The sequence below is a fragment of the Rana temporaria genome, chromosome 8 (assembly GCF_905171775.1).
Source record: "Rana temporaria chromosome 8, aRanTem1.1, whole genome shotgun sequence".
In the NCBI taxonomy this organism is placed as follows: Eukaryota; Metazoa; Chordata; class Amphibia; order Anura; family Ranidae; genus Rana; species Rana temporaria.
In genome coordinates this window covers 1,504,592-1,648,770 of record NC_053496.1, presented here as the reverse complement: position 1 = coordinate 1,648,770, position 144,179 = coordinate 1,504,592, and the positions used below count along the sequence as shown (strand labels likewise).

Here is a 144,179-nt window from a genome sequence, read left to right as displayed (position 1 = left end):
ATAACGGGGACAGGGGTGTTGTGTAAAAAAAAAAAAAAAAAAATATTTTTTCAAATTATAATTTTTGATCACTTTTATTCCTATTACAAGAAATGTAAACATCCCTTGTCATAGGAATCAGTGTGACAGGTCCTCTTTATGGAGAGATGTGGGGTCAATAAGACCTCCCCCTCCCCCCACATCTCTCCTCCAGGCTTACAAGCATGAAATCTGTGAGAAAAAAAATCACCGATCACATGCCGACAGCCGCGATTGCTGCTTACTTCCGGGTACCGGTCGTGACGTCATAACATCGCGCCCGGGCCTCCGACAGTCATAGAGATGACTGGTGGCCATCTGGACAAGTGGTTAATCACCTCTGGGTTTTTTTATTTTTTGGGTTGTAAAAGAAAAAAATTTTCCTTCATAAATTTTTGTCACTTATACTGCTACATATCTTTGGTAAAAATAACACAAATTGGTGAATATTTGGTCTTTGTGAAAGTTATACAGTCCACAAGCTATGATGCCAATCACTGATCACACCTGAAGTACTGACGGCCTAACATGCCAGGAAAGTTCAGATACCCCCCCCCCCAAATGACCCCTTTAAAAAAAAAAAAAAAAAAAAAAAGAAGACATTCCAAGGTATTTTAAGAGGCATGGGGAGTTTTTCTTGAAGTTGTCATTCCATCCCCCCCCCAAAATTTGTTGCAAAAATTAAGATCCGCCTCCCAACAATATTGTCAGGTTATTTCTCGTATACATACCACAAATGACACCCCAAAACACATTCTACACCTCCTCCTGAGTACAGTGATACCACATGTGAGACATTTCCACAGCCTGGTCACATACAGAGGCCCAACATCCAAAGAGCACCTTCACATGTGTGAGACTTTTCCACAGCCTGGCCACATACAGAGGCCCAACATCCAAAGAGCACCTTCACATGTGTGAGACTTTTCCACAGCCTGGCCACATACAGAGGCCCAACATCCAAAGAGCACCTTCACATGTGTGAGACTTTTCCACAGCCTGGCCACATACAGAGGCCCAACATCCAAAGAGCACCTCCACATGTGTGAGACTTTTCCCACAGCCTGGCCACATACAGAGGCCCAACATCCAAAGAGCACCTTCACATGTGTGAGACTTTTCCACAGCCTGGCCACATACAGAGGCCCAACATCCAAAGAGCACCTTCAGGCGTTCTCTGGGAGCAGAAGTTACACATCCAATTTATTTCCTGACTACCTCTTGCACGTTTGAAGGCCCTGGAGCACCGGGACAATGGAAATGCACCAAAAAATTACCCCATTTTGGAAAGAAAACGCCCCAACGTATAATCTATGTGGCATAACGAGTCTTTTGAACATGTCATTTTTTTTCTACAGATTTTTGAAAATGTGAAAAGAAAATGAAAATGCACATTTTTTTTTTTAACACAAAGTTGTCCAATCAATATTTCGAACGCATATCATGTAAATTACACCCCAAAATAGATTCTCCTCCTCCTCCTGAGTACGGCAATACCACATGTGGGAGACTTTCCACATTCTGGCCACATGGCGATACTCAGCTGTACCGAGCCTCTCTGAGTATAGATGGATGGCTGAGTAATAGAGGGATGGCTGAGCATAGATGGATGAGTATTGCAGAGTATGGATGGCAGAGTATGTATGGATGGATGGCTGAGTATGTATGTATGGATGAGTATTGATGGCTGAGTAATAGAGGGGTGGATGAGTATTGGTGGCTGAGTAATAGAGGGTGGATGAGTATTGATGGCTGAGTAATTGAGGGGTGGCTGAGCATGGATGGATGGCCGAGTATGGAGGGATGGTCGAGTATGGAGGGATGGCTAAGTATGGATGGAGGGATGGATGAGTATTGATGGCTGAGTAATAGAGGGGTGGCTGAGCATGGATGGATGAGTATGGAGGGATGGATGGCACAGTAATAGAGGGGTGGCTGAGCATGGATGGATGAGTATGGAGGGATGGTTGAGTAATAGAGGGGTGGCTGAGCATGGATGGATGAGTATGGAGGGATGGATGAGTACAGATGGTTGAGTAATAGAGGGGTGGCTGAGCATGGATGGATGAGTAATAGAGGGGTGGCTGAGCATGGATGGATGAGTAATAGAGGGGTGGATGAGCATGGAGGGATGGATGAGTACTGATGGCAGAGTAATAGAGGGGTGGCTGAGCATGGATGGATGAGTATGGAGGGATGGGGGAGTACTGATGGTTGAGTAATAGAGGGGTGGCTGAGCATGGATGGATGAGTATGGAGGGATGGGGGAGTACTGATGGTTGAGTAATAGAGGGGTGGCTGAGTATTGATGGCTGGATGAGGCTGCAATTGTCACAGAGCAGCGCTGTGGGCAGCCCACAGCGCAGATCGGTGGGGAGAGACTAACTAGACATGACGCTGGTTTGTTTACAAGTGATGGCGCCATCATTTGACGGAGCGATCACGTGGTAAACGGCAACTGTCAGCGGCCATTTATCGTAATCCGTGATGCGCCGGGTCCTTTGGATACTTGGTGTGCGCATCAATGTACGCCCTCCCAGAATTATCGAGCCGCACTGTAGCCGTCATTCGCGGTTGAACTGAAAATGAACACCTTTTATAGCAGAATTTGTGAACCCTTTTTTTATTTTTTTAAGCACATGATTAGAGCCAGAGACTCTAATTGGCTTCCAAAAGGGTGGGCTTGGGGGGAGGCAGAGCACTGCTCCCCCGAGCACACCCACTTGTGTGACGATAGCAAATTAATATTCCCTATTGTCTTCCTTGTTCTTCTCCCAGCCAATCATGAAACCCCGAATGGCCAGAGACTCCCTGACCAATCGTGTGTCTTCCTGTGCAGCTGTGGGAGGAGACTGGCTCTCCCTAGCAGAATTGGTCAGGGCGGCCGTAGCTCCTCCCCCTTATAAAGTAAGGTGCGCCCCCCCTCCCACCCCAAAAATAATCATTTGGAGCACCAGCTACCACTGCATCTAATTTATTAGGTCCTCCTTGCTAGTAGCGGGTTGGACCCCCTTTATTAGGCCCCCCTTGCTAGTAGCGGGTTGGACCCCCTTTATTAGGTCCCCCTTGCTAGAAGCGTGTTGGACCCCCTTTATTAGGTCCCCCTTGCTAGTAGCGGGTTGGACCCCCTTTATTAGGACCCCCTTGCTAGTAGCGGGTTGGACCCCCTTTATTAGGTCCCCCTTGCTAGAAGCGGGTTGGACCCCCTTTATTAGGTCCCCCTTGCTAGTAGCGGGTTGGACCCCCTTTATTAGGACCCCCTTGCTAGTAGCGGGTTGGACCCCCTTTATTAGGTCCCCCTTGCTAGTAGCGGGTTGGACCCCCTTTATTAGGACCCCCTTGCTAGTAGCGGGTTGGACCCCCTTTATTAGGTCCCTCTTGCTAGTAGCGGGTTGGTCCCCCTTTATTAGGTCCCCCTTGCTAGTAGCGGGTTGGACCCCCTTTATTAGGTCCCCCTTGCTAGTAGCGGGTTGGACCCCCTTTATTAGGTCCCCCTTGCTAGTAGCGGGTTGGACCCCCTTTATTAGGACCCCCTTGCTAGTAGCGGGTTGGACCCCCTTTATTAGGTCCCTCTTGCTAGTAGCGGGTTGGTCCCCCTTTATTAGGTCCCCCTTGCTAGTAGTGGGTTGGACCCCCTTTATTAGGTCCCCCTTGCTAGTAGTGGGTTGGTCCCCCTTTATTAGGTCCCCCTTGCTAGTAGCGGGTTGGACCCCCTTTATTAGGTCCTCCTTGCTAGTAGTGGGTTGCACCCCCTTTATTAGGTCCCCCTTGCTAGTAGCGGGTTGGACCCCCTTTATTAGGACCCCCTTGCTAGTAGCGGGTTGGACCCCCTTTATTAGGTCCCCCTTGCTAGTAGCGGGTTGGACCCCCTTTATTAGGTCCTCCTTGCTAGTAGTGGGTTGCACCCCCTTTATTAGGTCCCCCTTGCTAGTAGCGGGTTGGACCCCCTTTATTAGGACCCCCTTGCTAGTAGCGGGTTGGACCCCTTTATTAGGTCCCCCTTGCTAGTAGCGGGTTGGACCCCCTTTATTAGGTCCCCCTTGCTAGTAGCGGGTTGGTCCCCCTTTATTAGGTCCCCCTTGCTAGTAGCGGGTTGGACCCCCTTTATTAGGTCCCCCTTGCTAGTAGTGGGTTGGACCCCCTTTATTAGGTCCCCCTTGCTAGTAGCGGGTTGGACCCTCTTTGTTAGGTCCCCCTTGCTAGTAGCGGGTTGGACCCCCTTTATTAGGTCCCCCTTGCTAGTAGTGGGTTGGACCCCCTTTATTAGGTCCCCCTTGCTAGTAGCGGGTTGGACCCCTTTATTAGGTCCCCCTTGCTAGTAGCGGGTTGGACCCCCTTTATTAGGTCCCCCTTGCTAGTAGCGGGTTGGTCCCCCTTTATTAGGTCCCCCTTGCTAGTAGCGGGTTGGACCCCCTTTATTAGGTCCCCCTTGCTAGTAGTGGGTTGGACCCCCTTTATTAGGTCCCCCTTGCTAGTAGCGGGTTGGACCCTCTTTGTTAGGTCCCCCTTGCTAGTAGCGGGTTGGACCCCCTTTATTAGGTCCCCCTTGCTAGTAGTGGGTTGGACCCCCTTTATTAGGTCCTCCTTGCTAGTAGCGGGTTAGACCCCCTTTATTAGGTCCCCCTTGCTAGTAGCGGGTTGGACCCCCTTTATTAGGTCCCCCTTGCTAGTAGCGAGTTGGACCCCCTTTATTAGGTCCCCCTTGCTAGTAGCGGGTTGGTCCCCCTTTATTAGGCCCCCCTTGCTAGTAGCGGGTTGGACCCCCTTTATTAGGTCCCCCTTGCTAGTAGCGAGTTGGACCCCCTTTATTAGGTCCCCCTTGCTAGTAGCGAGTTGGACCCCCTTTATTAGGCCCCCCTTGCTAGTAGCGGGTTGGACCCCCTTTATTAGGTCCCCCTTGCTAGTAGCGGGTTGGACCCCCTTTATTAGGTCCTCCTTGCTAGTAGCGGGTTGGACCCCCTTTATTAGGTCCCCCTTGCTAGTAGCGGGTTGGACCCCCTTTATTAGGTCCCCCTTGCTAGTAGCGGGTTGGGCCCCCTTTATTAGGTCCCTCTTGCTAGTAGCGGGTTGGTCCCCCTTTATTAGGTCCCCCTTGCTAGTAGCGGGTTGGACCCCCTTTATTAGGTCCCCCTTGCTAGTAGTGGGTTGGTCCCCCTTTATTAGGTCCCCCTTGCTAGTAGCGTGTTGGACCCCCTTTATTAGGACCCCCTTGCTAGTAGCGGGTTGGACCCCCTTTATTAGGTCCTCCTTGCTAGTAGTGGGTTGCACCCCCTTTATTAGGTCCCCCTTGCTAGTAGCGGGTTGGACCCCCTTTATTAGGACCCCCTTGCTAGTAGCGGGTTGGACCCCTTTATTAGGTCCCCCTTGCTAGTAGCGGGTTGGACCCCCTTTATTAGGTCCCCCTTGCTAGTAGCGGGTTGGACCCCCTTTCTTATGTCCCCCTTGCTAGTAGCGGGTTGGACCCCCTTTATTAGGTCCCCCTTGCTAGTAGCGGGTTGGACCCCCTTTATTAGGTCCCCCTTGCTAGTAGCGGGTTGGACCCCCTTTCTTATGTCCCCCTTGCTAGTTGCGGGTTGGACCCCCTTTATTAGGTCCCCCTTGCTAGTAGTGGGTTGGACCCCTTTTATTAGGTCCCCCTTGCTAGTAGTGGGTTGGACCCCCTTTATTAGGTCCCCCTTGCTAGTAGCGGGTTGGACCCCTTTTATTAGGTCCCCCTTGCTAGTAGCGGGTTGGACCCCTTTATTAGGTCCCCCTTGCTAGTAGCGGGTTGGACCTTCTTTATTAGGTCCCCCTTGCTAGTAGTGGGTTGGACCCCCTTTATTAGGTCCCCCTTGCTAGTAGCGGGTTGGACCTTCTTTATTAGGTCCCCCTTGCTAGTAGCAGGTTGGACCCCCTTTATTAGGTCCCCCTTGCTAGTAGCGGGTTGGACCCCCTTTATTAGGTCCCCCTTGCTAGTAGCGGGTTGGACCCCTTTTATTAGGTCCCCCTTGCTAGTAGCGGGTTGGACCCCCTTTATTAGGTCCCCCTTGCTAGTAGCGGGTTGGACCCCCTTTATTAGGTCCCCCTTGCTAGTAGCGAGTTGGACCCCCTTTATTAGGCCCCCCTTGCTAGTAGCGGGTTGGACCCCCTTTATTAGGTCCTCCTTGCTAGTAGCGGGTTGGACCCCCTTTATTAGGTCCCCCTTGCTAGTAGAGGGTTGGACCCCCTTTATTAGGTCCTTCTTGCTAGAAGCAGGTTGGACCCCCTTTATTAGGTCCCCCTTGCTAGTAGCGGGTTGGACCCCCTTTATTAGGTCCCCCTTGCTAGTAGTGGGTTGGACCCCCTTTATTAGGTCCCCCTTGCTAGTAGCGGGTTGGACCCCCTTTATTAGGTCCCCCTTGCTAGTAGTGGGTTGGACCCCCTTTATTAGGTCCCCCTTGCTAGTAGCGGGTTGGTCCCCCTTTATTAGGTCCCCCTTGCTAGTAGCGGGTTGGACCCCCTTTATTAGGTCCCCCTTGCTAGTAGCGGGTTGGACCCCCTTTATTAGGTCCCCCTTGCTAGTAGCGGGTTGGACCCCCTTTATTAGGTCCCCCTTGCTAGTAGCGGGTTGGACCCCCTTTATTAGGTCCTCCTTGCTAGTAGCGGGTTGGACCCCCTTTATTAGGTCCTCCTTGCTAGTAGTGGGTTGGACCCCCTTTATTAGGTCCCCCTTGCTAGTAGCGGGTTGGACCCCCTTTATTAGGTCCCCCTTGCTAGTAGCGGGTTGGACCCCCTTTATTAGGTCCTCCTTGCTAGTAGCGGTTTAGACCCCCTTTATTAGGTCCCCCTTGCTAGTAGCGGGTTGGACCCCCTTTATTAGGTCCTCCTTGCTAGTAGTGGGTTGGACCCCCTTTATTAGGTCCCCCTTGCTAGTAGCGGGTTGGACCCCCTTTATTAGGTCCCCCTTGCTAGTAGCGGGTTGGACCCCCTTTATTAGGTCCCCCTTGCTAGTAGCGGGTTGGACCCCCTTTATTAGGTCCCCCTTGCTAGTAGCGGGTTGGACCCCCTTTATTAGGTCCTTTTTGCTAGTAGCGGGTTGGACCCCCTTTATTAGGTCCTCCTTGCTAGTAGTGGGTTGGACCCCCTTTATTAGGTCCCCCTTGCTAGTAGCGGGTTGGACCCCCTTTATTAGGTCCCCCTTGCTAGTAGCGGGTTGGACCCCTTTTATTAGGTCCCCCTTGCTAGTAGCGGGTTGGACCCCCTTTATTAGGTCCCCCTTGCTAGTAGCGGGTTGGACCCCCTTTATTAGGTCCCCCTTGCTAGTAGCGGGTTGGACCCCCTTTCTTATGTCCCCCTTGCTAGTAGCGGGTTGGACCCCCTTTATTAGGTCCCCCTTGCTAGTAGCGGGTTGGACCCCCTTTATTAGGTCCCCCTTGCTAGTAGCGGGTTGGACCCCCTTTCTTATGTCCCCCTTGCTAGTTGCGGGTTGGACCCCCTTTATTAGGTCCCCCTTGCTAGTAGTGGGTTGGACCCCTTTTATTAGGTCCCCCTTGCTAGTAGTGGGTTGGACCCCCTTTATTAGGTCCCCCTTGCTAGTAGCGGGTTGGACCCCCTTTATTAGGTCCCCCTTGCTAGTAGTGGGTTGGACCCCTTTTATTAGGTCCCCCTTGCTAGTAGTGGGTTGGACCCCCTTTATTAGGTCCCCCTTGCTAGTAGCGGGTTGGACCCCCTTTATTAGGTCCCCCTTGCTAGTAGCGGGTTGGACCCCCTTTATTAGGTCCCCCTTGCTAGTAGCGGGTTGGACCCCTTTTATTAGGTCCCCCTTGCTAGTAGCGGGTTGGACCCCCTTTATTAGGTCCCCCTTGCTAGTAGCGGGTTGGACCTTCTTTATTAGGTCCCCCTTGCTAGTAGCGGGTTGGACCCCCTTTATTAGGTCCCCCTTGCTAGTAGCGGGTTGGACCTTCTTTATTAGGTCCCCCTTGCTAGTAGCGGGTTGGACCCCCTTTATTAGGTCCCCCTTGCTAGTAGCGGGTTGGACCTTCTTTATTAGGTCCCCCTTGCTAGTATCGGGTTGGACCCCCTTTCTTATGTCCCCCTTGCTAGTAGTGGGTTGGACCCCTTTTATTAGGTCCCCCTTGCTAGTAGCGGGTTGGACCCCCTTTATTAGGTCCCCCTTGCTAGTAGCGGGTTGGACCCCCTTTATTAGGTCCCCCTTGCTAGTAGCGGGTTAGACCCCCTTTATTAGGTCCCCCTTGCTAGTAGCGGGTTGGACCCCCTTTATTAGGTCCCCCTTGCTAGTAGCGGGTTGGACCCCCTTTATTAGGTCCTCCTTGCTAGTAGCGGGTTGGACCCCCTTTATTAGGTCCCCCTTGCTAGTAGCGGGTTGGACCCCCTTTATTAGGTCCCCCTTGCTAGTAGCGGGTTGGACCCCCTTTATTAGGTCCCCCTTGCTAGTAGCGGGTTGGACCCCCTTTATTAGGTCCCCCTTGCTAGTAGCGGGTTAGACCCCCTTTATTAGGTCCCCCTTGCTAGTAGCGGGTTGGACCCCCTTTATTAGGTCCCCCTTGCTAGTAGCGGGTTAGACCCCCTTTATTAGGTCCCCCTTGCTAGTAGCGGGTTGGACCCCCTTTATTAGGTTCCCCTTGCTAGTAGCGGGTTAGACCCCCTTTATTAGGTCCCCCTTGCTAGTAGCGGGTTAGACCCCCTTTATTAGGTTCCCCTTGCTAGTAGCGGGTTAGACCCCCTTTATTAGGTCCCCCTTGCTAGTAGCGGGTTAGACCCCCTTTATTAGGTCCCCCTTGCTAGTAGCGGGTTGGACCCCCTTTATTAGGTTCCCCTTGCTAGTAGCGGGTTAGACCCCCTTTATTAGGCCCCCCTTGCTAGTAGCGGGTTGGACCCCCTTTATTAGGCCCCCCTTGCTAGTAGCGGGTTAGACCCCCTTTATTAGGTCCTCCTTGCTAGTAGCGGGTTGGACCCCCTTTATTAGGTCCCCCTTGCTAGTATTGGGTTGGAACCCCTTTATTAGGTCCCCCTTGCTAGTAGCGGGTTGGACCCCCTTTATTAGGTCCCCCTTGCTAGTAGCGGGTTGGTCCCCCTTTATTAGGTCCCCCTTGCTAGTAGCGGGTTGGACCCCCTTTATTAGGTCCCCCTTGCTAGTAGTGGGTTGGACCCCCTTTATTAGATCCTCCTTGCTAGTAGCGGGTTGGACCCCCTTTATTAGGTCCCCCTTGCCAGTATCGGGTTGGACCCCCTTTATTAGGCCCCCCTTGCTAGTAGCGGGTTGGACCCCCTTTATTAGATCCTCCTTGCTAGTAGTGGGTTGGACCCCCTTTATTAGATCCTCCTTGCTAGTAGCGGGTTGGACCCCCTTTATTAGGTCCCCCTTGCCAGTATCGGGTTGGACCCCCTTTATTAGGCCCCCCTTGCTAGTAGCGGGTTGGACCCCCTTTATTAGGTCCCCCTTGCTAGTAGTGGGTTGGACCCCCTTTATTAGGTCCTCCTTGCTAGTAGTGGGTTGGTCCCCCTTTATTAGGTCCCCCTTGCTAGTAGCGGGTTGGACCCCCTTTATTAGGCCCCCCTTGCTAGTAGTGGGTTGGGACCCCCTTTATTAGGTCCCCCTTGCTAGTAGCGGGTTGGACCCCCTTTATTAGGCCCCCCTTGCTAGTAGCGGGTTAGACCCCCTTTATTAGGTCCTCCTTGCTAGTATTGGGTTGGACCCCCTTTATTAGGTCCCCCTTGCTAGTAGCGGGTTGGACCCCCTTTATTAGGTCCCCCTTGCCAGTATCGGGTTGGACCCCCTTTATTAGGCCCCCCTTGCTAGTAGCGGGTTGGACCCCCTTTATTAGGTCCCCCTTGCTAGTAGTGGGTTGGACCCCCTTTATTAGGTCCTCCTTGCTAGTAGTGGGTTGGTCCCCCTTTATTAGGTCCCCCTTGCTAGTAGCGGGTTGGACCCCCTTTATTAGGCCCCCTTGCTAGTAGTGGGTTGGGACCTCCTTTATTAGGTCCCCCTTGCTAGTAGCGGGTTGGACCCCCTTTATTAGGCCCCCCTTGCTAGTAGCGGGTTAGACCCCCTTTATTAGGTCCTCCTTGCTAGTATTGGGTTGGACCCCCTTTATTAGGTCCCCCTTGCTAGTAGCGGGTTGGACCCCCTTTATTAGGTCCCCCTTGCTAGTATCGGGTTGGACCCCCTTTATTAGGCCCCCCTTGCTAGTAGCGGGTTGGACCCCCTTTATTAGGTCCCCCTTGCTAGTAGTGGGTTGGACCCCCTTTATTAGGTCCTCCTTGCTAGTAGTGGGTTGGTCCCCCTTTATTAGGTCCCCCTTGCTAGTAGCGGGTTGGACCCCCTTTATTAGGTCCCCCTTGCCAGTATCGGGTTGGACCCCCTTTATTAGGCCCCCCTTGCTAGTAGCGGGTTGGACCCCCTTTATTAGGTCCCCCTTGCTAGTAGTGGGTTGGACCCCCTTTATTAGGTCCCCCTTGCTAGTAGTGGGTTGGTCCCCCTTTATTAGGTCCCCCTTGCTAGTAGCGGGTTGGACCCCCTTTATTAGGCCCCCCTTGCTAGTAGTGGGTTGGACCCCCTTTATTAGGTCCTCCTTGCTAGTAGTGGGTTGGATCCCCTTTATTAGGTCCTCCTTGCTAGTAGTGAGTTGGACCCCCTTTATTAGGTCCCCCTTGCTAGTAGCGGGTTGGACCCCCTTTATTAGGTCCTCCTTGCTAGTAGCAGGTTGGACCCCCTTTATTAGGTCCCCCTTGCTAGTAGCGGGTTGGACCCCCTTTATTAGGCCCCCCTTGCTAGTAGTGGGTTGGACCCCCTTTATTAGGTCCCCCTTGCTAGTAGCGGGTTGGACCCCCTTTATTAGGTCCCCCTTGCTAGTAGCGGGTTGGACCCCCTTTATTAGGTCCCCCTTGCTAGTAGCGGGTTGGACCCCCTTTATTAGGTCCCCCTTGCTAGTAGCGGGTTGGACCCCCTTTATTAGGTCCTCCTTGCTAGTAGTGGGTTGGATCCCCTTTATTAGGTCCCCCTTGCTAGTAGTGGGTTGGACCCCCTTTATTAGGTCCTCCTTGCTAGTAGTGAGTTGGACCCCCTTTATTAGGTCCCCCTTGCTAGTAGCGGGTTGGACCCCCTTTATTAGGCCCCCCTTGCTAGTAGTGGGTTGGACCCCCTTTATTAGGTCCCCCTTGCTAGTAGCGGGTTGGACCCCCTTTATTAGGTCCCCCTTGCCAGTATCGGGTTGGACCCCCTTTATTAGGCCCCCCTTGCTAGTAGCGGGTTGGACCCCCTTTATTAGGTCCCCCTTGCTAGTAGTGGGTTGGACCCCCTTTATTAGGTCCTCCTTGCTAGTAGTGGGTTGGTCCCCCTTTATTAGGTCCCCCTTGCTAGTAGCGGGTTGGACCCCCTTTATTAGGCCCCCCTTGCTAGTAGTGGGTTGGGACCCCCTTTATTAGGTCCCCCTTGCTAGTAGCGGGTTGGACCCCCTTTATTAGGCCCCCCTTGCTAGTAGCGGGTTAGACCCCCTTTATTAGGTCCTCCTTGCTAGTATTGGGTTGGACCCCCTTTATTAGGTCCCCCTTGCTAGTAGCGGGTTGGACCCCCTTTATTAGGTCCCCCTTGCCAGTATCGGGTTGGACCCCCTTTATTAGGCCCCCCTTGCTAGTAGCGGGTTGGACCCCCTTTATTAGGTCCCCCTTGCTAGTAGTGGGTTGGACCCCCTTTATTAGGTCCTCCTTGCTAGTAGTGGGTTGGTCCCCCTTTATTAGGTCCCCCTTGCTAGTAGCGGGTTGGACCCCCTTTATTAGGCCCCCTTGCTAGTAGTGGGTTGGGACCTCCTTTATTAGGTCCCCCTTGCTAGTAGCGGGTTGGACCCCCTTTATTAGGCCCCCCTTGCTAGTAGCGGGTTAGACCCCCTTTATTAGGTCCTCCTTGCTAGTATTGGGTTGGACCCCCTTTATTAGGTCCCCCTTGCTAGTAGCGGGTTGGACCCCCTTTATTAGGTCCCCCTTGCCAGTATCGGGTTGGACCCCCTTTATTAGGCCCCCCTTGCTAGTAGCGGGTTGGACCCCCTTTATTAGGTCCCCCTTGCTAGTAGTGGGTTGGACCCCCTTTATTAGGTCCTCCTTGCTAGTAGTGGGTTGGTCCCCCTTTATTAGGTCCCCCTTGCTAGTAGCGGGTTGGACCCCCTTTATTAGGTCCCCCTTGCCAGTATCGGGTTGGACCCCCTTTATTAGGCCCCCCTTGCTAGTAGCGGGTTGGACCCCCTTTATTAGGTCCCCCTTGCTAGTAGTGGGTTGGACCCCCTTTATTAGGTCCCCCTTGCTAGTAGTGGGTTGGTCCCCCTTTATTAGGTCCCCCTTGCTAGTAGCGGGTTGGACCCCCTTTATTAGGCCCCCCTTGCTAGTAGTGGGTTGGACCCCCTTTATTAGGTCCTCCTTGCTAGTAGTGGGTTGGATCCCCTTTATTAGGTCCTCCTTGCTAGTAGTGAGTTGGACCCCCTTTATTAGGTCCCCCTTGCTAGTAGCGGGTTGGACCCCCTTTATTAGGTCCCCCTTGCTAGTAGTGGGTTGGACCCCCTTTATTAGGTCCCCCTTGCTAGTAGCGGGTTGGACCCCCTTTATTAGGCCCCCCTTGCTAGTAGTGGGTTGGACCCCCTTTATTAGGTCCCCCTTGCTAGTAGCGGGTTGGACCCCCTTTATTAGGTCCCCCTTGCTAGTAGCGGGTTGGACCCCCTTTATTAGGTCCCCCTTGCTAGTAGCGGGTTGGACCCCCTTTATTAGGTCCCCCTTGCTAGTAGCGGGTTGGACCCCCTTTATTAGGTCCTCCTTGCTAGTAGTGGGTTGGATCCCCTTTATTAGGTCCCCCTTGCTAGTAGTGGGTTGGACCCCCTTTATTAGGTCCCCCTTGCTAGTAGCGGGTTGGACCCCCTTTATTAGGTCCCCCTTGCTAGTAGCGGGTTGGACCCCCTTTATTAGGTCCCCCTTGCTAGTAGCGGGTTAGTGTACTATGTGACTATGTTTCGCGGTCTCTTGATGTCCGCTTCCTCAGGAGCCATACGTGAGTATTTCCATACATCCTCCTCTGTAACTCAAAACACGGAACCTGTAAAAAGAAAAATGTAAAACGTCGCCTATGGGGATTTTTGAGTAGCGAAGTTTGGCGCCATTCCACAAGCGGGCGCAATTTTAAAGTGTGACATGTTAGGTATCTATTTACTCGGCGTAACTTCATCTTTCATATTCTGCCATGTTTTGCTATTCAGCACTGCGCTGCTTTAACACTGGACCCAAATTACATTTTTATCATTTTCTTCCTAAAAATAGAGCTTTCTTTTGATGGTATTTGATCACCTCAGGGATTTTAACTTTTTGTGATATGATCGAAAAATGTTGAAAAAAATTTATATAGATTTTTACTTTCTGCTATAAAAAAAAGTAAAAATAAAATGGAATTTCTTTATAAATGTTTCTGCTACATGTTTTTGCTAAAAAAAAACACAAACTGTGATTTATAAATCCTGGATTTTTATGTTTTTTCTTACACTGGTAATGAGGTAATCTGACTCTTAGGGTTAGTTTACACTTTACTTCAAAACAAGGCTTCGGACAGGCTTTGTTAAAGCTCTCTCAACGCCAGTCAAAGCTCCCGTCACTACATAAAATGGTCACCTTACAGTCCTGTTTACACCTCGCTTTAATGAGGCTTTGGTTGAGGCTTCGGTTGGGCTTTGGTTGATGCTTTAATGAGGCTTTGGTTGAGGCTTCGGTGGGGCTTTGGTTGAGGCTTCGCTGGGGCTTTGGTTGAGGCTTCGGTGGGGCTTTGGTTGAGGCTTTGGTTGAGGCTTCGGTGGGGCATTGGTTGAGGCTTCGGTGGGGCTTTGGTTGAGGCTTCGGTGGGGCTTTGGTTGAGGCTTCGGTGGGGCTTTGGTTGAGGCTTCGGTGGGGCTTTGGTTGAGGCTTCGGTGGGGCTTTGGTTGAGGGTTCGGTGGGGCTTTGGTTGAGGCTTCGGTGGGGCTTTGGTTGAGGCTTCGGTGGGGCTTTGGTTGAGGCTTCGGTGGGGCTTTGGTTGAGGCTTCGGTGGGGCTTTGGTTGAGACTTCGGTGGGGCTTCGGTTGAGGCTTCGGTGGGGGCTTCGGTGGGGCTTCGGTTGAGGCTTCGGTGGGGGCTTCGGTGGGGCTTTGGTTGAGGCTTCGGTGGGGCTTTGGTTGAGGCTTCGGTGGGGCTTCGGTTGAGGCTTCGGTGGGGGCTTCGGTGGGGCTTTGGTTGAGGCTTCGGTGGGGCTTTGGTTGAGGCTTGGGTGGGGCTTTGGTTGAGGCTTCAGTGGGGCTTTGGTTGAGGCTTCGGTTGAGGCTTCGGTGGGGCTTCGGTTGAGGCTTCGGTGGGGCTTTGGTTGAGGCTTCGGTGGGGCTTTGGTTGAGGCTTCGGTGGGGCTTTGGTTGAGGCTTGGGTGGGGCTTTGGTTGAGGCTTGGGTGGGGCTTTGGTTGAGGCTTGGGTGGGGCTTTGGTTGAGGCTTGGGTGGGGCTTTGGTTGAGGCTTGGGTGGGGCTTTGGTTGAGGCTTGGGTGGGGCTTTGGTTGAGGCTTCGGTGGGGCTTTGGTTGAGGCTTCGGTGGGGCTTTGGTTGAGGCTTCGGTGAGGCTTCGGTGGGGCTTTGGTTGAGGCTTCGGTGGGGCTTTGGTTGAGGCTTCGGTGGGGCTTTGGTTGAGGCTTCGGTGGGGCTTTGGTTGAGGCTTCGGTGGGGCTTTGGTTGAGGCTTCGGTGGGGCTTTGGTTGAGGCTTCGGTGGGGCTTTGGTTGAGGCTTCGGTGGGGCTTTGGTGGGGGCTTCGGTGGGGTTTTGGTTGAGGCTTCGGTGGGGCTTTGGTTGAGGCTTGGGTGGGGCTTTGGTTGAGGCTTGGGTGGGGCTTTGGTTGAGGCTTCGGTGGGGCTTTGGTTGAGCTTCGGTTGAGGCTTCGGTGGGGCTTTGGTTGAGGCTTCGGTGGGGCTTTGGTTGAGGCTTTGGTTGAGGCTTCGGTGGGGCTTTGGTTGAGGCTTGGGTGGGGCTTTGGTTGAGGCTTGGGTGGGGCTTTGGTTGAAGCTTCGGTGGGGCTTCAAGCAAGCTTTGCCATAGACTTCCATGGAGTGTTGCTCTTGTGCAGACGAGTGGCGATGCCATTGAGTAGTAAACAATGTAACAAGTCTATGTATCAGAAAAGTGATCAGTCCTTATCGGCATACTTACCGGGATCGCAGAGCAATTTTAAAGCGTGACATGTTGGGTATCTATTTACTCGGCGTAACTTCATCTTTCATATTCTGCAAACAAAAAAATGGGTTAATTTTTTTTTTATGCATTAAACTGTTTTCTTTATTTTTTTCAAAAGTTGCTGCGCAAATATTGCAACAACCGCCGTTTTATTCCCTGGGGGTCTCTGCTAAGAAAAACATATAAAATCTTTAGGGGTTCTGAGTAATTTTCTAGCAAAAAAACAAAATAAAGAAATGATGATGTTTCTATGTGAGAAGTGTCGGAATTGGCCTGGGTAGCGAGGGGTTTACATAGATTTTCCTCCAGACGTAAACCGAGCCCCTCCCCCTGTTTGGGGGATTTCCGTCATATGACTGCGATGCTTTGTATCCGGGGGGCAGGAATTATACCCCTCCTGTGGGCGAATCGCCCCCCCTAATGTGACCCATTCAAATGAAAAGGGGCGCCCCCAAAACCGCAAGAAGCGCACACAGTTGTGGCGCTGTGGTGTGGGGGGTTCAAGCAGGCGGTCAGGAGACGATAGAATGCCTCCTCGCTGTCTGTCAAATGCTCTCTGAAGAGCGATCTGAACACGGGTCACTCTTCGATGAACAAGCTCTAGCGCCCCCCCACGCACATACAAATGCAAATACACACGTTGGGTTCATCTGTGCACGGAAATGTCAGTTGTAATAGACGTTAGGCTCTGCTCACACCCAAGCGATCCGAATTGCGGGCGGAATCGCAAATTTCCAATCGCGGGACGCTTGTGCCGTTGCTTCTTAATGGATCCCCAATGGCGGCACAAAGCAGCGCGCGTAAAATGGAGCAGGAGCCTCTTTTGAGCGTCTCGTGTTGCTTTGTGCCGCCATTGCGCGATGTATCGCGGCTTCATTGGGAGGCCATTAAGAAGTGACGACAAGCGTCCCGCGATTGTAAATTTTCAGCAAAACCGCCCGCAATTCGGATCGCTCGGGTGTGAGAAAGTCTAACGTCTATTGCAACTGACATTTCCGTGCACAGATGTCCCCAACGGGTGTATTTGCATTAGTATGGGAGGGGGGGGGGCTAAAAAATGTTGGGGGGAATTGTATTCCACAGGAATTGAATCGCATGGGTGTGAACACCCTCAGGAATCGGATGGCATGGGTGTGAACACCCTCAGGAATCGGATGGCATGGGTGTGAACACTCACAGGAATCGGATGGCATGGGTGTGAACACATACAGGATTCGGATCGCATGGGTGTGAACACCCTCAGGAATCGGATGGCATGGGTGTGAACACTCACAGGAATCGGATCGCATGGGTGTGAACACCCTCAGGATTCGGATCGCATGGGTGTGAACACCCTCAGGATTCGGATCGCATGGGTGTGAACACCCTCAGGAATCGGATGGCATGGGTGTAAACACCCACGGGAATCGGATCGCATGGGTTTGAACACCCACGGGAATCGGATCCCATAGGCGTGAACACCCACAGGAATCGGATGGCATGGGTGTGAACACCCACAGGATTCGGATCGCATGGGTGTGAACACCCACAGGAATCGGATGGCATGGGTGTGAACACCCTCAGGAATCGGATGGCATGGGTGTGAACACCCTCAGGAATCGGATGGCATGGGTGTGAACACATACAGGAATCGGATGGCATGGGTGTGAACACCCACAGGAATCGGATGGCATGGGTGTAAACACCCACGGGAATCGGATCGCATGGGTTTGAACACCCACGGGAATCGGATCCCATAGGCGTGAACACCCACAGGAATCGGATGGCATGGGTGTGAACACCCACAGGAATCGGATGGCATGGGTGTGAACACCCACAGGAATCGGATGGCATGGGTGTGAACACCCACAGGAATCGGATGGCATGGGTGTGAACACCCACAGGAATCGGATGGCATGGGTGTGAACACCCACAGGAATCGGATGGCATGGGTGTGAACACCCACAGGAATCGGATGGCATGGGTGTGAACACCCTCAGGAATCGGATGGCATGGGTGTGAACACCCTCAGGAATCGGATGGCATGGGTGTGAACACCCACAGGAATCGGATCGCATAGGCGTGAACACCCACAGGAATCGGATGGCATGGGTGTGAACACATAAAGGAATTGGATGGCATGGGTGTGAACACTCACAGGAATCGGATCGCATGGGTGTGAACACCCACAGGAATCGGATGGCATGGGTGTGAACACCCTCAGGAATCGGATGGCATGGGTGTGAACACCCACAGGAATCGGATGGCATGGGTGTGAACACCCACAGGAATCGGATGGCATGGGTGTGAACACATAAAGGAATTGGATGGCATGGGTGTGAACACCCACAGGAATCGGATGGCATGGGCGTGAACACTCACAGGAATCGGATGGCATGGGCGTGAACACTCACAGGAATCGGATGGCATGGGCGTGAACACTCACAGGAATCGGATGGCATGGGTGTGAACACCCACAGGAATCGGATGGCATGGGTGTGAACACATAAAGGAATTGGATGGCATGGGTGTGAACACCCACAGGAATCGGATGGCATGGGCGTGAACACTCACAGGAATCGGATGGCATGGGCGTGAACACTCACAGGAATCGGATGGCATGGGCGTGAACACTCACAGGAATCGGATGGCATGGGTGTGAACACCCACAGGAATCGGATGGCATGGGTGTGAACACATAAAGGAATTGGATGGCATGGGTGTGAACACCCACAGGAATCGGATGGCATGGGCGTGAACACATACAGGAATTGGATGGCATGGGTGTGAACACATACAGGAATTGGATGGCATGGGTGTGAACACATACAGGAATTGGATGGCATGGGTGTGAACACATACAGGAATCGGATCGCATGGGTGTGAACACATACAGGAATTGGATGGCATGGGTTTGAAAACCCATATGATCCGATTCTGCTGCAGACCAAAAAAAGGGTCCTGTGCGAGTTTGGTCCAAATGCAATGCGAATTCAGCCGTACTATCTGTATACTCTCTGTATACTATCTGTATACTCTCTGTATACTCTCTGTATACTATCTGTATACTCTCTGTATACTATCTGTATACTCTCTGTATACTCTCTGTATACTATCTGTATACTCTCTGTATACTATCTGTATACTATCTGTATGGCTGAATTCGCATCGCACAGACATCGCATGTGATTTGCACTGCAGTGCGGGGTGAATCACAAATGCGATCTCGCACCACGCAGCAGTGTGAACGGCCCTAACTTATTAGAAAAGACAATAGGGAAAAAAGGGGATAATTTGCGGTGCACAGGATATGGCAGTAATGATGAGAAAGAGAATAATTTTATTAAAATACAAAATTTTTATTAAAAGTATATAAAATAAAATTCAATTAATATAATAGATAATAGTGATTAAAATACATAATTCTGCTTTACTGCACGTAGAGATCGCGTCTTCTCAACATGTTTTGCAGTACTTGCTTCTTCAGGGGAAAGCAAGATCCAAGAAAATAAAGTTTGTAACTGAACAAAACAGAATACATAGGATTAGCTATGCAATATGTAAGTAATAATGTGTACTATATATAGAACATATGTGTGGTTGAGGGCAAAAGAGTTTCCAAAATAAGGGAGGCAAACAAAGAAGCTTACCAACCGACCAACAGAGAGGAGGGCGCATGCACTCCCGAGAGCAGGGATGGATGGGTAGACCCTGGGATAGGGTCAATACCAGGCTCCAAGCCTGGCCACAAACAGATGCTATGGTAGCATGCGGTGCATCTAGTGCTGTAGGAACAGATTAAAAAGTCCAAAAAGCAAAAAACAAAAAAATGAAAAAGACCAAAGAACAAAAGAAGGGCAAAAGAAACAAAACAACAAAAAAAAAACATGAGAAGAATGATTTGGTTTAGGGTATAATAATGTTTAGAAATAGCGGGTTAAATACTCACAACCAATGGGCAAACAATAAAGAACTGAGGAAAGGACACCTATCGCAGTGTCATGAAATGACTTTCAAAAATTAAAATAGCTGCCAGCGATCCTACCTGATGGCAGAAAATTAAATAATTGTAATGTGGGTTTAAATGAAAAGATGAGTGAAAGAGAGAGAGAGAGAGAGATAAACAAGGTTTAAAAGTGATGAAGATAATGTTCTAGGAGCATACAAGATTGAAAACTTGAGACATTGTTTTAAAAAAAAATTCAAAACAGACCAGCAGGTCTCAATATATAAAAATAGAAAAAAAGAAAAACTTTAAATATAATGTTATTTCATAATGGGCAAGTGAGCCATGCTGGTCAATGTAATTGTAGCAAAAGATTGTGTAAAAACAACTTATGTTTTTACGCTTTTTAAAATGTTTTCATTAGGAAACAATGTGATGGTTTGTATTTTGCTCTGAGACACCCAATGGCGGAAAATCTCGGGTTGCTGCTTTTTCTTCAAACCAAACCCGAACACTTTTTATTTTGTTTTATAGGATTGTAACAGACCCGGGACACCTTTGGGCACTCCCCTCGCCCTCCTGTCAAACCCAGTTTAGAGCCTGAATAATGTGTCCGGGATTCAAGTGGACTGAAACCCAGGCATGTGATTCAAAACCCAAAACCTGAACTGTGAACTGCCCGGGGGACGGGTGACAACCCTAGGCAAATCGCAAGATGAGACGCTGCTCAAAAGAGGCTCCTGCTCCATTTTGCACGCGTTGCTCTGTTCCGCCATGGCACGTCCCGCAAAAAAAAAATGAAAAAGATGAAACGGCAGCGAAAGGGTTAAAGTCTGCTTTTAGGGTTCATCGTCCCGTGTGAACGAACCCCCGAGAGGCGATCGAGGTGTGAATCGGGCCTAATGGTGGGGGGTAGAGGAATTTGCCCCACACCCCGGATTCACCCCCCCCCCCCCCCCCTGAGGAAAATGATAACCCGGCAATGAAGGGGTCAATGATGACACGTCCCCCTCTGTCTGTATTCACTTTTTTTTTTTACTTTCCATTGGCCGCCATTTTGTCGGAGACCAAAACACGTTCGGCAGCAATGGGGGAGGACGCGCGCGGGTTGGGGACGTCTAGTGCTCACCGGAAGTTCCAGCAAGCGATTGGAAGAGGGGGGCGGGGTTTCCTGACGTCATCGGCCGGCGCCTCGTGTGAAACACGTGAGAGAGAAGGAGCTGCGGAGCAGGTAATGGAGGGGGGTTCACAGCCAGGGATGAGGGGGATCACAGCCAGGGATGGGGGGGCTCCGAGGCCTCGATATCACACAGCAGAGGACTGTAGGGAATGGACATGCATGACAGCACTATGGGAGGGGGGCACTTTATTGGGGACACCCATTTATTATCTGCCCACCCCTCTTCATATCACTGGGGGGGCTGGAAATACCCCATGGAGGGAGTTCATCCGCTTTACAGCAGAACTTTGTCATTTGTGGATGGGGGGGGGATTATAACCCCTGTCAGGTTTTCTTTACCATCTGTGTCCCCATTGGGGGGGATTCCCCTTCACTTCCTGTCCCCTAACCGAAACAGGAAGTGAGGAAATCCTCCTCCAAAGTGAGAGAAGCCTAGAAGTTGCGTCCCCATTAGATTTCCCACTCTATTCCTGTTCTGGTGACAACCTAAGATCTTCTGGTGACACGGTGGGGAGGGGTGCCGCCACCACCACCTTTTTCTTTAAGCCAAACCTGAACACTTAACAGCCTGGGATACCTTTTCGGGTGCCCCAAGGAGAATAGTATTGCGGTGCGTATAGCGTGCCGCAACAAACAGTGGGTGTGGCCAAAATGCTCATGCTGACATCATCGTCCTGCAAACCCCTCCCCCCCGTGATGTGTGCCGTCCTCCTTCACTTACCTCATCCTTCCAATGTCCTTATTTCTTCTGAGAAATCCTCACTTCCTGTTCTTCTGTCTGTAACTCCACACAGTAATGCGAAGCTTTCTCCCTGGTGTGGAGAAAACCTCTTAAGGGGGCGAGCAGGAGAGTCAGGACGCTCTCTACTTTGCAGATAGAGAAAGGATCTGTGTGTTAGTGGGCGTCCTGACTCTCCTGTAGTCCAAGGGAGGGGTGAGCAGGACACTCCACACCAGGGAGAAAGCCTCGCATTACTGTGTGGAGTTACAGACAGAAGAACAGGAAGTGAGGATTTCTCAGAAGAAATAAGGACATTTAAAAACAAAATGGAAGGATGAGGTAAGTGAAGGAGGACGGCACTGAGGGAAAGGAAGATATTTAGGGAAAATAAAAATGGTACCTTTAACCACTTGTCCACCGGAGGGCGTCATATGACGTCCTCCACTTTGTGCGGTGATATCTGAATGATGGGAGGAGCTAAAGGCATCATTCAGATATCACGTCTTCAGCCGCCGATTCTGCGCATGGTAAGAATGATCAAAGAGGCAGTTCCGCCGCTTGATCATTCTTATAGGCAGCGGGAGGGGACGTCTCCCGCCGCCATCCGGTGCTTCTCCGGGCTCTCCCGTGCCATCGGGGGTCCGGAGAGCGAATCGGCCGGCGCTGCCTGGAAAGCATAGAGATGACCAGATGGTCACCAGTCATCTCTATGACCGTCGGAGGCCCGGGCGCAACGTTATGACGTCACGCCCAATACCCGGAAGTAAACAAAGCCGCAATCGCGGCTGTCGGCATGGGATTTGTGTTTTTGTTTTTCACCGATCTCATGCTTTCCAGCCTGGAGGAGAGATGTGGGGGGAGGGGAAGGTCTTATTGACCCCGCCTCTCTCCATAAAGAGGACCTGTCGCACACTGATTCCTATTACAAGGGATGTTTACATTACTTGTAATAGGAATAAAAGTCATACAAAAATAAAAATGAAAAAATAAAAAAAATTAAGTAAAATAAAAATACAATTAATATTTTCTTTTTTCAAAACGCCCCTGTCCCCGTTACCTCGCACTCAGAAGCGAACACGCATGCAAGTCCCGCCCACATATGTAAACGCCGTTCAAACCCCACATGTGAGGTATCGTTGCGTGCGTTAGAGCGTGTGCAACAATTCTAGCGCTAGACCACCTCTGAAACTCGAAAATAGTAACCTGTAAAAACTGTTAAAGTGTTCGCCTATGGAGATTTTTAAGTACCAAAGTTTGGCGCCGTTCCATGAGTGTGCGCAATTTTAAAGCGTGACTTGTTGGGTATCTATTTACTCGGCGTAACATCATCTTTCACGTTATACAACAAAATTGGGCTAACTTTACTGCTTTGTTATTTTTTTAATTCATGAAACTGTTTTTTTTTCCCCAAAAAAAAGAGTTTGAAAATCATTGCGCAAATACCGTGCGAGGGAAAAAAAAGTTGCAATGACCGCCATTTTATTCCCTAGGGTGTCTGCTAAAAAAAATAAATATATATATAATGTTTGGGGGGTTCTGATTAATTTTCTAGCAAAAAAAAAATTTGATTTTTACATGAAGGAGAGAAGTGCCAGAATAGGCCTGGTATGGAAGCGGTTAACCACTTAAGGACCTCCTCACGCCGATATACGTCGGCAGAATGGCACGGCTGGGCACAATCGCGTACCTGTACGTGTCTCTTTAAGAGCCCAGTCGTGGGGTCGCGAGCGTCCCGCGGACCCGATCACCGCCGGTGTCCCGCGATCGGTTTAAACGCTATAAATTTTGCGCAAACCAATCGATAAACGCGTATTGCGATTTTTTTTACCAATATGTAGAAGAATACGTATCGGACTAAACTGAGGAAAAACATTTTTTTATATATTTTTGGGGATATTTATTATAGCAAAAAGTAAAAAATATTGCATTTTTTTCAAAATTGTCTCTCTATTTTTGTTTATAGCGCAAAAAATAAAAACCGCAGAGGTGATCAAATACCACCAAAAGAAAGCTCTATTTGTGGGGAAAAAAGGATGCCAATTTTGTTTGGGAGCCACGTCGCACGACCGCGCAATTGTCTGTTAAAGCGACGCAGTGCCGAATCGCAAAAAGGGGCCTGGTCCTTAACCTGCACAATGGCCCGGGGCTTAACCGGTTAATGATTAAAAAAAAAAAAAAAACGAAGCAGTAAAGTTACGCCAATTTTTTTGTATAATATGAAAGATGATGTTACGCCGCGAGAATCGTATTCTTTATTTTAAGCAACAAAAAAAAAATCGCGATTCTCATTTTAGCCAGAATCCTGCAGCTCTAAGAGCCCTTTCATACTGGGACGTTGGCGCTAAAGCGCCGCTAGCGGGACGCTTTTAACACCCCGAGCGGCCAAAAAAAAAAGGTTAAAACCGTCCGCGCAGCGCGGCTTTGTTGGCAGTTCGGCCGCGCTGCGCATTCATTTCAATGGGCAGGGGCGCTTTAGGCGGGGTGTATTCACCGCCCTTCCAGCGGCTGGCAGGATTTTTTTTTATCGTCTTGCCGCTTGAAGTCGCACAGATATGAACGGCACTCATTGGAGATCGGGGGGAACAACTTGTCATGCGACTTTGCATTCCCAAGTCACACAAGTGTGAAAGGGGCCTGAGGCGGTACTACTAGGCGCACCTTCCTCTGCAGCAGCTGTCACCCTCCTATAGAGTTTGACGGGCTGCCAGCAGCGAGGCTGAACGACGCACCTGTGCCCCTCCCCCTGAACACCCCGCAGTCTCATACCCCGGGGTGAAGCTCCCAGCCTGCATCGGGGTCTAAAGGGCAACTTCCCTTTTCAGTCATGCAGACAGGAAGTTTGCAGGGCCCGCTTCTCCTGCTGCTCAGTGGAACTGTCAGGAAAAAATTAGCCGGTAACGCGATCCTCCTCCTTTTATATTTTCACAGCTAATCGGAATCTTCACAACATCCCTGCAGTGACATCATGGGAAGGAAATTGGACCCCCTGAGGAAGGTTCCTCGCGGGCCGGGCCGGAAATCCAGAAAGCAGCCCGGAGCGGAGAATGAGCTGAGCACAATCCTGAGTGACGGTGAGTGGCGACCTTCTGAGCGCGTGCGGTACAACTTAACCCGAGACCTTCACGCTCCGACCCGAGACCTTCACGCTCCGACCCGAGACCTTCACGCTCCGACCCGAGACCTTCACGCTCCACCCCCCGAGACCTTCACGCTCCGACCCGAGACCTTCACGCTCCACCCCCGAGACCTTCACCACTCCGACCCGAGACCTTCCCCGCTCCGACCCGAGACCTTCCCCGCTCCGACCCGAGACCTTCCCCGCTCCGCCCCGAGACCTTCCCGCTCCGCCCCGAGACCTTCCCGCTCCGACCCGAGACCTTCACGCTCCGCCCCGAGACCTTCCCGCTCCGCCCCGAGACCTTCCCGCTCCGCCCCGAGACCTTCCCGCTCCGCCCCGAGACCTTCCCGCTCCGCCCCGAGACCTTCACCGCTCCGACCCGAGACCTTCACCGCTCCGACCCGAGACCTTCCCGCTCCACCCCGACCCGAGACCTTCCCGCTCCACCCCGACCCGAGACCTTCCCGCTCCACCCCGACCCGAGACCTTCCCGCTCCACCCCGACCCGCGACCTTCCCGCTCCACCCCGACCCGAGACCTTCACCGCTCCGACCCGCGACCTTCCCGCTCCACCCCGACCCGAGACCTTCACACTCCACGTGCTGCTTCTTGTTATATTATGTCTCATTGTAGCTTTTCTTTAGAGATTTATTCCATTCTATCTTTTATTTTCCTGTAGACTTGGAGCAGAAACGCATGTCAAGTCGCGGCCGGCAAAGGTGAGCCTGAAATTTTACATTATATTTATTAAGTGTTTCAAAAATTATTATTTTTTGATTGTTCTTTGATAATCTGTTATTAAAGATTTACAGGAAAAAAGGCCCAATAATAATATTATCAGGAAAGATGCAACAATGTTTACACAAGCAATATTTAAAAGGGGTTGTAAAGGTTCCTCCTCTGTGTAAGGGTTTTGCACAGAGCAGCCCCGCTTCTCCTCTTCTGGGGTCCCCCCGGTGGCGCTCCTGGCTCCTCCTCTTCTGGGGTCCCCCCGGCGGCGCTCCTGGCTCCTCCTCTTCTAGAGTGCCCACAGGGAGACACGCATTACATGGGGGCACCCGTGCGGGCGCGCTCCTGAGTCCTGCTGCTGAAGCCATTGACACAGACAGCAGGACTCGGCCCCGGCTCTCGTGTCACTGGATATGATTTACAGCAGCGGGAGCCAATGGCTCCTGCTGCTATCAATCCAGCCAATGAGGACAGAGACAGCGGCTGGATGTGCTGTGCTCATCCCTGTCGCTGGAACGATCGGGTTCATGTAAGTAAAGGGGGGTGGGGGGTGCTGCGCTACAATTTTTTATTTATTTTTTTACCATAGAATGCAAATCTCGAGGGTTTACAACCCCCTTTAACCAGTGGAGCTCCAGAAGATTTTACCCCCTTCATGACCAGGCCATTTTTTGCTATTCAGCACTGCGCTGCTTTAACACTGTACCCAAATTAAAATAGAGCTTTCTTTTGATGGTATTTAATCACCTCAGGGATTTTAACTTTTTGCGATTTATTATCGAAAAAGTTTGAAATAAATAAATAGATTTTTACTTTCTGCTATAAAAAAAAAAAGTAAAAACAAAATGGAATTTCTTTATAAATTTTTCTTAATGTGTTCTGCAAAAAAAAAAAAAAAACACAAATTGTGGTTTATAAATCCTGGATTTTTATGTTTTTCTTACACTGGTAATGGGCTAATCTGACTCTTAGGGTTAGTTTACACTTTACTTCAAAACAAGGCTTCGGACAAAAAGCTCCGTCGCTACATAAAATGGTCACCAGTCCTGTTTACACCTTGCTTCGATGAGGCTTCGGTGGGGCTTTGGTTGAGGCTTCGGTGGGGCTTTGGCTGAGGCTTCGCTGGGGCTTTGGCTGAGGCTTCGCTGGGGCTTTGGCTGAGGCTTCGCTGGGGCTTTGGCTGAGGCTTCGCTGGGGCTTTGGCTGAGGCTTCGCTGGGGCTTTGGCTGAGGCTTCGCTGGGGCTTTGGCTGAGGCTTCGCTGGGGCTTTGGCTGAGGCTTCGGTGGGGCTTTGGTTGAGGCTTCGGTGGGGCTTTGGTTGAGGCTTCGGTGGGGCTTTGGTTGAGGCTTCGGTTGGGGCTTTGGCTGAGGCTTCGGGTTGGGGCTTTGGCTGAGGCTTCGCTGGGGCTTTGGCTGAGGCTTCGCTGGGGCTTTGGCTGAGGCTTCGGTTGGGGCTTTGGCTGAGGCTTCGGTTGGGGCTTTGGTTGAGGCTTCGGTTGGGGCTTTGGCTGAGGCTTCGGGTTGGGGCTTTGGCTGAGGCTTCGGGTTGGGGCTTTGGCTGAGGCTTCGGGTTGGGGCTTTGGCTGAGGCTTCGGGTTGGGGCTTTGGCTGAGGCTTCGGTTGGGGCTTTGGCTGAGGCTTCGGTTGGGGGCGTTGGTTGGGGCGTTGGTTGGGGCGTTGGTTGGGGCGTTGGTTGGGGCCTTGGTTGGGGCGTTGGTTGGGGCGTTGGTTGAGGCTTTGGTTGGGGCTTTGGTTGAGGCTTCAAGCAAGCTTTGCCATAGACTTCTATGGAGTGTTGCTCTTGTGCAGACGAGTGGCGATGCCATTGGTTGGTAAACAATGTAACAAGTCTATGTATCAGAAAAGTGATCAGTCCTTATCAGTATACTTACCGGGATCGCAGAGCATCGCAGAAGGTATTCCCGGAATGATGAATCGGCACGTCTCTCTCAGGAAAGATTCGCTTTGAGGTCTCATTTGCAGCGCAGAGACGTGAGATTTCCTACAACCATTGCTGTGTGCGCCCTTCTCACACCAACACACGAGCCGACTTTTGCCGTGCAGAAATCTGCAACGTGTGTTTTCTACACAGAGATAAAAACAACATTGTGCTGTGAACAGAACACAGAGAACAATGGGGTTTTGTGTGTTTTTTTGTTTTTCCTTTGTGTTTGTGTGTTTTTTTGTGTGTTTTGTTTTGTGTGTGTTTTTTTTTTCTGTTTTGAGTTTTTGTTGTGTTTTGTTAGTTTTGTGTGTGTGTGTGTGTGTTTGTTTTGTGTTTTTTTTATGTTCTTGCAGGGAATTTTATGTTCCAGCAGTGTTGTGGTGTGCACAGGGCACATAGAGAACCAAGTTTTTCTTTGTGTCTTTGCAGAGAGTTCACACCTCTCTCTGCACCCGTTATGTGAACAAGCCTAGGCAGGTCGAATCTGCATGAAAAACATTGTTTTTTTTTTGTCTTGTTTTGTTTTTTATACGTATGTTGTGCAAATGTTTGTCCGTCTTACATTTTCTTTTTGTGACCCCTCCCCCATTATAGAGCCGCCAGAAGAAGAAAAGCCGAGGAAGAGAAAGTAAAGATCAGCAAACCGGAACCCAAAGTAAAGATCAGCAAACCGGAACCCAAACAGAACGGTAAGGAGAGGCCGGCGTGGTTTTCACCATCCCAGCCAGCGACTGTCCCGTCTTTCTGGAAATTTGTATTTGTTAAACGCATATAGAGAATTGCAACAGCCACCATTTTAGTCTCCAGGGCCTCTGCTTTCAGGAAATTGTGGGCAAATCCTATCCTAATATTGATTATTGGTTCCCAAATATATAATTACTACTGCAGGAGGGAACAGACACAAAAGACGCTCGCCATCCTTCCAAACAATTGTTCTGCTTATTCAGCGCAGTTGATGGTTTTATACACATGATGGAGGAGGAGGGGGGATCACATTAGTATTACAATTGTACTTGTATGGTAACAAGGGGCGTAACATAGGCGGGGCTAATTCTAATCGGGACACAAAAGAATGCAAACATGGAATAAAAACATTATTAGTGCCGTGTGCAAAATACGTAGGCAAACATAGAAAATGGGATACATGGGAAATATTAAATATATGGAAATGGGATACATGAGAAGTGGGATACATGGGAAGTGGGATACATGAGAAGTGGGATACATGAGAAGTGGGATACATGAGAAGTGGGATACATGGGAAGTGGGATACATGAGAAGTGGGATACATGAGAAGTGGGATACATGAGAAGTGGGATACATGAGAAGTGGGATACATGAGAAGTGGGATACATGGGAAGTGGGATACATGGGAAGTGGGATACATGGGAAGTGGGATACATGGGAAGTGGGATACATGGGAAGTGGGATACATGGGGAAGTGGGATACATGGGGAAGTGGGATACATGGGGAAGTGGGATACATGGGGAAGTGGGATACATGGGGAAGTGGGATACATGGGGAAGTGGGATACATGGGAAGTGGGATACATGGGAAGTGGGATACATGGGGAAGTGGGATACATGGGGAAGTGGGATACATGGGGAAGTGGGATACATGGGGAAGTGGGATACAAAGAAGTGGGATACATGGCAAATATAAAATATATGGACAATAGGTTGTATGGAAATTGGATTAATGGGAAATATAAAACAGATGAGAAATATTCTACATGGAAAATATAAAATTCATATATCCCATTTTTTATGTATTTTATATTTTCCATGTAAAATATTTCCCATGAATCCCATTTCCCATATATTTTCCATACAACCTATTTTCCATGTATTTTATATTTTCCATGTATCTCATTTTCCATATATCCCATTTTTTTTATGGAAAATGGCATATATGGAAAATTGATTTAATGGAAAATTTAAAATAGATGGGAAATATATATGGAAAATAGGATATATATGGGAAATATAAAATACATACAATAGACGTATTTTACAATTTCCTTTACAAAATAGATCACATTTTGGGGTTTCTAAAAATTTTTAGTAACTCTAAAATTCTGTTTGGAAAAAGGAATAAAACACAAATCCTGATGTAGAGGAGAAGGGACGGAAATGGTAAAGGTGAAATCCTCCATAAAAAAAAAAAGTAGTAATTTCTCTTCCGTTAGACGGACACAGCCTTCTTTGACATTAGGGTTAAGCTTCTTCCTACCAGGAGAGTCGGATATAACCCTACTGTCAAAGGATGCTGTGTCCGTCTATGAACTCAGAGAAATGGATTTTACGGTGAGTACAAAAATCCTTTTTTTCTCTTCCGTTCATAGACGGACACAGCCTTCATTGACAGTAGGGTTATATCCGACTCTCCTGGTAGGAAGAAGCTTAACCCTAATGTCAAAGAAGGCTGTGTCCGTCTATGAACGGAAGAGAAATGGATTTTACGGTGAGTGATCAGCGGATGGCGGGTGCCATGTCCGGCTCCTGCAGACTCTTCCTCCTGCTCTCCATCTGGAAGCCCGGACAGAGGTACGGAGAGAGCCGGGCTTTCCCCTGAAGACTGGAGGAAGGGTCAATGGACTGCGATGATCTCCACACTTGTTTGTTTCACTAAAAACTACAACAGAATTTTCTTTAAGTGTTGAACTTTTTCTCGCTGTTCCTTAACAGTCCTTTTACTATTCCATTAGGTGCCGTCACAGGGGACCTGAAAGGGAAGAGGAAGCCGGCGGCCATCTTCAGCGATGAGAATGCGGAGTGGCTGAAACCTGCGAAGAAGAAGAGAAAGGAGGAGAGCGAAGAAGAGAGTGAGGAGGAGGAGGAGATGGAAAAGAGCGGGGAGGAGAAGCTTGAGCAGAAGAAGAGCAGGGATAAGAAGCCGGGTGAGGAGGAGGAGGAGGATGAGGAGGAGAGCGGCGAAGAGGAGAGCGGCGAGGAGGAAGAAGGGAGTGATGATGAACCTCCTCCCGGTGCTCTGGATTTCTCAGACAGCGATGACCTAAAAGATGATTTTGGCGGCTCCTCAGAAGAGGACGATGATGACGATGAAAAAGAGGATGTAAGTCGTGTGTTATAATGGCCTGTTCACCTATTTTTTATATTTCATATTAATAGTCGGATTGTTACATTTATTCTGTTTACAAAGCAAAACTAACAATGCAGGGCGACTGCAGAGGATGCGATTTTATTACATTCCCTGGTTTGCAGGAAATTAAAATCGCTTGTTCCCACCATAAACATAAGGGAATCCCGCGGAGCTATTGTGTTCTCCCAGCAGGGGGAGCCGTCGCCACCAGGAGATGCGCGATTACTGCTAGCGGCTATATCCGCCGGCAGCAGTCGCATACAAAAAAAAATAAAAATCTGACAGACTGGTTGTGCGGAAGTTTCATTTGTTTGCACCCTCCATTTCCATATTTGGATTTTTTTTGCGGTGGGGGGAGCCTATTGAAGAATCTGTTCAGGTGAGGACATCGCTGGATCCCTGGGAAGTGTCCTTGTATTAAAGTTCCACCCAACAATGGGACTTCCGCTTTTTGGAATCCCCCCCCCCCCCTCCGGTATCACGTTTGGCACCTTCCAGAAGGGAGCAGATACCTGTGTAATCCAGGTATTTGCTCCCACTTCCAGGCATAGGTCACTGCGGCAAACTACGCCACGTCTGGCGCCTACTCTGCCCCCCGCTGTCTTCTGGGAGACACGCAGGGACCAGTGAGATCGCGCATGCGCAGTAGGGGGAACCTGGCGGTGAAGCCACAAGGCTTCACTTCCTGATTCCCTTAGTGGAGATGGCGGCAGCACCCGAGGGACAGATCGGCTTCAGATGCCGACATCGCGGGTGCGCAGGACAGGTAAGCTTCTATATTTAATAGTCGGCAGCTGCAGTATTTGTAGCTGCTGACTTATATATTTTTTTTCTTTGGCGGAACTCCCCTTTTAAGGTTACTTTCGCGCTGGGGCAGTGCCGGCGTTGGTGGTAAAGCCCTGCTTTACTGCTCTTAGGCTGCATTCACACCTGAGCGTTTTGTCGCCTGAAGCGCGACGCTCAAATACGCTAGAGGGGAAAAAATACATTATTCCCTATTCCCTACTCTCCGCTCCAAAACGCCTGACGCCGAACGGCTGAAGCCCAAACAAGTTCTGGACCCTTTTTTGTCGCTCGAATTGAGTGTATTTGGGCGTTTTACATTGGTGACCCTAGACCTGTACAAAATCGCAGTAAGAAACACTGCGTTTTGTCGCAGTAAAAAACGCTACGCTCAGGTGTGAATGCAGCCTTATAGTGACGCTTTTCGGGCCGCTAGCGGCGGCGCTTTTTAACCCCTGCCAGCGGCCGAAGAAAAGGTTAAATGCGCCCGTGTTGCGGTGCTGCCGGAGTGCTTCTCGGGCGACTTTGGCAGAGCTGCCCATTCATTTAAATGGCGGGGGCGGTTTAGGAGAGGTGTATACAGCGATGTATACAGCACTCCCGCACCGCCCCAAAGATGCTGCTCGCAGGACTCCTATTAAAAGCCGGCAGCTACAAACACGGCAGCTGCTGACTTTTAATAAATGGACACTTACCTGTTCAGGGTGCCCGCCATGTCGGCAGCTGAGGATGAGCAAGCGCTCGCCCCTCAGCTGCACCAGCCGCCATCCTCGGTGAGGGAATCGGGAATTGAAGCGTTGCGGCTTCACTTCCCGGTTCCCTACTGCGCATGCGCGAGTAGCGTGGCTCGTCCTCAGTGATCCCCGCAGTCCTCTGGGACCTGTGTGTTTCCCAGAACACGGGGGGGTGGGGCGTGACCAGCCTGGGAGTCTGTGCCCCGAAGTGGGTGCACATACCTGTATTATCTGCACTCCCACCGGAGGGGGGGGGAGGGTTCCGAAAAGCGGGAGTTCCATTTTCGTGAGGACCTCCGCTTTTAAGTCTTGATGATTTTTGCCACTGATTACCCTTTTATGTTTTATCCCTGGAGAAGAGGGGGGGGGTGTTTGGGGGGCTCCCCAAATGCGTTGGCTGTTCTGTGATGTAGTTTGGACCAATATGAATTTTACGTTTTTAATTGTTCTTTATACATGTGGGACCCACATTTTTGAGGGGGCACTCCCCTTTTGTTTTTTTGTAGAGCCAGCCAATGAGAGCCGTTGTGCTTTTTATCACAAGAAACTTTATTTGCCCTCTGAAGAGCGATTTATTTATTAATTTTTTTTTTTTTTTTTTTGAGAAGATGTTTTAGCGGCAGTTCGGTATTATTGTCGCCCCCTTAAAAATCGCGCTGCGTTGACACAACTCCATTCAGATGAGTGGCTCGCGTGGAAGGCGATGCCCACAAACCATAAGGCCCCTTTCACATTGAGGCGTTTTTTATGCGGTACAGCGCTAAAAATAGCGCTGCTATACCGCATGAAAAAACCTGCCCTGTAGTGTTCAATGTGAAAGGCCGAAGGCTTTCACACTGAAGCGGTGCGCTAGCGGGAGCGCTCCAAAAGTCCTGCTAGCCGCATCTTTACCGCGGTATAGGAGCGGTGTGTTCACCACTCCTATACCGCGCCTTCCCATTGAAATCAATAGGAAACCGCGGTAATACCGCCCGCAACGCGGGGGGTATTAACCCTTTTTCGGACGCTAGCGGGGGTTAAAACCTCACCGCTATCGCCCGAATATCGCGGTAAATACAACGGTATAGCCGCGCTACAAATAGCGCGGCTATACCGTCACCGCGGCTGCACGCCTCAGTGTGAAAGCAGCCTAACAGGGGGAGGTGGTTGGCGTAAAAACGTGGCTTCAGCTGTAAGCAAGTCCTTAGTGCAGGGGGAGGCAACCTGTGACCCTCCAGCTGTTGCAGAACTACAAGTCCCATCATGCCTCTGGAAGTCATTGTACCTGCCAGCCTTGCAATGCCTCATGGGAAATGTAGTTCCACAGCGGCTGGAGGGCCCCCAGGTTGCCCCCCCTGCCCTTAGTGTGTTGGGGTTCCATTCATTTTGCCAACGCACCATTGCGCACGTATAACCTTCGGGGCGGACGTGTGAATGTGGCCTTTGACGTTCTGTTCTCTTATTTTAGCTTCTTCCGATAGAGAAGGCCGCCGGGAAAGAGAAGAAAAAGATGCAGAGGTAAGAAACGCACATCACTTCCTCTATTCTGGGCGTTTTTGGACGAGACTTCGCCCTCCTGTTCTATGTGTCTTTTCTTTTTTTATTACATGTGCAAAACCCATGTCCAGGAAGGACAGTTGGAGGATCCTCACCACCCCCCCCCCCCTTCTTTGCCGCCATTATGGCCCCCGCACAGATAGGCTGAAGGGCCCGATATCCAGGCAGAAGCCTTCATCATATCTGTGCTGGCGCAGGGCTATTTCTGCATGTGCCCAAAGACGGGGAAGTTCCGGGGTTCCTTTTACCGGCCTTTGCCGGGAAACTGCCATGCGCGTGCGCCCATGTACAGGGGAAACTTCCGAGCTATCGGAAACCTGAAGACCCACGGCACATTTGTGCACATGTGGAATCTGGGGGGGGGGGAGGCTGGGCACGCAGCTTAAGGGGGAGGGCGCAGGCAGGGCAAGAGGAGATTAGTTATAACAGGGCTCAACAAAATCCGGGCGCCCGGTCGCAATTGCGGACTAGAAATTGTGACCTGGCGCCTGCCAGTAATTGAGGCCCGTGGCCTTCACAGAAGGAAGCTTAGGCCGCGGCCTCAATTACTGGTGGGCGCGGGCACCAGGTCACACTTTCTTGTTGCAATTGCGACCGGGCGCCCGGATTTTTGAGGCCGCGGCCTTCACAGAAGGAAGCTTAGGCGGCGGGCACCAGGTCACATGCGACACAGGCCCGCCGCGATTGCTCTGCGGGGGAGGTGGGGACGCACGGAGACGCAGGATCCTGTGTCTCCGTGCGCCCACACCGGTAATTGAGGCCGCGGCTTTGCGATGTTCTGTGATCTGGCGCCATCTTGTGGCCGTTTAGCATTACAAGTAAAACAGTTCTAGCAATTCTAATGTGTTTTTTCACTGCCATCTCCTTCCCTCTAATTCGAACCCCCAAACATTATATATATTTTTTATTCTAACACCCTAGAGAATAAAATGGCGGTCGTTGCAATACTTTCTGTCACACCGTATTTGCGCAGCGGTCATACAAGTGCACTTTTTTGGGGAAAAAATTAACTTTTTTTAATTAAAAAAAATAAGACAACAGTAAAGTTAGCCCAATTTTTTTTTATATTGTGAAAGATAATGTTACGCCGAGTAAATTGATACCCAACACGTCACGCTTCAAAGTTGCGTCCGCTCGTGGAATGCCGACAAACTTTTACCCTTTAAAATCTCCATAGGCGACGTTTAAAAAAATTCTACAGGTTGGATCTTTTGAGTTACAGAGGAGGTCTAGATCAGTGTTTCCCAACTTCAGTCCTCAAGGCACACCAACAGGTCATGTTTTCAGGATTTCCCTCAGATGAAACGGCCGTGGTAATTACCAAGGCAGTGAAACTGATCAAATCACCTGTGCAAAATAATGGAAAGCCTGAAAACATGACCTGTTGGTGTGCCTTGAGGACTGGAGTTGGGAAACACTGGTCTAGGGGAGGAGACTCGTGCAGATGGCCCTAGGGGGGAGGAGACTTGTGCAGATGGCCCTAGGGGGGAGGAGACTTGTGCAGATGGCCCTAGGGGGGAGGAGACTTGTGCAGATGGCCCTAGGGGGGAGGAGACTTGTGCAGATGGCCCTAGGGGGGAGGAGACTTGTGCAGATGGCCCTAGGGGGGAGGAGACTTGTGCAGATGGCCCTAGGGGGGAGGAGACTTGTGCAGATGGCCCTAGGGGGGAGGAGACTTGTGCAGATGGCCGCGGGGGGGGGAGGAGACTTGTGCAGATGGCCCTAGGGGGGAGGAGACTTGTGCAGATGGCCGTGGGGGGGGGGAGGAGACTCGTGCAGATGGCCGCTGGGGGGGGAGGAGACTCGTGCAGATGGCCGCGGGGGGGGGGGGGGGGGGAGACTCGTGCAGATGGCCGCGGGGGGGGAGGAGACTCGTGCAGATGGCCGCGGGGGGGAGGAGACTCGTGCAGATGGCCGCGGGGGGGGAGGAGACTCGTGCAGATGGCCGCGGGGGGAGGAGACTCGTGCAGATGGCCGCGGGGGGAGTAGACTCGTGCAGAGGGGGAGGGAGGAGGAGACTCGCACAGATGGCCGCAGGGGGGAGGAGACTCGTGCAGATGGCCGCAGGGGGGAGGAGACTCGCACAGATGGCAGAAGAAGGAAGCAGCAGACAGAAATGGACTCAGTGCTCTGGACTGAGACAAGTACACACTATAGAAGGATATTCTTTGTTGAGATTTCATGTCCGAGGTTTCCATCCACTTGTGAGATCTCCAGATCCGGCCCTCCTGGCAGAGTTCAGAATGGGCGCGGTGCGGCTGATTCCCGATTTTTATGACGATGGAGAAGTTGTGTAAATGAATAAAGAGGTTCGGCTCCTGGAATTGTTTCTAATTCTTTATCCATTGCAGGGAGAAGGAGAAGAGACAAGATTCCGATCTCCAGCTGAATGTCGATGCCGAGGAGCACTTCACCTTGCCAACCTCGGAGGAGATGGAAAACGAGCGTATCCTTGTCTGTGCGCTCAGTGCTGACACCTACTGGTGGGGGAGATGGGTGCAGGCGGGTTGGATCTGGCTTTGCAATTCCCATAGATCAGCCATGGAGTCTCACTCCTCTTGTTGTAGTGAGGAGGAGCTCCGCTATGTGCAGTGCCTTGAAAAAGTATTCATACCCCTTGAAATTCCCCACACTTTCTCATGTTACAACCAAAAACGTAAATGTATTTATTGGGATTTTATGTGAGAGACACAAAGTGTCACATAATTGTGAAGTGGAAGGAAAATGATACAAATAAATCTGTGAAAAGTGTGGGGGGAGGGGCATTTGTATGGCGCCCCCCGGAGTCAATACTTTGTAGAACCCCCTTTCTCTACAAGTCTTTTTGGGGGGGTCTCTACCAGCTTTGCACATCTAGAGAGGAACATTTCTCCTCCATTCTTCTTCTCTGTAAAATATCTCTGTCTCTGTCAGATTTGATCTAAACCCTTCCATTGTAGCTCTGGCTGTACTTTAGGGTCGTTGTCCTGCTGGAAGGTGAACCCCCTCCCCCCCGGTCTCAAGTCTTTTCTTCTAAGATTGTCCTGTATTTGTCTCCATCCATCTTCCCATCAACTCTGACCAGCTTCCCTGTCCCTGCTGAAGAAAAGCATCCCCACCACATGATGCTGCCACCACCATGTTTCACAGTGGGGATGGTGTGTTCAGGGTGATGTGCAGTGTTATTTTTCCCCACGCATAGCGGTCAAAAAGTTACATTTTGGTGTCATGTGACCAGAGCACCTTCCCCCACATGTGTGCTGTGTCCCCTCCCCCACATGTGTGCTGTGTCCCCTCCCCCACGTGTTTGCTGTGTCCCCTCCCCCACATGTTTGCTGTGTCCCCTCCCCCACATGTGTGCTGTGTCCCCTCCCCCACGTGTTTGCTGTGTCCCCTCCCCCACATGTTTGCTGTGTCCCCTCCCCCACATGTTTGCTGTGTCCCCTCCCCCACATGTTTGCTGTGTCCCCTCCCCCACATGGCTTCTCCCAAACTACAAACAGGACTTCTTATGTCTTTCTTCCTCCAATGTCTTTCTTCTTGTCACTCTTCCATAAAGGGCAGATTTGTGGAGAGACCACTAATAGTTGTCCTGTGGACAGATTCTCCCCCCTGAGCTGTGCCGCTCCTCCAGAGTTACCTCTTGGCTGCTCTCCTTGCCCGGCCTGGTCAGTTTAGGTGGACGGCCGTGTCTTGGTAGGTTTGCGGTTGTGCCATACTCTTTCCGTTTTCTGATGATGGATTGAACAGAAGCTCCGTGAGATCTTCAAAGCTTGGGAGATTTTTTATAACCTAACCCTGCTTTATACTTCTCCACAACTTTATCCCTGACCTGTCTGGTGTGTTCCTCGGCATTCATGATGCTGTTTGTTTACTAAGGTTCTCTAACAGACCTCTGAGGGCTTCACAGAACAGCTGTATTTATACTGAGATTAAATGACACACGGGGGGACTCTATTTACTGATCAGGTGACTTCTGAAGGTGATTGGTTCCTCTAGAGCAGTGGTTCTCAACCTGGGGGTCGGGACCCCCTCGGGGGTCAAATGATGATTTGCCAGGGGTCACCATATCCTGGGCTGTTCCTGAAGCCCACACCGCTCTGCCAGCCTTCTTGTGGCCACCCAGCTGGGCTGTTCCTGGAGCCCGCGGCCACCCACTCAGCCGCTCATTGAGTTCACAGCTGACTGGTGAGGAATGTGAAGTGGGAGGGGCTTGAGGGGACCCCATCTCCTGGTTTCAGCATAGGTGTCACTGCTATGAGACACCACAAAGTCGGAGACACAGTGAGTAACACGTCCTGTGATTAGAGTTGCCATTAAAAGTCCCCACTACAGTTCTCAGATCAGCAGATGGCCTTGGTCAAGAGCACCCAAGTTGGCCGATCAGAACTCTCCCCACCAGCACTGCCACTCATCCCAACTCCCCACCCCCCCCACCAAGGAGTATGAGAAGGAATGAATATTGAGAATCTATGGAAGTGAGAGGAAGAGAAGGGGAGGAACAAAGAAAAAAGGAGAGAAAGAACAAGAAATATGTCTAAAGAGAGGGATGGGGAAAAACAAGAAATTAGGACAGCGAGAGATAAAATGGAAAGAAAAGAGAACAAATTGAGTGGTAAAACCTAAAATGTACCAGAAGGGAATTTAATATTGTACGAGTGGAAGGGACTCGGGGAGCGCTAAATGTCTGTGGGTTAGGGGCGCAAATCGCTTGTCCTGCCTTGTGTGCTGACAACCCACGCTACAAAAATAATTTTACTGTTAGGGGGTCCCCACAACTTGGGAAATTTTATCAAGGGGTCACGGCACTAGCAAGGTTGAGAACCACTGCTCTAGAGTTTAGTTATCAGAGTAAAGGGGGCGCCATACAAATGCCCCTCCCCCCCACACTTTTCACAGATTTATTTGTATCATTTTCCCAATTATGTGACACTTTGTGTCGGTCTATTGCAGGGGGAGGCAACCTGAGGCATTGCAAGGCTGGCAGTTACAATTGCTCCCAGAGGCATGCTAGGACTTGTAGTTCTGCAACAGCTGGAGGGGCCCCAGGTTGCCTCCCCCTGATATATTGCAATAAAATACATTTACATTTTTTGGGTGTAACATGAGAAAATGTGGGAAATTTCAAGGGGTATGAATACTTTTTCAGGCACTGTATATAGAGGGGTATGAATACTTTTTCCTGTCTCTGTATATAGAGGGGTATGAATACTTTTTCCTGTCTCTGTATAGAGGGGTATGAATACTTTTTCCTGTCTCTGTATATAGAGGGGTATGAATACTTTTTCCTGTCTCTGTATAGAGGGGTATGAATACTTTTTCAGGCCCTGTATGTAAGTGATGAATAGAATACACCTGGCTGCTGTTTTATATATAATGTGATGTATTTTCTGGCCGCCTCCCCCCGCGCTGTCGCTGTAGTAGAATCCTTAACTCCTCCCTCAGTCTCCACGCCGATGGATCTCTCTGCGATTCAGGAACGCATTAAGGACGTGGTCGCCGTCTTGCAGGACTTTGCGAACCGAGGAGAGGGCCGCCCCCGCCAGGAGTATCTCGCGGTGCTCCGCCGGGATCTGGCCACTTACTACAGTTATGGCGCCTTTATGATCGAGACCCTCGGTGACCTGTTCCCCGTGTCAGAGGTGAGAGGGGGCGGGTCCTGTGTTTGTAGTAGGGGGGGGGGTGTCCTGTGTTTGTAGTAGGGGGCGGGTCCTGTGTGTGTATAGGGGGGGTGTCCTGTGTTTGTAGTAGGGGGGGCGGGTCCTGTGTTTGTAGTAGGGGGAGGAGGGTGTCCTGTTTTTGTAGTAAAGGGGGGGGGGGGGGGGTCCTGTGTTTGTAGTAGGGGGGGGGTGTCCTGAGTTTGTAGTTGGGGGCGGGTCCTGTGTTTATAGGGGGGGTGTGTGATGGGAAATATCAGATGAGAGCCGGTGGGTGTGCGGCCTCGTGGGTTTGCCGGTGGGTGTGCGGCCTCGTGGGGTGCCGGTGGGTGTGCGGCCTCGTGGGGTGCCGGTGGGTGTGCGGCCTCGTGGGGTGCCGGTGGGTGTGCGGCCTTGTGGGGTGCCGGTGGGTGTGTGGCCTCGTGGGTTTGCCGGTGGGTGTGCGGCCTCGTGGGTTTGCCGGTGGGTGTGCGGCCTCGTGGGGTGCCGGTGGGTGTGCGGCCTCGTGGGGTGCCGGTGGGTGTGCGGCCTCGTGGGGTGCCGGTGGGTGTGCGGCCTCGTGGGGTGCCGGTGGGTGTGTGGCCTCGTGGGTTTGCCGGTGGGTGTGCGGCCTCGTGGGTTTGCCGGTGGGTGTGCGTCCTCGTGGGGTGCCGGTGGGTGTGCGGCCTCGTGGGTGTGCCGGTGGGTGTGCGGCCTCGTGGGTTTGCCGGTGGGTGTGCGGCCTCGTGGGTTTGCCGGTGGGTGTGCGGCCTCGTGGGTTTGCCGGTGGGTGTGCCGGTGGGTGTGCGGCCTCGTGGGGTGCCGGTGGGTGTGCGGTCTCGTGGATGTGCCGGTGGGTGTGCGGCCTCGTGGGTGTGCGGCCTCGTGGGGGTGCCGGTGGGTGTGCGGCCTCGTGGGGGTGCCGGTGGGTGTGCGTGGGTGTGCGGCCTCGTGGGGGTGCCGGTGGGTGTGCGGCCTCGTGGGCACCCATTGGTGAAGGTGAAAAATTACTGTTCGACCATCAACTGAGAAACATTTTTTATTTTTTTCAAGAGTGAAGTGCCCGGAAACAAGTGGGTTGTGGGCAGCAGATGTTTTCTCTCCTCATTTCTCTCTCTCTCTCTTTAGCTGATTGACTTCCTGGAGGCGTGTGAGGTCCAGCGTCCCGTCACCATCAGGACCAACACCCTGAAGACACGAAGACGTGACCTGGCTCAGGTAGGTGGTCACCTCCCTGGATACAACCAGCCGCCTACATGGGTGGTCAACAGATTTTGATTCTTACACTGATGGGGCATGTGAAGCCCACAAGCACTATCTTCCGGAACACTGTGCAGCTGAGCGACCAGCATGCACCGCCCGTTCTCGCGCATGCGCAGTATCAACGGCTCACAGCGCCGTACACTTCAGACATTGCCATCGCAACGTGCGCATCATCGTCTGACGTGCCCACCCTGTTGTAATGCCAACAAATCCCTCGGGCGCTGCCCACTGACTTTTGGTAAACAATGACACGCATCTCCCAGGAGCACCAGCGAGCACGGGGCGTCGAGGGAAATGACGTCAGGCGCCGCAGAGAGGAGGTGGCAGAATACGAAGAACCCCATAGCAACAGTGCTATAAAAAAATATATAAATTCCAAATGTTTTTGCTGATGCATAATGCTGTTGATTTATGCAAAGTTTTTTTTTTTTGGGTGGAACTTCGCTTTAAACACTTAAGGACCGCCTAACGCCAATATACGTCGGCAGAATGGCACAATCACATACCTGTACGTGATTGTTAAATGCAGAGTCGTGGGTGCGTGCCCGCGACTCGGTCCGAAGCTCCGGGACCTGCGGACCAGATCGCCGCCGGAGTCCCGCGATCGGTCCCCGGAGCTGAAGAACGAGGAGAGCTGTGTGTAAACGCAGCTTCCCCAGTCTTCACTGTGGCGCCGTCATCGATCGTGTGTTCCCTGATATAGGGAAAGACGATCAATGACGTCCCACGTCCAGCCCCGCCCCCTACAGTTAGAAACACATGAGGTCACACTTAACCCCTTCAGCGCCCCCTAGCGGTTAACTCCTAAACTGCAATTGTCATTTTCACAGTAATCAGTGCATTTTTATAGCACTGAACGCTGTAAATGACAATGGTCCCAAAAATGTGTCAAAATTGTTCGAAGTGTCCGCCATAATGTCGCAGTCACAAAAAAAAACGCTGATCGCCGCCATTAGTAGTAAAAAAGAAAATTATTAATAAAATTGCAATAAAACTATCCCCTATTTTGTAGACGCTATACATTTTGCGCAAACCAATCGATAAAACGATTATTGCGTTTTTTTTTGCCAAAAATAGGTAGAATACGTATCGGCCTAAACTGAGGAAAAAATAACTTTTTTTATATATGTTTTTCGCTGATTGCCGCCATTAGTAGTAAAAAAACATAAATTAATAAAAATGCAATAAAACTATCCTCTATTTTGTAAACGCTATAACTTTTGCGCAAACCAACCGATAAACGCTTATTGTGATTTTTTTTTTTACCAAAAATAAGTAGAAGAATACGTATCGGCCTAAACTGAGGGGAAAAAAAAGTTTTATATATTTTTTGGGGGATATTTATTATAGCAAAAAGTAAAAAATATAGATTTTTTTTTCCAAATTGTCGCTCTATTTTTGTTTATAGCGCAAAAAATAAAATCCGCAGAGGCGATCAAATACCACCAAAAGAAAGCTCTATTTGTGGGGGAAAAAGGACGCCAATTTTGTTGGGGAGCCACGCCGCACGACCGCGCAATTGTCAGTTAAAGCGACGCAGTGCCGAAATCGCAAAAATGGGGCCAGGTCCTTTACCTGCATATTGTTCCGGGTCTTCAGTGGTTAAGCGGATAAAACGCGTTTATTGGTACATTTAATAGACCAAAAGGGAGCAAATAAAAAGTTAATTGTTGGGATTTTCCTTTCCTTCTATTATATTCGCCCAATCAGACTCTTCTTCCTCTGCCCTGTGTTAGGCTCTCATTAATCGCGGAGTAAATCTGGACCCGTTGGGAAAATGGTCGAAGACCGGACTTGTCATCTTTGACTCTTCAGTGCCAGTCGGTAAGGTTCTGAGGAAGTGGAAATGATGGTCCTTTCTGTTGTCTTTGTGGCTCTGATTTGATGTCTCCTCCCCTCCCCCTCCCAGGTGCCACCCCCGAGTACCTTTCTGGTCACTACATGCTCCAGGGTGCGTCCAGCATGCTGCCAGTCATTGCTCTGGCACCTCAAGAGAACGAACGGGTGCTGGACATGTGCTGCGCTCCCGGCGGGAAGACCAGTTATATCGGTGAGTGTTGGAGAAAAATACTTGCGGCTGAAGTTTTCTGAGCGTGAAAAAGTTTTCGATTTGCCGCGTGTGTCACAATTGTAAGCCGCGATGTTATTATTGCCCGCAGCCCAGCTGATGAAGAACACCGGTATTATTGTCGGCAACGATATGAACGCAGATCGCCTCCGGAGCGTGGTGGGAAATCTGCACAGATTGGGCGTCACAAACTGTATAGTCTCTAATTATGACGGTCGGCAGATCCCCAAGGTGAGAGCAATATGACCGCCGTATAGAAACTGGTGTGGGAGGTGAGCCATGAAATTACAGGCTCTGTCACTGTAGAGGTGACTTGCGTATTGCCAGATCTGCATCGGGAGAGTGGGTGTGGGGCGCCCGGTTGAGAGAGTGGGTGTCTGGGGCGCCCGGTTATGAGAGTGGGTCTGGGGCGCCCGGTGGAGAGAGTGGGTCTGGGGCGCCCGGTGGAGAGAGTGGGTCTGGGGCGCCCGGTGGAGAGAGTGGGTCTGGGGCGCCCGGTGGAGAGAGTGGGTCTGGGGCGCCCCGTGGAGAGGGCGAGGCTGGGGCAGAGCGAGCCCGGGGAGAGGGCGAGCCCGGGCGAGAGCGAGGCTGGGGCAGAGCGAGCCCGGGGCAGAGAGTGGGTTTGGGGCGCCCGGGGGAGAGAGCGGGTCTGGGGCGCCCGGGGAGAGAGCCAGGCTGGGGCGCCCGGGGAGAGAGCGAGACTGGGGCAGAGTGAGCCAGGAGCGCCTGAGGGGAGGGTGGAGTGAGCCTGGGGCGCCGGGGGAGAGCGAGGCTGGGGCAGAGTGGGGCTGGGGTGCCCAAGGAGAGAGCGGGGCCGGGGCACCTGGGGAGAGAGCGAGGCCGGGGCGCCTGGGGAGAGAGCGAGGCTGGGGCGCCCGGGGAGAGAGCGAGGCTGGGGCGCCCGGGGAGAGAGCGAGCCTGCCTGGGGAGCCCGGGGAGAGAGTTAGCCTTCCTGAGGCAGAGTGAGCCTGGGGCGCCCGGGGAGCGAGCGAGGCTGGGGCAGAGTGAGGCTGGGGCGCCCGGGGAGAGAGCGAGGCTGGGGCACTCGGGGAGAAAGCGAGGTTGGGGTAGGGGGCGCCTGGGGAGAGAGCGAGGCTGTGGCTTGTGGGGAGAGGGAGGGGGGAGAGTGAGCCTGGGGCACCCAGGGGGAGAGCAAGACTGGGGGGAGAGCAAGGCTGGGGTAGAGAGCGCGAGGCTGTGGTGCCCGGTGAGAGAGCGAGGCTGTGGCGCCCGGGGAGAGAGCGAGGCTGTGGCGCCCGGTCAGGTCTGGGGCACGGGGGGCAGAGTGGGTCTGGCGCCCGGGGGGAGAGCGAGGCTGTGGCGCCCGGGGAGAGAGCGGGTCTGGGGCGCTTGGGGAGAGAGCGGGTCTGGGGCGCCCGGGGGGGATTGTGGGTCCGGGGCACCGGGGGCAGAGTGGGTCTGGGGTGCCTGCGGTGGGTGGGTGGGTATGGGGTGCCGGGGGCAGAGTGACAAGACTACTACAGGGAGGAAGAACTTCCTCTTCCCCTCAGCCCCTCCCCCTCTGTTATATATCCTCCCACAAGGAACGTTCCCTCTGCTTTTGTTGTTGTGAATTATTTGCATTCATCAGGAGAAATCTAGAAAACGCTGATATTTGGAGGCACGGAGGAGTTTCATGGCACCGCTTGTATTCCCAACGCTTTATCTGATTATCACATTTTATTACAAAAATTTATAAAATCTTTGATACAAATAATCCATCGTGGAAAAACAATTAGAAGTATAAAAAGACAGTTTACATCTCCCGGGAATATCGGAGGTCTGGATTGGATATTTGTCCGTCTTCCTCGGGGGTGGGCGCTTCCTCGGAGGATTGGAAGGAATAATGTCCAATAAAGAAATGACCGAAAGTAACAAATTGCGGGAGAATCGTTCTGATTGGTCAGGGAGGGCATTAGATTGCATTTGAATTTTCTTCAGTTCTCTGGATTACGGCTCTAAAGGGCAGTTGATTTGCTCCAGTCATGCTAGGAGACACTGAAGCGCCCCCTGCTGGTTGTGTAATATATTGCTCCCCCTCTGTCCTCTTCCTGTATTACACCCAATGCCTCATCATTACAGGTCCTCGGGGGGTTCGATCGCGTGCTCCTGGATGCCCCATGCAGTGGGACCGGCGTCATCAGCAAAGATCCGTCAGTGAAAACCAACAAGGTAAGCGAGGAAACGGACGGGTTATGACCTCATAGACGACCCCTGTGTGCTGCCCTCTACTGGGAGGATTGAGTTTACAAAATCTGGATCTGGTGACTTTTTATAAACGGCTGCTTGCCGATCCCACGATCCGGCGGTGTGCTCACCCCAGCCGTTCTCTCCCTGTGTCCTCTCTCGCCAGCCTCTTTACTATGAGCACCCGGCTGTGACAGCTTGCTGCTTCACAGCTTGGGTGCCCAGTGCACATGTGCGATCGGCACTGTGAATAGTCTTCTGGGACCCGTCGTCCCAGAAGACTTCAGGGGGAGAAGAACTTCCACTTCTGATTTCCCAAGCCAGGGATCCTCAAACTACGGCTCTCCAGCTGTTGCGGAACTACACATCCCACGAGGCATTGTAAAACGCTGACATGACTGGGCATGATGGGAATTGTAGTTCCTGAACAGCTGGGAGGGCCATAGATTGAAGACCCCTGGCCTAGGCAGTCGGCGCACACAAGTTAGGAGCGGGTACTTGTCAAAATCGAGTTGTCCGCTCCCCCTCTCCTCCCCAAAAGTGCCATTTCACAAACGGGAGCGGGGGAGGAGGACTTAAAGCAGGGAGCCTCAAACTACGGCCCTCCAGCTGTTGAACTACACATCCCATGCATCAGTTATTGGAACAGTGGTGCCCCGTTGATGGCGTCAGTTATTGGAACAGTGGTGCCCCGTTGATGGCGTCAGTTATTGGAACAGTGGTGCCCCGTTGATGGCATCAGTTATTGGAACAGTGGTGCCCCGTTGATGGCGTCAGTTATTGGAACAGTGGTGCCGCGTTGATGGCATCAGTTATTGGAACAGTTGTGCCGCGTTGATGGCATCAGTTATTGGAACAGTGGTGCCCCGTTGATGGCATCAGTTATTGGAACAGTGGTGCCCCGTTGATGGCATCAGTTATTGGAACAGTTGTGCCGCGTTGATGGCATCAGTTATTGGAACAGTTGTGCCGCGTTGATGGCGTCAGTTATTGGAACAGTGGCGCCCCGTTGATGGCGTCAGTTATTGGAACAGTGGTGCCCCGTTGATGGCGTCAGTTATTGGAACAGTGGTGCCCCGTTGATGGCGTCAGTTATTGGAACAGTGGTGCCCCGTTGATGGCATCAATTGGAACAGTGGTGCCCCGTTGATGGCATCAATTGGAACAGTGGTGCCCCGTTGATGGCATCAGTTATTGGAACAGTGGTGCCCCGTTGATGGCATCAGTTATTGGAACAGTGGTGCCCCGTTGATGGCATCAGTTATTGGAACAGTGGTGCCCCGTTGATGGCGTCAGTTATTGGAACAGTGGTGCCCCGTTGATGGCGTCAGTTATTGGAACAGTGGTGCCCCGTTGATGGCGTCAGTTATTGGAACAGTGGTGCCCCGTTGATGGCATCAATTGGAACAGTGGTGCTCCGTTGATGGCATCAATTGGAACAGTGGTGCCCCGTTGATGGCATCAGTTATTGGAACAGTGGTGCCCCCGTTGATGCCATCAGTTATTGGAACAGTGGTGCCCCGTTGATGGCATCAGTTATTGGAACAGTGGTGCCCCGTTGATGGCATCAGTTATTGGAACAGTGGTGCCCCGTTGATGGCATCAGTTATTGGAACAGTGGTGCCCCGTTGATGGCATCAGTTATTGGAACAGTGGTGCCCCGTTGATGGCGTCAGTTATTGGAACAGTGGTGCCCCGTTGATGGCGTCAGTTATTGGAACAGTGGTGCCCCGTTGATGGCGTCAGTTATTGGAACAGTGGTGCCCCGTTGATGGCGTCAGTTATTGGAACAGTGGTGCCCCGTTGATGGCGTCAGTTATTGGAACAGTGGTGCCCCGTTGATGGCGTCAGTTATTGGAACAGTGGTGCCCCGTTGATGGCGTCAGTTATTGGAACAGTGGTGCCCCGTTGATGGCATCAATTGGAACAGTGGTGCCCTGTTGATGGCATCAATTGGAACAGTGGTGCCCCGTTGATGGCATCAATTGGAACAGTGGTGCCCCGTTGATGGCATCAATTGGAACAGTGGTGCCCCGTTGATGGCATCAATTGGAACAGTGGTGCCCCGTTGATGGCATCAATTGGAACAGTGGTGCCCCGTTGATGGCATCAATTGGAACAGTGGTGCCCCGTTGATGGCATCAATTGGAACAGTGGTGCCCCGTTGATGGCATCAATTGGAACAGTGGTGCCCCGTTGATGGCATCAATTGGAACAGTGGTGCCCCGTTGATGGCATCAATTGGAACAGTGGTGCCCCGTTGATGGCATCAATTGGAACAGTGGTGCCCCGTTGATGGCATCAATTGGAACAGTGGTGCCCCGTTGATGGCATCAATTGGAACAGTGGTGCCCCGTTGATGGCATCAATTGGAACAGTGGTGCCCCGTTGATGGCATCAATTGGAACAGTGGTGCCCCGTTGATGGCATCAGTTATTGGAACAGTGGTGCCCCGTTGATGGCATCAGTTATTGGAACAGTGGTGCCCCGTTGATGGCATCAGTTATTGGAACAGTGGTGCCCCGTTGATGGCATCAATTGGAACAGTGGTGCCCCGTTGATGGCATCAATTATTGGAACAGTGGTGCCCCGTTGATGGCATCAATTATTGGAACAGTGGCGCCCCGTTGATGGCGTCAGCAGGGAAAATGGTGCCCCATCGGCCAGATAAAGGCAAGCAAAGGTCCCCAACTGGCCCTCTGGGCCACAGTTTGGACACCACTGTTCTAGTGAATGATTGGTACCGATCGCGCCTGTGTCCATTGATAGTTTATGAATGGGGAGGAGCCTCTGTGTCCTCTCCATTCATCTTCAGTGCAGGTGAGGCTGCAGAGAAAAGAATAATCAGTGTCCTTGATCCCTTTCTCTGTCTCTGGGGTGAGATAGTGAAGGTAGGTGGGAAAACAATGTGCAATATTCAATGAAAGGCAAGAAAGGTGAATTTGTAGTTTATTGAAAGAAGCAACAAGTTAAGGCAACGCGTTTCGGGAGAACAAAGACTCCCCCCCCCCCCCCCCCCCCAATAAGAACAACAAGATCCCTCTGTGTATTTACCATTTTTGACTTCCTCCCGCAGACCATGCAGGATATCCAGCGCTGCGCCCACATCCAGAAGGAGCTGATCCTGGGCGCCATCGACGCCCTGGACGCCCAATCATCAGCCGGAGGATTCCTGGTCTATTGCACGTGTTCCATCACGGTGAGTTCTCTGACAGCGAGTCCTTCTTCTTCTTCTTCTTCTTCTTCTTCTTCTTCTTCTTCTTCTCCTTCTCCTTCTCCTTCTCCTCCTTCTCCTCCTTCTCCTCCTTCTCCTCCTTCTCCTCCGTGCCACGAGCCAGTGCCACCAAAAAAAATAAAATAGTCTGCAAAAATCGTCATCATATATTGGCCATCAGCCAGAGAAAAACCCGTATCGGTCGACCTCTAGTTGTTTGTTGTTTTACAAAACTAGCCGGATTCAGGCCAAACGCGGTACTGCACACCGCTTTGGCCTGAATCCTGCCAATGGGGGGGGGGGGGGGGGGGGGGAGCAGCAGCAGCAGCAGCAGCACCACCGTTTGGAAATGCTCGTAAAGATGGTTTGTCCTTGCTTTGATATGCGAGTGCTTTGGATTACGAGCGTTCTCCTGGAACAGGTAATCCGAGGTTCCACTGTACTTTAGTAAATCCCCCCTATTGACTTCTGTCTTCTCTCCCCCCCATTGTCTTCTGTCTCCTCCCCCCCCCTCATTGTCTTCTCCCCCCCCATTGACTTCTGTCTTCTCTCCCCCCCCATTGTCTTCTGTCTTCTCTCCCCCCCCCCATTGTCTTCTGTCTTCTCTCCCCCCCCCATTGTCTTCTGTCTTCTCTCCCCCCCCCCATTGTCTTCTGTCTTCTCCCCCCCCCCCCCCCATTGTCTTCTGTCTTCTCTCCCCCCCCCATTGTCTTCTGTCTTCTCTCCCCCCCCCCCATTGTCTTCTGTCTTCTCTCCCCCCCCCATTGTCTTCTGTCTTCTCTCCCCCCCCCCATTGTCTTCTGTCTTCTCTCCCCCCCCCATTGTCTTCTGTCTTCTCTCCCCCCCCCCCATTGTCTTCTGTCTTCTCTCCCCCCCCCCCCATTGTCTTCTGTCTTCTCTCCCCCCCCCCCCATTGTCTTCTGTCTTCTCTCCCCCCCCCCCATTGTCTTCTGTCTTCTCTCCCCCCCCCCATTGTCTTCTGTCTTCTCTCCCCCCCATTGTCTTCTGTCTTCTCCCCCCCCCCCCATTGTCTTCTGTCTTCTCCCCCCCCCCCATTGTCTTCTGTCTTCTCCCCCCTCATGTAATTCTCTAATGTGTGTCTCCAGGTGGAGGAGAACGAGTGTGTGGTGGACTACGCCTTGAAGAAAAGAAATGTCAAACTTGTACCCACAGGACTGGATTTCGGTAAAGAAGGTTTTGTAAGGTGAGCCCCTCGTAATAAATAATGGATTGTCCCCCAACCCTGAGCGGCTTCCGTATCTGGTCTATGTGATTTCTATGTGTGTGGCGGGACCAATCGGGTCAGAGCTAGCAGGATGTAATGTGTGAAGCCTCCATTAATCTACATGTAATGTCCCGCCCCCCATTGTGTTTAACTGGTTAGGGGGGAGGGAGGGAGGGAGTGGCCTGTCAAGTGTGTATACACCCACATGTGTGACTCTATAGTCACATGGGCTGCTCAGATGTGATGGGGGGGGGGGGGGGGGGAATGCTCAGCATAGAAACTCGCTGAGAACTGAGCATGTGCAGAGCGGCCAACACTGCTCTGCAAAATCCCCAACTGCATTGGGGACATGGACAGAAGGGGGAGATAGAGAGCAGCAGGATCAACCTGGTCATGTGACAGCTGGATATGGGGGAGAGTCGGGTCATGTGACGTCTGGATATGGGGGGGGGAGAGCCGGGTCATGTGACGTCTGGATATGGGGGGGGGAGAGCCGGGTCATGTGACGGCCATGACTTTGGTTATCTTCATGGTGATTGACCACCTTCTTTCTCGGCAGGTTTAAGGAACGCCGCTTCCACCAATCCCTCCGCCTGACCCGCCGCTTCTATCCGCACACCCACAACATGGAGGGCTTCTTCGTCGCAAAGTTCCGTAAATTCTCAAACGCCATTCCTTCAACAAAAGAAGGTAAGTCGTGATTTAAAAAGGAACCGCCCATCGTGCTGCATGGCGGGCACCCCGCTATATACTGGAATCTCACCATTGGGCGGACTGGCCATTTAAAGGAAACTTTTTGAGGAAGCAAAGTTATGCCGAGATCGTTGTCAGAAAACGCTGTTTGCCTGGCTTTCTGTGTGTTCAGTACTTTGAGTCGTCAATCTCTGTGCAGATCAGGAAAGTCCAAAGAATTCTCTTAATTTGTGGAGATTTTCTCTCACTTCCTGTTTTGGCTAGGGACAGGAAGTGAAGTGAAATCTTTGCAATGGGACTCCGATGGCAACAATTCAACTGACACAGGTTGTGACCCCTCCCCCGTACTCTATCCAAAACGAGAAAAAGAGTTTTGCCTAAAGTTCTTCTTTAATATATAATTTTAATAAAATTTGATATAGTTAATATATATATTTTAATAATATATTATTTAACCACTTTCCGAGATTTGTTTACAAGTTAAAAAAAAAATTTTTTGCTAGAAAATTACTTGGAACCCACCAAACATTATACATTTTTTCTAACACCCTAGAGAATAAAATGGCGGTCGTTGCAATACTTTTTGTCACACTGTATTTGCGCAGCGGTCTTACAAGCGCACTTTTTTTATTTTATTTTTATTCGCTTTTTTGAGTTAATTGGGATAACTTTACAGTTATCTTATTTTTTATATTGTGAAAGATAATGTTACGCCGAGTAATTTGATACCCAACATGTCACGCTTTAAAGTTGCGCCGCGCTCGTGGAATGGCGACAAACTTTTACCCTTTAAAAAATTTCCATAGGCGACGTTTAAAAAATTCTACAGGTTGCCCTTTTTGAGTTACAGAGGAGGTCTAGGGCTAGAATTGTCGCTCTCGCTCTAACGATCGCGGCGACACCTTACATGTGCGGTTTGAACACCGTTTCTATATGGGGACGCTGCTCACGTATGCGTTCCCTTCTGTGTGCAAGCTCGTCGGGATGGGGCGCGTTTTTTAACCAGGGCTGCAACTACAACTGATTTTCATAATCGATTAGTTGCCCGATTTATTGTTTCGAACAATCAATTAATCGGATAATAGCCTTAAAAAAAAAATATTGCATTTTTTTGGGGCCAATTTGTTGCCGGGCAGATTACAAAACACAAATTGTCGCAAAAACGCATTGCATGCTTTTCTGCAGCTTCTCCATTGAAGTATATTGAACCAAAAAAAAACAAAATAGCGCCGTTTTGCGCTAAATCCCCGCCCCTTTCCAAATACGCAGCAGCCAGAAAAAATCCTGGATGTGAACGCGTCCCATAGGAAAACATGGAAATGGACTGGAGTGCGTTTCTGCAAAAAGCACCAAAAAACACAGAGGTGTGACCCCCGGCCTGAGATGTTTAGTAACATAAAAAAACTAAAATATGTACAAAAAGAGCAAAAAATCGCTACTTTTAAGGGGGTCATTGTTTAGTGTCGGACAGTGAAAGTGATATTTACAGGAGAGAGTTGCCTTTTTTTGTACTATAAAGGGCTAATTTTATTTTTTATTTTTTTTTATTTTTTTAACCCCATTATGTTACCGCCCGATTAATTGATTATGAAAATTGTAATCGATTAATTTCATAATCGATTTGTTGTTTCGGCCCTATTTTAAAAAAAAATGTCTTTCTTATTTTACCCTTTTTTTTATTTTTAACACGGTTTCAAAGAAATGAATAAAAATTGGGTCACTTTTATTCCCATTAAAAGGAATGTAAACATTCCCTGTAATAGAAAAAAGCATGACAGGTCCTCTTATATTTTTTTGGGAGGGTCAAAAATTCCTCACATCTCATATTTACACAAACATTTTGGCATTTGAAAAAATGCAAAAAAAAAAATGGCCCTTTTTAGGATCTATGGGTGGAAGTGAGGTTCTGACATCTCTTCCGCCTGCTATGATATGGAGACGGGTGGGGGGGCCATCTTCCCCTCGCTCTTCTCCATACCCTTCCTGCAAGAGGACCGATCGCTTCCGGTAAGTTGGGGGAGGGCCCTCTCCCGCCGCCAATAAAGGTGACCTTGCGGCGATGCTGCCGCAGAGACCACCATTATGGGAAATTGGGCCGCCGGCTGAAGAGGAGGATCCCGGGGGTTATGGTAACTACCTGCTGCCATAACAGAAATATCCCTCTTCAAACCGCCGCCGTATATCGGCGTGCGGCGGTCCGGAAGTGGTTAATATATACATTTTATTAAAAAATATAAACGTTTTTTTAAAGCGCCCATACACGCCCCATATAAAAAGTGCTTTTAAAGCGCAGACTCTGAAGAATTCTGATTTATTTTGCCATTCCACGGGTGTGCGCACTTTTAGGACTTGACATGTTTGGTATCTATTTAATTGATGCGACACAAACTTTTTATGTTTTTCCCAAAAAATTGGTATAGTATTGTGTTTGCAGTAAAATATACTTTTAGTGTATTTTTTTCCCCTGAAAATGTGTTTGAATAATAACAATAATAATGTACCGTATATACTCGAGTATAAGCCGAGGCACCTAATTTTACCAAAAGACACTGGGAAAACGTATTGACTCGAGTATAAGCCTAGGGTGCCCATGTGCATGCCTCACTGTGCCCATGTATCACTGTGCCCATGACCAGACTTACGTTTAACATTGGAGTCTATGGAAGGGGTGCCCGGGTTTGAAAAATCGGTGCTCCCCGTCTGTAGGCCCCCCAAATGGCAATCTTTGCACACTTGTAGAGGAAGAGGGGGGCTACATATGTGCCAAGTTTGGGGTCCAAGGGACCTACGACCGGCCGGTACCGGGTCCCCAAATTTACCGGAGAAATTACTGTTTAACATGGGAGTCTATGGAAGGGGTGCCCAAATTTGAAAAATCTGTGTTCCCTGGCCGTAAGTCCCCCGGACAACAAACTTTGCACAGTAGTATAGGAAGAGTGGGGCTACATGTGTGCCAAGTTTGGGGTCCAGGGGACCTACGACTGGCCGGTACTGGGTCCCCAAATTTACCGGAGAAATTACTATTTAACATGGGAGTCTATGGAAGGGGTGCCCGGCTTTGAAAAATCAGTGCTCCCCAGCCAAAGGCCCCCCAAACAGCAAACTTTGCACACTTGTAGAGGAAGAGTAGGGCTATATGTGTGCCAAGTTTGGGGTCCAGGGGACCTGGTCCCCAAAGTTGGGGAGATCAGGCGCAAAAAGGTGACTCAAGTAATGTGCTGAAAAACTCGGCTTATACTCGAGTATATACGGTATAACAATTTTATTCTCCAGGGCCTCTGCTTTAAAAAAAATAATCTATATTGTTTGTGGCTTCTTAGTAACTCATTAAAAAAAATGCTGCCCCAGAGAGCATGTTGTTAATCTTTTTGTATTTCTCCCAATAAAGTGGCCGAGGGCTCCAGCGCAGAGAAGGCGGAGGAGACCACCGCAGAGAAGAAATCGAAAACAGCCGAGCAACAGGGCCAGAAGAAGCCGGATCAGAAGAACTCCGCTAAGAAGCAAACCCAACAGAGTCCCGCAAAAAAGCCAAATCCCAACTCCCCGGCAAAGAAGAAGAGCCAACAGAACCCCCATAAGAAGCCGACTCCCAACCAATCGCCAAAGAACTCCTCTAAGAAGCAATTTCAGAAGAAGCCGACGCCCAACTCAAAGCAAGGCCAGAAGATGAAACACAAACAGAAGTTTTTGGCCAAGAAGAAAAGGAAGAGTTAAATATTCTCCGTTGGGTTCCACTTCTAGACCTTCCACCTTCCTCCACCTCCTGTCCATCCTCTGAGACTCTCTGTATATGTCATATCCGGGAACTTCCTCGGAGCCCCTCCTCCTCGCCCTGCAGGGGTTGGTTATTCCCGGAGACCACGCCCCTCTGTAGGGAGGGATCTGTGCCGTACTGAACATGGACTCTGGTGGAGGGCGAGACGTGAGGGGTGTACAATACTCCGGGGGCGTGCCCATGGACCTTCTCCCGGGGGGGTGCAATGTCCAGTCCTTCCTCTAAGGTTGAGTTTTGAATCTGTTGAAGTTTTATTATAAATTGAATATAAAACTAAAAATTGTTTTTGTCTTCTTCTATATTTTAAGCATTTGACCTCTGGAAGGTTTACCCCCCCCCCTGTGCTGCTTTAACTGGCAATTACACAAGGAGAATTTTATATTACCTGCCAACTGTAAATCGTAGGCACCACATCCCTTAACCCCCGGACCATATTGCTGGTCAAAGACCAGAGCACTTTTTGTGATTCGGCACTGCGTCGCTTTAACTGACAATTGCGCGGTTGTAGCTAACACTGGGTGGCACTGGTAGGTAGCACTGGGTGGCACTGGTAGGTAGCACTGGGTGGCACTGGTAGGTAACACTGGGTGGCACTGGTAGGTAGCACTGGGTGTCACTGGTAGGTAGCACTGGGTGGCACTGGTAGGTAGCACTGGGTGGCACTGGTAGGTAACACTGGGTGGCACTGGTAGGTAGCACTGGGTGGCACTGGTAGGTAACACTGGGTGGCACTGGTAGGTAACACTGGGTGGCACTGGTAGGTAACACTGGGTGGCACTGGTAGGTAACACTGTGTGGCACTGGTAGGTAACACTGTGTGGCACTGGTAGGTAACACTGTGTGGCACTGGTAGGTAACACTGTGTGGCACTGGTAGGTAACACTGGGTGGCACTGGTAGGTAACACTGGGTGGCACTGGTAGGTAACACTGGGTGGCACTGGTAGGTAACACTGGTTGGCGGCACTGGTTGGCGGCACTGGGTGGCACTGGTTGGCAACACTGATGGGTGGCACTGGTTGGCAACACTGATGGGTGGCACTGGTTGGCAACACTGATGGGTGGCACTGGTTGGCAACACTGATGGGTGGCACTGGTTGGCAACACTGATGGGTGGCACTGGTTGGCAACACTGATGGGTGGCACTGGTTGGCAACACTGATGGGTGGCACTGATCAGCAGCACTTGTGGGCACAGATGAGGTGGCGTGGCTCTCTGTGTGGGGGACCGATGCCCCCCTGATTGGGTTGTTTTTTTTGTCAGTGTGAGGAGAAGAAATAGCTGATTATCGGCTCTGTTTAAATCACTTAAAGCGGAAGTAAACCCATCCATAAAACCGTTTCATTTCTGGCATGTCCCGGAAATGTAACGCTACCATTGGTTGTGATCTCAATCAAACTGTCAAGCCATCCAATGGCTTGTGTCTAAACTGATCACATGTGCAGCATCATGGAAGTTGTAGATTAAACAGAGGCAAAGATGGCGGCTTCCTTGGCTGAAAGCGATAGGGCGGTTTACTTCCACTTTAAGCAGCTGTCATTGGCTGACAGCTGGAAGGGGCTGGCTTGCTGTGTTGGTGATCAGGGGCCCTGGTGACGGTATATACGGGAAACATTGCCTCTGCTGTAATAATGTGATCTCCTAATAAAGCTTTGGACCCATTCTGGAGATCCATGGTGTGCTGGCGACATTTCTCGCTCTCACTCCCTTCGGGGTCCTACCGTCGGTGTACGTAGGTCCCTACCGTGGGTGTATGTAGGTCCCTACCGTGGGTGTATGGAGGTCCCTACCGTGGGTGTATGTAGGTCCCTACCGTGGGTGTATGTAGGTCCCTACCGTGGGTGTATGTAGGTCCCTACCGTGGGTGTATGTAGGTCCCTACCGTGGGTGTATGTAGGTCCCTACCGTGGGTGTACGTAGGTCCCTACCGTGGGTGTACGTAGGTCCCTACCGTGGGTGTACGTAGGTCCCTACCGTGGGTGTATGTAGGTCCCTACCGTGGGTGTATGTAGGTCCCTACCGTGGGTGTATGTAGGTCCCTACCGTGGGTGTACGTAGGTCCCTACCGTGGGTGTACGTAGGTCCCTACCGTGGGTGTACGTAGGTCCCTACCGTGGGTGTACGTAGGTCCCTACCGTGGGTGTACGTAGGTCCCTACCGTGGGTGTACGTAGGTCCCTACCGTGGGTGTACGTAGGTCCCTACCGTGGGTGTACGTAGGTCCCTACCGTGGGTGTATGTAGGTCAGTGTAGGTATGTAGGTCAGTGTAGGTATGTAGGTCAGTGTAGGTATGTAGGTCAGTACCGTCTGTATCCGTAGGTCGGTACCGTCTGTGTCCGTAGGTCGGTACCGTCTGTGTCCGTAGGTCGGTGTCCGTAGGTCGGTACCGTCTGTGTCCGTAGGTCGGTACCGTCTGTGTCCGTAGGTCGGTGTCCGTAGGTCGGTACCGTCTGTGTCCGTAGGTCGGTACCGTCTGTGTCCGTAGGTCGGTGTCCGTAGGTCCGTACCGTTTGTGTCCGGAGGTCGGTACCGTCTGTGTCCGGAGGTCGGTACCGTCTGTGTCCGGAGGTCAGTACCGTGGGTGTCCGGAGGTCAGTACCGTGGGTGTACGGAGGTCCCTACCGTGGGTGTACGGAGGTCCCTACCGTGGGTGTACGGAGGTCCCTACCGTGGGTGTACGGAGGTCCCTACCGTGGGTGTACGGAGGTCCCTACCGTGGGTGTACGGAGGTCCCTACCGTGGGTGTACGGAGGTCCCTACCGTCTGTGTCCGTAGGTCAGTACCGTTTGTGTCCGGAGGTCAGTACCGTCTGTGTCCGTAGGTCGGTACCGTCGGTGTACGTAGGTCCCTACCGTCTGTGTACGTAGGTCCGTACCGTTTGTGTCCGGAGGTCGGTACCGTGGGTGTCCGGAGGTCGGTACCGTGGGTGTACGGAGGTCCCTACCGTGGGTGTACGGAGGTCCCTACCGTGGGTGTACGTAGGTCCCTACCGTGGGTGTACGTAGGTCCCTACCGTGGGTGTACGGAGGTCCCTACCGTGGGTGTACGTAGGTCCCTACCGTGGGTGTACGTAGGTCCCTACCGTGGGTGTACGTAGGTCCCTACCGTGGGTGTACGTAGGTCCCTACCGTGGGTGTACGTAGGTCCCTACCGTGGGTGTACGTAGGTCCCTACCGTGGGTGTACGTAGGTCCCTACCGTGGGTGTACGTAGGTCCCTACCGTGGGTGTACGTAGGTCCCTACCGTGGGTGTCCGGAGGTCGGTACCGTCGGTGTCCGTAGGTCGGTACCGTCGGTGTCCGTAGGTCGGTACCGTCGGTGTCCGTAGGTCGGTACCGTCGGTGTCCGTAGGTCGGTACCGTCGGTGTCCGTAGGTCGGTACCGTCGGTGTACGTAGGTCGGTACCGTCGGTGTCCGTAGGTCGGTACCGTCTGTGTACGGAGGTCGGTACCGTCGGTGTACGGAGGTCGGTACCGTCGGTGTCCGGAGGTCGGTACCGTCGGTGTCCGGAGGTCGGTACCGTCGGTGTCCGTAGGTCGGTACCGTCGGTGTCCGTAGGTCGGTACCTTCGGTGTCCGGAGGTCGGTACCGTCGGTGTCCGGAGGTCGGTACCGTCGGTGTCCGGAGGTCGGTACCGTCGGTGTCCGTAGGTCCCTACCGTCTGTGTACGTAGGTCAGTGTAAGTAGGTCAGTACCGTCTGTGTACGTAGGTCACGTGCCCGGCCTTGGACTTCAGGCTGAAGCCCCGGGTCTTTTTGCCACCTAGCAACGCCCCTGCTGCAAGTGTGTCGGCCGGCTGTTCCTGTGATAATTATAGAGCCTCTCGGGGCAATCTCTCTCCACACCCAGAGGATTTATTTATACTATGGGGGAGGGGGGGCGCTATGAACATTTGTCTCCACCATTGGAGCAGCTGTCTCTCTGTTCAGAAGTTATTCTTTGTGTCCGGACAGCCGGATGGGGACAGCCGTGAAATCGGAGAGCGGCGGGGGGGAGGGGGGGTGTAGAATGTGAGAACCGTCTACAGACTGATATCCATTACAGAGATTCGCGTCTTCCGACTTTTTCCAAATTTCCACCACGTTTTAGCGTCCTCCAATCTCATTTTTTGCAAATGGTGCCGCCATCCAATCCAGAACATTCGCATGAAGAGCTGTTTAACCCCTTCAATACCGGGGGGGGGGGGGCACTTGTACGCCTTCCTGCCCAGGTCAATTTTCAGCTTTCTGCGCTGTCACTTTTTGAATGGCAATTGCGCGGTCGTGCTACACTGTACCCAAACTAAATTGTTATTGTTTTCTTCCCACAAATAGAGATTTCTTTTGGTGGTATTTTTTTTCGCGCAACAAACAAAAAAGACTGAAAACGTTTCTGTAAAAAAAAAAAAATGTAAATACCGTATTTATCGCGGTATAACGCGCTCCCGCGTATACCGCGCACCCCTAAAGTGACCCCCAATCCTGTGGGGAAAAAAAGTTATTTTTGTACTTAGTTTTGGTGTCTTGCGCGGCGGCCTCGTCGGGTCCGGCGTCCTTCTGCGGCTTCGGGTGTCCTTCTGCGGCTTCGGGTGTCCTTCTGCGGCTTCGGGTGTCCTCTTCGGCGGGTCCGGCGTCCTTCTGCGGCGTCCTCGCTCGTTTCCCGCGCCGAGTTTTGAATACTGCGCCAGCATATACCAAGCGCAGTACACTCGGGCAGGCTCGGCAACTGTCGCACTCACGTCCAGGACGTGACCGCGGAAGAAGCCGAGACTGGCCGACTATACCCGAGTGTACTGCGCTCGGTATATGTCGGCGCAGTATTCAAAACGCGGCGCGGGTATCGGCGTATATCGCACACCCACGATTTTGCCCTGATTTTCAGGGCAAAAAAGTGCGCGATATACGCCGATAAGTACGGTAGGTTTTCTTCTTCAATAACGGGCACTGGTAGGCGGCACCGATGGGCACTCGTAGGCGGCACCGATGGGCACTCGTAGGCGGCACCATGCCCCCCCCGGCCGTCATTTTGCTATAGGCCGGTGGCAGATAGTGCTTAAAGTCAGATTGGAGAATAAACTAGGGGGGCGAGGAAGGGGTTAACTGTGTCCTAGGGATGTGTTCTGTTAGGGGGCGTGGCTTACTGTGACACGACGTTGATCGCTGCTTAGGGAACAGATGATCAGTGTCCTGTTACTAGGCAGAACGGGGAGATTCCTTGTTTACACTGACATACCCCCCCGTTCTGCAGCTCTGTGACCTGAACGCGGGACACCGGCGGACATCGAGTCTGCGGGGCGCGGTCACGGAGCTCGCCGCGCGAAATTCAAAGTGACGTGTATATATACATCACTTTGCGCAGCCACGCCATTCTGCCGACGTATAATATCCTCATTGACATGTCATCAAGCGGTTACACACTCCAGAAGGAGACTCGCCGCCGTCGATCGTTCACAATTGCCGATCGATTGCTGCTCTGCGAATTACCGATCTGCCTGTAGATGAGGATCCTTCCAGTAGCCGACAGGCGACACCTGGAGGAGGTAAACATGGCGGATGGGAGGTAAGTGTGCGCCGATTCTACCAAATTCTATTACCATATCCTCCTCTATATGTCCTAAAATCTTCACTTATTGGGTAATATTCTCCGTCTCATCGCGGCGACGTGTTTCCCCTCCTCCCCGCTTCTTCATCAGTCTGCAGATTCACAATGACAGCGACGCGCTTCAACTTCCTAATCAGAAAAACTAAATATAGAGGCGGGATGAGATCATAGTCTCTTAAAGGGCAACACACAGATATAAGTGCGAGGGGGGCAGTATACTCTCCGTATACACACTACAGGGTAAAAATAAACATTTATATAAAAAAAAAAGGGGGTTTGCCACATGGGGCCGTGGGGACCTCTGAGCCCTTTAATAAAAATATATATATATATAAAAAAAAAAAGATAATAATAAAAAAAAAATAATATAAAAAAAAATTATAAAAAAAGGGGTGGGGGTTGCTATTCAGGGCCCTGGGGACCTCTGGCCACTTTAATAATTACACACATATATATAAAAGAAATAAAAAAATATATAAAAAATTTTTTTTTTTTTTTTATAAAAAAAAAAGAGGATTTTTTAATTGTCCCTTTAATAAAAAATGTAATAAAAATATATTAAAAAAATATATATATATATTTTTTTAAAATAAATAAAAAAAAGGGGGGTTGCCATCAGTGGCCCTGTGGGACTCCGGGCCCCTGGGGACCTCCGGACAGCGTCGGTAGGGCAATGGACAGCGTCACTAGGGCAATGGACAGCGTCACTAGGGCAATGGACAGCGTCACTAGGGCAATGGACAGCGTCAGTAGGGCAATGGACAGAGTCAGTAGGGCAATGGACAGAGTCACTAGGGCAATGGACAGCGTCACTAGGGCAATGGACAGAGTCAGTAGGGCAATGGACAGAGTCAGTAGGGCAATGGACAGCGTCACTAGGGCAATGGACAACGTCAGTAAGGCAAAGGACAGAGTCAGTAGGGCAATGGACAGCGTCACTAGGGCAATGGTCAGCGTCACTAGGGCAATGGACAGCGTCAGTAGGGCAAAGGACAGAGTCAGTAGGGCAATGGACAGCGTCAGTAAGGCAAAGGACAGAGTCAGTAGGGCAATGGTCAGCGTCACTAGGGCAATGGACAGCGTCAGTAGGGCAATGGACAGCGTCACTAGGGCAATGGACAGCGTCAGTAGGGCAATGGACAGCGTCACTAGGGCAATGGACAGAGTCAGTAGGGCAAAGGACAGAGTCACTAGGGCAATGGACAGCGTCAGTAGGGCAATGGACAGCGTCAGTAGGGCAAAGGACAGAGTCAGTAGGGCAATGGACAGAGTCAGTAGGGCAAAGGATAGCGTCAGTAGGGCAATGGACAGAGTCAGTAGGGCAATGGACAGCGTCACTAGGGCAATGGACAGAGTCAGTAGGGCAAAGGACAGAGTCACTAGGGCAATGGACAGCGTCAGTAGGGCAAAGGACAGAGTCAGTAGGGCAATGGACAGAGTCAGTAGGGCAAAGGATAGCGTCAGTAGGGCAATGGACAGAGTCAGTAGGGCAATGGACAGCGTCACTAGGGCAAAGGACAGAGTCAGTAGGGCAATGGACAGAGTCAGTAGGGCAAAGGACAGAGTCAGTAGGGCAATGGACAGAGTCAGTAGGGCAAAGGACAGAGTCAGTAGGGCAATGGACAGAGTCAGTAGGGCAATGGACAGCGTCAGTAAGACAATGGACAGAGTCAGTAAGGCAATGGACAGAGTCAGTAAGGCAATGGACAGAGTCAGTAAGGCAATGGATAGCGTCAGTAGGGCAATGGACAGCATCAGTAGGGCAAAGGACAGCGTCAGTAGGGCAATGGACAGTGTCAGTAGGGCAATGGACAGCGTCACTAGGGCAATGGACAGAGTCACTAGGGCAATGGACAGCGTCACTAGGGCAATGGTCAGCGTCACTAGGGCAATGGACAGCGTCAGTAGGGCAATGGACAGAGTCAGTAGGGCAATGGACAGAGTCAGTAGGGCAATGGACAGCGTCACTAGGGCAATGGACAGAGTCAGTAGGGCAATGGACAGAGACACTAGGGCAATGGACAGCGTCAGTAGGGCAATGGTCAGCGTCACTAGGGCAATGGACAGCGTCAGTAGGGCAATGGACAGAGTCAGTAGGGCAATGGACAGAGTCAGTAGGGCAATGGACAGAGACACTAGGGCAAAGGACAGAGTCAGTAGGGCAATGGTCAGCGTCACTAGGGCAATGGACAGCGTCAGTAGGGCAATGGACAGAGTCAGTAGGGCAATGGACAGCGTCAGTAGGGCAATGGACAGAGACACTAGGGCAATGGACAGCGTCACTAGGGCAATGGACAGCGTCACTAGGGCAATGGACAGAGTCAGTAGGGCAAAGGACAGAGTCACTAGGGCAATGGACAGCGTCAGTAGGGCAAAGGACAGAGTCAGTAGGGCAATGGACAGAGTCAGTAGGGCAAAGGATAGCGTCAGTAGGGCAATGGACAGAGTCAGTAGGGCAATGGACAGCGTCACTAGGGCAAAGGACAGAGTCAGTAGGGCAAAGGACAGAGTCAGTAGGGCAATGGACAGAGTCAGTAGGGCAAAGGACAGAGTCAGTAGGGCAATGGACAGAGTCAGTAGGGCAATGGACAGAGTCAGTAGGGCAATGGACAGCGTCACTAGGGCAAAGGACAGCATCACTAGGGCAATGGACAGTGTCAGTAGGGCAATGGACAGTGTCAGTAGGGCAATGGACAGAGTCAGTAGGGCAATGGACAGCGTCACTAGGGCAATGGACAGAGTCACTAGGGCAATGGACAGCGTCACTAGGGCAATGGTCAGCGTCACTAGGGCAATGGACAGCGTCAGTAGGGCAATGGACAGAGTCAGTAGGGCAATGGACAGCGTCACTAGGGCAATGGACAGAGTCAGTAGGGCAATGGACAGAGACACTAGGGCAATGGACAGCGTCAGTAGGGCAATGGTCAGCGTCACTAGGGCAATGGACAGCGTCAGTAGGGCAATGGACAGAGTCAGTAGGGCAATGGACAGAGTCAGTAGGGCAATGGACAGAGACACTAGGGCAATGGACAGCGTCAGTAGGGCAATGGTCAGCGTCACTAGGGCAATGGACAGCGTCAGTAGGGCAAAGGACAGAGTCAGTAGGGCAATGGTCAGCGTCAGTAGGGCAATGGACAGAGTCAGTAGGGCAATGGACAGCGTCAGTAGGGCAATGGACAGAGTCAGTAGGGCAATGGACAGCGTCACTAGGGCAATGGTCAGCGTCAGTAGGGCAATGGACAGAGACACTAGGGCAATGGACAGCGTCACTAGGGCAATGGACAGCGTCACTAGGGCAATGGACAGAGACACTAGGGCAATGGACAGCGTCACTAGGGCAATGGACAGCGTCACTAGGGCAATGGACAGAGTCAGTAGGGCAATGGACAGAGTCACTAGGGCAAAGGACAGAGTCAGTAGGGCAATGGACAGAGTCAGTAGGGCAAAGGACAGAGTCAGTAGGGCAATGGACAGCGTCAGTAGGGCAATGGACAGCGTCAGTAGGGCAATGGACAGCGTCAGTAGGGCAATGGACAGAGTCAGTAGGGCAATGGACAGCGTCAGTAGGGCAAAGGACAACGTCACTAGGGCAATGGACAGCGTCACTAGGGCAATGGACAGAGTCAGTAGGGCAATGGACAGCGTCAGTAGGGCAAAGGACAGCGTCAGTAGGGCAAAGGACAACGTCACTAGGGCAATGGACAGCGTCACTAGGGCAATGGACAGCGCCAGTAGGGCAATGGACAGCGCCAGTAGGGCAATGGACAGCGTCAGTGGGGCAATGGACAGCGTCAGTGGGGCAATGGGCAGCGTCACTAGGGCAGAGATTGGTGTTTAGTAGTTCACTTTTTATTACTATTTACAATTGCATTTTTTTTTTAATTTTTTTTATATATTTTTTAGGAGCCCCATTGGCTCCCGCTACTGTCAATCAAATCCAATGACACAGGCGCTGGGGGGGGGGGGGGGGGCAGGGCCGAGTCATACACTCCCTGACTATGGACGGCGAGTGCGGGACCCGGGAGCGTGCCTTGCAAGGTGTGAAAAATGGTATTATACATAATTTTGTGCCTTGCAAGGTAACCCCCCCCCCCCCCCTTGGGAGATCGCTTCCCAGAGGGGGGTTATCTCAAGCGGGGAGGAGCCAAGAGAGCCGACGGGGGACCCCAGAAAATGAAGTTCGGGGGTCACTCTGTGCCAAATGAGCTGCACAGTGGAGGTAAGTATGACATGTTTGTTATTTTATTTATTCAAACAAACCTTTAGTATCATTTTAATATCTTTCTTATTTTATTGGAAACATTTCAACAAAATTCTAGTTAAAAAAAATAAAAAATAAAAATTGGGGTTAATATTGTATTTTTTTTTCTATTTTTCCACAAAAAAAATAAGTTTGAAAAACCACTGCGTAAATACTGTTTAACATAAAAAAAAAACACCCATCATTTTATTCTCTAGGGCCTCTGCTAAATATATATATATATATATTGTTTAGGGGTTCTAAGTAATTTTTTAGCGTCCCCTGCGCTCTCCGGTGTCCCCTGCGCTCTCTCTGGTGTCCCCTGCGCTCTCTCCGGTGTCCCCTGCGCTCTCTCCGGTGTCCCCTGTGCGCTTTCTTGTGTCCCCTGCGCTCTCTTGTGTCCCCTGCACTCTCTCTGGTGTCCCCTGCGCTCTCTTGTGTCCCCTGCGCTCTCTCTCTGGTGTCCCCTGCGCTCTCTCTGGTGTCCCCTGCGCTCTCTCTGGTGTCCCCTGCTCTCTCTGGTGTCCCCTGCACTCTCTTTGGTGTCCCCTGCGCTCTCTGGTGTCCCCTGCGCTCTCTCTGGTGTCCCCTGTGCGCTCTCCGGTGTCCCCTGTGCGCTCTCCGGTGTCCCCTGCGCTCTCTCTGGTGTCCCCTGCGCTCTCTCTGGTGTCCCCTGTGCTCTCTCTGGTGTCCCCTGCGCTCTCTGGTGTCCCCTGCGCTCTCTCTGGTGTCCCCTGCGCTCTCTCTGGTGTCCCCTGCGCTCTCTCCGGTGTCCCCAGCGCTCTCTGGTGTCCCCTGCGCTCTCTGGTGTCCCCTGCGCTCTCTTGTGTCCCCTGCGCTCTCCGGTGTCCCCTGCGCTCTCTCTGTGTCTCCTGCGCTCTCTTGTGTCCCCTGCGCTCTCTCTGGTGTCCCCTGTGCTCTCTCTGGTGTCCCCTAGGCTCTCTCTGGTGTCCCCTATGCTCACTCTGGTGTCCCCTTTGCTCTCTCTGGTGTCCCCTGTGCTCTCTGTGTCCCCTGCGCTCTCTCTGGTGTCCCCTGCGCTCTCTCTGGTGTCCCCTATGCTCTCTCCGGTATCCCCTGCGCTCTCTGGTGTCCCCTTTGCTCTCTCTGGTGTCCCCTGTGCTCTCTGTGTCCCCTGCGCTCTCTCTGTGTCCCCTGCGCTCTCTCTGGTGTCCCCTATGCTCTCTCTGGTGTCCCCTGCGCTCTCTGGTGTCCCCTGCGCTCTCTGGTGTCCCCTGTGCTCTCTGGTGTCCCCTGCGCTCTCCTGTGTCCCCTGCGCTCTCTCCGGTGTCCCCTGCGCTCTCCTGTGTCCCCTGCGCTCTCTCCGGTGTCCCCTGCGCTCTCTGGTGTCCCCTGTGCTCTCTTGTGTCCCCTGTGCTCTCTTGTGTCCCCTGCGCTCTCTTGTGTCCCCTGCTCTCTCTCTGTGTCCCCTGCGCTCTCCGGTGTCCCCTGCGCTCTCTCTGGTGTCCCCTGCGCTCTCTCCTGTGTCCCCTGCGCTCTCTCCTGTGTCCCCTGCGCTCTCTCTTGTGTCCCCTGCGCTCTCTAGTGTCCCCTGCGCTCTCCGGTGTCCCCTGCGCTCTCTCTGGTGTCCCCTGCGCTCTCTCCGGTGTCCCCTGCGCTCTCTCCGGTGTCCCCTGTGCGCTTTCTTGTGTCCCCTGCGCTCTCTTGTGTCCCCTGCACTCTCTCTGGTGTCCCCTGCGCTCTCTGGTGTCCTTTGCGCTCTCTCCGGTGTCCCCTGCGCTCTCTCTTGTGTCCCCTGCGCTCTCTGGTGTCCCCTGCGCTCTCTAGTGTCCTTTGCGCTCTCTCCGGTGTCCCCTGCGCTCTCTCTTGTGTCCCCTGTGCTCTCTTGTGTCCCCTGCTCTCTCTCTGGTGTCCCCTGCGCTCTCTTGTGTCCCCTGCGCTCTCTGGTGTCCCCTGCGCTCTCTAGTGTCCTTTGCGCTCTCTCCGGTGTCCCCTGCGCTCTCTCTTGTGTCCCCTGTGCTCTCTTGTGTCCCCTGCTCTCTCTCTGGTGTCCCCTGCGCTCTCTTGTGTCCCCTGCGCTCTCTTGTGTCCCCTGCGCTCTCTCTGTGTCCCCTGCGCTCTCTCTGTATCTCCAGGGCTGCAGTGAGTCAGGCAGGAATTTGCTCCCCCCCTCTCCTGCCTTTCCCTCCGCCGCTCTCCTTCCTCCTCCTCCTCCTCTCCCTGCAGTCGGTGAGTTGCCTGCGGTTAGTAATCAGGAATGTCCCCCCCTCTCCCGGGGACGTCACAGCTGATGTGTCTTCCTCTCTCCCAGCCAATCATCATCCCCCCTTTTCCTTCTTTTATCCTTCCCTCCTCATCATTCTTCATCCCTCCGATCCTCCAATCCTCACAGATGATGATGTGACTTCCCCTCCTCCCTCCTCCGGCTGGTCCTCCCCTCCTCCCCTCTCCTTTCTGCAGTGCTATGAATACCCCGGCCATGAATCCTCTATTGACTCCCAGCCTCCTCCTGCTCTCCTCAGACCCCCCTCTGCAGCAGGGCGACAGCCCCCCATCACCGTCCCAGTCATCGCTGCTCCTGGGGGCCCCCTACGCCCAGACTGGGGGGGCCTCGGCCCTGAGGAACGACTTCGGCTCCAACATCAGCGTCTTGAAGACCCTCAACCTGCGATTCCGGTGCTTCCTGGCCAAGGTGCACGAGTTGGAACGGAGGAACCGCTCTCTGGAGAGGGCCCTAGAAAGAGCGCAGGGCGCGGGGCCCAGCACCAGGGACCAGGCGGTGCAGACGGGCTTCGTGGGGCCCATCCTGCCCCCTCCGTTGCTGGGGCTCACCCGGCCGTCCCCCACTCCCCCTCCGCAGCCTTGGACCTACGGGCCGCGGAGGTTCGCCACCCGCACCGACGTCGGGTCTGTCGGGTCCGGGTGCGGAGCCTACTGGGGTCACGCCGACGGGGTCGGGGTTCAGATCGATACCATCACCCCGGAGATCAGAGCGCTCTACAACGTCCTCGGCAAAGTCAAGAGAGAGAGAGATGCCTACAAACAGAGGTAAGACCCTCACCTCGTCTTTTCTAAGGGAGCGTTTAGCAGTTCCGGGGGTTTAGAACCCGGTGGGATTTACGGCAAAGGTGACGGGGCAAAGTGGTAACCCATAGCAACCAATAACAACTCACTTTATTGGACTGATGGGGGGGCCAAGTGACCAGAGCGCTCTACAACGTCCTCGGCAAAGTCAAGAGAGAGAGAGATGCCTACAGAGGTAAGACCCGTCCCTCACCTCGTGTTTTCTAAGGGAGCGTTTAGCAGTTCCGGGGGTTTAGAACCCGGTGGGATTTACGGCTTAGGTGACGCCGAGACAAAGTGACAAACAAGGGCTGGTAACCCATAGCAACCAATAACAACTCACTTTATTGGACTGATGGGGGGCCAAGTGACCAGAAGAGCGCTCTACTACTCGTTGGTATGGGAATTGGTCTGCATGGAGTTGGGGGGTCCTGAGAACGTTTCCCTCTGGTTTCCACTAAAAAAATACATAATGGTGAGTTCATCGGAGCCCGGCCAACACCGGCACCAGATCGGCACGGGCCGATCGTATAATACCGATAAGTTCATTGGTGCCCGGCCAACACCGCACCAGATCGGCATGGGCCGATCGTATAATACCGATAGGAGTTGGTGAACTTCCTTTGGTGGCCAAGGCCAAAGTGAAGAGTCTACATTGGCCATTCAACCAAAGTACCGTAGAAGCCTAAAGGTTCCTCCAGAGGTGGCTACAGGGGGGTTCCCTGAGCTGCGGGAAGAATTGGTGGTCTTTGGGAACAATGCCCCCCCCCCCTCACCGATCACCAATGTAAGGGATATTCTTCCCACTGATCACCAATGTAAGGGACATTCTTCCCACTGATCACCAATGTAAGGGACATTCTTCTCACCGATCACCAATGTAAGGGATATTCTTCCCACTGATCACCAATGTAAGGGACATTCTTCTCACTGATCACCAATGTAAGGGACATTCTTCTCACTGATCACCAATGTAAGGAACATTCTTCTCACTGATCACCAATGTAAGGAACATTCTTCTCACTGATCACCAATGTAAGGAACATTCTTCTCACTGATCACCAATGTAAGGGACATTCTTCCCACTGATCACCAATGTAAGGGACATTCTTCTCACTGATCACCAATGTAAGGGACATTCTTCTCACTGATCACCAATGTAAGGGACATTCTTCCCACTGATCACCAATGTAAGGGGACATTCTTCTCACTGATCACCAATGTAAGGGACATTCTTCCCACTGATCACCAATGTAAGGGACATTCTTCCCACTGATCACCAATGTAAGGGACATTCTTCCCACTGATCACCAATGTAAGGGACATTCTTCCCACTGATCACCAATGTAAGGGACATTCTTCTCACTGATCACCAATGTAAGGGACATTCTTCTCACTGATCACCAATGTAAGGGACATTCTTCCCACTGATCACCAATGTAAGGGACATTCTTCTCACTGATCACCAATGTAAGGGACATTCTTCTCACTGATCACCAATGTAAGGGACATTCTTCCCACTGATCACCAATCTAAGGGACATTCTTCTCACTGATCACCAATGTAAGGGACATTCTTCTCACTGATCACCAATGTAAGGGACATTCTTCTCACTGATCACCAATGTAAGGGACATTCTTCTCACTGATCACCAATGTAAGGGACATTCTTCCCACTGATCACCAATGTAAGGAACATTCTTCTCACTGATCACCAATGTAAGGGACATTCTTCTCACTGATCACCAATGTAAGGGACATTCTTCTCACTGATCACCAATGTAAGGGACATTCTTCTCACTGATCACCAATGTAAGGGACATTCTTCCCACTGATCACCAATGTAAGGGGACATTCTTCTCACTGATCACCAATGTAAGGGACATTCTTCCCACTGATCACCAATGTAAGGGACATTCTTCCCACTGATCACCAATGTAAGGAACATTCTTCTCACTGATCACCAATGTAAGGGACATTCTTCTCACTGATCACCAATGTAAGGGACATTCTTCTTACTGATCACCAATGTAAGGGACATTCTTCTCACTGATCACCAATGTAAGGGACATTCTTCCCACTGATCACCAATGTAAGGAACATTCTTCCCACTGATCACCAATGTAAGGAACATTCTTCTCACTGATCACCAATGTAAGGGACATTCTTCCCACTGATCACCAATGTAAGGGACATTCTTCTCACTGATCACCAATGTAAGGGACATTCTTCTCACTGATCACCAATGTAAGGGACATTCTTCTCACTGATCACCAATGTAAGGGACATTCTTCTCACTGATCACCAATGTAAGGGACATTCTTCCCACTGATCACCAATGTAAGGGACATTCTTCCCACTGATCACCAATGTAAGGGACGTTCTTCTCACTGATCACCAATGTAAGGAACATTCTTCCCACTGATCACCAATGTAAGGGACATTCTTCTCACTGATCACCAATGTAAGGGACATTCTTCCCACTGATCACCAATGTAAGGGACATTCTTCTCACTGATCACCAATGTAAGGGACATTCTTCCCACTGATCACCAATGTAAGGAACATTCTTCTCACTGATCACCAATGTAAGGGACATTCTTCCCACTGATCACCAATGTAAGGGACATTCTTCTCACTGATTACCAAAGGGACATTCTTCTCACTGATCACCAATGTAAGGGACATTCTTCCCACTGATCACCAATGTAAGGGACATTCTTCTCACTGATCACCAATGTAAGGGACATTCTTCCCACTGATCACCAATGTAAGGAACATTCTTCTCACTGATTACCAATGTAAGGGACATTCTTCTCACTGATCACCAATGTAAGGGACATTCTTCCCACTGATCACCAATGTAAGGAACATTCTTCCCACTGATCACCAATGTAAGGGACATTCTTCTCACTGATCACCAATGTAAGGGACATTCTTCTTACTGATCACCAATGTAAGGGACATTCCTCCCACTGATCACCAATGTAAGGGACATTCTTCCCACTGATCACCAATGTGAGGGACATTCTTCTCACTGATCACCAATGTAAGGGACATTCTTCTCACTGATCACCAATGTAAGGAACATTCTTCCCACTGATCACCAATGTAAGGGACATTCTTCTCACTGATCACCAATGTAAGGGACATTCTTCTCACTGATTACCAATGTAAGGAACATTCTTCTCACTGATCACCAATGTAAGGGACATTCCTCCCACTGATCACCAATGTAAGGGACATTCTTCCCACTGATCACCAATGTGAGGGACATTCTTCTCACTGATCACCAATGTAAGGGACATTCTTCTCACTGATCACCAATGAAAGGGACATTCTTCCCACTGATCACCAATGTAAGGGACATTCTTCTCACTGATCACCAATGTAAGGGACATTCTTCTCACTGATCACCAATGTAAGGAACATTCTTCTCACTGATCACCAATGTAAGGGACATTCTTCTCACTGATCACCAATGTAAGGGACATTCTTCTCACTGATCACCAATGTAAGGGACATTCTTCTCACTGATCACCAATGTAAGGAACATTCTTCTCACTGATCACCAATGTAAGGGACATTCTTCTCACTGATCACCAATGTAAGGAACATTCTTCCCACTGATCACCAATGTAAGGGACATTCTTCTCACTGATCACCAATGTAAGGGACATTCTTCTCACTGATCACCAATGTAAGGGACATTCTTCCCCATGATCACCAATGTAAGGGACATTCTTCTCACTGATCACCAATGTAAGGAACATTCTTCTCACTGATCACCAATGTAAGGGACATTCTTCCCACTGATCACCAATGTAAGGGACATTCTTCTCACTGATCACCAATGTAAGGGACATTCTTCCCCATGATCACCAATGTAAGGGACATTCTTCTCACTGATCACCAATGTAAGGAACATTCTTCTCACTGATCACCAATGTAAGGGACATTCTTCTCACTGATCACCAATGTAAGGGACATTCTTCCCACTGATCACCAATGTAAGGGACATTCTTCTCACTGATCACCAATGTAAGGAACATTCTTCTCACTGATCACCAATGTAAGGGACATTCTTCCCACTGATCACCAATGTAAGGGGCATTCTTCTCACTGATCACCAATGTAAGGGACATTCTTCTCACTGATCACCAATGTAAGGGACCATTCTTCTCACTGATCACCAATGTAAGGGACATTCTTCTCACTGATCACCAATGTAAGGGACATTCTTCCCACTGATCACCAATGTAAGGGACATTCTTCCCACTGATCACCAATGTAAGGGACATTCTTCTCACTGATCACCAATGTAAGGGACATTCTTCTCACTGATCACCAATGTAAGGGACATTCTTCTCACTGATCACCAATGTAAGGGACATTCTTCTCACTGATCACCAATGTAAGGGACATTCTTCTCACTGATCACCAATGTAAGGGACATTCTTCTCACTGATCACCAATGTAAGGGACATTCTTCTCACTGATCACCAATGTAAGGGACATTCTTCTCACTGATCACCAATGTAAGGGGCATTCTTCCCACTGATCACCAATGTAAGGGACATTCTTCCCACTGATCACCAATGTAAGGGACATTCTTCTCACTGATCACCAATGTAAGGGACATTCTTCTCACTGATCACCAATGTAAGGGACATTCTTCTCACTGATCACCAATGTAAGGGACATTCTTCTCACTGATCACCAATGTAAGGGACATTCTTCTCACTGATCACCAATGTAAGGAACATTCTTCCACTGATCACCAATGTAAGGGACATTCTTCCCACTGATCACCAATGTAAGGGACATTCTTCTCACTGATCACCAATGTAAGGAACATTCTTCCTACTGATCACCAATGTAAGGGACATTCTTCTCACTGATCACCAATGTAAGGGACATTCTTCTCACTGATCACCAATGTAAGGGACATTCTTCTCACTGATCACCAATGTAAGGGACATTCTTCTCACTGATCACCAATGTAAGGGACATTCTTCTCACTGATCACCAATGTAAGGAACATTCTTCTCACTGATCACCAATGTAAGGGACATTCTTCTCACTGATCACCAATGTAAGGGACATTCTTCTCACTGATCACCAATGTAAGGAACATTCTTCTCACTGATCACCAATGTAAGGGACATTCTTCTCACTGATCACCAATGTAAGGGACATTCTTCCCACTGATCACCAATGTAAGGAACATTCTTCTCACTGATCATCAATGTAAGGGACATTCTTCTCACTGATCACCAATGTAAGGGACATTCTTCTCACTGATCACCAATGTAAGGGACATTCTTCTCACTGATCACCAATGTAAGGGACATTCTTCTCACTGATCACCAATGTAAGGGACATTCTTCTCACTGATCACCAATGTAAGGGACATTCTTCTCACTGATCACCAATGTAAGGAACATTCTTCCCACTGATCATCAATGTAAGGGACATTCTTCCCACTGATCACCAATGTAAGGAACATTCTTCTCACTGATCACCAATGTAAGGGACATTCTTCTCACTGATCACCAATGTAAGGGACATTCTTCCCACTGATCACCAATGTAAGGGACATTCTTCCCACTGATCACCAATGTAAGGGACATTCTTCCCACTGATCACCAATGTAAGGGACATTCTTCTCACTGATCACCAATGTAAGGGACATTCTTCCCACTGATCACCAATGTAAGGAACATTCTTCTCACTGATCACCAATGTAAGGAACATTCTTCCCACTGATCACCAATGTAAGGGACATTCTTCCCACTGATCACCAATGTAAGGGACATTCTTCCCACTGATCACCAATGTAAGGGACATTCTTCTCACTGATCACCAATGTAAGGAACATTCTTCTCACTGATCACCAAAGGGACATTCTTCTCACTGATCACCAATGTAAGGGACATTCTTCTCACTGATCACCAATGTAAGGGACATTCTTCCCACTGATCACCAATGTAAGGGACATTCTTCTCACTGATCACCAATGTAAGGGGCATTCTTCTCACTGATCACCAATGTAAGGGACATTCTTCTCACTGATCACCAATGTAAGGGGCATTCTTCCCACTGATCACCAATGTAAGGGGCATTCTTCCCACTGATCACCAATGTAAGGGACATTCTTCTCACTGATTACCAAAGGGACATTCTTCCCACTGATCACCAATGTAAGGGACATTCTTCCCACTGATCACCAATGTAAGGGACATTCTTCTCACTGATCACCAATGTAAGGGGCATTCTTCCCACTGATCACCAATGTAAGGGACATTCTTCTCACTGATCACCAATGTAAGGAACATTCTTCTCACTGATCACCAATGTAAGGGACATTCTTCCCACTGATCACCAATGTAAGGAACATTCTTCCCACTGATCACCAATGTAAGGGACATTCTTCCCACTGATCACCAATGTAAGGGACATTCTTCTCACTGATCACCAATGTAAGGGACATTCTTCTCACTGATCACCAATGTAAGGAACATTCTTCTCACTGATCACCAATGTAAGGGACATTCTTCCCAATTTTGTTTATTAAAAGTCTTGCAAACAAAAAGCATAAAATCACTATAAGATATACATAAATATACACATATTTACATAAATGAAAATAAATATAGCAAATCTGCTCTCAAACAAAAGACTTTACAGCAAAGCAAAAATCATGTAATCACCAGGAAAGTAAATCTTAATACAAACTCACACCACTACACCAGACAAACCTGCAAGGTCAAGAAACAAACCCACACCCATTATACATGCAGCCCTTCTAAGAAACGTCCAACACCATACATCTACCTATTTCTACCTCAATTACCCGCCGGCGCGTTACCATATCGGTTTCAAAAAGTACCGCAACTCCGCTGCAGGGCTCAGCCGCAAGAGACCAAAAGGAGGGACCGCATCTCCACTCCCTTTTTGCCAGATGGACATCGGCCGAAGTATGGACCAAGGTCTCTTGCAAAAATAAAATCTCGGCATCAAATTCGCTGAGCAAAAATAAGGCCATATCACGAGCTCTTGCAGATTTAATGCTGGCGACATTAATGGTCGCCACCTTTATTGGAGGGGGAACTGCCATCAGGATGATTGGGGTAGTCGTTTCTTGACCTTTACCACACTCTCATCACCAGAAACCGCTCTCTTCAAACTATGTGACTCCCCCTCATCCATAGATGAAAAAGAGGAAGACAAGGACATCTCATCACCCGACAACACATTAAAGGTGTTACCAAGGGGAACCCCTCCTGGATCCGACTCTGAGGAAGAGACGACTGGTTTTCTTGTCTTTCTCTTCATTTTTTTCCTCCTCCTAATCTTCTCCCACCCCTCCTCATCCGAATCCCCATCAACGGAATGTGAGACATGGGGTATGGACACCCTTCCATCAGCCCCACCCCCATCCAGCACCCCCACATTCCCCTGACCACGCTTGCGCTGCCGAGGGACAGGGACTGGAGGCTGAGTGGGAAGATCCGATAAACCTGCCCCCCCAGCAGCCTCCGCCAGTCTGGAGGATCTACGAATAGATGGATTAGGGACAAGAGGGACAGATTTAGGGACCACATCACTAGGGGGAACAGAAACAGATGTCACAGACACAGAAGGGACAGACTCAGGGACCACATCACTAGGGGGGACAGAAACAGATGTCACAGACACAGAAGGGACAATCTCAGGGACCACATCACTAGGGGGAACAGAAACAGGTGTCACAGACACAGGAGGGACAACAACAGTTTCAGTGGCCTCATCCTCCTTATCCAGCCTCTGCAGCTCAGCCTCCAACCCTGGCAGGTTATGTAATGCCTCCGGGCATTGACTGTAGGGGTGACCAAGTTTTTGGCACAAATTGCAGCGAATGTCAGTACAGTCTTTAGCCAAATGGCCGAGCTCCTGGCACAAAGAACATTTCTTGCGGGTGCAGGTGGAGGCAAAATGGCCCTTGTCACCACATTTATTGCACACCTTAGGCTGACCCTGGTAAAAAATGGTCAGCCTGTCCCTCCCCAGAAAGGCTGAACAGGGCAGATGTTGAACAACATTTCCCTGCACCCCCAATTTTAGTGACACTGTCCAGGCCCCTGTCCATATCCCATGCTGATCAAGGACCTTCCGCAGTGGAGCGAGGACCTCACCATATCGGCGTAACCACACTATCAAATCAGCCTCTGGGATGGATTCGTTACGCACGAGGATCGTCACTGATTTTATTAGAGGCTGCCTGGAAACCACCTTTGGCATCCAACCATTCCACTGCGGAAGGTCCCTGCGCCCCCTAAAACGTTCCCAAAATAAATCCAGACCCTCAGGTTTTACAAAGGATAAATCAAATTCCCAACTCCCAACGGGACAAATCAATGCAAAAATGTCTGCGACTTTGAACCCCATTTCCAGGATCAACTCTGCCACCCTCCCCCTTACTGGTGGGGTCCCCTCCCCCTCCCACTTCAACTGGACCACATTTCTTCTCTTGTACCCACCAACCATCCCCCCACTAAACCCCCCCAAATTGTGACCACCAACATTTGCACCATTCCCCCCACCCTCCTTGGTGCGATTCCCCAAAACCGACGCGTAACTCCCAGCAGATAAAACATTGGTTTGTTTTGAACCATCTGACACATTTGCAGCAGATATCGATTGCACAGATTTGGTCTGAACAATCGGTGAGTCTTTCCTCTGCTGAGCAGGGGGAGGAATGTAATTTTGATTTTTCCCAGCAGTATTAACCCCTTCACCACCCACCACATCCATTGTATTATCATTACTGTCATTCTTAGAACTTGCTGGAATATTCACAGTCCCTGCAGTCTTCCCAGCAGTGTCAGTTCCCACTGCTGTGCTTGTAGAAGCTTCAGCTGGTCGGTTCTCTTCTGTCAGGGCAGGGTTGTCATCAGGTGATAGTGCAGGCTGGTCTGACACTGCAACAGGTGAAACCTCCATTGCTTCTTCCACTGCACATGGTGCAATATGCTGATCCCCTCCCCCACCACAGGGAGGCTCAGGTGAGGCAATCTCATTGCTGGTAACAGGCATACCTTGTACAGAGGAACTACAGGTCCCAGCAGAAACTCCAGGCAGCGCTTTGCACAAGGCCTTCCCTTTCTGCTCCTCAGTCAGGACACCGTCCACCACAGCAGGTTGGGCAGACATGTTGGAAGGCAGTGAGGTGTGCTGAGGTTTCTCCACCTGTACTGGCTTGGCTTCAGGGACTTCTGTATTAGCAGGCTTGTTTGCTCTCAGGGGTGACTCCATCTCCTGGATACATTTTAGGGTGCCATGCTCACTCTCAACCCCCTGACTGGTTGCCGTCGGCGATTCCAAGCCCTGACATGGAGGGAGAGGTGCAGAGGCAGATGGACCCGCGTCATCCATTATCTGAGGTGGCTGCTGGTCCCTGGAAACTGCTGTCTGGCTGGCAAATCTCCTCTCATTATCAAACTTTTCTCCACTTTTATCTTTCAGCTTTTCCAATAATAAAGATTGTTCCTTTACCTTTTCCTCCAATTCCTGCAACTCAGGCTTCATGGCCAAACGGTTTTTACTCCAGGCCTGGAAGTACTTGATTTTGAAGGATTTATGTTCAGCCTTCAAAATTTTAAGTTTTTCTTCAGCTCTTCCAATCGCCCTAAAACGATCAATGCTCTTCTGACTGAAGACATTTGCATCCACAGCAGGGCCTGGATCTACAGACAGATCCTCCACCTCCTCCTCACTAGGCCCCGTATCATCAGGGGGATCCGTCCCGGGGCCTCCCCCAGGATCAGGCATTATTCCTGGGCCAAGCTAGCAGGCAAGGCCCAGGCTTGGAAAAGGTTGGATCTCTCAGAGAGCTCCTTGGGTGTGTCCTCCTCCTTCTTCCCACTGATCACCAATGTAAGGGACATTCTTCCCATTGATCACCAATGTAAGGGACATTCTTCCCACTGATCACCAATGTAAGGGACATTCTTCCCACTGATCACCAATGTAAGGAACATTCTTCTCACTGATCACCAATGTAAGGGACATTCTTCTCACTGATCACCAATGTAAGGGACATTCTTCTCACTGATCACCAATGTAAGGGACATTCTTCCCACTGATCACCAATGTAAGGGACATTCTTCTCACTGATCACCAATGTAAGGGACATTCTTCCCACTGATCACCAATGTAAGGGACATTCTTCTCACTGATCACCAATGTAAGGGACATTCTTCCCACTGATCACCAATGTAAGGGACATTCTTCCCACTGATCACCAATGTAAGGAACATTCTTCTCACTGATCACCAATGTAAGGAACATTCTTCTCACTGATCACCAATGTAAGGGACATTCTTCTCACTGATCACCAATGTAAGGGACATTCTTCTCACTGATCACCAATGTAAGGAACATTCTTCTCACTGATCACCAATGTAAGGGACATTCTTCTCACTGATCACCAATGTAAGGGACATTCTTCTCACTGATCACCAATGTAAGGGACATTCTTCCCACTGATCACCAATGTAAGGGACATTCTTCCCACTGATCACCAATGTAAGGGACATTCTTCCCACTGATCAGTACTGTCTGTATATATGACTTGTGGTGTGTCGATCCTTCTGTAGATAAGTGATTGCCGTCTCTATGGGCTGCTGCACTTTGCAGGTAATTAATGCTCCGTCAGTCTCTAAGGCAAAGAGCGAGGAATTGCCGCCCCTAGAGACCCGTCGCCCCGAACTGCTCTGATTACAGAATGGTGAAGAGTGATTACAGTAAAACCTTGGAATGAGAGTAACTTGGTTTGAGAGCGTTTTGCAAGACAAGCAAAAATGTCTTGATATACAAGCGATGTCTTGATATACAAGCGATGACTTGATATACAAGCGATGTCTTGATATAAGAGCAGCGTCATGTCACCACTGAGTATAAAAGAGAAGAGAGGCTCCTCCTCTAAGTGTAGCAATATGGTTACATGTAATGAAGGGACAACATTTAGCAACTTATTGCTACACTTAGAGGCGCCTCTCTTCTCTTTTATACTCTGTAAAAAAAAAATGCTTTGATATACAAGCGCTTTGGATTACAAGCATGTTTCTGGAACGCATTATCCTCGCAATCCAAAGGTTTTACTGTATTACGGTTTCTGGCAGCGCTCAGCATTGAATAATCTCACATCCCATAATAGATACAAGCAGTTACCTATTCGGCGCATCGCCTGCGCTCAGCGGGGTCACTTGGTGCGGCAGAACCGCCCCTTAAATTACACAAATAAAAAATTATGATTTTATTACATTTTTTTAAATTACGAAAAAAAGAAGGGCCGGATTCAGATACCTGAGCGTATCTGTCCGGCCGGCGTAACGTACTCCGGTACGTTACGCAGCTCTAACTTTGGGCGCAAGTTCTTTATTCAGAAAGAACTTGCGCCCTTAGTTACGGCGGCGTAACGTATGTGTTGCGGCGTAAGGCCGCGTAATTCAAATGGGGATGTTGGGGGCGTATATTATTTAAATCTGTCTTGACCCCGCGTTTTTGACGTTTTTTTTGGAACGGCGCATGCGCCGTCCATAAAATATCCCGGCGTGCATTGCTCCAAATGACGTCGCAAGGACATCATTGGTTTCGACGTGAACGTAAATTACGTTCGGCCGTATTCGCGAACGACTTACGCAAACAACGTAAAAATTTAAAAACTCGGCCTCGGGAAGGATGGCCATACTTGACATAGGATATGCCACACATACCCCTCATATAGCAGGGGTAACTTTACGCCGGAAAAAGCCGAACGCATCTCAGACAGAGATGTGGGCAGCACAGGAAAGGGGATTGGTGTGGGTGGACAATAACAATTACACTGTGTCTGTGTCTCTCCCTTCAGCAGCTGAAAGCCGGTGGGAGGAAGAGAAACCATATTTCAGTTGTTGGAGGGAGAGGAAAGACGTTGACGCTGTGGGGGGGGAAAGGAGGAGGCCCAGACACACAGGGGAGGGGGTGTGGGCACACGGGGGGGTCAGATGTGGGCAGCACAGGAAAGGGGATTGGTGTGGGTGGACAATTACACTGTGTCTGTGTCTCTCCCTCCAGCAGCTGAAAGCCAGTGGAAGACAGAGGGAGAGAAACCATCTTTCAGTTGTTGGAGGGAGAGGAAAGACGTTGACGCTGTGGGGGGAAAAGGAGGAGACCCAGACACACAGGGGAGGGGGTGTGGGCACACGGGGGGGTCAGATGTGGGCAGCACAGGAAAGGGGATTGGTGTGGGTGGACAATTACACTGTGTCTGTGTCTCTCCCTCCAGCAGCTGAAAGCCAGTGGAAGACAGAGGGAGAGAAACCATCTTTCAGTTGTTGGAGGGAGAGGAAAGACGTTGACGCTGTGGGGGGGGAAAGGAGGAGGCCCAGACACACAGGGGAGGGGGTGTGGGCACACGGGGGGGTCAGATGTGGGCAGCACAGGAAAGGGGATTGGTGTGGGTGGACAATTACACTGTGTCTGTGTCTCTCCCTCCAGCAGCTGAAAGCCAGTGGAAGACAGAGGGAGAGAAACCGTCTTTCAATTGTTGGAGGGAGAGGGAAGACGTTGATGTTTATAAACAATGTTAATTTGTATCTCTCTAACAGGTGCACCGTCCAGCCCCGCTGCTGGCAGCCTGTCACTCTATGAGAGACTGACAGCTGCTGCAGACGGGGGGGGGGGGGGGTGTTATCGAAAAAAGCAATGGGGGGGAGGGGTGGGGGATAAATAGATGAATAGGAAGAATATTTCTGTGTGCAGAGTTCCTGTTGCCGGTGACATTTCCTGCTTATAAATATCTCAATGAAAACATTTACTGAATGTATCAAAGACACGTGTACAACGTTTACTAACACCGAATCCCCCAAGAAATGAGCGAAGGAGCTGACACTCTAGTGATACAAAGTCACGTTTCTATAACAAATATTTGTTTGGCGTTCCTGAAGTCGCAGTCACAGCGATCCCATCCCCCCCCCCCCAACCTGATTGAGGATCGGTGTCAGATTTCCTCCGGAGGGTCTCAGGGCAGTGATAGGTCTGAACAGGAATCCCCCCCTCCCCTCCCCCCCAGGAATCCCCCCCTCCCCCCAATTCTAATACTATCCTACTCACTACGCAGCAATGTCGCCCCATCCCAGGAATTCACGCGGGGGCCACCGAACGATTCCTCATCATCACCCCCCCCCCCCCCCGACCGTTTCCACTCCCCGCAACCCCCCCCCTCCATCTTCATCATTTCCCAATCTCATTAACCACTTAAGACCCGGACCATTATGCAGGTTAAGGACCGGGCCCCTTTTTGCGATTCGGCACTGCGGCGCTTTAACAGACAATTGCGCGGTCGTGCGACGTGGCTCCCAAGCAAAATCGGCGTTCTTTTTTTCCCCACAAATAGAGCTTTCTTTTGGTGGTATTTGATCACCTCTGCGGTTTTTATTTTTTGCGCTATAAACAAAAATAGAGCGACAATTTTGAAAAAAATGCAACATTTTTTACTTTTTGCTATAATAAATATCCCCCAAAAACATATATAAAAAAATCATTTCCTCAGTTTAGGCCGATACGTATTCTTCTTCCTATTTTTGGCAAAAAAATCGCAATAAGCGTTTATCGGTTCGTTTGCGCAAAATTTATAGCGTTTACAAAATAGGGGGATAGTTTTATTGCATTTTTATTAATAATTTTTTTTTTTTACTACTAATGGCGGCGATCAGCGTTTTTTTTCCGTGACTGTGACATTATGGCGGACACTTCGGACAATTTTGACACATTTTTGGGACCATTGTCATTTTCACAGCAAAAAGTGCTATAAAAATGCACTGATTACTGTGAAAATGACAATTGCAGTTTGGGAGTTAACCACAAGGGGGCGCTGAAGGGGTTAAGTGTGACCTCATATGTGTTTCTAACTGTAGGGGGGCGGGGCTGGACGTGTGACGTCATTGATCGTCTTTCCCTATATCAGGGAACACACGATCAATGACGGCGCCACAGTGAAGAACGGGGAAGGTGTGTTTACACTCACCTCTCCCCATTCTTCAGCTCCGGGGACCGATTGCGGGATTCCGGTGGCGATCGGGTCCCGCGGCTGCGGTCAAAGAGTTTCGGACCGGGTGGTGAGCGTGCGCCCGTGACCCGCGGCTGCGCTCTTAAAGAGACACGTACAGGTACGTGCTTGTGCCCAGCCGTGCCATTTTGCTGACGTATATCGACGTGAAGGGGTCCTCAAGTGGTTAAAATAATATCCGGTGATCCTGCCATGGGAGGGGGGGGGGGTCTTTCTCCGGGGCCCCTCCTGTTATTGGGTGGGGGGGGGGGGGCACAGAGAAGCCAATCAGAGATGATAAGGGGGAGGGAGGAGGGGAGGGTTCACAGAGAAGCCAACCATAGATGATAAGGGGGAGGGAGGAGGGGAGGGGTCACAGAGAAGCCAATCAGAGATGATAAGGGGGAGGGAGGAGAGGAGGGGTCACAGAGAAGCCAATCAGAGATGATAAGGGGGAGGGAGGAGGGGAGGAGTCACAGAGAAGCCAATCAGAAATGATAAGGGGGAGGGAGGAGGGAGGGGTCACAGAGAAGCCAATCAGAAATGATAAGGGGGAGGGAGGAGGGGAGGGGTCATAGAGAAGCCAATCAGAGATGATAAGGGGGAGGGAGGAGGGGAGGGGTCACAGAGAAGCCAATCAGAGATGATAACTCTTCACCAATCTATCCAAATCAAAGAAAATAAAATGTTGGCCGGAGTTTGGCAATGTCGGGATGCTGAGGCCGTTTTCCTGGCAGTGCCGGGACGTTATGCAAAGATGGACTGTAATAAAGTCCCTGGCGGCGGTCCCTGGGGTGTAAAAAAGTCCCTGGCGGCGGCCCCTGGGGTGTAATAAAGTCCCTGGCGGCGGTCCTTGGGGTGTAATAAAGTCCCTGGCGGCGGCCCCTGGGGTGTAATAAAGTCCCTGGCGGCGGCCCCTGTGGTGTAATAAAGTCCCTGGCGGCGGTCCTTGGGGTGTAATAAAGTCCCTGGCGGCGGCCCCTGGGGTGTAATAAAGTCCCTGGCGGCGGCCCCTGTGGTGTAATAAAGTCCCTGGCGGCGGCCCCTGTGGTGTAATAAAGTCCCTGGCGGCGGTCCTTGGGGTGTAATAAAGTCCCTGGCGGCGGCCCCTGGGGTGTAATAAAGTCCCTGGCGGCGGTCCCTGGGGTGTAATAAAGTCCCTGGCGGCGGCCCCTGGGGTGTAATAAAGTCCCTGGCGGCGGCCCCTGGGGTGTAATAAAGTCCCTGGCGGCGGTCCCTGGGGTGTAATAAAGTCCCTGGCGGCGGCCCCTGGGGTGTAATAAAGTCCCTGGCGGCGGCCCCTGTGGTGTAATAAAGTCCCTGGCGGCGGCCCCTGGGGTGTAATAAAGTCCCTGGCGGCGGCCCCTGGGGTGTAATAAAGTCCCTGGCGGCGGTCCCTGGGGTGTAATAAAGTCCCTGGCGGCGGTCCTTGGGGTGTAATAAAGTCCCTGGCGGCGGCCCCTGTGGTGTAATAAAGTCCCTGGCGGCGGCCCCTGGGGTGTAATAAAGTCCCTGGCGGCGGCCCCTGGGGTGTAATAAAGTCCCTGGCGGCGGTCCCTGGGGTGTAATAAAGTCCCTGGCGGCGGTCCCTGGGGTGTAATAAAGTCCCTGGCGGCGGTCCCTGGGGTGTAATAAAGTCCCTGGCGGCGGCCCCTGTGGTGTAATAAAGTCCCTGGCGGCGGTCCTTGGGGTGTAATAAAGTCCCTGGCGGCGGCCCCTGGGGTGTAATAAAGTCCCTGGCGGCGGCCCCTGTGGTGTAATAAAGTCCCTGGCGGCGGTCCTTGGGGTGTAATAAAGTCCCTGGCGGCGGCCCCTGGGGTGTAATAAAGTCCCTGGCGGCGGTCCCTGGGGTGTAATAAAGTCCCTGGCGGCGGCCCCTGGGGTGTAATAAAGTCCCTGGCGGCGGCCCCTGGGGTGTAATAAAGTCCCTGGCGGCGGTCCCTGGGGTGTAATAAAGTCCCTGGCGGCGGCCCCTGGGGTGTAATAAAGTCCCTGGCGGCGGCCCCTGGGGTGTAATAAAGTCCCTGGCGGCGGCCCCTGGGGTGTAATAAAGTCCCTGGCGGCGGCCCCTGGGGTGTAATAAAGTCCCTGGCGGCGGTCCCTGGGGTGTAATAAAGTCCCTGGCGGCGGTCCTTGGGGTGTAATAAAGTCCCTGGCGGCGGCCCCTGTGGTGTAATAAAGTCCCTGGCGGCGGCCCCTGGGGTGTAATAAAGTCCCTGGCGGCGGCCCCTGGGGTGTAATAAAGTCCCTGGCGGCGGTCCCTGGGGTGTAATAAAGTCCCTGGCGGCGGTCCCTGGGGTGTAATAAAGTCCCTGGCGGCGGTCCCTGGGGTGTAATAAAGTCCCTGGCGGCGGCCCCTGGGGTGTAATAAAGTCCCTGGCGGCGGCCCCTGGGGTGTAATAAAGTCCCTGGCGGCGGTCCCTGGGGTGTAATAAAGTCCCTGGCGGCGGTCCCTGGGGTGTAATAAAGTCCCTGGCGGCGGTCCCTGGGGTGTAATAAAGTCCATGGCGGCGGTCCCTGGGGTGTAATAAAGTCCCTGGCGGCGGCCCCTGGGGTGTAATAAAGTCCCTGGCGGCGGTCCCTGGGGTGTAATAAAGTCCCTGGCGGCGGTCCCTGGGGTGTAATAAAGTCCCTGGCGGCGGTCCCTGGGGTGTAATAAAGTCCCTGGCGGCGGTCCCTGGGGTGTAATAAAGTCCCTGGCGGCGGTCCCTGGGGTGTAATAAAGTCCCTGGCGGCGGTCCCTGGGGTGTAATAAAGTCCCTGGCGGCGGTCCCTGGGGTGTAATAAAGTCCATGGCGGCGGTCCCTGGGGTGTAATAAAGTCCCTGGCGGCGGCCCCTGGGGTGTAATAAAGTCCCTGGCGGCGGTCCCTGGGGTGTAATAAAGTCCCTGGCGGCGGTCCCTGGGGTGCGGATTGGACGATTTCCTCTCAGCGTCATCCTACATTAGTACGGCCCAGACTCGTCTTTCTGATAGGAGTCCATGTACAGCAGGGCTGGGGTGTGAGAGAAGCAGCACAAGGAGACAATGTGCTAATAAGAAGCACGCTGACAGGAGAAGAGAGCAGAGTGACAGAGAGTAATCTTATCGCTGTACTGCTTCTCCTTTCACTGTCCAGTCACGTCCTTGGGGGCAGGCCCGGGATGACCTGGGCTCAGAGGAAGTGGGTTGAATGAAGCTGCCCACCAAACTGAGGACATCTAGTGAATGAAGTGCTGTAGAGGAATCTCTGGAATGAAGCTGAACATTGCGGGAGAAAACAAAGCTTTGCTGGTTTAGATTTTATTACCCAATCATCTTATATTTAGATTTATATCTCATTATATTTATAGGAATATTAGACTGGCAGTCAGCTTTACCTGGAAGGCCACCAGAATTTTATTTTTATTTTGGTTTAGAGATCGAGAGAATTCCTTTTCTTTTATCTTTCCTTTCCTTTCTTTTTATTTTCTTTCCCTTCCATCTCTCCTTTCCTTTCTGTATTTCTTTTCCTTTCCTCTCCCTTCCTTACCCTTCCATCTTTTCTTTTCTGTCTTTCTTTTACTTTCTGTCTTTTTTCCTTTCCCTTCCTTCTTTCCTTTCCTCTCCTTTCCTTCCCTTTCCTTTTCTTTCCTCTCCATCTCTCCTTTCTGTTCCCTTCCGTCTTTTCATTTTGCTTTCATTTCTGTCTTTTTTCCTTTCCTTTCCATCTTTCCTTTTCTTTCCTCTCTGTTCTATATTTATTTCTCTTCTCTTCCTTCCTTCCTTTCTTCTCTTCCTTCCTTACTTCTCTTCCTTCCTTCCTTCCTTCCTTTCTTCCTTCTCTTCCTTCCTTCTCTTCTCTTCCTTTATTCTCTTCCTTCCTTACTTCTCTTCCTTCCTTCCTTTCTTCCTTCCTTCCTTCCTTCCTTCCTTCCTTCCTTCCTTCCTTCCTTTCTTCTCTTCTCTTCCTTCATTCTCTTCCCTTCTCTTCCTTCCTTCCTTCCTTCCTTCCTTCCTTTCTCTTCTCTTCCTTCCTTACTTCTCTTCCTTCCTTCCTTCCTTTCTTCCTTCTCTTCCTTCCTTCCTTTCTTCTCTTCTCTTCCTTCCTTTATTCTCTTCCTTCCTTACTTCTCTTCTCTTCTTTCCTTTATTCTCTTCCTTCCTTCCTTCCTTCCTTCCTTCCTTCCTGTCTTCTCTTCCCTTCCTTTCTTCTCTTCTCTTCTCTTCCCTCCCTCCTTTCTTCTCTTCATTTCTTCTCTTCCTTTCTTCTCTTCCTTCTTTTCTTCTCTTCTCCTCCTTTCTTCCTTCCTTTCTCTTCTCTTCCTTCCTTCTCTTCTCTTCCTTCCTTCCTTCCTTCCTTCCTCCCTTCCTTCCTTTCTTCTCTTCCTTCCTGTGTTTTCTTCCTTCCTTTCTTCTCTTCCTTTCTTTCTTCTCTTCTCGTCCCTTCCTTCCTTCCTTCATTTCTTTCTTCCTTTCTTTTCTTCTCTTCTCTTCCTTCCTGTGTTTTCTTCCTTCCTTTCTTCTCTTCCTTCCTTTCTTCTCTTCTCGTCCCTTCCTTCCTTCCTACCTTCCTTTCTTTCTTCTCTTTCTTCCTTTCTTCTCTTCTCTTCTATTCCTTCTCTTCTCTTCCTTCCTTCCTTTCTTTCTTCTCTTTTCTTCTCTTCTTTTCCTTCCTTCCTTTTTGTCTGTCTTTTCTTTCTTTCTTTCTTTCTTTCTTTCTTTCTTCCTTTCTTCTCTTCTCTCTCTTCCTTCCTTCTCTTCTCTTCCTTCTCTTCCTTCCTTCCTTTCTTCTCTTCCTTCCTTCCTTCCTTCTCTTCGCTTCTCTTCCTTCCTTTCTTTCTTCTCTTTTCTTCTCTTCATTTCTTCTTTTCCTTCCTTGCTGTCTGTCTTTCTTTCTTTCTTTCTTTCTTTCTTTCTTCCTTCCTGTCTTCTCTTCTCTTCCTTCCTTCTCTTCTCTTCCTTCTCTTCCTTCCTTCCTTTCTTCTCTTCCTTCCTTCCTTCCTTCTCTTCGCTTCTCTTCCTTCCTTTCTTTCTTCTCTTTTCTTCTCTTCATTTCTTCTTTTCCTTCCTTGCTGTCTGTCTTTCTTTCTTTCTTTCTTTCTTTCTTCCTTCCTGTCTTCTCTTCTCTTCCTTCCTTCTCTTCTCTTCCTTCCTTCCTTCTTCTCTTCCTTCCTTCCTTCCTTCCTTTATTCTCTTCTCTTTCCTCCTTCCTTCCTTTCTTTCTTCTCTTTTCTTCTCTTCCTTCCTTCCCTTTCTTTATTTCTTTCTCCCTTCCTTTTTATTCCTTCTTTTCTTTCCCTTCCTTCCTTTCTTTTTATTCCTTCCTTTCTTTTCCGGATTTCCATGAAGTGTTTTTCTCCAGCTCTGTATATCGGATCCTGTCATAGGGACAGGTGAAGTGTGTGTTTCTCAGCAGATGGGGCCCGCGGGGCCCGGGGGGGTCTGTTGTTCCGCGATTCCTATCTTGCACCTGCGTGAGGTTCATACCCAGAGGCCAAACGGACGAGGCGCTGTGATTGGAGGAGAGCACCAGACACGGACAGGCTGTTTACATTGGAACTTTTAAATCTCCGGCAGTGTGATTGGCTGGAGCCGGGAGAAATAGAAGGATTTTTTTTGAATTTAGGAGAGGGGGAGGGGAAGGAAGGGAGACGTTTTTAGCCCCGGGGTGTCGGGAGCCTCGGAAGCGTCCGGTGCGCAGAGGAAAAACACTCCAAAGACGCTCTTCTGTATTTTATTTAAGTCGCTGTTATTTTGTAGCAATGTAATTCCAATAAAGTGAATGTATAGACAATTTTATTTTTATAGAATTTTTTTTTTTAGACACACCGCCATCTTGAATCTTCCATGCCCGGGAGTTGGCGGCCTCTTCCCAGTTGAATGGCGCACCCTTAATGCCGTACATGCTGGTTGACACACCGCCATCTTGAATCTTCCATGCCCAGGAGTTGGCTGTCTCTTCCCAGTTGAATGGCGCACCCTTGATCCCGCACATGCTGGTAGACACACCGCCATCTTGAATCTTCTATGCTCGGGAGTAGGCGGCCTCTTCCCAGTTGAATGATGCACCCTTGATCCCGTACATGCTGATAGACACACCGCCATCTTGAATCTTCCATGCCCGGGAGTTGGCTGTCTCTTCCCAGTTGAATGACGCACCCTTGATCCCGCACATGCTGGTAGACACACCGCCATCCTGAATCTTCCATGCCCAGGAGTTGGCGGTCTCTTCCCAGTTAAATGACGCACCCTTGATCCCGCACATGCTGGTAGACACACTGCCATCTTGAATCTTCCATGCCCGGGAGTTGGCGGCCTCTTCCCGGTTGAATGACGCACCCTTGATCCCGCACATGCTGGTAGACACACCGCCATCTTGAATTTTCCATGCTCGGGAGTTGGCGGCCTCTTCCCGGTTGAATGATGCACCCTTGATCCCATACATGCTGGTAGACACACCGCCATCTTGAATCTTCCATGCCCGGGAGTAGGTGGCCTCTTCCCAGTTGAATGATGCACCCTTGATCCCGCACATGCTGATAGACACACCGCCATCTTGAATCTTCCATGCCCGGGAGTTGGCTGTCTCTTCCCAGTTGAATGACGCACCCTTGATCCCGCACATGCTGGTAGACACACCGCCATCCTGAATCTTCCATGCCCAGGAGTTGGCGGTCTCTTCCCAGTTAAATGACGCACCCTTGATCCCGCACATGCTGGTAGACACACTGCCATCTTGAATCTTCCATGCCCGGGAGTTGGCGGCCTCTTCCCGGTTGAATGACGCACCCTTGATCCCGCACATGCTGGTAGACACACCGCCATCTTGAATTTTCCATGCTCGGGAGTTGGCGGCCTCTTCCCGGTTGAATGATGCACCCTTGATCCCATACATGCTGGTAGACACACCGCCATCTTGAATCTTCCATGCCCGGGAGTAGGTGGCCTCTTCCCAGTTGAATGATGCACCCTTGATCCCGCACATGCTGGTAGACACATGAATAAATGAATGAATGAAAACTTATATAGCGCGGCACATGCGAACTTAATCGCCTCTGGGCGCTTGTTGTTCCTGTCTCCTTTGGTATCAAAAGAGATGAGTCTTGATCTTTCTCCTGAATGCTAAGTGGTTCTCCTCCAACCGAATGCTGGTTGGTAAAGCGTTCCATAGTCTAGGCCCTTGGACCGCGAATCTCCTTTCTCCTTTGGACTTGTAGTTGGATACATGGATACATCTATGCGTTAGACAGAGTGCTTTAAAAGCAATTCTGTCTTTTACTGGTAACCAATGAAGGGATCTCAGTGAAGGGATCTCAGTGAAGGGATCTCAGTGAAGGTGAGATTGATTCCCAAGGTTTTTTCCCAGTCACAAGTCTAGCGGCCGTATTTTGAACGACTTGTAGACGAGCGATTTGGTATTTTGGGAGTCCGAGGTAAAGGGCATTTGCATAGTCCAGTCTGGAGTTTACAATAGCTCCCACCACGACTGCTACGTCTTCTTTGGGGATAAATGGAATAAGTCTGCGTAGTAGGCGAAGCAGATGGTGAGATCCGCTGACTACTGACCCTATTTGTGCGTCCATTGTCATGTAGGAGTCGAAGATGACCCCGAGACTTTTGACTTTGGCGCTAGGGGTGATGATTTTGCCCAGAATGGGCGGGGGGGTCCAGGTTGTTGCCGGTTGTTTCATACGTTTGGCGTGAAACAGGAGATGTTCTGTTTTCGCTCCGTTGAGTTTAAGATAACTCTTTGTCATCCAGTTCTCTATCAAAGAGAGACATGTCTCTAGATTGAGGTGGTGATCCTTTTTATTGCAAATGCGGAAATATAGTTGCGTGTCGTCTGCATAGGAGTGGTAGAGCAGTTTTTGGCTGCTGATGATTTCAAAAAGCGGACGAAGATAGATGTTGAATAACACACCGCCTTCTTGAATCTTCCATGCCCGGGAGTTGGCTGTATCTTCCCAGTTGAATGGCGCACCCTTGATCCCATACATGCTGGTAGACACACCGCCATCTTGAATCTTCCATGCTCAGGAGTTGGCTGTCTCTTCCCAGTTGAATGACGCACCCTTGATCCCATACATGCTGGTAGACACACCCCCATCTTGAATATTCCATGCCCAGGAGTTGGCTGTCTCTTCCCAGTTGAATGACGCACCCTTGATCCCGTACATGCTGGTAGACACACCCCCATCTTGAATCTTCCATGCCCGAGAGTTGGCGGCCTCTTCCCGGTTGAATGGCGCACCCTTGATCCTGCACATGCTGGTAGACACACCGCCATCTTGAATCTTCTATGCTCGGGAGTTGGCGGCCTCTTCCCGGTTGAATGACGCACCCTTGATCCCGTACATGCTGGTTGACACACCGCCTTCTTGAATCTTCCATGCCCGGGAGTAGGCGGCCTCTTCCCGGTTGAATGAAGCACCCTTGATCCCGTACATGCTGGTAGACACACCGCCATCTTGAATCTTTCATTCCCAGGAGTTGGCTGTCTTTTCCCAGTTGAATGGTGCACCCTTGATCATGTGCGGACATGCTGATAGACACACCGCCATCTTGAATCACATAGGGTTGCCACCCATCCGGGATTCACCCAGACAGTCTGGGTTTTGAATTGTGTCTGGGCTTCAGACCTCCTAAAACTCAGACACAATATTTAGAATGGACTGTGGCTTACCAAGTACCACAACCGCTGAGTGCAGAGGTGTGCACATGGGCCCCACCCCCATACAGGAGAGGAGGGCTTGATCTGCTCCTTACCCTCCCACCCCTACCCCTCTGTCTGCCCACACTCCATGATACCGTTCTCATTACTAAAATCTTGTATATAGTCCCTTATCATCCCCTTCAAGAGCTTACATACTATTGATGTTAGGCTGACTGCTCTGTAATTCCCAGGGATGTATTTTGGGCCCTTTTTAAATATTGGCGCTACATTGACTTTCCTCCAATCGGCTGGTACCATTCCAGTCAGTAGACTGTCAGTAAAAATTAGGAACAATGGTCTGGCAATTACTTGATTGAGTTCCTTAAGGACCCTTGTACACCATAAGACAGCAGCGTGGTCTGGGGGAAGGCCTGGGGTCGGCAGGGCCGGACTTACCATTGGGCTTGACTGGGCTCAAGCCCATGGGCCCCGCCCAATAGGGGGCCCCGGGCCCAATCGCGGCAACCTCCTCCCGCAATTTCGCAGCAATCCCCTCCCGCAATTTTGCGGCAACCCCCTCCCGCTATTTCACAGCAATCTCCCGATTGCGGCAATTTCGGCACGCCCCCCCCTCAACAACTTTGGTCGGATGGATGTAATTCTCGGCAGCCCCCCTGCTCCAGGGGGCCCCTTCACTGCAGTTGTGTAAGGAGCCCCAAAATTACTGAAGGCGGCCCTGGGAAGAGGTAAGAAGTCTGTCCAGAGGCTGACCTCCCCCCCTCAACAATCTTGATCGGTCGGCCAGCGAAACCCCACCCCGCTCAACAAGTATGATCGGTCGGCGCACTGCCCCCCACTCAACAACTTTGATAGGTTGGTTGGCGGATTCAGCCCCCCCCAACCCCCCTTCAACAACTATGATCGGTCGGCGGTAAAAAAAACCCCGCTTCTCTGCTCCAGGGGGCCATTTCCATTATTAAGCCCAGGGGCCCCACCACCCTAAGTCCTGCCCTGGGGGTCGGTTACCGAGGGAAGCAGGCAGACCAAGGTCCAGCAGTAAGAGAAGTCAGCACCAGGGGGTCAGGCCCGAGAATAGTCAGAGGCAAGCCAAGGTCAAAATCCACAGAGCGAGGTCGGGAACAAGCCGAGTCAGCAACGGAAGATCAGTCAGCACAAGTAGGAACACGGATCGGGGGGGAAGCTGAAGAACATCCAGCAGGGTCTCCTTTAACCACTTCAATACCGGGCAATTTTTACTCCCTTCCTGCCCAGGACAATTTTCAGCTTTCAGCGCTGTGACACTTTGAATGAAAATTTCGCGGTCGTGTAACACTGTACCCAGTGTCGATCCTGACCTCCCTGGGGCCCTAAGCAAAGGTCACAAGCTGAGAAGCGGGGGGTGCTGACTTCTTACCTCTTCTCCCATGCAGCCAGCATGGGGAGAAGCAGGGTGAGGGGCCGAAAATGACTTCTCAACAGGCGGGGCCTCTAGTAATTTGGGGGGCCCTCCGCAGCTTTGCGGGGCCCTAAGTGGCTTGCATAGTGAGCCTATAGGGCGGATCGGCCCTGACTGCTGTACCCAAACTTAATTTTTAGCATTTTCTTCCTTCTTCTTTTGGTGGCATTTGATCCCCACTGGGGCTTTTATTTTTTTCTAAACAAACTGTGTAGAACTGATGGGCACTGATCGATGGCACTGATATGCAGCACTAATGGGCACCGATAGGCGGCACTGATATACAGTACTGGTGGGCACTGATTTGCAGTACTAATGGGCACTGATAGGCAGCACTGATGATGAGGTAATGACAGCCTTTAATGATGGCGCACTGATTGGCATCTGTGAAGGGCACCGATTGGTACTTTGATGGGCACTGTCTGGCAGCTGATGGGCACTTATTGGCAGATGTGGTGGGGGCTCAGCTGTTAATCAATGCGCTGATTATCAGCACAGACCCCCCCCCCCACTCCGACAGGGAGAGCCGCTCTCCCTGTTAGCGCAATCCAAGGAAAGCCATTAACCGGAACTTCCTGGTTACACATTGTGATTGGTCACAGCTGATCACGTGGTAAAGAGCCTACCTCAGAGGTTTTTTAACTAGATTGGAGTTGTGGTGTGTAAGAGTGACACGCTACACCACTGATCGCTTCGCTGCATGCCCCCGAGGGCGTGCGATCGCCGCTTATCCTGCAGGACGTCGCGTGACGTCCAGTCAAGATAACGCAACCGCCGCCCGGCGTCATTCTGCTACAGGCCGGGCAGAAAGTAGTTTGCCTCCTATGTGTCAGGGCACTTTGCAGGTCTGTCCCGGGCACATTCATTCCAGGACAATAATGAAACTGACACAGCCACCCCCCCCCCCCCCCCGGGCCACTCTGATGCCCCCAAAAAAGGCCGCCACATCACCGCTTTACTCACTGACAGTACTTGTCCTGGCCGGGAATGCCTGGAGGAGCACAGTCCCCGCCCCCTGCTTGTGATTTTTGGGAAGGGAGGGTGTCCCTGTATGGTAGTTTGGAAAGGTGGTCACCCTAAGGCCCGGACTGGCCATAGGGCTTCCCGGGAAAATGCCCAGTGGGCCGCAGGTCACGTCTCTGTAATATAGAGGGGGGGTCTCTATAGGCTGTATTGTAGAGGGGGGCTGTAATGTAGGGGGGTCTGTACTGTAGGGAAGGGGTCTGCAATGTAGGGAAGGGGTCTGTACTGTCGGGGGGGTCTGTACTGTAGGGAGGGAGTCTGTACTGTAGGGAGGGGGTCTGTATTGTACGGAAGGGGTCTGTAATGTAGGGGGGTGTGCACTGTAGGGAGGGGGTCTGTACTGTAGGGGGGGTCTGCACTGTAGGGGGGGGTCTGTACTGTAGGGAGGTATGTGTAACATACAGGGGGTCCAGAACTGTTAGGGGGGTGTCTGTGTAACAAATTGTGGTGTAATGTAAAGGGGCCCAGAGGTGCAGGGTGCTGTGTAATGTAAAGGGGTCCAGAGGTGCAGGGTGCTGTGTAATGTAAAGGGGCCCAGAGGTGCAGGTTGCTGTGTAATGTAAAAAGGTCCAGAGGTGCAGGGTGCTGTGTAATGTAAAGGGGTCCAGAGGTGCAGGGTGCTGTGTAATGTAAAGAGGTCCAGAGGTGCGGTGCTGTGTAATGTAAAGGGGTCCAGGGTGCTGTGTAATGTAAAGGGGTCCAGAGGTGCAAGGTGCTGTGTAATGTAAAAGGGCCCAGAGGTGCAAGGTGCTGTGTAATGTAAAGAGGTCCAGAGGTGCAAGGTGCTGTGTAATGTAAAGAAGTCCAGAGGTGCAGGGTGCTGTGTAATGTAAAGGGGTCCAGAGGTGCAGGGTGCTGTGTAATGTAAAGAGGTCCAGAGGTGCGGTGCTGTGTAATGTAAAGGGGTCCAGGGTGCTGTGTAATGTAAAGGGGTCCAGAGGTGCAAGGTGCTGTGTAATGTAAAAGGGCCCAGAGGTGCAGGGTCCTGTGTAATGTAAAGGGGTCCAGGGGTGCAGGGTGCTGTGTAATGTAAAGGGGTCCAGAGGTACAGGGTGCTGTGTAATGTAAAGAGGTCCAGAGGTGCAGGGTGCTGTGTAATGTAAAAAGGTCCAGAGGTGCAGGGTGCTGTGTAATGTAAAGGGGTCCAGAGGTGCAGGGTGCTGTGTAATGTAAAGGGGTCCAGAGGTGCAGGGTGCTGTGTAATATAAAGGCGTCCAGAGGTACAAGGTGCTGTGTAATGTAGAGAGGTCCAGAGGTGCAGGGTGCTGTGTAATGTAAAGGGGTCCAGAGGTACAAGGTGCTGGAACCCCACAACCCATCATTAACCACCGCCGGGCCTGAGAACAAGCATGGGTTTACGAGTACTGAGCTTCTTGTATCCAATAGCAACATACGGATCATAGTCGCTGGGAACGAGGTGACGGGACTGCTGGGTTGGTGGGGACCGGGGACTGGGGTGTCCGTAGCGCAAATGTGTCAACAGTGTAAAAGTTTGACCACGGAAACCCAAGTGTGTACCCAGAGAAGTCTCGCTTTGAACCCGAGAGCCTTAACCCTGATTTCACGTGACAGCGGCCTCTGCCCCGCCCACTGGGGGCACTAGCACGGGGCTCACTCCGGGGTCCCCACGCCCCGCCCACAAACTGACATGTTTTCACTGTTCCCTACTCTACACAAAACTAAAAAAAAAAAATTGGCTTTAATATTTATTTCTTGTCACGTCAATCTTTGTCTGATGAGTCAAAGGATCAGATTGTAACATATGTGGGGGGCGACTCTTCTGCTCGTGTAGCGTGATTAATCTGCTAAAAATCCATGGAATCTGTAAGTAAAAAAAAAAAAATGCCGTATAGAAAAATGCTGAAGGATATTTAGGGGCTGCGATGTCAAAATAATCTGAGAATGGATTATTCCTTTAAATGCCCCCCCCCACACACAACCTCGTTGTTCAGCCCCGCCCCTCACGCACGTGTGTTGGAATCCAATTCTCCTGATTCAGTTTTTTTTCTTCTTCTTCTTCTTCTTCTTCTAGATGGGAGGAGGAATATTCCGCTCGCGTACAGCTGCAGCAGAGAGTGGCGGAGCTGGATGAGGTGAGAGGATGGAATCTTCCTCCGTATGCGATACGTCTTTACATCTCGGATATGGCCTCCTGCAGTCCCTGCCCCCCCCCCCCATCTCAGCCGTAATGGCGGCCGCTCTGCATCCTTCCACATACCCTAGGCAGGAAATTTCCACTAAATCTCGAAAAATTCCACCTATTCATAACCTAACAATCCAATATATGCTAATACGTAAAATTTGGGTAAAATTTTGGGCAAGAATTTACAACGTACTAAACACGTAGCGCTCTTCTGCTATTCACACATTTGGAATTTCTATATAACCACTTCAGCCCCCCCAAACCATTTGGCTGCCCAATGACCGGGCCACGTTTTGTGCTTCGGCACTGCGTCGCTTTAACTGACAATTGCGCAGTTGTGCGACGTGGCTCCCAAACATCTCAGATATGGCCTCCTGCAGTCCCTGCCCCCCCCCCATCTCAGCCGTAATGGCGGCCGCTCTGCATCCTTCCACATACCCTAGGCAGGAAATTTACACTAAATCTCGAAAATTTCCACCTATTCATAATCTAACAATCCAATATATGCTAATACATAAAATTTGGGTAAAATTTTGGGCCAGAATTTACAACGTACTAAACACATAGCGCTCTTCTGCTATTCACACATTTCTATATAACCACTTCAGCCCCCGGACCATTTGGCTGCCCAATGACCGGGGCAACGTTTTGCGTTTCGGCACTGCGTCGCTTTAACTGACAATTGCACAGTCGTGTGACGTGGCTCCCAAACATCTCAGATATGGCCTCCTGCAGTCCCTGCTCCCCCCATCTCAGCCGCTATGACGGCCGCTCTGCATCCTTCCACATACCCTAGGCAGGAAATTTACACAAAATCTCCACCAATTTAAAATTTCCACCTATTCATAACCTAACAATCCACTATATGCTATTATGTCAAATTTGGGTAAAATTTTGGGCAAGAATTTACAACGTACTAAACACATAACGCTCTTCTGCTATTCACACATTTGGAATTTCTATATAACCACTTCAGCCCCCTGGACTATTTGGCTGCCCAATGACCGGGCCACGTTTTGTGTTTCGGCACTGCGTCGCTTTAACTGACAATTGCGCAGTTGTGCGATGTGGCTCCCAAACATCTCAGATATGGCCTCCTGCAGTCCCTGCCCCTCCCCATTTCAGCCGTAATGGCGGCTGCTCTGCATCCTTCCACATACCCTAGGCAGGAAATTTACACAAAATCTCCACCAATTAAAAATTTCCACCTATTCATAACATAACAATCCAATTTATGCTAATACGTAAAATTTGGGTAAAATTTTGGGCAAGAATTTACAACGTACTAAACACATAGCGCGCTTCTGCTATTCACACATTTGGAATTTCTATATAACCACTTCAGCCCCCGGACCATTTGGCTGCCCAATGACCGGGGCCACGTTTTGCGTTTCGGCACTGCGTCGCTTTAACTGACAATTGCACGGTCGTGTGACGTGGCCCCTAAACATCTCAGATATGGCCTCCTGCAGTCCCCGCCCCCCCCCCCCATCTCAGCCGTTATGGCGGCCGCTCTGCATCCTTCCACATACCCTAGGCAGGAAATTTACACAAAATCTCCACCAATTTAAAATTTCCACCTATTCATAACCTAACAATCCACTATATGCTATTATGTCAAATTTGGGTAAAATTTTGGGCAAGAATTTACAACGTACTAAACACATAGCGCTCTTCTTCGGCCACGTTTTGCGTTTCGGCACTGCGTCGCTCCCAAACAAAATCGATACAACAAAGGCAACAAAAATAAAAACCGCAGAGGTGATCAAATACCACTAAAAGAAAGCTTTATTTGTGGGAAAAAAAGGACGCCAATTTTGTTTGGCAGCCACGTCGCACGACCGCGCAATTGTCAGTTAAAGCGACGCAGTGCCGAATCGCAAAAAGGGGCCAGGTCCTTTAGCTGCATTTTGGTCCGGGTCTTAAGTGGTTAAGCGGATAAAGTACCACTTTAAGTATCACGGCAGCTTGGACCAATGTAGGTAGGTATGTGTCCTTCCTGTCTGACGCCCATGGGAGCTGGACATCGCTGTAGTAGACACCACTACTACACCGCTACTACAGTGACCTCCACTAGTCCTGTGTCCAGCAACTTTCCTGGTGCATTGTGAACACAGGAGGTCTCTCACTATTCACAAGAACACATTGCATATTTCTCAATTAACGCAAAGTGCTCTCTGATTGGACAAGATGGGGAGGTGGGATGGTGACATCACACCCTCACCTAATCAGATAATGCTATGCCGTCATTGAGAAAAAAAATCTGCAAATGGCGCCCATGCCGGAGCAGCCACCTCCTGTGTTCCCTATGGCTGGACAGCTGATCGGCACGGGAGCCGGAAGCCAGCAGCAATCAGTGTAGTAGCTGAGTCTACTAAAGTCATTTCCAGTTTACACAAGGATAATGGATTAGACAAGTACAGTGGAACCTCGGATTACGAGGATAATCCGTTCCAGGAGAATGCTCATAATCCAAAGTACTCGCATATCAAAGCGAATTTTCCCATTGAAGTCAATGGAAACGAAAATTATTTGTTCCGCATTGACTTCAATGGGATGCAATACTGAATGCGGCCAGAGGTGGGGGGGGCGCCATAGAGTGCTGAGAATGAGCTAAAAGGCCCAGGACACTTTGGCTCGTTTCCTGCGCCCCCGTACCTTAGGCCAAATGAGGTACTGCAGGCCAATGTTCGGCTTTTCTCAACTCCTGCGCCCCTGTACCTCAGGCCAAATGAGGTACTGCAGGCCTATTTTCTGCTCTGCTTGGCTTCTGCGCCCCCGTACCTCAGGCCAAATGAGGTACTGCAGGCCTATTTAGCTTAAATTCTGCTCGTCTTGCGAGTCAACACTCGCAAACCAAGTCAGAATTAACAAAAAAAAAAAGTTGCTCGCAAATCAAAACGCTCTCAAACCAAGTTACTCTTAAACCGAGGTTCCACTGTATTACACATTCATACTTACATTGGTCCAGAGTTGTGCAAATCTTAGAACTTGGTGTTACAGAAACCCAAATTCTTTGGTAGGTAAACCGGATCTCACCGGAGCCCGGGGCAAAGGGTATAGATAAAAGGCAACAGCTCCTTGAGTATTAGCCAGCAATCCTGGAAGCCCTGACCCAGTACGAGCATCGCAACGCACGTTACAGGCTCCTCCCTACTAGTTTCGTCATCAGGGGCGTGAAGACGTCAGTGATGACGAAACTAGTAGGGAGAAGACTGTAACGTGCGACGCAACGCTTGTAGTGGGACACGGCGGCCATCTTTATGGTTAGAAGCGCTGGACGTTTCTTCTGTTTTTTTATCTGCTTGATATTTACTTCATGAGTGAGTGTATCAACTTCTTTATCCTTTATTAAACTACTTCTTGGGATGTCTGCACTATGAAGTGTTTTCTTTTCTTTGCTGGGTCCTCTGCTAACGAGGCCGAGTAAGGGCCTGATTATGCTCATGCTGCTGAGGATCCTATCTTGGGAGGCACCCAGGATTGCCGGCTTATACTAAAGGAGCTGCTGCCTTTTCTCTATATCTTTTGCTGTTGAAGAGCCGCTATTGATATATTGTCCTGCAAGCAGAGAAAGCTCTTTAATTAGGCAAATAAGGCAGTCGCCTGAGGCCTCGCACTCACAGGGGCTTCACGGCCGCCTAACTTACGTAAAAAGCATTACTCCAGTCTTGAGGGACAGGGGACCTTAACGCTGCTGTGCTCAGGCAGGATTAAGAGCCCTGACTCAGGAGCGGGGGCCGCCAGCGTCCCTACCAGTGAATATCGGTGACACCACCCCTTGTGACGTCAATGACCTAGCAGGCCCTCAGTCAATGATATCACAAGGGGGCGAGTTCACCAGGTGACATCACCGGGTGGCCCCCGTCCCTCAGTTATTACAAAGCGGGATCTGGGGGGCCGCCTTGTAAAAGGGGGCTTACAGATTCCAGTAAGCCCCCTGCCCGCAGACCCCCCCACAACCACCGGCCAGGGTTGTGGGGAAGAGGCCCTTGTCCTTGAATTATTTTTCCCACCCTTTTTTTTGAGTGGGGCCCCATGTCAAGTTTTGCCTAAGGCCTCACAAAGCCTAGAGCCGCCTCTGCCTGCGAGTTTTTATCTTCCCTTTGGTAAGAAGCAGTGTGTTTGGGTGTTGGTGACGTTGTCCAAGCCAATGATCTCCACAAGAAGAACATATCTCTGTTGTGTTTTTCCTGCATATCGTGTCAGCTGCTTTTTATTCATCTAATTTATTTAATTGCTTCTTTGATCCCAGCCCAACAAAGTTGTGTTTTTTATATTATATCTTGAAGAACGTTACCAAACTCGGGTTACTTACATGCCTGAGGGTGTACATTAGAGACCATGGATGACTTTCATCTCCAGGCTAGACTTGGAGGTACCCGTCTAGCATTCCCCGTGGCCGCCAGGCATACCCCAGGCATCGCTGTCTTCTTGGATACTTGTTTATGGCTCCAGTAAAAACCAGACATCCCAACTCCTACTGGTCCCTCTCAAATCCAGAGGTCGTGTCTATGAAGGTTCTCATTTATCCAGGTCATGGTATAGCTGCTAGTAGTAAAACACATATAACTGGACTTATTCTATAACGATCCAATCACTATGGAATGTGTCAAGGCTTTCTGATTTCCTGACACCAAGTGTGGGATTATGTAGCTAGAAGAGAGAATTCCACAACTTTCACACTTCCCATTCTATTCATGGACAATCAGTATCTGCCTTGACACATTCCATGGTGACTGGATTGAGGTGTAGATATACATGTATGTTCCTGACACTCATTAGAACCTGATGACTTAAGCATTCCAGTTCAGTTGAATGTGACTCCTACTACTACCAGCTGTACCATGATTGGGTACTGGAGGACCTGCAATGACAACTAAAGAAGACACTTGGATGAGAGGTGAAAGGTCTTCAACATTTCAAAACAAGTCTAGTTGAATGTGGCTACTACTACTTGACATACCATGACCTGGATAATGGAGAACCTTCTCCCACAAATGCAGAAGACACTTGGATGAGTGGTGAAAGGTCTCCAACATTTCAGAACAAGTCCAGTTCAAAGTGATCAACGATTAATAGATATACCATGACCTTGATAAATTATAACTTTCTCCAACAACTAAGGAAGTCATTTGGTTGATATGATGACTTAAGCATTCCAGTTCAGTTGAATGTGACTCCTACTACTACCAGCTGTACCATGATTGGATACTGGAGGACCTGCAATGACAACTAAAGAAGACACTTGGATGAGTGGTGAAAGGTCTTCAACATTTCAAAACAAGTCCAGTTGAATTTGACCAACTACTACTAGCTATACCATGACCTGGATAAATGAGAACCTCCTCCGACAAATGAAGAAGACACTTGAGTGGTGAAAGGTCTTCAGCGTTTCAAAATAAGTTCAGTTGAATGTGACTACTACTGCTAGCTATACCATGACCTGGAGAACTGAGACTTCAATGGTTATGACCAAGGGATCCAGGAGAAGGTAAGATGTCTGGAATTTAAAACGTAGCATATATTGGAGCCATAAACAAGTATCCAGCAAGAGAGGATACTGGGGAACGCCAGGCAGGGAATGCAACTGGCTTGGATGAGATACAAAGTCTTCAACATTACGGATCATGTGCAGTTGAATGAATCTAACTACTACTAACTGTACCAGAGGTCATATCGCTCTATTTAACGTATTATAGTAGGATAGGCCCTGTCTCTACAGAAATCCTTGTGTCCACCTCCGATGTTCTGTTTCTGATATTATCCTTCCCTCTCTCCGCATAGGAGGCTCAGGAGTCGGCTCTATACCAGGAGGAACTTGCCATGAAGGTCAAACAGCTGAAGGCCGAGATTGTTGTCTTCAAGGGGTTGATGAGCAATGTGAGTACTCTATGATACATGTTATTATTTTCACTTTTTGTTTCTTTTTTGTGTTATCTCGTCGGCTCATCTGTGAGGTTTTTTGTGATCCCACGCTGGACATTTCCCTCAGTTCTCTTCATTTGGGGAACATTACTGTGCGTCATTACAGTGCACCCTAACACACGAAACGCTGTGCGCTGCATTGGGGTGACCTTTATTTTACATGGAACCCCAAGGGGCACTAGTGTGAAAGTTTGCAACACTGTCCTAAACCAGACATCACGTGCATTTGGGTGGCAAAAATCTGAATGCAATCTATACACTGGGGGGAGAACCTCTGGGGGAATCTAGGGTGTAATAATAATAAACCACCTTCTTGCACCCGAGGGTACTTAGGGAACTCAGTCAAGTAATTGCCAGACCATTGTTCCTAATTTTTACTGACAGTCTACTGACTGGAATGGTACCAGCTGATTGGAGAAAAGCCAATGTACCACCAATATTTAAAAAAGGGCCCAAAATACATCCCTGGGAATTGCAGAGCAGTCAGCCTAACATCAATAGTATGTAAGCTCTTGGAGGGGGTGATAAGGGACTATATACAAGATTTTAGTAATGAGAACGGTATCATTAGCAGTAATCGGCATGGATTCGTGAAGAATTGTTCTTACCAAACCGATCGATTACCTTCTATGAGGAGGTGAGTTGCCATCTAGATAAAGGAAGGTCCGTAGACGTGGTGTATCTAGATAAAGGAAGGCCCGTAGATGTGGTGTATCTAGATAAAGGAAGGCCCGTAGACGTGGTGTATCTGGATAAAGGAAGGCCCGTAGACGAGGTGTATCTAGATAAAGGAAGGCCCGTAGATGTGGTGTATCTGGATAAAGGAAGACCCGTAGATGTGGTGTATCTAGATAAAGGAAGGCCTGTAGACGTGGTATATCTGGATAAAGGAAGGTCCGTAGACGAGGTGTATCTAGATAAAGGAAGGCCCGTAGACGTGGTGTATCTGGATAAAGGAAGACCCGTAGATGTGGTGTATCTAGATAAAGGAAGGCCTGTAGACGTGGTATATCTGGATAAAGGAAGGTCCGTAGACGTGGTGTATCTGGATAAAGGAAGGCCCGTAGATGTGGTGTATCTAGATAAAGGAAGGCCTGTAGACGTGGTATATCTGGATAAAGGAAGGCCCGTAGATGTGGTGTATCTAGATAAAGGAAGGCCCGTAGATGTGGTGTATCTGGATAACGGAAGGCCCGTAGACGTGGTGTATCTAGATAAAGGAAGGCCCGTAGACGTGGTGTATCTAGATAAAGGAAGGCCCGTAGACGTGGTGTATCTAGATAAAGGAAGGCCTGTAGACGTGGTGTATCTAGATAAAGGAAGGCCGTAGACGTGGTGTATCTAGATAAAGTAAGGCCTGTAGACGTGGTGTATCTAGATAAAGGAAGGCCCGTAGACGTGGTGTATCTAGATAAAGGAAGGCCCGTAGACGTGGTGTATCTAGATAAAGGAAGGCCCGTAGACGTGGTGTATCTAGATAAAGGAAGGCCTGTAGACGTGGTGTATCTAGATAAAGGAAGGCCCGTAGACGTGGTGTATCTGGATAAAGGAAGGCCCGTAGACGTGGTGTATCTAGATAAAGGAAGGTCTGTAGACGTGGTGTATCTGGATAAAGGAAGGTCCGTAGACGTGGTGTATCTGGATAAAGGAAGGTCCGTAGACGTGGTGTATCTGGATAAAGGAAGGTCCGTAGACGTGGTGTATCTAGATAAAGGAAGGCCCGTAGACGTGGTGTATCTGGATAAAGGAAGGCCCGTAGACGTGGTGTATCTAGATAAAGGAAGGTCTGTAGACGTGGTGTATCTGGATAAAGGAAGGCCCGTAGATGTGGTGTATCTAGATAAAGGAAGGTCTGTAGACGTGGTGTATCTGGATAAAGGAAGGCCCGTAGACGTGGTGTATCTGGATAAAGGAAGGTCCGTAGATGTGGTGTATCTGGATAAAGGAAGGCCCGTAGACGTGGTGTATCTAGATAAAGGAAGGTCCGTAGACGTGGTGTATCTGGATAAAGGAAGGTCCGTAGATGTGGTGTATCTGGATAAAGGAAGGCCAGTAGACGTGGTGTATCTAGATAAAGGAAGGCCCGTAGACGTGGTGTATCTGGATAAAGGAAGGCCCGTAGACGTGGTGTATCTAGATAAAGGAAGGCCCGTAGACGTGGTGTATCTGGATAAAGGAAGGCCCGTAGATGTGGTGTATCTAGATAAATCTTCGGACCTATGGAAAGAAGCCCAGTCCAGGGGGGGGGCGCATATTTGCGAGAGCTCGACACCAAGGGGTTAATAACTGATAAAGGGTTCCTGCCGGCGTTAAGCATATCGTTAGCAGCGCAGTGGGCGTGTCTTAACACATACATACACTTTACGCGGCGCGCGCTCCCAGCACACTGACCGAGCTGTCACTGGCTCCCTATCATGTGACCTCTGTGAAAAGCCAATCACAGTGGTCATATGACCAGGAACTCCGCCTCCCGGTGTTATGGTCCACTTAAATGGCGTCAGCGAGGAGATACACACGCCAGAAATTGTACAAAGCGGAGATGACGTCATATGGCGGGCATCGTGAATCCACCAGCAACCAGAAATTCACTGATCTTCCATCTTCAAGATAAAAAAGTCCAACATTCTTTATACTTTCCTTCCTCTAAAAAACACGAATTACCAAAGAGACTGCGACAGATTACGTAAGAGAAGTCCGGAGACGTCTACAAGACAAGATTGTTTGATCCTCCCGGGAAATTAGAAAATTGGTTCTGATTGATGTCCCTGCGATCTTCTTATGATAGATGACATTCATATATGAGGGCCGGGCTGGTACACATATCATATACACTGGGGTAGATTCAAGTAGATTTGCGCAGTTTTTACGGAGGCGCAGGGCACCGTTTTTGCCCTGCGCCCCCGCAAATTATCTGCGCTACCCTTGATTCACGGAGCAGTAGCTCTGTAAATTGCGTGGGCGCTCCAGCAAAATGCCCGGCGTGAGCGCGCGCAATTTAAATGATCCCGTAGGGGGCGTGGATCATTTGAATTAGGCGCGTTCCCGCGCCGAACGTAGTGCGCATGCTCCGTCGGGAAACTTTCCCGACGTGCATTGCGGTAAATGACGTCGCAAGGACGTCATTTGCTTCAAAGTGAACGTGAATGGCGTCCAGCGCCATTCACGATTCACTTACGCAAACAACGTAAATTTCAAATTTCGCGACGCGGGAACGACGGGTATACGTAGCATTGGCTGCCCCTGCTCATAGCAGGGACAGCCTTACGCAAAAACCGACGTACGCAAACGACGTAAACTGCGTACGCAGGGCTTGCGTAGGGTTTTGAATCAGCGTTAGTATGCAATTTGCATACTATACGCTGAGCACAACGGGAACGCCACCTAGCGGCCATCGCAAGAATGCAGCCTAAGATATGACGGCATAAGGAGCCTTATCCCAGTCATTTCTTAGGCTGCAGTCGGCGTATCGAGGTTCCTGAATCAGGAGCATTCGATACGCCGGGGCAAGTAAGCAATTGCGCCGCGTAACTATGGTTACGCAGGCGCAATTGCTCTTTGAATCTACCCCACTATGGCCCAGATTCTCAAAGGAGTTTCGACGGCGTATCTCCAGATACGCCGTCGTAACTCTGAGTGCGGGCCGTCGCAACTCGGCGCCTGATTCATAGAATCAAATACGCCTCACAGTTGCCTAGATACGAGCGGCGTAAGTCTCCTACGCTGTCGTATCTTAGGGTGCATATTTACGCTGGCCGCTAGGTGGCGCTTCCGTATATTTCCACGTCGAATATGCTAATTAGCTAGATACGCCGATTCACGAACATACGTGCGCCCGGCGTAGCAAGATACGTCGTTTACATAAGACATACGCCGGCGTAAAGTTACCCCTCACAAAGCAGGGGTAAGTCATGTTAGGTACGGACGTCGGAAACGTACGAACAGCGTCGTATTTTACGTCTTTTGCGTAAGTCGTTCCGTGAATGGGGCTGGACGTAAGTTACGTTCACGTCGAAAGCATTGACTATTTGCGGCATCATTTTGAACATGCGCACTGGGATACGTTCACGGACGGCGCATGCGCCGTTCGTTAAAAAGGTCAATCACGTCGGGTCACGATTCATTAGCATAAAACACGCCCACACTAGCCTACTTTGAATTACGCGGGCTTACGCCGGCACAGTTACACTACGCCGCCGTAACTTTGGGCGCAAGTTCTTTGAGAATGCGGGACCTGCCTCACTAAGTTACGGCGGCATAGTGTATCTGAGATACGCTACGCCCGCCTATAGATAGGCGCGTCTACGAGAATCTGGGCCTATATTGTCAGAAGTATTGGGACACCTGCCTTTACACACAATTTCTGGCTTTTTAACTCCTTGCTGACGCTTCTCAGCGGGCCTTTTAACACTGGGAGGCGGAGTTCAAGGTCACATGACCGCTCGCGGCAAAATTCCGCCGCAAGGACCACTTTTATCTGAAACCGGACCGCCCGCCCAAGAAGAAGATTCCCGGGGTTATAGTAGCTATCTGCTGCCATAACAACGATGGCCCTCTTCAAAGCGCCGACGTATTTTGACGGAGGGCGGTCTGTAAGTGGTTAAGCTGTGAAGGACGGGTGCAGATCAGGGCGTGGCCCGCTCACACTCCTGTAGCGGATGACGCAAGTCTGAAGAGGAGGGTCGCACAGCGCTGGTATCATCCACAAAAAGTCCTCCCCCAGGGTCACTGATAAGGCAGTACAACCAGTCCTGTTGTAGTGGGCCCAGACCTCATCAGCTAAACAGGGGGGGGGGGGCAACTTTAATGTCTCCTTAGCCTTGGTTCCCAACAATGCGGCTTTGAAATCACTCTACGATTTGCACTGCGGCTTAATTTAGCAGAAGTCTATGCAAGTCGCAAAGGAACTGGTAGATAGTAGTGCAGAAACCCTTTTTCATAATCGCTGCAATCGCGGTTCCGTTGCCGGCAATGGGATGTAACTTTTCATGCGACTAGGAGCTGCCAAATCGCACGACCAGTCGCACCGGTATAAACGGGGGCTAAATTAATAAAGAGATTTTTTACTAGACCGCACCCCCACTCCTACCTGTTTGCTAGGACCTTATTTAACTTTCTGTGGGCCCCATCAGGTCAACGAGGTGGGGGGGGGCATTTTTTTTTTTTTTTTTGGTGGCGTAGGGGGGTAAAGTCAGTGTTTCTGTTTGTTGCACCCCAGGGAAGTGGGTGGGGTGTAGGCAGTGGCGTAGCGTGGGGGGTGCAAGGGGGGACACCGCCCCGGGCGCAAAATTTAGAGGGGCGCTGTCACGAGTGTGGAGAGGAGGGAGCACCAACAACAGATGGGACATAGGAACATATGCATGATGTCACCACTCCAGGCTTTACCAGTCATTATCAATCATGCTCTCCTCTTCCATACCGCCACTGCTGTCTCACACAGTGGATCATGTGACCAGACTGGAGCTAGCTGAAAATAGGCAAGTCCATGGGTCAGGGGGGCTGACAACCCACGCTACGCCACTGGGTGTAGGCAGGGTTGGGGGGGAGGGGGCCCTGTCAGGAAGTCTGTACAGGGCTCAATGGTTTCAAACAGCAGGCCTGCCTCCACCCACACTTACATCACAGTGCTGCTGCCGGGAGAAAGGTGGGGGAGGAGCTGGAAAGCAGAAAGTGCAGGGTCTGGTGGAGGACCAGAGGAGGGCTGGAGCCTGCTGAATGCTGAGACCAGAGAAGATGGAGACAAGAGGGTGCTGCGCCCGCAAGAACTGAAATCCAATGAATGAAAGGGGCGGGGCCAGGGACAGTTATGCTGGGGAGGATGTGATGTAAGAACTGAAATGCAATGAATTAAAGGGGCGGGGCCAGGGACAGTTAAGCTGGGGAGGATGTGATGTAAGAACTGAAATCCAATGAATTAAAGGGGCGGGGCCAGGGACAGTTAAGCTGGGGAGGATGTGATGTAAGAACTGAAAGCCAATGAATGAAAGGGGTGGGGCCAAGGACAGTTAAGCTGGGGAGGACAGGCTATAAGAACTGAAATCCAATGAATGAAAGGGGCAGGGCCAGGGACAGTTATGCTGGGGAGGATGTGATGTAAGAACTGAAATCCAATGATTGAAAGGGGCGGGGCCAGGGACAGTTATGCTGGGGAGGATGTGATGTAAGAACTGAAATCCAATGAATGAAAGGGGCGGGGCCAGGGACAGTTAAGCTGGGGAGGACAGGCTATAAGAACTGAAAGCCAATGAATAAAAGGGGTGGGGCCAAGGACAGTTAAGCTGGGGAGGACAGGCTATTATAACTGAAATCCAATGAATGAAAGGGGTGGGGCAGGGGACAGTTAAGCAGGGGAGGACAGGCTATAAGAACTGAAAGCCAATGAATGAAAGGGGTGGGGCCAGGGACAGTTGAGCTGGGGAGGACAGGCTATAAGAACTGAAAGCCAATGAATGAAAGGGGTGGGGCCAAGGACAGTTAAGCTGGGGAGGACAGGCTATAAGAACTGAAATCCAATGAATGAAAGGGGCGGGGCCAGGGACAGTTAAACTGGGGAGGATGTGATGTAAGAACTGAAATCCAATGAATGAAAGGGGCGGGGCCAGGGACAGTTAAGCTGGGGAGGATGTGATGTAAGAACTGAAATGCAATGAATGAAAGGGGTGGGGCCAGGGACAGTTGAGCTGGGGAGGACAGGCTATAAGAACTGAAAGCCAATGAATGAAAGGGGTGGGGCCAAGGACAGTTAAGCTGGGGAGGACAGGCTATAAGAACTGAAATCCAATGAATGAAAGGGGCGGGGCCAGGGACAGTTAAACTGGGGAGGATGTGATGTAAGAACTGAAATCCAATGAATGAAAGGGGTGGGGCCAGGGACAGTTAAGCTGGGGAGGACAGGCTATAAGAACTCCAATCCAATGAATGAAAGGGTTGGGGCCAGGGACAGTTAAGCTGGGGAGGACAGGCTATAAGAACTGAAATCCAATGAATGAAAGGGGTGGGGCCAGGGACAGTTAAGCTGGGGAGGACAGGCTATAAGAACTCCAATCCAATGAATGAAAGGGGCGGGGCCAGGGACAGTTAAGCTGGGGAGGACAGGCTATAAGAACTGAAATACAACGAATGAAATGGGTGGGGCCAGGGACAGTTAAGCTGGGGAGGACAGGCTATAAGAACTGAAATCCAATGAATGAAAGGGGTGGGGCCAAGGACAGTTAAGCTGGGGAGGACGGGCTATAAGAACTGAAATCCAATGAATGAAAGGGGTGGGGCCAGGGACAGTTAAGCTGGGGAGAACAGTCTATAAGAACTGAAATCCAATGAATGAAAGGGGTGGGGCCAGGGACAGTTAAGCTGGGGAGGACAGGCTATAAGAACTGAAATCCAATGAATGAAAGGGGTGGGGCCGGGGACAGTTAAGCTGGGGAGGATGTGATGTAAGAACTGAAATACAATGAATGAAAGGGGCGGGGCCATGGACAGTTAAGCTGGGGAGGATGTGATGTAAGAACTGAAATCCAATGAATGAAAGGGGCGGGGCCAGGGAGAGTTAAGCTGGGGAGGATGTGATGTAAGAACTGAAATCCAATGAATGAAAGGGGCGGGGCCAGGGAGAGTTAAGCTGGGGAGGACAAGCTATTAGAACTGAAATCCAATGAATGGAAAGGGGCGGGGCCAGGGACAGTTAAGCTGATGAGGCAAGGGCTAGACGAAGCTGAGCTTCCTCCAGCCAGGAAATGGGGCGGGGCTCTATCTGACTTGCTGCAGCTTCTAATGCACATTATGAGAAGCTCACAGTGTGCGGTGAGATCAGAGGAAGCCGTTTCAGTCCAGTTGAGGAGCCGCTACTCTTGTGGGGGGGCGGAGGTCAGTTTTGAGAACAGCTCACATGGTTTAGCAGCTCGGAAATGTTTTATGTAATGGAAATAATTACAAGAACCACAATCAGCGATGCGGAATCTCTTCTCTGTAAACAACCAATCTGGAAAATTGAAGGTCCCTCCCCTCCCCCGTCCCCCTGATTAGTGCGCGGCGCGGGGAGCGGGTAAAATTTTCCATATGTGTTGGTTCTCAGTCAAACCGCTCCCCCCCCCTCCCCCTCCCCTCCCAGTTGTATTCAAAAACATTGCAAAATATCTCGATGGTAAAAAAAAAAAATGTCTGTTCTATAAAAATGTCTCCCGAATTCTCTTGTAGAACCTGTCGGATTTGGACACCAAGATCCAGGAGAAGGCCATGAGGGTGGACATGGACATCTGCCGCCGGATCGATATCACCGCCAAACTGTGCGACGTGGCTCAGCAGCGCAGCTGTGAAGACATGATCAACATGCTACAGGTGTGTCATCGGGGGGTGGTGGAACGTTTCTCAACCCTAATCTACTTGCAGGGCACCGGACGCATGGATTCCAATGTTTTTTTTTTTAATTTTGAAGCACATGATTAGAGCCTGAAGTTCTAATTGGCTTAAAAAAAGGGTGGGCTCAGGGCACAGAGCGCTGCGCCCTTAGCCCACCCTGTTGTGTGACATTAGCGAATTAATATTCGCTAATGTGTTCCAGTTTCTCCTCCCGGACAATCAGGTTTAGGAAGCGGATCCAGAGACCCCATTGGCCGGGAGTCCTGAGACCCCATTGGCCGGGAGTCCTGAGACCCCATTGGCCGGGAGTCCTGAGACCCCATTGGCCGGGAGTCCTGAGACCCCATTGGCCGGGAGTCCTGAGACCCCATTGGCCGGGAGTCCTGAGACCCCATTGGCCGGGAGTCCTAAGACCCCATTGGCCGGGAGTCTAAAGACCCCATTGGCCAGGAGGAGAAGCAAGGGTCGGAACATGGAGAAGACGGAGGGGGGAAGCCTTTGCCGCAAGTGTGACCTGTATGGGGTAAGTGCGGGGCTGACGGGGGGCCTGGCAGGTCAGAGGGCAAGCGAGCCAGTGACCAGGGGGTGTGACTTGCTGGAGCGAGGGGGGGTTATGTCTGTCTGCTAACCCCCCGACCGATGGAGCACCAGCCGCTACTGGAATGGGGTCTGACTTCTGATGCGACAAATGCTCGCAATACAGTAAGGCCCGGTGTTAACCATTCCTTACTGTGATGCTTTGGGGCCAGATTCTCTAAGAAACGGCGTAGGCGTAGTGTAAGTCATTTACACTACGCCACCGCAACTTACTGGAGCAAGTGCCGTATTCGCGAAGCACTTGCTCCGTAATTTGCGGTGGCGTAGTGTAAATGGCCCGGCGTATGGCCGCGTAATTCAAAGGGGGCGGCTTGTATTCAAATTAAGCGCGCCCTCGCGACGATCAAACTGCGCATGCGCCGGGCTGAAAAATAGCCCAGTGCGCATGCTCCAGCTCACGACGGAAAACGTCAATGACGTGAGCGTCATTGACGTAAAGTCGTATTCAAGAACGACTTAGGAAAACGACGTAACCCACGGAAAAAGACGACGCGGACCCGACGCCATACTTAACATGTCATACGGCGGACTGGCGTAAGGTTACCCCTCATATAGCAGGGGTAACCTTACGCTTACGGAAACGACGTAAGCGACGAGTACGCGACGCAAATTCGTTCAGGAATCGGCGTATCAGGCTCATTTGCATAGTCAAATGAGACCTGAACGTAAACGCCACATAGTGGTCAGCGTTGTATTACATTTAGGATCCGACGGTGTAAGTGACTTACACCAGTCGGATCCGAGCCTAATTCCGGCGTATCTTGTTTTGTGAATACAAAATAATGATACGCCGGCGGGATTTTCGAATTACGCCGGTGTATCTGTAGATACACCGGCGTAACTCCTCTGAGAATCTGGCCCTTGGTTCTCATTTATGATCAGAGCAGTTCCTGATGTCGTCAGCTGAGAGATAGTAATCACATACAACAATGAAAGTTACATTGATAAAAAAAAAAAATGCTTACAGAGACCACTGCTCATGCCTAATACTGTAAATGTATAACGCAATTATAGTATTAAAAAAAATAAGAACGCCCATACCTCCATTTCTATTGCTGAGTGTAGGCCAGTGATTAAAAAGGGAGCAGAGAACCTGGAAGTTGCTTAATTATTCTTTGATGGGGAAATAAATGATGTTCATTGTGTTGTAACCCCTTTGTATTACAAATATATCTATATATAAATGAGCATGCAGAGGCCACTGTAGCCTGTAGATTGCGGTGTGCCTCTGCTTAATACTGTTAAGGACTATTACAATTATAGCGCTAAATACATTTTTAAAACAAAAATTATATAAATTGGCATATTCAACTAAAGAGGAGGAGAAGGAGGAGGGGGGGGGAGGAGGAGGAGGAGGAGGAGAAGAAGGAGGAAGGGGGAGGAGGAGAATAGAAGAGGAGGAGAAGAAGGGGAGGGGGAGGAGAAGGAGGAGAATGAGAAGGGGAGGGGGAGGAGAAGAGGAGAGGGAGGGGAAGGAGGAGAAGGAGAAGGGGAGGGGGAGGAGGAGGAGAAGGAGATGGAGAAGGGGGAGGAGGAGAAGGAGATGGAGAAGGGGGGGAGGAGTAGGAGGAGAAGGAGAAGGAGAAGGGGGAGGAGGAGAAGGGGGAGGAGGAGGAGAAGGAGGAGGAGGAGAAGGAGGAGGAGAAGAAGGAGATGGAGAAGGGGGAGGAGGAGGAGAAGGAGAAGGGGGAGGAGGAGAAGGAGAAGGAGATGGAGAAGGGGGAGGAAGAGGAGAAGGAGAAGGGGGAGGAGGAGAAGGAGATGGAGAAGGGGGAGGAGGAGAAGGGGGGGAGGGGGAGGAGAAGGAGAAGGGGGAGGACGAGGAGGAGGAGAAGGGGGAGGAGGAGAAGGGAGAAGAGGAGGAGGAGAAGGGGGCAGGAGGAGAAGGAGAAGGGGGGGCAGAAGGAGAAGGGGAGGAGGAGGGGGAGAAGGGGAAGGAGGAGGAGGAGGAGGAGAAGGAGATAGAGAAGGGGGAGAAGGAGGAGAAGGGGGAGGAGGAGAAGGAGGAGGAGGAGGAGAAGGAGATAGAGAAGGGGGAGGAGGAGGAGAAGGAGAAGGGGGAGGAGGAGAAGGAGATGGAGAAGGGGGAGGAGGAGAAGGAGGAGGAGAAGGAGGAGGAGAAGGAGGAGGAGAAGGAGATGGAGAAGGGGGAGGAGGAGAAGGGGACAGGAGGAGGAGGAGGAGAAAGAGGGGAGGGCGGGGCTTCTGTCAGGTTTTTAATGCTGTGTCCCCACTAGGGAGATTTCCCTCCACTTCCTGTGCTTGGTGACACCCATCACATACTGAAACATAGTCTTATTGTTTATTGTATTCATCGCTTTTTGTTAATTGTTTTCCTCAGCAGACTGTCCACCTCTCCCCAATAAAAGTTCTGGGGAGGCGGAAAGAGAAGAAGCCGGTCACTGATGACGACACGTCCATGTGTGACAGCGAGAGCGCCAGAGGAGGGGAGGAGGATGAGAGTACAGCGCTGAGTATCAACGAGGAGATGCAGAAGATGCTCAACCAGCTGTATGTCCCATAGATCGTCATCTATCTATCTATCTATCTATCTCTATATCTATCTATCTCTGTCTGTCTATCTATCTATCTATCTATCTCTCTATCTATCTATCTCTCTCTATATCTATCTATCTCTGTCTGTCTATCTATCTATCTATCTATCTATCTATCTATCTATCTCTCTCTATATCTATCTATCTCTGTCTGTCTATCTATCTATCTATCTATCTATCTATCTATCTATCTATCTATCTCTCTCTATATCTATCTATCTATCTATCTATCTATCTATCTATCTATCTATCTATCTATCTATCTATCTATCTATCTCTCTCTATATCTATCTATCTATCTATCTATCTATCTATCTATCTATCTATCTATCTATCTATCTATCTATCTCTCTCTATATCTATCTATCTCTGTCTGTCTATCTATCTATCTATCTATCTATCTATCTATCTATCTATCTATCTATCTATCTCTCTCTATATCTATCTATCTCTGTCTGTCTGTCTATCTATCTATCTATCTATCTATCTATCTATCTATCTATCTCTATATCTATCTATCTCTGTCTGTCTATCTATCTATCTATCTATCTATCTATCTATCTATCTATCTATCTATCTATCTATCTATCTATCTCTATATCTATCTCTCTATCTATCTATTCCATATTATCTCTATCTATCTATCTATCTATCTCTCTATCTATCTATCTATCTATCTATCTATCTATCTATCTATCTATCTATCTATCTATCTATCTATCTATCTATCTATCTATCTATCTCTCTCTATATCTATCTATCTATTCCATATTATCTCTATCTATCTATCTATCTATCTATCTATCTATCTATCTATCTATCTATCTATCTATCTATCTATCTATCTATCTATCAATCTATCTATCTATCTATCCATCTATTCCATATTATCTCTATCTATCTATCAATCTATCTATCTATCTATCCATCTATTCCATATTATCTCTATCTATCTATCAATCTATATTCTATTTATCTATCTATCTCTCTATCTCCCGGAAGTGGGTGCAAATCCCCGTATCATACAGGTATCTGCACCCCCCCCTCCCCCCTGAAACCCTGAAAGGTGGCAAATGTGACACCGGAGGGGGGGGGGGTTCCCGAAAAGCGGAGGTTCCATTTTTGTGTGGACCTCCGCTTTAACCACTTCCCGCCCAAGGAGGACGTCATATGACGTCCTGGACTTTCATCCTGGCGATCCTGCGCACCATAAGAACGATCATAGCGGCAGTTCCGGGGGCTTGATCGTTCTTACAGGCGGCGGGAGGGAACGTCCCCCCCCCCCTCACACCGCCATCCGGTTCTTTTTCCGAGCTCTCCCGTGCCATCGGAGACCCGGAGAAACGATCTGCCAGCGCCGAGAGGGAGGTATAGAGAGGACTGGTGATCATGTGGTGACCAGTCATCTCTATGATCGTCGGAGGCCCGGGCGCGATGTGATGACGTCACGCCCGGGTACCAGAATGTAAACGCAGCCGCAATCGCGGCTGAAAGCATGAGATCCGTCAATTTTTTTTTTTGCTTTCCAGCCTGGAGGAGAGATGTGGGTGGGAGGGGGAGGAGGAGGAGAGATGTGGGGGGAGGGGGAAGGTCTTATTGACCCCGCCTCTCTCCATAAAGAGGACCTGTCACACACTACAATTAAAAAATGATACAATTGTGATACAAAGTGATACAATTAAAAAAAAAATATTTAAAGTGTAAAAATAAAACAAATTAAGTAAAATAAAAATAATAATAAAAAAAAATTTAAGCGCCCCCTATCACCGGTAGCTCGCGCTCAGAAGCGAACGCACACGTAAGTCCCGCCCACATATGTAAACGCCGTTCAAGCCACACATGTGAGGTATCGCCGCGTGCGTTAGAGCGCCAGCAACAATTCTAGCACTAGACCTCCTCTGTAACTCTAACCTGGTAACCTGTAAAAAAAAAAAATTAAGCGACGCCTATGGAGATTTTTAATTACTGAAGTTTGGCGCCGTTCCACGAGTGTGGGCAATCTTAAAGCGTGACATGTTAGGTATCTATTTACTCGGCGTAACATCATCTTTCACATTATACAAAAAAATTGGGCTTAATTTACTGTTTTGTTATTTTTTTACGGTAAGTAAAATAAAATAAAAAATAATAATAAAAAATAATTTAAACGCCCCTGTCCCCGGTAGCTCCCGCTCAGAAGCAAACGCACACGTAAGTCCCGCCCACATATGTAAACGCCGTTTAAACCACACATGTGAGGTATCGCCACGTGCGTTAGAGCGCCAGCAACGATTCAAGAATAAATAAAATAAGCAACGCCCATGGAGATTTTTAATTATTGAAGTATGGCGCCATTCCACGAGCGGGCGCAATTTTGAAGCGTGACATGTTAGGTATCTATTTACTTGTCGTAACATCGTCTTTCACATTCTACAAAAAAATGAATTAACTTTACTGTTTTGTTATTTTTTAATTCATGAAACCGTTTTTCCCCCCCAAAAAAAGGCGTTTGAAAAATTATTACGCGAATACCGTGCGAGATAAAAAGTTGCAATGGCCGCCATTTTATTCCCTAGGGTGTCTGCTAAAAAAAAACATATATAGTGTTTGGGGGTTCTGAGTAATTTTCTAGCAAAAAAAATGATGATTTGTACATGTAGGAGAGAAGTTCCGGAATAGGTCCCCCCGGTATGGAAGGGGTTAAAGACACCCCCAAATCAGTTGGCGCATCGCAGTGCGAACTGCAAACTGGGGTGTGACCACTCATGCGATCCGATTCCGCTGCGGACAAAAAAAAAAAGGTGCGTGCGCCCCGCCCATCTGCATGAGACCTAAAAAGTAACAATTGGCTTTCTCTTTATTTACAATAATTGAAGACAATGGGGTAGATTCAATAAGCAATTGCGTCTGCGTAACCATAGTTACGCAGCGCAATTGCTTACTTGCGCCGGCGTATCGTATGCTCCTGATTCAGGAACCTCGTTACGCCAACTGCAGCCTAAGATATGACTGGCATAAGGCTCTTATGCCCGCATATCTTAGGCTGCATTCTTGCGATGGCCGCTAGGTGGCGTTCCCGTAGTGGTCAGCGTATAGTATGCAAATTGCATACTAACGCCGATTCACAACCGTAGGCGCGCCCTGCGTACGCAGTTTACGTCGTTTGCGCACGTCGGTTTTTGCGTAAGGCTGGCAAGGGGCAGCCAATGCTACGTATACCCGTCGTTCCCGCATCGCGTTTTTGAAAAATTACGTCGTTTGCGTAAGTGAATTGTGAATGCCGCTGGACGCCATTCACGTTCACTTTGAAGCAAATGACGTCCTTGCGACGTCATTTACCCAATGCACGTCGGGAAAGTTTCCCGACGGAGCATGCGCACTACGCTAGGCGCGGGAACGCGCCTAATTTAAATGATCCACGCCCCCTATGGGATCATTTAAATTGCGCGCGCTTACGCCGGGCAGTTTTCCGGAGCGCACACGCAATTTACGGAGCTACTGCTCCGTGAATTGAGCGTAGCGCAGGTGATTTACGGAGGCGCAGCGGCAAAACGGTGCGCTGCGCCTCCGTAATAAATGCGCAAAGCTACCTGAATCTAACCCATTGTAACAATTTATTCCTGGGAAATGATTGGAGGGGAAGCTGTGATGAAAAGTGTTACAACAGTGACACCCAGTGGTCATAAGCAGCATTGAATGAATCCTTTACACATTTATAAATAATATATTATTTTATTTCTTCTTCTATCAACTATCAACTCCCCCCTTCCCTCCCCCTTCCCTCCCCCTCCCCCCACTAAGCTGATTAAAAGATATTTGCAAAAATTAAAAAGAAAAGAACATTAGCACAGCGCTATCCCACCACCATATATATATACACAGGGAAGTCATCACAAATTTTGGGGCCCTTACACAGCTTTAGGCAGGGCTAAAATAAAAAATACAAAAAATCAGGAGGGGGGGGGGGGGGGGGGCAAGCCAGGCCTGTAAGGGGCCCTGGGGACCATCGGGCCCCTTCCAGGTGTAATGCAAAAAAAAATAAAAAAATGGGAGGGGGGCGGGCCGGGCTTGTAAGGGCCCCTGGGGATCATTGGGCCCTTTACAGGTGTAATGCAAAAGAAAAGAAAAAAATCGGGAGGGGGGGGGGCAAGCCAGGCCTGTAAGGGGCCCTGGGGACCTTACAGGTGTAATGAAATTTAAAAAAAATAAAATAAAACGGGAGGGGAGCCAGCCGGGCACCTGGGGACCATCGGGCCCCTTACAGGTGTAATGCCTGTACCCCCCTGATGGCGGCCCTGTATATACACTGTGTCAACTGTGGTTATAGAATTGGAATTATATGATATATATATATATATTTTTTTTTTATGGTTGAACTGGATGGGCTTGTGTCTTTTTTCAACCTGACTAATTAATTAGTTAATTTTTTCAATTAATTAATTAAATAACTAATAATTTATATTAATTAATAATAATTAAATGATAATAATAATAATAATAATAATAAATAAATAATTAATAAATAATTTATAATAATTAATAATAATTAAATAATAATAATTAACTAATTAATAATTAATTAATCATTTATAATAATTAATAAAAATTAAATGATGATAATAATAATAATAATAATAATAATAATAATAATAAATTAATAATTAATAAATAATTTGTAATAATTAATAATAATTAAATGATAATAATAATAATAATAATAATAATAATTAAATGATAATAATAATAATAATAATAAATAATTAATAATTTATAATAATTAATAATAATTAAATAATAATAATAATACATAATTAATAATTTATAATAATAATTAATAATAACTAAATGATAATAATAATAAATAATTAATAATTTATAATAATTTATAATAATTAAATAATAATAATAAATAATTAATAAATAATTTATAATAATTAATAATAATTAAATAATAATAATAATATTAATAATTAACTAATTAATAATTAATTAATCATTTATAATAATTAATAAAAATTAAATGATGATAATAATAATAATAATAATAATAATAATAATAATAATAATAAATTAATAATTAATAAATAATTTGTAATAATTAATAATAATTAAATTATAATAATAATAATAATTAAATGATAATAATAATAATAATAATAAATAATGTATAATAATTAATAATAATTAAATAATAATAAATAAATAAATAATAAATTATAATAATTAAACAAAAATAATAATAATAATAATAATAATAATAATAATAATTAACTAGTTAATAATTAATTAATCATTTATAATAATTAATAATAATTAAATGATAATAATAATAATAGTAATAATAATAATAATAATAAATAATTAATAATTATTAAATAATTTGTAATAATTAATAATTAAATAATAATAATAATAATTAATAATAATAATAATAATAATAATAATAATAATAAATAATTAATGTGTACCAATTAATGATGTAAACATTATAACAAGGGTCAGTGATAAAATGACACATTTATAACTTAATAAAACATTTTAAAGTGCAAAGAAACTTATTTTTTTACAGGGAAGGAAGTCTCTCCGCCCCCTTTTCTCGCTGGTGATCAGGTCACCGGCGTGTCACGGCGCCGTACATTCACAGACCTACATTTTATTTATTGGGGGAGGGGTGGAGTTCGGGCGGCTCCAGGTTTCCGCTTGTAAAACATCCAGATTTTTTTATTATAATGATCTTATTTTTTATACATATATCTTATAGCCGTCTTTTCTTCTCTTACAGTAGAGATTATGATTTCGAGGACGACTGCGACAGTTTGGCGTGGGAGGAGACGGAGGAGACTCTGCTATTGTGGGAGGATTTTTCCGGATATGCGATATCTGGCGCTGAGCATCAAGGAGAGGTAATTACTCATTTCCCCCGGCAGACGGAACTATAGTAAAGTCAGTATGATATCCCCCCCCCCCCACTAGATATACAAGAGGGGTTCCTCGTGGGAGGAGCTTAGCTGTAAACTCAACCAATCCCCTTTTTTTCTTGATAATTGAACACTTTGCTGATCCCCTTTATTTCAATGTTATCATTTCCTGGATGTGACATCTGATGAGTTCCGCCAAGAAAACCTCCAAATATAGAACCCGATAGCCAATCATGATCCAGAGGAAGGCTCGACTCCTCCCTCATCCCCTGAGGACTCTGGACCTGGGGGGGGGGGCGAGACTCCGAACTTCTCATCTTATATCTTACAGGACGAGAAAAAAATCCAGTTTTTTAAATGAGCGACTCCACCCTTACATTAGTCCCCAACAGAATCACACTTACTTCAGAGTCCCCCTTACATCAGGCTCCTCATTAGAGTCCCCTCCCCTCTTTACATCAGGGCCCCATCGGAGTCTTTCATACTTCAAAGTGCCACCTTACAAAAGGGTCACCATCAGAGTCCCCCTTACATCAGGATCCCCATCAGATTCCCCCTTACCTCAAGGTCCCATTCAGAGTCCCCCGTTACCTGAGGGTCCCTATCCGAGTCCCACTTACCTCAGGGTCCTAATTAGAGTCCCCCTTACATCATGGTCCCCATCAAAGCCCCCTCCCCCTTACATCAGGGTCCCCTACAGAGTCCCCTCTTACATCAGGGACGTGTGCGGTGAGATCGGGACGTGTGCGGTGAGATCGGGACGTGTGCGGTGGGATCGGGACGTGTGAGGTGAGATCGGGACGTGTGCGGTGAGATCGGGACGTGTGCGGTGAGATCGGGACGTGTGCGGTGAGATTGGGACGTGTGAGGTGAGATCGGGACGTGTGCGGTGAGATCGGGACGTGTGCGGTGAGATTGGGACGTGTGCGGTGAGATTGGGACGTGTGCGGTGAGATCCGGACGTGTGCGGTGGGATCGGGACGTGTGCGGTGGGATTGGGACGTGTGCGGTGAGATTGGGACGTGTGCGGTGAGATCGGGACGTGTGCGGTGAGATCGGGACGTGTGCGGTGAGATCGGGACGTGTGCGGTGAGATCGGGACGTGAGCGGTGAGATTGGGACGTGTGCGGTGAGATTGGGACGTGTGAGGTGAGATTGGGACGTGTGAGGTGAGATCGGGACGTGTGCGGTGAGATTGGGACGTGTGCGGTGAGATTGGGACGTGTGCGGTGAGATTGGGACGTGTGCGGTGAGATCGGGACGTGTGCGGTGAGATCGGGACGTGTGCGGTGAGATCGGGACGTGTGCGGTGAGATCGGGACGTGTGCGGTGGGATCGGGACGTGTGCGGTGAGATCGGGACGTGTGCGGTGAGATTGGGACGTGTGCGGTGAGATCGGGACGTGTGCGGTGAGATCGGGACGTGTGCGGTGAGATCGGGACATGTGCGGTGAGATCGGGACGTGTGCGGTGAGATCGGGACGTGTGCGGTGAGATCGGGACGTGTGCGGTGAGGTGTGCGGTGGGATTGGGACGTGTGCGGTGGGATCGGGACGTGTGCGGTGGGATTGGGACGTGTACGGTGAGATTGGGACGTGTGCGGTGAGATCGGGACGTGTGCGGTGAGATCGGGACGTGTGCGGTGAGATCGGGACGTGAGCGGTGAGATCGGGACGTGAGCGGTGAGATTGGGACGTGTGCGGTGAGATTGGGACGTGTGAGGTGAGATCGGGACGTGTGAGGTGAGATCGGGACGTGTGCGGTGAGATCGGGACGTGTGCGGTGAGATCGGGACGTGTGCGGTGAGATCGGGACGTGTGCGGTGGGATCGGGACGTGTGCGGTGGGATCGGGACGTGTGCGGTGAGATCGGGACGTGAGCGGTGAGATCGGGACGTGTGCGGTGAGATCGGGACGTGTGCGGTGTGATCGGGACGTGTGCGGTGTGATCGGGACGTGTGCGGTGAGATCGGGACGTGTGCGGTGAGATCGGGACGTGTGCGGTGAGATCGGGACGTGTGCGGTGAGATTGGGGCGTGTGCGGTGAGACGTGTGCGGTGAGATTGGGACGTGTGCGGTGAGATCGGGACGCGTGCGGTGAGATCGGGACGTGTGCGGTGAGATCGGGACGTGTGCGGTGAGATCGGGACGTGTGCGGTGGGATCGGGACGTGTGCGGTGAGATCGGGACGTGTGCGGTGAGATCGGGACGTGAGCGGTGAGATCGGGACGTGTGCGGTGAGATTGGGACGTGTGCGGTGAGATCGGGACGTGTGCGGTGAGATGGGGACGTGTGCGGTGAGATCGGGACGTGTGCGGTGAGATCGGGACGTGTGCGGTGAGATCGGGACGTGTGCGGTGGGATTGGGACGTGTGAGATCGGACGTGTGCGGTGAGATCGGGACGTGTGCGGTGAGATCGGGACGTGTGCGGTGAGATCGGGACGTGTGAGGTGAGATCGGGGCGTGTGCGGTGAGATCGGGGCGTGTGCGGTGAGATTGGGACGTGTGCGGTGAGATCGGGATGTGTGCGGTGAGATCGGGACGTGTGCGGTGAGATCGGGATGTGTGCGGTGAGATTAGGACGTGTGCGGTGAGATCGGGACGTGTGCGGTGAGATCGGGACGTGTGAGGTGAGATCGGGACGTGTGCGGTGAGATCGGGACGTGTGCGGTGAGATCGGGACGTGTGCGGTGAGATCGGGACGTGTGCGGTGGGATCGGGACGTGTGCGGTGAGATCGGGACGTGTGCGGTGAGATTGGGACGTGTGCGGTGAGATCGGGACGTATGCGGTGAGATCGGGACGTGTGCGGTGAGATCGGGACGTGTGCGGTGAGATCGGGGCGTGTGCGGTGGGATTGGGACGTGTGCGGTGAGATCGGGACGTGTGCGGTGGGATCGGGACGTGTGCGGTGAGATTGGGGCGTGTGCGGTGAGATTGGGACGTGTGCGGTGAGATCGGGACGCGTGCGGTGAGATCGGGACGTGTGCGGTGAGATCGGGACGCGTGCGGTGAGATTGGGACGTGTGCGGTGAGACGTGTGCGGTGGTCCTAAGGAAGGTCAGTGACAACCCCTCGGAATGTATCACAATCTCCTCGTCTCATTTGCAGGTCCAGGATGACAGTCTGGAGGAGGTGATCAAAGACACGGAGTCTCTCTTTAAGAATCGGGAGAAGGAATACCAGGAGACCATTGGTCAGATCGAGGTAAGAGACCCAGAGGTGGCCCCAGGAAAAGGGACCCTCCTCTGAGGAAGATGGGGGGGGGGGGACAGCCGGGGAACGAGCCTTCCTATCCCCCGACTAGTGTCCCATCATTGGTATCAGTGGGGGGAATAGTGTCCCATCATTGGTATCAGTGGGGGGAATAGTGTCCCATCATTGGTGTCAGTGGGGGGAATAGTGTCCCATCATTGGTGTCAGTGGGAGGAATAGTGTCCCATCATTGGTGTCAGTGGGGGGAATAGTGTCCCATCATTGGTATCAGTGGGAGGAATAGTGTCCCATCATTGGTATCAGTGGGAGGAATAGTGTCCCATCATTGGTATCAGTGGGAGGAATAGTGTCCCATCATTGGTGTCAGTGGGAGGAATAGTGCCCCATCATTGGTGTCAGTGGGGGGAATAGTGTCCCATCATTGGTGTCAGTGGGGGAATAGTGTCCCATCATTGGTGTCGGTGGGAGGAATAGTGTCCCATCATTGGTATCAGTGGGAGGAATAGTGTCCCATCATTGGTATCAGTGGGAGGAATAGTGTCCCATCATTGGTGTCAGTGGGAGGAATAGTGTCCCATCATTGGTGTCAGTGGGAGGAATAGTGTCCCATCATTGGTGTCAGTGGGAGGAATAGTGTCCCATCATTGGTGTCAGTGGGAGGAATAGTGTCCCATCATTGGTGTCAGTGGGGGGAATAGTGTCCCATCATTGGTGTCAGTGGGAGGAATAGCGTCCCATCATTGGTGTCAGTGGGAGGAATAGTGTCCCATCATTGGTGTCAGTGGGAGGAATAGCGTCCCCATCATTGGTGTCAGTGGGAGGAATAGTGTCCCATTATTGGTGTCAGTGGGAGGAATAGTGTCCCATCATTGGTGTCAGTGGGAGGAATAGTGTCCCATCATTGGTGTCAGTGGGAGGAATTGTGTCCCATCATTGGTGTCAGTGGGAGGAATAGCGTCCCATCATTGGTGTCAGTGGGAGGAATAGTGTCCCATCATTGGTGTCAGTGGGAGGAATAGTGTCCCATCATTGGTGTCAGTGGGAGGAATAGCGTCCCCATCATTGGTGTCAGTGGGAGGAATAGTGTCCCATCATTGGTGTCAGTGGGAGAAATAGTGTCCCATCATTGGTGTCAGTGGGAGGAATAGTGTCCCATCATTGGTATCAGTGGGAGAAATAGTGTCCCATCATTGGTGTCAGTGGGAGGAATAGTGTCCCATCATTGGTGTCAGTGGGAGGAATAGTGTCCCATCATTGGTGTCAGTGGGAGGAATAGTGTCCCATCATTGGTGTCAGTGGGAGGAATAGTGTCCCCTCATTGGTGTCAGTGGGAGGAATAGTGTCCCCTCATTGGTGTCAGTGGGAGGAATAGTGTCCCATCATTGGTGTCAGTGGGAGGAATAGTGCCCCATCATTGGTGTCCCATCATTGGTGTCTCATTATATATTATATACAGCTGGAACTGGCGACAGCGAAGGACGACATGACCCGCCACCTGCATGAATACATGGAGATGTGCAGCATGAAGCGAGGGCTGGATGTGCAGATGGAGACGTGCCGGAGACTGATCAACCAATCAGAGGACAGGTGAGAAAACCAGCATCTGATTTCAGAAAGCGCAGCTACCCGGTGATGTCATCACTGGTGGGAGGGGCCTACACTGTGCTGTAATATCGCAGCGCCGTGTCTCAGGTCTCCTCTATAAAGCCCCCCCCCCCCCCGATACAAGCAGTGGGCGGGCTCTTGGGAGGGGTTATGCAAATATTAAAAAATCCTTGGTGGGTGGGTGTCGGTCTGGAGGAGGGGGCGTTTCTACACAACTATTCCACCCACAAATGGTGCTGCACCTCCATGACTGGCAGAACAAAGATCCAATGAATGAAAAGGGTGGGGCCACGGGAAGTCAGGCTGTGGAGGAAAGTACTTGGTGATGCCGGATGTCGCCCAAGGACATTCGTTCCGAAAATTGAAATTCTGACAAATGTTTCGTTCTTCAGAAATTCGGACGGATCTGCATTTCCGAGTGATAATAAACGAATCAGAAATAAGGCAACAAAATTTCGGACAAGATTCAAATTCAGATATTTTTCGAATCGAATTCGAATTTCCGAAGAGAATAAAATAGAACAGAAAATAAAGGAAAAGAATAGAAAATAAAATAATCGAATATAATAGAGTAAAACGGAACAGAATACAGAATAAAAGAATAGGAAATAAAGGGATAGAAGAGAAAATAAAGCAATGTGATAGAAAATAAAATAGAATAGAACATAAAGGAATAGAATAGACTAAAAAAGAAAAATAAGAAAGAATATAACCTTCTTCTGAAATTGGAATTTCAAAAATAATAAATTAGAATTAAAAAATAATATAATAGAAAATAAAATAATAGAATAGAACCATTTTCCAAAATTTCAATAGAATAGAAAATAAAATAAAACAATAGAATAAAAAGAATATAACCATGTTCCGAAATTCATATTTCGAATAGACTAAATTTGAATTAGATTGGAAAATAATAAAATAAAATAGAAAAAACAATAGGATAGAATGGAATAGAAGGAAATACAATCGAATTTTGATTAGAATAAATTCAATCTCGAATAGAATTAACATTTTCCGAATTCAGACGAATTGAATTAAATTTGACCAAATTTTGGAAAATTTGAATCGATTTGAATTCGAATAAATGAAATGAATTCCGAAAACGAATGAAACAAATTTTTTGTAGATAACAAATGGAAACATTTTTTTTTCGTTCGGCGCGTGTCTCCTCCTCCAGCCAGGAAATGGGGCGGGGCTCCGTCTGACTTGCTGCAGCTTCTAATGCACGTGGTGAGAAGCTCGCAGTGTGCAGTGAAATCAGAGGAAGCCGTTTCAGTCCAGGGGGAGGAGCTGGCACACCTGTGTAAGACTGAAGGGGAGGAGCCGGTACACCTGTGTAAGACTGAAGGGGAGGAGCCAGTATACCTGTGTAAGACTGAAGGGGAGGAGCCTGTACACCTGTGTAAGACTGAAGGGGAGGAGCCGGTACACCTGTGTATGACTAAAGGGGAGGAGCCGTTACACCTGTGTATGACTAAAGGGGAGGAGCCGGTACACCTGTGTAAGACTGAAGGGGAGGAGCTGGTACACATGTGTAGGACTAAAGGGGAGGAGCCAGTACACCTTTGCAAAATAAAGGGGAGGAGCCGGTACACCTGTGTAAGACTGAAGGGGAGGAGCCGGTACACCTGTGTAAGACTGAAGGGGAGGAGCCGGTACACCTGTGTAGGACTAAAGGGGAGGAGCCAGTACACCTTTGTAAACTGAAGGGGAGGAGTCGGTACACCTGTGTAAGACTGAAGGGGAGGAGCCGGTACACCTGTGTAAGACTGAAGGGGAGGAGCCGGTACACCTGTGTAAGACTGAAGGGGAGGAGCCGGTACACCTGTGTAAGACTGAAGGGGAGGGGCCGGTACACCTGTGTAAGACTGAAGGGGAGGAGCCGGTACACCTGTGTAGGACTGAAGAGGAGGAGCCAGTACACCTGTGTAAGACTGAAGGGGAGGGGCCGGTACACCTGTGTAAGACTGAAGGGGAGGAGCCGGTACACCTGTGTAAGACTGAAGGGGAGGAGCCAGTACACCTGTGTAAGACTGAAGGGGAGGAGCCAGTACACCTGTGTAAGACTGAAGGGGAGGAGCTGGTACACCTGTGTAGGACTGAAGGGGAGGAGCCGGTATACCTGTGTAAGACTGAAGGGGAGGAGCCGGTACACCTGTGTAGGAATAAAGGGGAGGAGCCAGTACACCTGTGTAAGACTGAAGGGGAGGAGCCGGTACACCTGTGTAGGACTGAAGAGGAGGAGCCAGTACACCTGTGTAAGACTGAAGGGGAGGAGCCGGTACACCTGTGTAAGACTGAAGGGGAGGAGCCGGTACACCTGTGTAAGACTGAAGGGGAGGAGCCGGTACACCTGTGTAAGACTGAAGGGGAGGAGCCGGTACACCTGTGTAAGACTGAAGGGGAGGGGCCGGTACACCTGTGTAAGACTGAAGGGGAGGAGCCGGTACACCTGTGTAAGACTGAAGGGGAGGAGCCGGTACACCTGTGTAAGACTGAAGGGGAGGAGCCGGTACACCTGTGTAAGTCTGAATGGTGGGTCAGAGGTCAGTTTTTAAGCCTTTCCTCTTTCCTCAGGTCTCCTCCCCCCAGCAGCGAATCGGCCTGTAACGAGGACCCCGAGGACTCGGACCGCGACGTTCCGTCTTCGGACAGCTCGGCCAGATGATAAAAGAGGAACTCGGAATTCGTTCTGCACCTGCCACCACTGCCTGCAGGGCGGCGTGACGCTGTATGCATTGATGTTCATTCCCCGGGACGGATTCTGAGTGCAGAAAATTGACCAGCGGGTGCAGCTGCTAGACTCTGGGGATACAAAAGGGGGCGCAATGCTGAACAGAGCCTGGGGGTGAAGGGGGCTCTCTGGCTTGGTATATATAGGGGTTTGATGCTTTATCCTGTACGTATAGCTGCAATAACGTCTGTAGATATTGTCTATATAGGTGTGGGTGCTAGGCATGATTCACTTTAGTCTGCTGGGAATATTACGGGGAATGTATGGGCGTCACATGCCGATGGAGTTCGATGGGATTATACGCCCGTGCTCAGGCTGTTCCATATTGGCAGCGCCAATGATGACACGCAAACTGCAGCAACCTTCAGCAGCCAATCAATCGGCTCCAAAGCCAAAATAAAATTAGCTTAGAATGAGAAGAAGACCTTTTCATGATCCCTGACCTGCCGCTGGCCAATTGCTATCAACCTCCCATGAATTTAGAGACTGCAGATGATAAAGCAGTGTAAAATTTACCAGAAGCAGGGAATTTCCAATGAGCAAAGCTAGGCCTAAATATACTAAAGAAAAATAGGTAGATTCAGGTAGAGAGGAGCAAAGTTACGGCGCCGTAAATTAGCTAGGCTAGTAATGATTCTCAATATACTTGCCTGCTAATCTACGGCGACGTAGCCTAAAGCAGGCGGGCGTAAGGGCGCTGAATTCAAATGTGTTGGAGGGGGGCGTGTTTGATGGCAATGAGGCTTGACCTCACGTTTTTTACGTTTTTTTTTAACTGCGCATGCGCCGGGCGCCTACATTTCCCAGTGTGCATTGCGGCTACGTACGCCGCACGGGCCTATTGATTTAGACGTGGACGTAAACGACGTAAATCCCGATTCGTGGACGACTTACGCAAACAAAGTAAAAAATGTGAATCTCGTGGCGGGAACGGCGGCCATACTTTAACATTGTTATTCCACCTAATAGGTGGAATAACTTTAGGCCTGCTAATGCCTTACGGAAACGGCGTAAATCGACTGCGGCGGCCGGGCGTACGTTCGTGAATCGGCGTATAAACTCATTTACATATTCTACGCCGACCGCAATGGAAGCGCCACCTAGCGGCCATCCAAAATATTGCAATCTAAGATAGGACGGCGCATCCATCGTATCTTAGATATGTTTAAGCGTATCTCTGTTTGAGCATACACTTAAACATAGGTCGGCGTAGATTCTGAGTTAGGCCGGCCTAACTCTTACTGAATCTACCTAAAAATGTACAAATGTACAGGCTGGGGATTGTTTCTACAAGAATTAAGGTACCACAGAATATACAGCAGTGTAAAATTGTAGCTTGTAGATAATAAAGCAGTGTAAAGTCAGCAAGAGCAAAGCTAGGCCTGAATATACTAATGAAAAAATGTACAAATGTACAGGCTGGGGATTGTTTCTACAAGAATTAGAGTACCACAGAATATACAGCAGTGTAAACTTGTCCGATGTAGATAATAAAGCAGTGTAAAGTCAGCCAGAGCAAAGTTAGGCCTAAATATACTAAAGAAAAAATGTACACATATATATATATATTTTTTTTTACAAGAATTAGCGTACCACAGATGATACAAAAGTGTAAAATTGACCAATGTAGATAATAAAGCAGTGTAAAGTCAGCCAGAGCAAAGCTAGGCCTAAATATACTAAAGAAAACATTTACAAATGTACAGGCTGGGGATTGTTTCTACAAGAATTAGGGTACCACAGATCATAAAGCAGTGTAAAATTGTAGCCTGTAGATGATACAGCAGTGTAAAATTGACCAGTGTAGATAATAGAGCAGTGTAAATTCAGCCAGAGCAAAGCTAGGCCTGAATATACTAATGAAAAAAATTTACAAATGTACAGGCTGGGGATTTTTTCTACAAGAATTAGGGCACCACAGATGATACAACAGTGTAAAATTGACCAATGCAAATGATATAGCAGTGTAAACTTGGCCGATGTAGATGATAAAGCAGTGTAAAGTCAGCCAGAGCAAAGCTAGGCCTAAATATACTCAAGAAAAAATGTACACATGTATAGTTTTTTTTTTTTCTACAAGAATTAGCGTACCACAGGTGATACAAAAGTGTTAAATTGTCCGATGTAGATGATAAAGCAGTGTAAAGTCAGCCAGAGCAAAGCTAGGCCTAAATTTACTAATGAAAAAATGTACAAATGTACAGGCTGGGGATTTTTTCTACAAGAATTAGGGTACCACAGATGATACAACAGTGTAAAATTATAGCCTGTAGATAATAAAGCAGTATAAAATTGTAGCCTGTAGATGATAAAGCACTGTAAAGTCAGCCAGAGCAAAACTAGGCCTAAATATACTCAAGAAAAAATGTACACATGTATAGTTTTTTTTTTTCTACAAGAATTAGAGTACCACAGAATATACAGCAGTGTAAAATTGACCAATGCAGATGATACAGCAGTGTAAACTTGTCCGATGTAGATAATAAAGCAGTGTAAAGTCAGCCAGAGCAAAACTAGGCCTAAATATACTCAAGAAAAAATGTACAAATGTACAGGCTGGGGATTGCTTCTACAAGAATTAGGGCAACACAGATGATAAAGCATTGTAAAATTGTAGCCTGTAGATAATAAAGCAGTGTAAAGTCAGCCAGAGCAAAGCTAGGCCTAAATATACTAATGAAAAAATTTACAAATGTACAGGCTGGGGATTTTTTCTACAAGAATTAGGGTACCACAGATGATACAGCAGTGTAAAATTGTAGCCTGTAGATGATACAGCAGTGTAAAATTGACCAATGTAGATAATAAAGCAGTGTAAAATTGTCCGATGTAATTGATAAAGCAGTGTAAAGTCAGCCAGAGCAAAGCTAGGCCTAAATATACTCAAGAAAAAATGTACACATGTATAGTTTTTTTTTCTACAAGAATTAGCGTATCACAGATGAAACAACAGTGTAAAATTGACCAATGCAAATGATTTAGCAGTGTAAACTTGGCCTGTAGATGATAAAGCAGTGTAAAGTCAGCCAGAGCAAAGCTAGGCCTAAATATACTAAAGAAAAAATGTACAAATGTACAGGCTGGGTTTTTTTTCTACAAGAATTAGCATATCACAGATGATACAACAGTGTAAAATTGACCAATGCAAATGATATGGCAGTGTAAACTTGGCCGATGTAGATAATAAAGCAGTGTAAAGTCAGCCAGAGCAAAGCTAGGCCTAAATATACTAAAGAAAAAATTTACAAATGTACAGGCTGGGGATTGTTTCTACAAGAATTAGGGTACCACAGATGATAAAGCAGTGTAAAATTGTCCGATGTAGATAATAAAGCAGTGTAAAATTGTCCGATGTAGATAATAAAGCAGTGTAAACTTGTAGCCTGTAGATGATAAAGCAGTGTAAAGTCAGCCAGAGCAAAGCTAGGCCTAAATATACTAAAGACAAAGGCCCAGATTCATGTAGATTCGCCTATCTTTAGGCGGGCGTAGCGCATCTCAGATACACTACGCCGCCGTAACTTAGAGCGGCAGGTCCCGTATTCTCAAAGAACTTGCGCTTTAAGTTACGCCGGCGTAGCGTAACTGGGCCGGCGTAAGCCAGCCTAATTCAAATGTGGAAGTGGTGGGCGTGTTTTATGTAAATGAATCGTGACCCCACGTATTTGACGCTTTTAACGAACGGCGCATGTGCCGTCCGTGGACAGATCCCAGTGCGCATGCTCCAAATTACGCCGCAAAGACTCAATGCTTTCGACGTGAACGTAACTTACGTCCAGCCCCATTCACGGACGACTTACGCAAACGACGTAAAACGTGAAAAACTTGACGCTGTTCCAACGCCTCATAGAGCAGGGGTAACTTTACGCCCCAAAAAAGCCTTAAGGAAACGACGTAAAAAAATGCGCCGGGCGCACGTACGTTTGAGAATCGGCGTATCTAGCTCATTACCATATTCGACGCGTAAATCGACGGAAGCGCCACCTAGCGGCCAGCGTAAATATGCAACTTGGATACGACGGCGTAAGAGACTTACGCCGGTCGGATCTAAGACAAATCTATGCGTAACTGATTCTAAGAATCAGGCGCATAGATACGACGCCGCACACTCAGAGTTACGACGGCGTATCTGGAGATACGCCGGCGTAACTCCTACGAGAATCTGGGCCAAAATGTACAGGCTGTTTTTTTTTCTACAAGAATTAGGGAACCACAGATGATACAACAGTGTAAAATTGACCAATGCCGATGATACAGCAGTGTAAACTTGGCCGATGTAGATGATAAAGCAGTGTAAAGTCAGCCAGAGCAAAGCTAGGCCTAAATATACTAAAGAAAAAAATTACAAATGTACAGGCTGGGGATTGCTTCTACAAGGATTAGGGTACCACAGATGATACAACAGTGTAAAATTGACCAATGCAGATGATACAGCAGTGTAAACTTGGTCGATGTAGATAATAAAGCAGTGTAAAGTCAGCCAGAGCAAAGCTAGGCCTAAATATGCTAAAGAAAAAAAGTGAAAAAAACTAACAGGCTGGGATTTCTATGCCACAACGCATGTCCAACCATCAATCACAGGCCCTTACTGTGTCCCCCAGCATTGTGATTTCACCCCCTATGTGGATATTTATCTCATATGAACTGTTAGTGGGCACCCAAGTACAGATTCAGAGAACGCTGCTCTTATCATAACCAACAAAACCTTGAATTTTTCAGCTGGATACCTCAAGGGGTGTATTTATATTTAAAAAAAATTGCATAGATATTGTTCCTGCAAATGGGGCAAAACTGAATGTTCTCCTTCACAGGTCGAATGTTATTCATTCATAAACAAAAGTAAATTAGAATGGTTCAGGAAAATACCACCTTATGGCCACTAGAGGGAGCTGTGGATCATACATATTTTCTATAATCCTCAGCACCACCTAGTGGCCATAATGCGGTATTTTCCCGAATGGTGCTTCATACACTTGCTATTTCATTACTTGATCTCTCATTGGTTGAGGCTGAGCTAGTCAGCGGTATCGTGGAGTCTGGTTGCTATGGGTTGCTGCACTTTGCACATTGATATTTGCACACTGCCCCGCTGGATACGTCTGTCTGTGTAGCTGTGTGCTGCCTTAATGCTCTTTGTATATAAGAAATAAAGAAAACTGGATACATATCTATGGGGGGGTGCGAGGCACTCCCCACCTATACACAGAGAAATATTTCTGTATACGTTGACCTCATCTCATGTATGGAGGATTGGATGTATATGGGGGAGGGGGGGGTGGTATTGTAGTAAGAACAATTGCTGGGAATGGGAGGAGGGTAAGGGGGTAGTTAGCCCCCAAACTGGAATTTTCCAGCGATGAAGGCTTTGCGTAGGTTGGAGGCGCCCATCTTTGTGCCTCCATGTTACTGGGGGCACAGTGGGACCCTAACTCTCCCACAACCTAACCTCCTAGAATCTGCCATAGCAAAGTGCGTATTCAAATAGGGCGGAGTTTATTGACCAACCCCCTTTTATTTTGTTTTGAATAGAGCAAAGAAGGGTGAGAAGCCTATGTCAAGTCTTTTTTTTATTTGGAAGGGTTTCCCCTCACTTCCTGTCAAGGCAGGAAGTGATGGATCATTTCTCTAATGGGGACACAGACTAAAATCCTTTGTTGTCTCTGTGACAACAACAAAGATTTCCCTTGCAGTACTTTTTCCGGCCACTAGATGTCCAGCATCATTCAAACCCACTTCCTCTTCTAAGCTCAAGTCATCCCGGACGAGCCCCCAACCTCGAAAATTAGGAAGATCCCCCCCCCCCCTCCCATTGACAGAGATAAAAACCTGACTGACATTTTAACATTGAACTTAAATAAAATTAATAGCCAATTAATAGGTTAAAAAAAGCAATTTTGGCTAAAATATTCATCTTCAATACAAAGATTTCCCTTGCAATACTTTTTCCGGCCACTAGATGTCCGGCATCATTCAGCCCACTTCCTGTAAGCTCAAGTCATCCCGGACGAGCCCCCAACCTGTGAAACTTCTGACTTTTTTTTATGGCTGTCTCTGCCTTCCTGTCTTCTGTAATAACCATGTCCCCCCCTTTTCCTGTACACGTGTCACCGGGACAGGAAGTAAGGAAGATCCCTCCCCCAGTGGGGTCACTGACAGAGATAAAAACTAGACATGTGCAATTCGTTTAGTTTCCAATTAGTTTTTTTAACGAAAATTCGTTAATTCCGTATTTTCGTATTTCCCAATGTTTTTATTTCATAATTTTCGGATTTCCGAAAAAAGCAAAAAAAAATAAAATAAAATGGGGGAAAAAAAAGAATTTTTCGAATTTCCGAAAAAATAAAAAAAACGAATAAAACGGGGGGAAAAAAAGAATTTTTCGAATTTCCGAAAAAATAAAAAATACGAAAATAACATAAATGAAAAAAAACGATTTTCCTTTTTTTTGGCAGTGCACATGTCTAATAAAAACCCTGCCTGCATTTTAACATTAAACTTAAATAAAATGATTGGCCCATTAATAGGTAAAAAAAAGCAATTTTTGCTGAAATATTCATCTTCAATACAATGATTTCCCCTGCAGTACTTTTTTCGGCCACTAGTTGGCCGACATCATTCAATCCACTACCTGTAAGCTCAAGTCATCCCGGACGAGCCCCCATCCTGTGAATTGAGAAGCAGCACAGTGATGAGCTCATCTCCGCTCTGTCTCTCTCTCTTCCTATCAGCATGCTTCTTGGTTCCCTTTGCTGCTTCGTCTTCTCACACTCCAGCTCTGCTGTATACAGGGAATGCAAGCGGCAGATACCAGGTCACATTCAGGTGCTGCGTGACCCCCTTTGGAAAGATTTTCCCTCACTTCCTGTACCGGTGACACGATGGGAAGCAAACTACAGTCGCCATAAATAATAAAAGTAAACAATATAAGTAAACGTAAATAAATTTGAATTACAAAAAAGTACCTTTTTCAGCCACTAGATGGCCGGCAACATCCAACCCGCTTCCTGTAAGCTCAAGTCATCCCGGAAGAGCCCCCATCCTGTGAAATGAGAAGCAGCGCAGTGATGAGCTCATGTCCGCTCTGTCTCTCTCTCTGCTTCTTCTTCTCACACTCCAGCCCTGCTGTATACAGGCAATGCAAGCGGCTGATACCAGGTCACATTCAGGTGCTGCGTGACCCCCTTTGGAAAGATTTTCCCTCACTTCCTGTACCAGTGACACGATGGGAAGTAACCACAGTCGCCATAAATAATAAAAGTAAACAATATAAGTAAATATAAATAAATTTGAATGACAAAAAAAAGTATTTTTTTTTCGGCCAATAGATAACGAGCATCATTCAACCCACTTCCTGTAAGCTCAAGTCATCCCGGACGAGCCCCCATCCTGTGAAATGAGAAGCAGCGCAGTGATGAGCTCATCTCTATACTCTCTGCTTCTTCCTCTTACTCTCCAGCCCTGCTGTATACTGGAAATGCAAGCGGCTGATACCAGGTCACATTCAGGTGCTGCGTGACCCCCTTTGGAAAGATTTTCCCTCACTTCCTGTACCGGTGACACGATGGGAAGTAACTACAGTTGTCATAAATAATTAAAGTAAACAATATAAGTAAACGTAAATAAATTTGAATGACGAAAAAAGTATGTTTTTTTCGGCCAGTAGATAACGAGCATCATTCAACCCACTTCCTGTAAGCTCAAGTCATCCCGGACGAGCCCCCATCCTGTGAAATGAGAAGCAGCGCAATGATGAGCTCATCTCCGCTCTGTCTCTCTCTCCCTATCAGCATGCTTCTTGGTTCCCTTTGCTGCTTCTTCTTCTCACACTCCACTACTTTTTTCGGCCACTAGGTGGCCGGCATCATTCAACCCGCTTCCTGTAAGCTCAAGTCATCCCGGACGAGCCCCCATCCTGTGAAATGAGAAGCGGCGCAGTGATAAATAAATTAGAATTACAAAAAAAAGGCAAAATTATAATAAAAAATAATCGTAATAAATTATAATAACAGTTTCCATTGAGAAACTTTGTTCTTAAATGCGTTTGTTTGATTATTTATGGCGATTGTATTTATATTCGATGTACATTTTTATTTGTTGATTCTCTAACCCCGCCCCTTCTTTCTTTTTTTTTTCTTGCCCCCTTTCTAATTCATCTTAGAGATTGCGTTACGCTGAGTGAGTGAGAAACTTATATAGCGCAACACATGCGAACTGAATCGCCTCTGGGCTTCCTGACGAAGTGACAGGTAGTCACGAAACGCGTTGTTTTTTTTTGTTTTTTTTTATCGACCTTTAAAGTGATGTCCCCTTTTTGAAGTGATTGCGATTTATATTTTTGGGTGTTTTGCGCTATTTCCTGAGATCCTTACCTCCCCAAACGGGGACAGGACTGGAGTCATCAACTAACAGAAGAGGTTCCTTCTTTGCTCTCTCCAAAATAAAGTGGGGGGGGGAGGAGCTTGGCTGGAGTTTTCCTTTAAATGGCGCCAGAATATCCCGGGAACACTGATCACCGAATGATACAAGAGATGTGCCAATCCCCCCTAACCCCTCCCCCGAACCTTCCTACAGCATTTTCAGGAAGATGGACGGTGCACTTTAATTTTCTAGGTTTGTATCAGAGAATGTATATATGATGGATGGATATATATTCCTATAAAGGACACCGAGCATGCGCGTGTATATACTGTATACAGAGACGTCTGACATTGTACATATGTACACCTCAACAAATACAGATCTACATACAGAAACCACGCGTGTGCGGCTCGTTATTGTCTGATAATTATTCTCGCCGGCTTCCTGCGCTTCGCCCGCCTTCAGCTTTAGGATGTCGGACCTGAAAGGGTTAAAGTATGAATAAAAAATCGACCAGTACAAAATGCGTCATTCGCACCGGCGTCACCGATCTTCACCGTAATTCGCCTAATACTTTTTGTTCCTGCGGATCGTCAGCGCCATCTAGTGGCAATAATGTGGTATTTACCTGGTTTGAAGTATTTTAGGGGGAAATGCTGTATAATCGCCACTAGATGGCGCCGATGATAGATTTATGAGATCACCGGTGCCACCTAGTGGCGATTACACAGTATTTCCCTTAAAATACCTAAACCAGGAAAATACCACATTATTGCCACTAGATGGCGCTGACGAACCTAAGAGCGGTGGCAGCCTCCTGAGCTGTAATGCTCATCATCAGCGCCATCTAGTGGCAATAATGTGGTATTTTCCTGGTTTGAAGTATTTTTGGGGAAACACTGGCCACTAGATGGAGGCCATGATAATTTTCTGGGATCATCGGCGCCATCTAGTGGCAATAATGAGGTATTTTCCTGGTTTAACTGTTTTAAGAGAACTACTGTATAATTGCCACTAGATGGCGCCAATGAGCCTAAAAAAAAAATGTATTAGAGTGGAACTAAACCTTCCTATCCTTTACAGATAAGGAAGCTGCCATGACTCTTTAGGATCATCAGCGCCATCTAGTGGCAATAATGTGGTATTTTCCTGGTTTGAAGTATTTTAGGGGAAATACCGTATGATGGCCACTAGATGGCGCCAATGATAGTTTTCTGAGCTCACCGGTGCCACCTAGTGGCGATTACACAGTATTTCCCCTTAAAATACTTAAACCAGGAAAATACCACATTATTGCCACTAGATGGCGCTGACGATCCTAAGAGTGGTGGCAGCCTCCTGAGCTGTAATGGTCATCATCAGCGCCATCTAGTGGCAATAATGAGGTATTTTCCTGGTTTAACTGTTTTAGGGGAAGTACTGTATAATTGCCACTAGATGGCGCCGATGATCATAAAAAAATGTATCCTCCTACTCTTCTATCCTTTACAGCTAAGGAAGCTGCCACGGCTCTTAGGATCATCAGCGCCATCTAGTGGTGATCAAAGTATTTTGAGGAAAATACTGCATCATTGCCACTGTAAAAGTGAGGAGGGTTTGGTTCCACTTATTTTCTAGGATCATTTGCGCCATCTAGTGGCGATTACACAGTATTTCCCCCTAAAATACTTAAACCAGGAAAATACCACATTATTGCCACTAGATGGCACTGATGATGATCTTTACGGCTCAGGAGGCTGCCACCGCTCTTAGAATCGTCAGCGCCATCTAGTGGCAATAATGTGGTATTTTCCTGGTTTAGGTATTTTAGGGGGAAAAGCTGTGTAATTGCCACTAGGTGGCACCGGTGATCTCAGAAAACTATAATTGGCGCCATCTAGTGGCAATAATGTGGTGATCAAAGTATTTTTGGGGGAAATGATATATTTCTGCCACTAGATGGCGCTGATGATCCTAAGAGCCATGGCAGCTTCCTTGGCTGTAAAGGATAGGAGGGTTTGGTTCCACTTTAATACATTTATTTTCTAGGATCATCGGCGCCACCTAGTGGCAATTACACAGTATTTACCCTAAAATACCTAAACCAGGAAAATACCACATTATTGCCACTAGGTGGCGCTGATGATCTCGGACAATGAAAATGTTAAAAGCAGAACTTACCTCTCCTAACCTTTACAGCTCAGGAAGCTGCCACCGCTCTTAGGATCGTCAACGCCATCTAGTGGCAATAATGTGGTATTTTCCCGATTGATGTATTTTAGGGTAAATACTGGATTATTGCCACTAGAGGGCGCAGATGATCTCAGAAAATGTTTGTATTATAAGGGAACTAAACCCTCCTATCCTTTAGAAAGGTGGAAGCAGTCCATTAAGGGTGAACAGGCGCCGCCCCCCCCCCTATTCATGCTGCCACCCCCCCTATCAATGCGTCCTGCCACATATGAATTACAGTGGCGGGGGGTGTTTTTTCCAGAGGCTCTAATAGGCTTCAAAATAGGTTATTCACTAGTGTAACACTGATCCTCTTCCTGGCCAATCAGGAAGTGGGTCTGAGACCCGTTACCCGACAGGCGATCCTATTGGACGCCTAGGAGGAGGGGAGGAGACGCATGGCAGAAGCTAGGAGGAGAAGCAGGAGCCGCACCTCTGCCTGTTGCCCACCGCTGCCTGATGCCCGCCGCTGCCTAATGCGGGATGCCCACTGATGCCTGCCAATGCTTGCCGCTGCCTCATGGCAGTTGCCCGCCGATGCCTGGTACCCCTGGTGCATGCTGGGTGAGAATATAAATATAAGAGACAGGCCATGAGCTTGCTTGCTTTCCCTGGGCTGAGGACTAGGAAGGTGCTGCTGGATGGAGGCCCAGGTAGGGTGACCAGACCACGTGTCCCGGTTTGACCACCTTCATTCCAGGACAATACAGTGTCCCGGAATAAAACTGACACAGCCTTCCCCCCCCCCCCCCCCCTGGGCAATCTGATGCCCCCAAAAAAGGCCGCCACATCACCGCTTTACTCACTGACAGTACTTGGAATGCCTGGAGGACCACAATCCCTGCAAAGGGAACGGCGTTCCTGCTGCAAAAAAAGTGCAGGGACGCCGTTTCCACGCGTTCCGGCAGGACTCGAGCCCTGGCTGTGGGTGGGATTCTTCTGTGGCTGTCCTGGCACTATATATATATTTGGTGTGATGGTTATTCTCACTTATCCTGAGTGTAGTGGACACTGACTTTTCTAAGCTGTCTCTGACCATTCGGAATTCTCAGGTAGACTGAAGACACATTTCAGTTTGCTCTTTGATTGGAGATCTGTTGCTTCCTGCAGGCCGGGGGAGCCGTTATGCGCAGTCATACGAACTACGTCGTATGACGGCGCCCCGGAACGCGGGGGAGATGCGTTCGCCATTACAGCGCCTGAGTGCAGTCACGCTCTCCGGACACAGATCGCCCCCCCCCCCCCCCCCGGGGTCATTATATGGAAAGGTCTCTTACAACATCGCCGGCTGCGATTTCACTTCCCCATAACGACATCATCGCCGACGCCAACCGCCATCCTGACGCAATTCTCCCCGTGAGCCTCAGTCTGCCGCCACGCCCAGCCAAATCAAATCGGAAAATATGAATGCTAGAGGCGGCCCCTGAGCGACAGCGCTAAACATCAAGAATCCTCTTCTCTTCTGTTGTGGCTTTTCTCTATTTATAAAAAAAAAATGATATTTATTAATGACTACAGAGCGCCATGTTTTATATCCAGACAGAGTTCAGTTTTAACAATTGTTTAATATACAAAATGTAGTATATTAGTAATTAATTATTATTATTATTATTATTTCATATTATAATAAAATGAAATTCTATTTATTATATTATAACAAATATAATATTTAATATAAAACATTTAATATATTATTATTTAATCATTATTATTTCGAAATATAATAAAATTATATTCTATTTATTATATTAGAACACATTGGGGCAGATCCACAAAGCGAGTACACCGGCGTATCTACTGATATCTACTGATACGCCGGCGTACTTTCAAATTTCCCGCGTCGTATCTTTAGTTTGAATCCTCAAACCAAGATACGACGGCTTCTGGGTTCGATCCGACAGGCGTACGGCTTCGTATCTAAGATGCAATTCTTCGGCGTCCGCTGGGTGGAGTTCACATAGTTTTCCGCGTCGAGTATGCAAATTAGCTATTTCCGACGATCCACGAACGTACGAGCGGCCGGCGCATTTTTTTACGTCGTCTCTAGTCGGCTTTTTTCGGCGTATAGTTAAAGCTGCTGTTCGGTGGCGTACGCAATGTTAAGTATGGGCGTCGTTACCGCATATAATAAAAAAAAAAAAATGTGTTTGCGTAAGTCGTCCGTGAATCGGGCTGGACGTAATTTACATCCACGTCAACACAATGACATCCTTGCGACGTCATTTAGCGCAATGCACGGCTGGAAATTTAGGGACGGCGCATGCGCAGTTCGTTCGGTGCGGGGACGTGCTTCATTTAAATGAAACACGCCCCCCTACTCGCCGATTTGAATTAGGCGATGTTACGCCGCGAGAGATACACTAAGCCGCCGTAACTTACAGCGCAAATTCTTTCAGGATTCAAACCAAAAAAAGTAAGTTACAGCGGCGTAGCGTATCTCAGATACACTGCGCCGGGGCAGATCTTTGTGAATCTGCCCCATATAATTTTTAATATACAATATTTCATCTATTATCATTTAATTTTTTTTTTCATAATATAATAAAATTATATTATTTTTATTATATTAGAACAATTATTTAATATACAACATTTAATATATTATTATTTAATAATATAATAAATATTATTATATAATAAAATGATATTCTATTTATTATAATATTTAATACACAACATTTAAGATATTATCGTTTAGTAATATAATATAAATATCAATATATAATAAAATGATATTCTATTTATTATAATATTTAATATACAACATTTCATATATTATTATTTAATATATATTTTTTAATATAATAAAATTATATTATTTTAATTATATTAGAACAATTATTTAATATACAACATTTAATATATTATTATTTAATAATATAATAAATATTATTATATAATAAAATGATATTCTATCTATTATAATATTTAATATACAACATTTCATATATTATTATTAAATATTTATTTTTAATATAATAAAATGATATTATTTTAATTATATTAGAACAATTATTTAATATACAACATTTAATATATTATTATTTAATAATATAATAAATATTATTATATAATAAAATGATATTCTATTTATTATAATATTTAATACACAACATTTAACATATTATCGTTTAGTAATATAATATAAATATCAATATATAATAAAATGATATTCTATTTATTATAATATTTAATATACAACATTTCATATATTATTATTTAATATTTATTTTTAATATAATAAAATGATATTATTTTAATTATATTAGAACAATCATTTAATATACAACATTTAATATATTATTATTTAATAATATAATAAATATTATTATATAATAAAATGATATTCTATTTATTATAATATTTAATACACAACATTTAACATATTATCGTTTAGTAATATAATATAAATATCAATATATAATAAAATGATATTCTATTTATTATAATATTTAATATACAACATTTCATATATTATTATTTAATATATTTTTTTAATATAATAAAATTATATTATTTTAATTATATTAGAACAATTATTTAATATACAACATTTAATATATTATTATTTAATAATATAATAAATATTATTATATAATAAAATGATATTCTATTTATTATAATATTTAATACACAACATTTAACATATTATCGTTTAGTAATATAATATAAATATCAATATATAATAAAATGATATTCTATTTATTATAATATTTAATATACAACATTTCATATATTATTATTTAATATTTATTTTTAATATAATAAAATGATATTATTTTAATTATATTAGAACAATCATTTAATATACAACATTTAATATATTATTATTTAATAATATAATAAATATTATTATATAATAAAATGATATTCTATTTATTATAATATTTAATACACAACATTTAACATATTATCGTTTAGTAATATAATATAAATATCAATATATAATAAAATGATATTCTATTTATTATAATATTTAATATACAACATTTCATATATTATTATTTAATATATTTTTTTAATATAATAAAATTATATTATTTTAATTATATTAGAACAATTATTTAATATACAACATTTAATATATTATTATTTAATAATATAATAAATATTATTATATAATAAAATGATATTCTATCTATTATAATATTTAATATACAACATTTCATATATTATTATTAAATATTTATTTTTAATATAATAAAATGATATTATTTTAATTATATTAGAACAATTATTTAATATACAACATTTAATATATTATTATTTAATAATATAATAAATATTATTATATAATAAAATGATATTCTATTTATTATAATATTTAATACACAACATTTAACATATTATCGTTTAGTAATATAATATAAATATCAATATATAATAAAATGATATTCTATTTATTATAATATTTAATATACAACATTTCATATATTATTATTTAATATTTATTTTTAATATAATAAAATGATATTATTTTAATTATATTAGAACAATCATTTAATATACAACATTTAATATATTATTATTTAATAATATAATAAATATTATTATATAATAAAATGATATTCTATTTATTATAATATTTAATACACAACATTTAACATATTATCGTTTAGTAATATAATATAAATATCAATATATAATAAAATGATATTCTATTTATTATAATATTTAATATACAACATTTCATATATTATTATTTAATATATTTTTTTAATATAATAAAATTATATTATTTTAATTATATTAGAACAATTATTTAATATACAACATTTAATATATTATTATTTAATAATATAATAAATATTATTATATAATAAAATGATATTCTATTTATTATAATATTTAATACACAACATTTAACATATTATCGTTTAGTAATATAATATAAATATCAATATATAATAAAATGATATTCTATTTATTATAATATTTAATATACAACATTTCATATATTATTATTTAATATTTATTTTTAATATAATAAAATGATATTATTTTAATTATATTAGAACAATCATTTAATATACAACATTTAATATATTATTATTTAATAATATAATAAATATTATTATATAATAAAATGATATTCTATTTATTATAATATTTAATACACAACATTTAACATATTATCGTTTAGTAATATAATATAAATATCAATATATAATAAAATGATATTCTATTTATTATAATATTTAATATACAACATTTCATATATTATTATTTAATATATTTTTTTAATATAATAAAATTATATTATTTTAATTATATTAGAACAATTATTTAATATACAACATTTAATATATTATTATTTAATAATATAATAAATATTATTATATAATAAAATGATATTCTATTTATTATAATATTTAATACACAACATTTAAGATATTATCGTTTAGTAATATAATATAAATATCAATATATAATAAAATGATATTCTATTTATTATAATATTTAATATACAACATTTCATATATTATTATTTAATATATATTTTTTAATATAATAAAATTATATTATTTTAATTATATTAGAACAATTATTTAATATACAACATTTAATATATTATTATTTAATAATATAATAAATATTATTATATAATAAAATGATATTATTTTAATTATATTAGAACAATTATTTAATATACAACATTTAATATATTATTATTTAATAATATAATAAATATTATTATATAATACAATTATATTCTATTTATTATAATATTTAATATACAACATTTAAGATATTATCGTTTAATAGTATAATATAAATATTATTATATAATAAAATTATATTCTATTTATTATACTATAATAAATATATAATATTTTTTTTAGTTTATTTTTGAAAATAATTTTTATTTGGTTTCAAATTTAGATACAGAACAGAGCCTATCGCCCATCCCCCCGGGTTCGCACCGCATACATCACAATAAAACAAACAGCATAAAAATATAAATCAGTGGCGCCGCCATTGGCTCTGCGCTGTAGGTAACTTCTGCGATCGTTAGAATATTGTAGATATCAGACACTCAGGGGGTATATAATATTTAATATACAAAAAATAATAAAAAATGGATGTGTTTGAACATTGGCACCATTGTGGGTGGAAGAAGCTGGCAGTGGGGGAGGGGAGGGGGGAGGGGGGGTCCCACACCAAATTAATTAGCTGATCATTCCAGACGCACAGGAAAGACTCGTAAAAAATAAAGAAACACACAGACTGTTGTAAAAAACGTTTAAGAGGAAAAAAAAAGTAAGCAGAGCGCACGCCTCCGCCCTCACCGCCGCCCTCACCGCCGCCCTCACCGCCGCCCAGCCTGGTGCCCACCCCTCCCCCTCGGCCTTTACTGGCAGAACAGACATGTGGCAACATGGAGGCAGACGGGAAATAATGAGTCGCCAACGTCTCAGGAATAAAATAATGTCATCCAATCAGAAGGAGCCTTAGAGCCCCGGACTGCGTACGCTGTCCAGGAATGAATGTGCGCACCACAGACAGCATGGAGGCTTACCTTACAGAGGGGGGAGGGGGCAGCATGCAATCATTAACTACTTCAGCCCCAGAGATTTTACCCCCACCCCTTCCTGACCAGAGCACATTTTGCGATTCGGCACTGCGCCGCTTGAACTGACGATTTCGCGGTCGCGCGATGCGGCTTCCAATCAAAATCGGCGTCCTTTTTTCCCCACAAATAGAGCTTTCTTTTGGTGGTAATTGATCACCTCTGCGATTTTAATTTTTTTGCGCTATAAACAAAAATAGAGCGACAATTTTGAAAAAAATGCAATATTTTTTACTTTTTGCTGTAATAAATATCCCCCAAAAATATATATCAGTTGAGGCCGATACGTATTCTTCTACATACTTACGGTAAAATAAACGTTTATTGATTGATTTGCGCAAAAGTTATAGGGGCAGATCCACATACATCTGCGCCGGGCGCAGCGTATCTAAGATACGCTACGCCGCTGTAACTTATTTTTGTTTGGTTTGAATCCTCAACGAATTCGCCGCGTAAGTTACGGCGGCGTAGTGTATCTGTTGCAGTGTAAGGGCGCGGAATTCAAATGGATGTAATGGGGGCGTGTTTTATGTTAATACGTCGTGACCCGACGTAAACAACGTTTTTTGTAACTGCGCATGCGCCGTCCGTGGGGGTACCCCAGTGCGCATGCTCGAAATTAAACCGGAACCAGCCAATGCTTACGACGGTGACGTCATTCTACGCAAATCCCTATTCGCAAACGACTTACGCAAACGACGTAAAAAATTCAAAATTGTACGCGGGAACGACGGCCATACTTAACATTGAGTACGCCTCAGAACAGCAGCTTTAACTATACGCCAGAAAAAGCCGAACGCAAACGACGTAAAAAAATGCGCCGGCCGGACGTACGTTCGTGGATCGCCGTAACTAGCTAATTTGCATACTCGACGCGGAAATCGACGGGAACGCCACCTAGCGGCCGCCGAAAAATTGCAGCTTAGATCCGACGGCGTATTAAGACGTACGCCAGTCGGATTTAGCCCAGCTTCAGGCGTATCTTGTTTTGTGGATACAGAACAAAGATACGCCGGAGCAAACTAGAAGTTACGCGGCGTATCAATAGATACGCCAGCGTAACTTCTTTGTGGATCTGCCCCTTAGCGTCTACAAAATAGGGGATAGAATTATAGCATTTTTTTATAATTTTTTTGTACTAGTAATGGCGGCGATCTGCGATTTTTATTGTGACATTGCGGAGGACACTTTTGACACCATTTTGGGACCATTGTCATATATACAGCGATCAGTGCTATACAAATGCACTGATTACTGTGTAAATAACACTGGCAGGGAAGGGGGTTAACCACTAGGGGGCGAGGAAGGGGTTAAGTGTGTCCTAGGGTGTGATTCTAACTGTGTGGGGGGTGTGGCTACCAGTGACACAACATTGATCGCTGCTCCCGATGACAGGGAACAGTAGATCAGTGTCCTGTCACTAGGCAGAACGGGGAAATGCCTTATATACATCTCCCCGTTCTGCAACTCCGTGACACGATTGAGGGCAATTTTCAGGTCTTGCCACAGATTCTCAATGGGATTTAGGTCTGGACTGTGACTGGGCCATTCTAACACATGAATAGGCTTTGATCTAAACCATTCCATTGTAGCTCTGGCTGTACTTTAGGGTCGTTGTCCTGCTGGAAGGTGAACCCCCCCCCCCCCGGTCTCAAGTCTTTTTCTTCTAAGATTGTCCTGTATTTGTCTCCATCCATCTTCCCATCACCTCTGACCAGCTTCCCTGTCCCTGCTGAAGAAAAGCATCCCCACCACATGATGCTGCCACCACCATGTTTCACAGTGGGAATGGTGTGTTCAGGGTGATGTGCAGTGTTAGTTTCCCCCACACATAGCATTTTTTGTTGAATTTTGGTGTCATGTGACCAGAGCACCTTCTTCCACATGTTTGCTGTGTCCCCTCCCCCACATGTTTGCTGAGTCCCCTCCCCCACATGTTTGCTGGGTCCCCCTCCCCCACATGTTTGCTGTGTCCCCTCCCCCACATGTTTGCTGTGTCCCCCTCCCCCACATGTTTGCTGTGTCCCCTCCCCCACATGTTTGCTGTGTCCCCTCCCCCACATGTTTGCTGGGTCCCCCTCCCCCACATGTTTGCTGTGTCCCCTCCCCCACATGTTTGCTGTGTCCCCCTCCCCCACATGTTTGCTGTGTCCCCTCCCCCACATGTTTGCTGTGTCCCCTCCCCCACATGTTTGCTGTGTCCCCTCCCCCACATGTTTGCTGTGTCCCCTCCCCCACATGTTTGCTGTGTCCCCTCCCCCACATGTTTGCTGTGTCCCCTCCCCCACATGTTTGCTGTGTCCCCTCCCCCACATGTTTGCTGCATCCCCTCCCCCACATGTTTGCTGTGTCCCCTCCCCCACATGTTTGCTGTGTCCCCTCCCCCACATGTTTGCTGTGTCCCCTCCCCCACATGTTTGCTGTGTCCCCTCCCCCACATGTTTGCTGCGTCCCCTCCCCCACATGTTTGCTGTGTCCCCTCCCCCACATGTTTGCTGTGTCCCCTCCCCATAAAGGGCAGATTGCATGGATACCTGCATGTTTGCATACCTTTTCTGGCTATGTAAGACAGCCGGGGAATTAGCATTTCCAGAATGAAGTGAAAAATAGCACCCCCCCCCCCCCCCCCTCCCGTATTACGAAGGAAAATCGCTTATTTAACCTGTGAAAAAAGAAAACAACAACCTGTCAGAGCACAGAGGTCACAGAGGTCAGCCTATCAGCAGGCGTCTTCTTTTCCTCCCCATTAGAACACGCTGTCTTCACCTTTATCCTCACTCCGCTCTCCGCCGCAAACAACTTTCCGTACAAAGGTGAGCGATTCCCGCTGATAAGCTTCCCGAACACCAAACAAAACTACAATCCACAGCTGAGGATCCCAGGATCACTCCCCCGGGGGCCAATACTCCCAGAAGGGACTTTATAGGGGGAACTCCCCGGGGTCGATATAGAAAGAGCGCCCCCCCCCTTGGGGTCAATATAGGGGGAG

At 48.5% G+C, this 144,179-nt stretch overlaps 2 protein-coding genes across 3 annotated transcripts; both read left to right on the top strand.

The window, feature by feature from the left end:
- Positions 1 to 23,938: 23,938 nt before the first annotated feature.
- Positions 23,939 to 53,303, top strand: NOP2 (NOP2 nucleolar protein). The gene is made up of 16 exons (XM_040361183.1): positions 23,939 to 24,105; positions 24,832 to 24,871; positions 27,421 to 27,515; positions 29,535 to 29,902; positions 32,894 to 32,943; positions 35,334 to 35,428; positions 38,407 to 38,603; positions 39,726 to 39,815; positions 41,597 to 41,684; positions 41,770 to 41,910; positions 42,020 to 42,159; positions 44,011 to 44,100; positions 47,192 to 47,314; positions 48,436 to 48,533; positions 49,114 to 49,244; positions 52,636 to 53,303. Exons 1-16 carry the CDS (start codon positions 24,000 to 24,002, stop codon positions 52,959 to 52,961), a joined length of 2,178 nt encoding a protein of 725 aa, XP_040217117.1. The 5' UTR covers positions 23,939 to 23,999; the 3' UTR covers positions 52,962 to 53,303.
- Positions 53,304 to 65,050: 11,747 nt separating this feature from the next.
- On the top strand, positions 65,051 to 124,689 carry IFFO1 (intermediate filament family orphan 1). Of its 2 annotated transcripts, none has more exons than XM_040361185.1 (9): positions 65,051 to 65,848; positions 93,058 to 93,118; positions 98,956 to 99,051; positions 107,287 to 107,427; positions 110,390 to 110,556; positions 116,362 to 116,482; positions 119,607 to 119,702; positions 121,168 to 121,298; positions 123,894 to 124,689. In XM_040361185.1, the coding sequence occupies exons 1-9, from the start codon at positions 65,265 to 65,267 to the stop codon at positions 123,982 to 123,984; spliced, it is 1,488 nt and encodes a 495-aa protein (XP_040217119.1). In that variant the 5' UTR covers positions 65,051 to 65,264; the 3' UTR covers positions 123,985 to 124,689. The 2 variants fall into 2 exon arrangements, with proteins under 2 accessions (XP_040217119.1, XP_040217118.1); XM_040361184.1 differs by having other exon boundaries at positions 65,052 to 65,848; positions 110,387 to 110,556.
- The last annotated feature ends 19,490 nt before the right edge of the window (positions 124,690 to 144,179 follow it).

Bases quoted from the DNA above. Each gene is read 5' to 3' on its own strand.
- NOP2 (XM_040361183.1), top strand. From the start codon at position 24,000: ATGGGAAGGAAATTGGACCCCCTGAGGAAGGTTCCTCGCGGGCCGGGC. The intron at 35,429-38,406 runs GTATCCTTGTCT...CTCCTCCCTCAG, and splicing joins GGAGGAGATGGAAAACGAGC to TCTCCACGCCGATGGATCTC. The intron at 38,604-39,725 runs GTGAGAGGGGGC...CTCTCTCTTTAG, and splicing joins ACCTGTTCCCCGTGTCAGAG to CTGATTGACTTCCTGGAGGC.
- IFFO1 (XM_040361184.1), top strand. From the start codon at position 65,265: ATGAATACCCCGGCCATGAATCCTCTATTGACTCCCAGCCTCCTCCTG. The intron at 65,849-93,057 runs GTAAGACCCTCA...TTCTTCTTCTAG, and splicing joins AGAGATGCCTACAAACAGAG to ATGGGAGGAGGAATATTCCG. The intron at 119,703-121,167 runs GTAAGAGACCCA...TATTATATACAG, and splicing joins AGACCATTGGTCAGATCGAG to CTGGAACTGGCGACAGCGAA.